A 144,179-nucleotide genomic window follows, 5' to 3' on the forward strand; every position below is an offset into this window, starting at 1 on the left:
AGATACATCTGACCACAGACACGTGGTCTAGCAAACACGGGCAGGGAAGGTATATCAGTTTTACTGCCCACTGGGTGAACCTTCTGACGGCCGTCAAGCATGTAACCCGTGGCACCCGTGTAGATTTGGTTTTACCGCCACGGATTGCATGCAGGCCTGACTCTTCTTCTCCTCCTCCTACTCCATCCTCCTCCCTCTCCTCCTCAGCTGCCTCCTCCTTTTCCGCTGCTAGCGTCTCTTCCACTGCACCGCCCAAGCTCCCCAGAACCTATTCCACATGCCAGGTGAGACGTTGCCATGCCGTGCTGCGTCTGTTGTGCCTGGAAGCAAAGAGCCACACTGGCCCGGCACTCCTTTCAGCTTTGCGTTCACAGGCAGATGAGTGGCTAACACCGCTCAATTTGACAGTTGGTAAAGTGGTGTGTGACAACGGTGCCAATCTGCTTAGCGCATTGAAACAGGGCAAAATCACGCACGTGCCGTGCATGGCACACGTCTTAAACTTGGTCGTGCAGCGATTCCTTGTCAAATACCCTGGGGTCCAGGACATCTTGCGGCAGGCAAGGAAAATCTCGGCCCATTTCAGAAGATCTTACACGGCCATGGCTCGCCTTGCTGACATTCAGCGGCGACACCATCTGCCGGTCAGACGTCTTATTTGCGATTGCCCGACGCGATGGAACTCAACCTTCTATATGCTTGATAGGCTGCTCCAGCAGAAACGTGCAGTTAACGTCTACCTGTATGAACTCTGCGAAAGAAACGGTTCTGGGGAGCTGGGTTTTTTTTCACCGCGCCAGTGGCTGCTCATGCGCGACACATGCAGACTTCTGCGGCCATTTGAGGAGATCACCAAACTGGTCAGTCGCAGCCATGGCGCCATCAGTGACATGGTACCTTATGCCTTCTTTCTGGAGCGTGCATTGCGTCGTGTCATTGATCAGGCTGTGGAGGAGCAGGAGCGGGAAGATGAGGAAGTCGCAATGCTGGATGAATTCCCAGGGGGGGCTACTCTATCTGAGACAAGTCAACAACAGGAGTCTGATGAGGAGTCAGAGGAGGATGGTGCCGGGGCGGATGAGCAGGAGCAAGAAGAGCATGCTTTAAACCTTTCTGGGATCCCTGTTGTGCGAGGATGGGGAGAGGAGAATGAAGAGGACGACATTATCCTGGATGATGAGCAGGAGCCAGGCCACCACACCGCTTCCACTTTAGTGCAAATGGGGGCCTTCATGCTCCAGTGTTTTAATAGGGACCCCCGTATAAAAAGCATGAGGGTCAAGGACCAGTACTGGGTGGCAACGTACTTAGACCCCCGGTACAAACACAAAATGGCGGAAATGTTACCGCCGTCGCAGAGGGCTGTCAGAATGCAGCACTTCCAGGCCTTGCTTCGAGAAATGCTGCATTCTGCTTTTGCGTGCGCTGGCAGAGGAGCAATTCCCACTCCCAGAGAAGGATTTGCGGGTACCAATCCAACAGCGCCTGCAAGAAGAGGCCGGTTTGAAGATGTGTTGGTGACTTCGGATATGAGGTCATTCTTTCAGCCGACCCATCGACAGGTGTCATCCGGATCCAGCATCAGGGAACGCCTAGACCGTCAGGTGTCCGACTACATTGGGTTAACGGCCGATGTGGACGCTCTGAGGAGTGATGAACCCCTAGACTACTGGGTGGGCAGGCTTGACCTCTGGCCAGAGCTTGCCCAATTTGCAATCGAACTGTTGGCTTGCCCCTCATCCAGTGTCCTGTCCGAAAGGACGTTCAGCGCAGCAGGGGGGATTGTGACCGATGAGCGTACTCGCCTAGCTCACCACAGTGTTAACTACCTCACATTTCTAAAAATGAATGAGGCATGGATCTCGGAGGAATTCAACACATGTGACCAGTAGACCATGTATATGTCTATAAACTATTTTTTTAATCAAGCACACAGACCTTCTTAATTCATTTGGCTCACTTCCTTGACCCAAAAAAGCACACCGTACTATATGCCCCTACCCTCCTCTTTGAAGAGGTTGAGCGGTGTCATATTTCTACTGGGGCTGCTTATGATATCCCTGTGCTGTGCTGACTTCCTCCTGGGGGTTCTTATTATGAAGGGATCACACTATCCCTGTGCTGTGCTGACTTCCTCCTGGGGGTTCTTATTATGAGGGGATCACACCATCCCTGTGCTGTGCTGACTTCCTCCTGGGGCTGCTTACGGTGCTGCTGTCAGTGCTGTATGTCACGGTGCTGCTGTCAGCGCTGTATGTCACGGTGCTGCTGTCAGCGCTGTATGTCACGGTGCTGCTGTCAGCGCTGTATGTCACGGTGCTGCTGTCAGCGCTGTATGTCACGGTGCTGCTGTCAGCGCTGTATGTCACGGTGCTGCTGTCAGCGCTGTATGTCACGGTGCTGCTGTCAGCGCTGTATGTCACGGTGCTGCTGTCAGCGCTGTATGTCACGGTGCTGCTGTCAGCGCTGTATGTCACGGTGCTGCTGTCAGCGCTGTATGTCACGGTGCTGCTGTCAGCGCTGTATGTCACGGTGCTGCTGTCAGTGCTCTGTATTACGGTGCTGCTGTCAGATGCCTCTATCACGGTGCATGTGTCATTCCGGTATGTCACGCTGCTGGTGATCATCTCCTGCACCCTCTTCTTTGCCTACCCTGGTCCCTGACCTTCCCTCTCCTCCATTGCCTTCATTAACTCCATAGTCCTGAATTGTTAGAACAATTTCCCAAATAAAATAAAAATGCTTGTAGTTATCGATCCCAAATTCACCTCATACATGTATTATGTCATTGTCCAGATGGTGGGACTACGTTTTACCCCCTAATAATTACCACGTGGCCGCAAATTCGACATGAAGGTTTGCAAAGTTCGCCTCCCATTGAAGTCAATGGGGCCCGCGGCGAACGGTCGGTTTCGCGAACGTTTGGGTCCGTTCGCATTTCGCGTTCGCGAAACGTCCCGTCGGAAGTTCGTCCATCACTACCAATGAGCCCAAGGTAACATTGGAAAGGCAAGCCGCCATGGTCCCGATTAAACTCAAGCAATTCGAGGCTGACAGGTGGGAGAGAGATCTGACGTGGACCATCTTCTGAACAATCGCCTTCACCTTCTGGGGAGGGAGGCGCACTGTACCAGCCTTGGTATTGAATAGAGCACCCAGGTAAATCATCACCTGAGTTGGGGTTAGGAGGCTCTTCTCTGTATTTACTAACCATCCAAACTCTCTCAGAGTCCTCAGAAGAATCTCCTTGTAGTCCCGTAGCTGGGCTTGATCAGACGCTAGCAGTAGAATGTCATCCAAAAAGTGAAAGACTCGAAGGTGCCAGGGCTGAAATTAGAACTTTTGAGAATATCCTTGGTGATGTGCATAGGCCAAAAGGCAGGCATTGAAACTGGAGATGTGTTGAGCCTATTGCCACTCTCAAAAATCTTTGGAACGCTGGTAACACGGGAACATGGAAATAAGCATCTTGCAAGTCTACCGATAGCAAGCAGTCTCCTGGTTGGACCATCTGGATGATCGTCTGCAAGGATTCCATCTTGAACGAGTCGAGCTGTATGAAACGATTTAACCTCTTCAGATCCACCACTGGTCTCCACTCTCCACTCTTCTTGGGGATGAGGAAGAGAGGAGAATAGAATCCCATGAATCTCTCGGAGGGAGGGACCGGTAAAACTGCCTGTTGTACTACAAGAAGGTGAAGATATTTCTGCAGAGATTCCGCTTTCTGCTGTGAAGTTGGACTTTTTGTTAGAACTAACGAGTCTTGTGGGGGCACATCTTGGAAGGTCCAAAAATGGGTAAAACGGACTGTAGAGACCACCCACGGATCTTCGCAACGACTGCCCGATACCTCCGCAAACCTCTTCAACCTGGCTGCAGTGGCCTTTTGTCAAAAGGATTTTGTCCCCTCCTGAGTATTGGAGAGGCTTCTCTATTTGCCTTTAAAAACGTGGCCTGAGTACTCCTCCAATTCTTTTTGGGGTCTCTGCCTTGTCTAAAGTTGGAGAAATTCCTATTCCTGGAAGCTTGGAATTTTGTTGATACCACGTGTGAATGCCTCACCCTTCTATCCTGGGGAAGTAGCCCCAACTTCCCTCCTGTCACTCTCGATTGCCTTTTCCAGTCTTTCTCCAAAGAGTGCCTTCCCATCAAAAGGGATTTTGCACCAGTTTTGTTTTGATGCTGCGTCGGCTGCCCATGGCTTTTATAATGTTGTCCTTTGGTACATCTTCTCGGATAACTACTTCAATGTTTTCTGTCCAAACTTTAATGGCATTAGACACCAAGGCTAAAGCCACAGCCAGTCTACATGCTCCTCCAGCCAACTGATAGGCTTTTTTCAAATCCATCTATACGCCTGTCCAGAGGATCTTTAAAAGGAGGCCGAATCCTCCATAGGTAGGGTGATGTTCTTGGTTAAACGCACCACTGCTGCATCAACTACTGGAGGTGTATCCAGGAAGGCTGTATCTGACTTGGCCAGCGGGTACAACTTCTGGAGTCTATTTAGGGAGAAGCGTTTATCCGTCCTCTTCCATTCCCCTTCTATTAAATCCTTTAATTCTTCTAGAAAGGGAAAAAAATTAATTTCATTTTCAGAAATGGAAAAAAGGTTTTTGTCTTTTTAGGAGGCTCTTCCACCTCTTCCCAGCAGATAGCTGGTTTAACCGCCAAGACAAAAGGTTGTACTAATGAAAAATTAAACCCCGAGGGTTCTGATTCATCTGAGGAATCCTCCGACTCGGCACTGTTCCCAGCAGATAAGGGAGGCGGGGTTGAAGAAGTGCCTGCTGGGTCCGCGGATGATTGACCCTGGTTAGTCATTTCTGACGTTTGACCCCTAAGCGTGTCTTGCAGGGAGGGAGGTGTATGAATTAGCTCTGCTAATGAGTCTTTAACCACTTAACAACCAGCCCATAACCGAATGACGGCTACAGGGCGGTTGATTAACTCTGGGAGGCCGTCATATGACGTCCTCCCAGAATTCCGCTCTGGGGCGCGCACTCGAGAGCATCCTTGACTGCCGGGTCCACGTGATCGCTCCATCAAATGACGGAGTGATCACTTGTAAACAAACCGATCGGTACAGCGGAGGGGGAAGAGATCGGTGTCAGCAGCGCTGTGGGCTGCATCTGCAGTGCCCACATCGCTGCTCATCGAAAATTAACCCCATCATACCCTGCCATTACTCTGCAATACTCTGCTTCAATACTCTACAATACTCTGCTGCAATACTCTGCAATACCCTGCAACAACACTCTGCAATGCTCTGCGACACCCGCCAATACCCTGCAACACCCGCCAATACCCTGCAACACCCTGCAATGCTCTGCAACACCCTGCAATGATCTGCAATGCTCTGCAACACCCGCCAATACTCTGCAACACTCTGCAATGCTCTGCAACACCCGCCAATACCCTGCAACACTCTGCAACACCCTGCAATACCCTGCAACACCCTGCAACAACACTCTGCAATACCCTGCAACAACACTCTGCAATGCTCTGCAACACCGGCCAATACCCTGCAACACCCGCCAATATCCTGCAACACTCTGCAATACCCTGCAACACCCGCCAATACCCTGCAACACTCTGCAATGCTCTGCAACACTCTGCAATGCTCTGCAACACCCGCCAATACCCTGCAACACCCGCCAATACCCTGCAACACCCGCCAATACCCTGCAACACTCTGCAATACCCTGCAACACTCTGCAATACCCTGCAACACTCTGCAATGTTCTGCAACACCCGCCAATACCCTGCAACACTCTGCAATGTTCTGCAACACCCGCCAATACCCTGCAACACTCTGCAATACTCTGCAACACCCGCCAATACCCTACAACACTCTGCAATGTTCTGCAACACCCGCCAATACCCTGCAACACTCGGCAATACTCTGCAACACCCGCCAATACCCTACAACATTCTGCAATGCTCTGCAACACCCACCAATACCCTGCAATGCTCTGCAATGCAATACTCTGCAACGCCATACTCTGAGATATCCAGTCATACTCTGAGATATCCAGTCATACTCTGAGATACCCAGCCATACTCAGAGATACCCAGCCATACTCAGAGATACCCAGCCATACTCAGAGATACCCAGCCATACTCAGAGATACCCAGCCATAGTCGGTGATACCCATAGACACCCCCCCTCCCGCCGCCCTCTGGTGCTTCTACCGACTCGCCAATACGATCAAAGCCAGAATCTTTTTTTTTTTTCAGGCTTCCCAGCCTAGAGGTGAGATGCGGGGTCTTATTGACCCCATATCTCACTGTAAAGAGGACCTGTCATGCCATATTCCTATTACAAGGGATGTTTACATTCCTTGTAATAGGAATAAAAGTGATCAAAAAATTTTTTTTTGGGGAAAAAAAGTCAAACTAAAATAAATAAAGTAAAATGAACAATAACATTTTTTTTTTTTTTAAAGCGCCCCTGTCCCCATGTGCTCGCATGCAGAAGCGAACGCATACATAAGTCCCGCCCACATATGAAAACGGTGTTCAAACCACACATGTGAGGTATCGCTGCGAACGTTAGAGCGAGAGCAATAATTCTAGCCCTAGACCTCCTCTGTAACTCAAAACATATAACCAGTAAAAAAAAATTAAATCATCGTCTAAAGTAAGTGAAGGGTACACATTTTTTCTTAATTTTATACATTTATTTTTCTTTAACCACTTGCTTACTGGGCACTTAAACCCCCCTCAGTCCCAGACCAATTTTCAGCTTTCAGCGCTGATGCACTTTGAATGACAATTGCGCAGGCATACAACACTGTACCCAAATGAAATTTTTATCATTTTTTTCCCACAAATAGAGCTTTCTTTTGGTGGTATTTAGTTACAGCTCGGAGTTTTACTTTTTGCTAAACAAACAAAAAAAGATGCAAAAAAAAAATAAAAAAATCATGTTTTAATAGTTTGTTATAAAATTTTGCAAACGGGTAATTTTTCTCCTTCATTGAAGTGCGCTGATTAGGCGGCACTGATGGCTGCATTGGTGGGCACTGATGGGCTGCATTGGTGGGCACTGATGGGCTGCATTGGTGGGCATTGATAGGATGCATTGGTGGGCACTGATAGGATGCATTGGTGGGCACTGATAGGCTGCACTGGTGGGCACTGATAGGCATAGTTAAGGCGGCACTAATAGGCACAGATAAGGCGGCACCGATGGGCACAGATAAGGCGGCACTGATGGGCAAAGATGGGCACAGATAAGATGGCATGGATGGGTGGCACGGATAAGTGGCACGGATGGGTGGCACGGATGGGCACTGATAGGTACCACTGATAGATGGGACTGATGGGCACTGATAGGTGGCACTGATAGGTGGCTCTGATAGGTGGCACTGATGGGCGGCACTGGGGTGCAGCACCTTTGAGGCACATTGTGGGCACATTGTGGGCACTGTGGGTGGCACTGTTGGTGGCACTGCTGGATGGCACTGCGGGTGGCACTGTGGGCACTATGGGTACTGCTGGGTGGCACTGCTGGGGGGCACTTTTATTCAGGATGGCACTGCGGTGGGCAGGTGGGCACTGGCAGGGGGCAGGTGGTCAGCTGTATTGCTGGCCGTGATCGGGACTAATGTCCCGATCATGGCCGCCGGTGATCGGCTTTTTTTTTCTCTCCTCGCGCTGTCAGCGCGAGGAGGAATAATAGCCGATTACCGGCTCCGTTCTATCACATGATCAGCTGTCATTGGCTGACAGCTGATCACGTGATAAGGGGTCGGGATCGACCCCTTACACGGATCGGTGATCAGGCGAGTCTCACGGAGCCGAGAGCCGCTCGTACCCGGGACGACGTCAATAGACGTAGTCCCGGAAAAGTAGATCCGCGCTAATGCCGTCATTTGGCAATAGCGCGGATCCCAAGTGGTTAAAGATGCATTTAGCTTTTAACTCCAGGGCACGTTAATCCCATTGGTGGTCAATGGGCAGCATGTCTCCCCTGGGTGGTCAATGATGGGCAGCATGTCTCCCCTTGGTGGTCAATGATGGGCAGCATGTCTCCCTTTGGTCAATGATGGGCAGCACGTCTCCCCTTGGTGGTCAATGATGGGCAGCACATCTCCCCTTGGTGGTCAATGATGGGCAGCACGTCTCCCCTTGGTGCTCAATGATGGGCAGCACGTCTCCCCTTGGTGGTCAATGAGGATTCACTATTGAGTTGGCCCACCCTTTTGCAGCTACAACAGCTTCAATTCTTCTGGGCAGGCTGACCACAAGGTTTAGGTGTGTGTCTTTGGGAATGTTTGAGCATTCTTCCAGGAAGAGCATTTGTGAAGTCAGGCACTGATGTGGACGAGTAGGCTTGGCTCAGGATTCTCTGCTCTAATTCATCCCAAAGGTGTTCTATTGGGTTGAGGTCAAGAATCTGTCCAGCCCAGTAAAGCTCCTCCACCCCAAACTCGCTCATCCATGTCTTTTATGGATTATGCTTTGTACACTGGTGCACAGTCATGTTGGAACAGAAAGGGGCCTTCCTCAAACTTCCCACAAAGTTGAGAGCATGAAATTGTCCAACATTTCTTGGTATGCTGACACCTTAAGTGTTGCCTTCACTGGAATTTAGGGGCCAAGCCCAACCCCTGAAAAACAACACCACACCATAATCCCCCTCCACCAAGTGATTTGGACCAGTGCACAAAGCAAGATCCATAAAGACATGGATGAGCGTGTTTGGGGTGGAGGAACGTGACTGGAATGCAGAGTCCTGACCTCAACCCAATAGAACACCTTTGGGGTGAAATAGAGTGAAGGCTGCGAGATGGGCCTTTCTCGTCCAACATCAGTGCCTGACCTCACAAATGTACTATTGGAAGAATGGTCAAATATTCCCATAGACACACTCCTAAACCTTGTAGACAGCCTTCCCAGAATAGTTGAAGCTGTTATAACTGCAAAGAGTGTGGCAACTAAATATTGAACCCTATGGACGAAGACTGATATTCCATTAAAGTTCGTGTGTAAAGGCAGGTGTCCCAATACTTTTGACAATATTGTGTATGCGGAAGGGGGCACTCTGCCACACTCTGATGCAAGGGGGAGATACTCTGCTATAAAGTGGGACTCTGATGTAAGGTGTTGTGGGTGATGCAATGGGCTTTGGGGCAATTCGATGTTCTGGGGAGATGCGATTGGGCGATGGGATTCGATGTGTTGGGGGCGAAGCGATTCGATGTGCTGGGGGCGATGTGATGTGCTGAGGGCGATTTGATGTTCTGGGGATATGTGATGCGATTGGGCGATGGGATTCTAGGTGTTGGGGTGAAGCGATTCGATGTGCTGATGCAATTCGATGTGTTGGGGGTAATGCAATGTGCTTTGGGCGATGCAATGTGCTGGGGGTGATTCAATGTGCTGGGGAGATGCGATTCGATGTGCTGGGGGAGATGCAATTCGATGTGCTGGGGGTGATGCGATTCGATGTGCTGGTGGAGATGCGATTCTGTGTGCTGGGAGCAATGTGATGCGATGTGCTGGGGGCGATGCGATGTGCTGGGGCGATGCGATTCGATGTGATGTGCTGGGGGTGATGCGATTTGATGTGTTGCGGGTGATGCAATGTACTTTGGGAGATGCGATGCGCTGGGGGTGATTCAATGTGCTGGGGAGATGTGATTCGATGTGCTGGGGAGATGTGATTCGATGTGCTGGGGGAGATGCAATTCGATGTGATGCCATGTGCTGGGGGGCGATGCGATGTGCTGGGGTGATGCGATTCTATGTGATGTGCTGGGGGCGATTCGATGTTCTGGGGAGATGTGATGCGATTGGGCGATGGGATTCGAGGTGTTGGGATGAAGCGATTCAATGTGCTGATGCGATTAGATGTGTTGGGGGTGATGCAATGTGCTTTGGGCGATGCAATGTGCTTTGGGGGATGCGTTGTGCTGGGGGTGATTCAATGTGCTGGGGGAGTTGCGATTCGATGTGCTGGGGGAGATGCGATTCTATGTGCTGGGGGAGATGCGATTCTATGTGCTGGGGGCAATGCGATGTGCTGGGGCGATGTGATGTGCTGTGGGCGATGCGATTTGATGTGTTGCGGGTGATGCAATGTGCTTTGGGGAGAGTCGATGTTCTGGGGAGATGCGATTGGGCGATGGGATTCGATGTGTTTTGGAGCGAAGCGATTCGATGTGCTGATGCGATTCGATGTTTTGGGGGTGATGCAATGTGCTTTGGGCGATGCGATGTGCTGGGGAGATGCGATTCGATGTGCTGGGGCCAATGTGATGTGCTGGGGCCAATGTGATGTGCTGGGGGCGATTCGATGTGCAGGGGTGATGCAATGTGCTGGGGGTTATGCAATTCGATGTTCTAGGGAGATGCGATTCGATGTGCTGGGGCGATGCGATGTGCTTGGGTAATGCGTTTCGATGCAATGTGGTGGGGCAAAGCGATTTGATGTGCTGATGTGATTCGATGTGTTGGGGGTGATGCAATGTGCTTTGGGCGATTTGATGCGCTGGGGCGATTTGATGTGCTGGGGGGGATGCAATGCGCGGGGGAGATGCGATTCGATTTGCTGGGGAGATGTGATGTGCTGGGGGCGATGAGATGTGCTGGGGCTATGCGATTCGATGTGCTGATGCAATTTGAAGTGCTGGGGGTGATGCAATGTGCTGGGGTGATGCGATTTGATTTTCTGGGGGAGATCCGATTTGATGTGCTGGGAGCGATTCAATGCGATGTGCTTGGGTGATGCGATTCGATGCGATGTGCTGGGGCGATGCGATGTGCTGGGGCGATGCGATGTGCTGGGGCGATGCGATGTGCTTGGGCAATTCGTTTTGATGCTATGTGGTGGGGCAAAGCGATTTGATGTGCTGATGTGATTCGATGTTTTGGGGGTGATGCAATGTGCTTTGGGCGATTTGATGTGCTGGGGCGATTAGATGTGCTGGGAGATGCAATGTGCTGGGGGAGATGCGATTCGATTTGCTGGGGCGATGCGATTCGATGTGATGATGCAATTCGAAGTGTTGGGGGTGATGCAATGTGCTGGGGTGATGTGATTCGATGTTCTGGGGGAGATGCGGATCGATGTGCTGGGGCGATTCAATGCGATGTGCTTGGGTGATGTGATTCGATGTTCTGATGCGATTTGATGTGTTGGGGTGATGCAATGTGCTTTGGGCGATGCGATGTGCATTCTAAGGAAAGAGCAAGATCCAAAAGGCATCGGTCAGCTAGCCCTCCCAGGCAGGTAAAGATGGTAAAGAGGGAATGTAGGGAGTGATGAACAGATAAACTGACAGCAACTGATGACAGCATCAGAAACCTGTTTCGCTAAACCTTTAAATTCTAATGTACTTTCATCAGCTAAAACATCTACAAATTCCATATTACTTTTCTACTCACCAAATATAAAACTCGTCAGTTTTCCCGCTGTCCACCGTCTTTCAACTTCTGTATATCTGAAATTCTCCGGTCTTTCACAATCAATCGATCGAATTTTCTTCTAGGTTCAATATCACCCTGAATGCGCACGATCTCGTCTGATCTCGGATGCTAAGCAGGGTCGGGCCTGCTTAGTGCTTGGATGGGAGACCTCCTGGGAATACCAGGTGCCGTAGGCTTTTTTTAAATATGTTGTTAGTGTAGACGACCTGTTTTATTTTTCTGCTTGTTTGCCAAGGTTGATCATCTTGACGTTTGTCAAGAGGGTTGAGAGTGGCCAGCAAGATCGCCTATGGCTACATCACCCTGAATGCTCCCGATCTTATCTTATCTCGTCTGATCTCGAATGCTAAGCAGTGTCGGGCCTGGTTAGTACCTGGATGGAAGACCGCTTGGGAATACCAGGTGCCGTAGGCTTTTTTTTTAATATGTTGTTGGTGTCGACAACCTGTTATATTTTTCTACTGATTTGCAGAAATGACCATCTTGGCGTTTGTCAAGAGGGTTGAGAGTGGCCAGCAAGGTCGCCTGCAGCCACATCACCCTGAATGCTCTTGATCTTGTCTGATCTCGGATGCAAAGCAGGGTCGGGCTTGGTTAGTACCTGGATGGGAGACCGCCTGGGAATAACAGGTGCCATAGGCTTTTTTGTAATATGTTGTTTGTGTAGACGACCAGATTTAATTTTTCTGCTTGTTTGCTGAGGTGATCATCTTGACGTTTGTCAAGAGGGTTGAGAGTGGACAAAAGTGATCAGATTTTTTTTTTTTAAAGGGACAATGCAAAAAAAGAAAAAAAAAGATTTTTTTTTAAAGCACCCCCCTCCCATCTTCGCATGCTTGCGCAGCAAAGAAAACGCTTACGTAAGTCACACCTCATATATAAATGGTGTTCAAATCACACATAAGGTATTGCCACAAACTAGATCTCCTCTGTAACTTTAACCTGGTAACCGTTACATTATTTTTAAAAGCGCTGTCTATGGAGATTTATTAAGTTCCTTAGTTTGTCGTCATTCCAGTAATGTTCACAAGCATGACATTGACATTAACTATCTATTTACTTGGCATAACATCATCTTTTACATTATAGAAAAAAATTTGGCTAACTTTATGGGGTTTTTTTTTCATAAAAGTGTATTTTTCCCCCCAAAAATGTGTTTGAAAGAGCACTGCGCAAATATCATGAGACAAAAAAAATGATTTCAACGATCACCAATTTATTCGCTAGGGTCTATGCTAAAAAAAAAAAAAATATATATATATATATATATATATATATATATATATATATATATATATATATATATATATATATATATATATATATATATATATATATATATATATATATATAGTAGGTGCCGCCATTTTCCTATAGGAGCGAGAGAGCGGCGATAATGTCTCGGGGGCATACCAGGCCCTTAGGTCCGGTAGGAATTTTAAGGGGAATCCCCTACGCCAAAAAAAGGCATGGGGTCCCCCTCAAAATCCATACCAGACCCCTATCCGAGCACGCAGCCCGGCCGGTCAGGAAAGGGGGTGGGGACGAACGAGCGCCCCCCCCCCCCCCTCCTGAACCATACCAGGCTCAACATGGGGGGTGCCTTGGGGAAGGGGGGGCGGCACGGCGCGGCCCCCGCACCCCAAAGCACCTTGTACCCATGTTGATGAGGACAAGGGCCTCTTCCCGACAACCCTGGCCGTTGGTTGTCGGGGTCTGCGGGCGGGGGGCTTATCGGAATCTGGGAGCCCCCTTTAATAAGGGGGCCCCCGGATAGCGTCCCCCCACCCTATGTGAATGAGTATGGGGTGCAATGTACTTTTAAGATCAGCCTAACTTCCTTATCCTTTGGATTACAAATTATAAAGGACCATCATAGCTAGCAGAAGAAAAGAAGATTAAAGAATGTTTACTATTAACAAGATCTTGCAACTAGCTATTAAAGTAGGGGGAGCTCCCTTGTGGTTTCACCTTGTAAAATTGTTGTTTTGCATTCATTGTTCTGTCATTTTACGTTAGGATGACAGTACAATTATTCTAACCACCTGTTTATCATAATTACAGTAAAGTATATTTATGGTTAAGTACTTCAATTGTGTGGAGTATTGTTTTCTCTCAGCAGGTGGAGCCATCGGGTGTCCTGGTAATAATACAGGTATATTATATTGTATTGTGGCGTTACCTCTCACCATTTCATTACACATTCATATTGCACCACAGCTGTGTCAAGGGGACTGAGTCAAGTCAAGGGGGGTTCATTAGCAAAGTGCAGGTGCAAATAAAACCAGCAGCTCCTTCAGGGGTTAGTGCTACATGGTAATGGGGGGAAAAAAAATCAAGCCATTTTTGTTCAACCCACTGGTTGAGCACAAAGAAACATTCTGATGTATGGACTGAGCTTACATGAAAGAAGAACTTAATTAAAACCAGCAACAGTTTAGACAATAAACACCTTGGTCAGGTCTATGTACAGTATATCTATGCATATTGTATAGAGTACAGGGATTAAGAGCAAGCAATAAACAAAACAGAGTACAGCAGTAAGGATAACTGCCACATTCACAACAGGGTTCTCCTTTACATCCATGTCTCTAAAGTCCCACCCAGTAGTGCACCTCAACCCTATATATTGTGGACCTATACCAGTCCTTAAGGATTAGCAGACTGTACCTCACTCAACCCTATATATTGTAGTACGCTATACCTTACCAGTCCTTAGAAGGACCTTTGTGGAACTAGTAGGTTGTGATTAGCAGACTGTACTTCAGTCCCTATACTCATATAAAGGACTGCTGCAGAATAGGGCAGCAGTCAGCAGTAGTGCACCTCAACCCTATATATTGTGGACCTATACCAGTCCTTAAGGATTAGCAGACTGTACCTCACTCAACCCTATATACTGTAGTACGCTATACCTTACCAGTCCTTAGAAGGACCTTTGTGCAGTGAATCTGGGATCGATAACTACAAGCATTCTTTTTTTATATGTGAAAATCTGACAATTCAGGACTCTTGAGACAATGGAGGCGAGGGAAGGTCAGGGTAGGCAAAGAAGAGGGTGCAGGAGATGATCACCAGCACCGTGATATAGAGCACTGACACCTGCACCGTGATAGAGCGATATGACACCAGCACCGTGACATAAAAAAAGAATGCTTGTAGTTGTCGATCCCAGATTCACCTCATACATGTGTTATGTCACGGTGCTGGTGTCATATCGCTCTATCACGGTGCAGGTGTCAGTGCTCTATATCACGGTGCTGGTGATCATCTCCTGCACCCTCTTCTTTGCCTACCCTGACCTTCCCTCGCCTCCATTGTCTCAAGAGTCCTGAATTGTCAGAATTTCACATATAAAAAAAGAATGCTTGTAGTTGTCGATCCCAGATTCACCTCATACATGTGTTATATGTGAAATTCTGACAATTCAGGACTCTTGAGACAATGGAGGCGAGGGAAGGTCAGGGTAGGCAAAGAAGAGGTGCAGGAGATGATCACCAGCACCGTGATATAGAGCACTGACACCAGCACCGAGATAGAGAGCACTAACAGCAGCACTGATACCAGCAACTTGCTGCTGGGCCCCAAAAATAGGACACCGCTCAACCTCTTCAAACAGGAGGGTACGGGCATATAGTACGGTGTGCTTTTTAGGTTGTGATTAGCAGACTGTACCTTACTGAACCCTATATACTGTAGTACACTATACCATACCAGTCCTTATAAGGACCTTTGTGGAACTAGTAGGTTGTGATTAGTAGACTGTACCTCAGTCCCTATACTCATAAAGGACTGCTGAAGAATAGGGCAGCAGTCAGCAGTAGTGCACCTCAACCCTATATATTGTGGACCTATACCAGTCCTTAAGGATTAGCAGACTGTACCTCACTCAACCTTATATACTGTATTACGCTATACCTTACCAGTCCTTAGAAGGACCTTTGTGCAAATAGTAGGTTGTGATTAGCAGACTGTACCTCAGTCCCTATACTCATAAAGGACTACTGCAGCAGAAGGGCAGCAGTCAAGTATAATATTCTTTCTATATTTGGAAGAAAAAATATTATACGTGTATAAGCCTATTACCATACCAGTCCTGAAAAGATCCTTTGTGGACCTAATAGTAACAGCTACTGATTAAACTGACTGTTCCTCACTGCCACACACAGCTTCCTGCCTGTCCCTATTTAAACTGACAAAACACAGGCTCCTGCAACAATAACTTGAATAGCACTCAAAACTATATCCTTTACTACTTTACCATACCAGTCCTGAAAAGGACTTTTGTGGACCTAATAGTAACAGCTAATGATTAAACTGACTGTCCCTGCTGCACACAGCGTCCTGTCCCTCTCTCAGCCCTGACAAAAGACAATCTGCAGCAACAATGACTTGAATAGCAGTGCCTCAAACCTATATCCGTGCCACCCATCCGTGCCATCTTATCTGTGCCCATCTTTGCCCATCAGTGCCTCCTTATCTGTGCCCATCAGTACTGCCTTATCTGTGCCTATCGGTGCCACTTTATCTGTGCCTATTAGTGCCGCCTTAACTATGCATATCAGTGCCCACCAGTGCAGCCTATCAGTGCCCACCAGTGCTGCCTCATCAGTGCACTTCAATGAAGGAGAAAAATTACCTGTTTGCAAAATTTTATAACAAACTATTAAACATGATTTTTATTTTTTTTTGCATCTTTTTTTGTTTGTTTAGCAAAAAATAAAACTCCCAGCTGTAATTAAATACCACCAAGAGAAAGCTCTTTTTGTGGGAAAAAAATGATAAAAATTTCATTTGGGTACGGTGTTGTATGACCGCACAATTGTCATTCAAAGTGCATCAGCGCTGAAAGCTGAAAATTGGTCTGGGCAGGAGGGGGGTTTAAGTGCCCAGTAAGCAAGTGGTTAAAGTGGTGCTCAGGCCAAAATTACACTTTTTAAATAAAAATACCCCTATAATACACAAGCTTAATGTATTCAGTAAAGTTTAATGGTTAATACAGCATTTTGAAAGTTTATAAACTAGCAGCAGACTGTGGCCATCTTAAGTGTGGGCATCTGAAGCCAGACCGTATTTCTTCCTGGATTTCAGCCTTGCAGATCTCGCACATGCTCAATGCTGCACAAGCAGTGTAATAAGTTTCAGGTCAGGTTTCCATGGCAACGGCAGTGTTAGAGGAAGTTGCCACCCATATCTATGCAAACCCCTCCTCCCTCCAGGAACCAGTAAATATACTGCATGTACAAGGAATATTATTCAGGAAACACACAATATATATACATCGTGTTCTGTACATATATACACACACATATCTACACTCAGTTGATACTTTTTTCTGTACTGCTTTTCATTTAAAAAGAAAAAAAAATAATTAAAAAAATAATAATCTCAGCAACACAATTCATTTATGCATCTAGACGTATTGAAGACGACTTTATGAAGTTCAAACTGTGCATATTAATTTTGAAAAATGGTGCTTGTGTTTTGGTGTTAGGCCCCTTTCACACGGGATGGATCAGTAATGATCCACCCCGTGATGATCCGCTTGCTCTGCGGGGATCGCTCTGTTGTCCCCGCTGAGCCGGAGGATAACAGGGCGGTCCCAGCACACTGTGCAGGGACCGCCCTGTCAGCTCTCCGCTCTCCTCTACGGGGGATCGGATGAGCACGGACCGTCTGTCCGTGTTCATCCGATCCGCTCTGCAGACGGATAGAAAAATAGGATTTTCCTCCGTCTGCAGAATCGGACAATTGCGGAGGCGAAAGATATCGGGTGTTTGCGGATGTTCATCCGCCGACACCCGCTATCCCATAGGAATGCATGTATGTCCGTACTTCATCCGCAAACGGATGGATGAAATACGCACATAATGTCCGCATGTGTGAATGGGGCCTTAGATGGGATGGTGGGAGTATTTAAAAAAACTGCTTATTTACAACTATTTGCACAAACAACTTTCTCTATGTTACATAGATAATCGGGTTAAAAATAAGAAAATATTCCCCCAGCACATCGCATCGCCCCCCTCCCAGTAAAATCGCATCGCCCCAGCACATTGCATCACAACGCCCCCAGCACATCAAATCGCATCTCCCCCAACACTTCTCATCGCATCGCCCAAAGCACATTGCATCACCCCCGACACATCAAATCACATCAGAACATCGAATCGCCTGAGATCACCTGGTAGTGCAAGGGAAATGGGACGTCCCTGTGGCGGGAGTAGTCTCCAATGTCTTAGAGCTGCGAGCAGTGTACTTAGCTCTGCTGAGTCTAAAATAACATCTATGGCAGAAACAAGTGCTATTGCGGCTAGACAACAGAGCAGCAGTTTCATATATATAACGGCAGGGGTGAACGCACAGCATCACATTATTAAAGGAAGTAGAGCCCATTATGTTATGGGCGGAAAGAAATTTGTTGGATTTAAAGGCAGTTTACCTTCCGGGCCGTTTGAACCAGCAGGCGGATCGCCTATCACGTTGTTTTCCAGACAGCAACGAGTGGGCAGTGCACCCATCAGAGTTTAGTTGGATCATGAGTCTGCAGAAGCCACTAGAAATAGATCTCTTTGCTTCTCCAATGAATGTGAAGCTGCCGAGATTTCCATCCCGTCTGCCTCATCCCCGTGCAGAAGCAGTAGATGCCCTCTCGAGTCCGTGGCGATGCGAGACCGCATATGCGTTTCCCCCCAGACCCTTGATCGCAAAGTTTTTAATCAGATTATCGATGGAGCCAGTCAGAGTGATAGCTATTCTGCCGTACTGGCCGAAGAGGCCGTGGTTCCCTTGGGCAGTGAACCTCAGCGTAGTCCCCGCCGGTCAAGATCCCAGTGTTCCCGCAGCTTCTCTCACAGGGGAAATTGGTGCACCCAGCTCCTCACCAACTGAATCTACATCTTTGGATCTTGAGCGGCAGAATTTCATTAGGATTCTCAGTGGTGGTGATTTCTACTCTCCTAAAGGCTAGGAAACCTTCCACGAACTTTATCTATTCTAAAATATGGAATACATTTAAAACATTTGCAGAAAGTAAGCAGTGTGACCCCACCACTCCGTCCACCTCAGTAGTTTTGGAGTTTCTGCACAATGGTTTAGATCTGCGGCTCAGTTTAACCAGTAGAGACCCGCGCTATAGCCAAATGACGGCAACAGCGCGGACCTCCTTTGCCAGGACGATGTCTATTGACGTCGTCCCATGCACGAGCGGCCTGCGCGCCCCCTGAGGGGCACGCGTGGCGCGCTCTGTGATCGGCGAGTCTACGAGACTCGTCTGATCACGGATCCGAGCAAGGGGTCGATCCCGACCTCTTACCACGTGATCAGCTGTCAGCCAATGACAGCTGATCATGTGATACAACGAAGCCGGTAATCGGCTATCTTTCCTCCTCGCGCTGACAGCGCGAGGAGAAAAAAAAGAGCCGATCACCGGCGGCCGCGATCGGGACATCAGTCCCGATCACGGCCAGCTTACCAGTACCCACCTGCCCCCTGCCAGTGCCACCTCTGTAATAAAAAAGTGCCCCCCATCAGTGCCCATAGTGCCACCCAGCAGTGCCCATAGTGCCACCCAGTAGTGCCCACAGTGCCACACATCAGTGCCCACAGTGCCACCCATCAGTGCCCACAATCTGCCTCAACAACGGTGCTGCACTTCAGTGCCACATATCCGTGCCCATCAGTGTCACCCATCAGTGCCACCTATCAGTGCCACTTATCAGTGCCCATCAGTCCCATATATCAGTGGTACCTATTAGTGCCACAGATCTGTGCCCATCTTTGCCCATCAGTGCCGCCTTATCTGTGCCCATCAGTACTGCCTTATCTGTGCCTATCGGTGCCACTTTATCTGTGCCTATTAGTGCCGCCTTAACTATGCCTATCAGTGCCCACCAGTGCAGCCTATCAGTGCCCACCAGTGCCGCCTCATCAGTGCACTTCAATGAAGGAGAAAAATGACCTGTTTGCAAAATTTTATAACAAACTATTAAACATGATTATTTTTTTTTGCATCTTTTTTTGGTTTGTTTAGTAAAAAATAAAACTCCCAGCTGTAATTAAATACCACCAAAAGAAAGCTCTATTTGTGGGAAAAAAATGATAAAAATTTCATTTGGGTATGGTGTTGTATGACCGCGCAATTGTCATTCAAAGTGCATCAGCGCTGAAAGCTGAAAATTGGTCTGGGCAGGAGGGGGGTTTAAGTGCCCAGTAAGCAAGTGGTTAAAGTGGTGCTCAGGCCAAAATTACACTTTTTAAATAAAAATACCCCTATAATACACAAGCTTAATGTATTCAGTAAAGTTGGTCTGTAAACTAAGGTCTGTTTTGTTAGGTTATTACAGCATTTTGAAAGTTTATAAACTAGCAGCAGACTGTGACCATCTGAAGTGTGGGCATCTGAAGCCAGACTGTATTTCTTCCTGGATTTCAGCCTTGCAGATCTCGCACATGCTCAATGCTGCACAAGCAGTGTAATAAGTTTCAGGTCAGGTTTCCATGGCAACGGCAGTGTTAGAGGAAGTTGCCACACATATCTATGCAAACCCCTCCTCCCTCCAGGAACCAGTAAATATACTGCATGTACAAGGAATATTATTCAAGAAACACACACACACACACTATATATATATCATGTTCTGTACATATATACACACACATATCTACACTCAGCTGATACTTTTTTCTGTACAGCTTTTCATTTAAAAAGAAAAAAAAAATAATTAAAAAAATAATAATCTCAGCAACACAATTCATTTATGCATCTAGACGTATTGAAGACGACTTTATGAAGTTCAAACTGTGCATATTAATTTTGAAAAATTGTGCTTGTGTTTTGGTGTTAGGCCACTTTCACACGGGATGGATCAGTAATGATCCGCCCCGTGATGATCCGCTTACTCAGCGGGGATCGCTCTGTTGTCCCTGCTGAGCCGGAGGATAACAGGGCGGTCCCAGCACACTGTGCATGGACCGCCCTGTCAGCTCTCCGCTCTCCTCTATGGGGGATCGTCTGTCCGTGTTCATCCAAACCGCTCTGCAGACAAATAGAAAAATAGGATTTTCCTCCGTCTGCAGAATCGGACAATTGCGGAGGCGGACGATATCGGGTGTTTGCGGATGTTTATCTGCCGACACCCGCTATCCTATAGGAATGCATGTATGTCCGTACTTCATCCGCAAACGGATGGATGAAATACGCACATAATGTCCGCATGTGTGAATGGGGCCTTAGATGGGATGGTGGGAGTATTTAAAAAAACTGCTTATTTACAACTATTTGCACAAACAACTTTCTCTATGTTACATAGATAATCGGGTTAAAAATAAGAAAATATTCCCCCAGCACATCGCATCGCCCCCCTCCCGGTAAAATCGCATCCCCCCAGCACATTGCATCACAACGCCCCCAGCACATCGAATCGCATCTCCCCCAACACTTCTCATCGCATCGCCCAAAGCACATTGCATCACCCCCGACACATCAAATCACATCAGAACATCGAATCGCCTGAGATCACCTGGCAGTGCAAGGGAAATGGGACGTCCCTGTGGCGGGGGTAGTCTCCAACGTCTTAGAGCTGCGAGCAGTGTACTTGGCTCTGCTGAGTCTAAAAGAACATCTACGGCAGAAACAAGTGCTATTGCGGCTAGACAACAGAGCAGCAGTTTCATATATATAACGGCAGGGGTGAACGCACAGCATCACATTATTAAAGGAAGTAGAGCCCATTATGTTATGGGCAGAAAGAAATTTGTTGGATTTAAAGGCAGTTTACCTTCCGGGCCGTTTGAATCAGCAGGCGGATCGCCTATCAAGTTGTTTTCCAGACAGCAACGAGTGGGCAGTGCACCCATCAGAGTTCAGTTGGATCATGAGTCTGCAGAAGCCACCAGAAATAGATCTCTTTGCTTCTCCAATGAATGCGAAGCTGCCGAGATTTCCATCCCGTCTGCCTCATCCCCGTGCAGAAGCAGTAGATGCCCTCTCGAGTCCGTGGCGATGCGAGACCGCGTATGCGTTTCCCCCCAGACCCTTGATCGCAAAGTTTTTAATCAGATTATCGATGGAGCCAGTCAGAGTGATCGCTATTCTGCCGTACTGGCCGAAGAGGCCGTGTTTCCCTTGGGCAGTGAACCTCAGCGTGTTGTATGACCGCGCAATTGTCATTCAACGTGCATCAGCGCTGAAAGCTTGAAAATTGGTCTGGGCAGGAGGGGGGTTTAAGTGCCTAGTAAGCAAGTGGTTAAAGTGGTGCTCCGGCCAAAATTACACTTTTTAAATAAAAATAACCCTATAATACACAAGCTTAATAATGTATTCAGTAAAGTTGGTCTGTAAACTAAGGTCCGTTTTGTTAGGTTAATACAGCATTTTGAAAGTTTATAAACTAGCAGCAGACTGTGGCCATCTTTAGTGTGGGCATCTGAAGCCAGACTGTATTTCTTCTTGGATTTCAGCCTTGCAGATCTCGCACATGCTCAATGCTGCACAAGCGGTGTAATAAGTTTCAGGTCAGGTTTCCATGGCAACGGCAGTGTTAGAGGAAGTTGCCACCCATATCTATGCAAACCCCTCCTCCCTCCAGGAACCAGTAAATATACTGCATGTACAAGGAATATTATTCAAGAAACACACACTATATATACATCGTGTTCTGTACATATATACACACACATATCTACACTCAGTTGATACATTTTTCTGTACAGCTTTTCATTTAAAAAGAAAAAAAAATAATTAAAAAAATAATAATCTCAGAAACACAATTCATTTATGCATCTAGACGTATTGAAGACGACTTTATGAAGTTCAAACTGTGCATATTAATTTTGAAAAATGGTGCTTGTGTTTTGGTGTTAGGCCCCTTTCACACGGGATGGATCAGTAATGATCCGCCCCGTGATGATCCGCTTGCTCTGCGGGGATCGCTCTGTTGTCCCCGCTGAGCCGGAGGATAACAGGGCGGTCCCAGCACACTGTGCAGGGACCGCCCTGTCAGCTCTCCGCTCTCCTCTACGGGGGATCGGATGAGAACGGACCGTCTGTCCGTGTTCATCCGATCCGCTCTGCAGACGGATAGAAAAATAGGATTTTCCTCCGTCTGCAGAATCGGACAATTGCGGAGGCGGACGATATCGGGTGTTTGCGGATGTTCATCCGCCGACACCCGCTATCCCATAGGAATGCATGTATGTCCGTACTTCATCCGTAAACGGATGGATGAAATACGCACATAATGTCCGCATGTGTGAATGGGGCCTTAGATGGGATGGTGGGAGTATTTAAAAAAAAAAAACTGCTTATTTACAACTATTTGCACAAACAACTTTCTCTATGTTACATAGATAATCGGGTTAAAAATAAGAAAATATTCCCCCAGCACATCGATCCCCCTCCCCGTAAAATCGCATCGCCCCAGCACATTGCATCACAACGCCCCCAGCACATCGAATCGCATCTCCCCCAACACTTCTCATCGCGTCGCCCAAAGCACATTGCATCACCCCCGACACATCAAATCGGATCAGAACATCGAAACGCGTCGCCCCCAACAGATCGCATCCAATCGCATCACCCAAGCACATCGCATTGAATCGCCCCAGCACATTGAATCGCATCTCCCCCAGAACATCGAATCGCATCACCCCCAGCACATTGCATCACCCCCAACACTTCGAATTGCATCAGCACATCGAATCGCATCGCCCCAGCACATCTCATCACCCCAGCAAATCGAATCGCATCACCCCCATCACATTGCATCTCCCCCAGCACATTGCATCACCCCCAGCGCATCGAAATGCCCAAAGCACATTGCATCACCTACAACACATCGAATCGCATCAGCACATCGAATCGCTTCGCCCCACCATATCGCATAGAAATGCATAGCCCAAGCACATCGCATCGCCTCAGCACATCGCATCGCCTCAGCACATCGAATCGCATCTCCCCAGAACATCGAATCGCATCTCCCCCAGCACATCGAATCGCCCCCAGCACATTGCATCACCCCAACACATCAAATCGCATCAGAACATCGAATCGCGCCGCCCCCAACACATCGTATCAAATCACATCACCCAAGCACATCGCATTGAATCGCCCCAGCACATCAAATTGCATCTCCCCAGAACATCGAATCACATCACCCCAGCACATTGTATCACCCCCAACACTTCGAATTGCATCATCACATCGAATTGCATTGCCCCAGCAAATCGAAACGCATCTCCCCCAGCACATTGCATCTCCCAGCACATCGAATCGCCCCAGCACATTCGAATCGCCCAAAGCACATTGCATTACCCCCAAAACATCGAATCACATCAGCACATCAAATCGGTTGGCCCCACCACATAGCATCAAAACGCATTGCCCAAGCACATCGCATCGCCCCAGCACATCAAATCGCATCACCCATCGCATCGAATCGCATCACCCAAGCACATCGCATTGAATCGCCCCAGCACATCGAATCGCATCTCCCCCAAAACATCGAATCGCATCACCCCAGCACATTGCATCACCCCCAACACTTCGAATTGCATCAGCACATCGAATCGCATAGCCCCAGCACATCTCATCGCCCCCAGCACATCACATCTCCCCAGCAAATCGAATCGCATCTCCCCCAGCACATTGCATCTTTCCCAGCACATCGAATCGCCCCAGCACATCAATTCGCCCTAAGCACATTGCATCACCCCCAACACATCGAATCACATCAGCACATCGAATTGCCTTGCCACACCACATCGCATTGAAACGCATCACCCCAGCACATCGCATCGCCCCAGCACATCGAATCGCATCTCCCCAGAACTTCGAAACGCATAACCCCCAGCACATCGCATCTCCCCAAAACACATTGCATCACCCGCAACACATCAAATCGCATCGCCCCCACAGCACATCACATTGAATCACATCGCCCCAGCACATCGCATCGCCCCCAGCATATCACATCACATTGCCCCCAGCACATAGAATTGCATCTCCCCAGCACATAGAATCACATCTCCCCCAGCAAATCGAATCGCAACTCCCCCAGCACATTGAATCACCCCCAGCACAACGCATCGCCCAAAGCACATTGCATCGCCCAAAGCACATTGCATCACCCCCAACACATCGAATCGCATCAGCACATCGAATCGCTTCACCCCAACACCTCGAATCCCATCGCCCAAACGCAGAACATCGAATCGCCCCCAGCACATCACATCGAATCGCATCACCCCAGCACATCGCATCGCCCCCAGCACATGTCATCACATCGAATTGCATCTCCCCCCAGCACATCGAATCGCATCTCCCCAGCACATCGAATCACCCCCAGCGCATCGCATCTCCCAAAGTACATTGCATCACCCGCAACACATCGAATCGCATCGCCCCCAGCACATCAAATCGAATCGCATCGCCCCAGCACATCACATTGCTCCCAGCACATAGAATCGCATCTCCCCCAGCACATCGAATCGCTTCACCCCCAGCACATCGAATTGCATCTCCCCCAGCACATCGAATCACATCTCCCCAGCACATCGAATCACCCCCAGCACATCGCAACGCCCATAGCACATTGCATCACCCCCAACACATCGAATTGCATCAGCACATCGAATCGCTTCACCCCAACACCTAGAATCCCATCGCCCAATCGCATCACATATCCCCAGAACATCGAATCGCCCCCAGCACATCACATCGCATCGCCCCCAGCACATCGCAGCACATCGCATCACATCGAATCGCATCAGCACATCGAATCGCTTCGCCCCAACACATTGAATCCCATCGCCCAATCACATCTCCCCAGAACATCGAATCGCCCCAAAGCCCATTGCATCACCCACAACACCTTACATCAGAGTCCCACTTTATAGCAGAGTATCGCCCCCTTGCATCAGAGTGTGGCAGAGTGCCCCCTTCCACATACACTATATTGTCAAAAGTATTGGGACACCTGCCTTTACACACGAACACACATAAACTTTAATGGAATATCAGTCTTCATCCATAGGGTTCAATATTTAGTTGCCACACTCTTTGCAGTTATAACAGCTTCAACTATTCTGGGAAGGCTGTCTACAAGGTTTAGGAGTGTGTCTATGGGAATATTTGACCATTCTTCCAATAGTACATTTGTGAGGTCAGGCACTGATGTTGGACGAGAAAGGCCCATCTCGCAGCCTTCACTCTATTTCACCCCAAAGGTGTTCTATTGGGTTGAGGTCAGGACTCTGCATTCCAGTCACGTTCCTCCACGCAACGCATCGAAACGCATCACCCAAGCACATCGCATCGCCCCAGCACATCGAATCGCATCTCCCCAGAACATCGAATCGCATAACCCCCAGCACATTGCATCACCCCAGCACATTGCATCACCCCAGCACATCGAATCGCCCCAGCACATCACATTGGCCCCAGCACATCGAATCGCATCTCCCCAGCACATCGCATCGCCCAAAGAACATTGCATCACCCCCAAAACATCGAATCGCATCAGCACATCGAATCCCATCGCCCAATCGCATCGCATCTCCCCAGAACATCAACTCTCCCCAAAGCACATCGCATCGCCCACAGCACATCACATTGAATCACATCGTCCCAGCACATCGCAGGGCCCCCAGCATATCACATCACATTGCCCCCAGCACATAGAATCGCATCTCCCCCAGCACATAGAATCGCATCTCCCCCGGCACATCGAATCGCAACTCCCCCAGCACATTAAATCACCCCCAGCACAACGCATTGCCCAAAGCACATTGCATCGCCCAAAGCACATTGCATCACCCCCAACACATCGAATCGTATCAGCACATCGAATCGCTTCACCCCAACACCTCGAATCCCTTCGCCCAATCGCATCACATCTCCCCAGAACATAGAATCGCCCCCAGCACATCACATCGAATCGCATCACCCCAGCACATCGCATCGCCCCCCAGCACATGGCATCACATCGAATTGCATCTCCCCCAGCATATCGAATCGCATCTCCCCCAGCACATCGAATCACATCTCCCCAGCACATCGAATCACCCCCAGCGCATCGCATCTCCCAAAGTACATTGCATCACCCGCAACACATCGAATCACATCGCCCCAGCACATTGCATCACTTTGCTCCCAGGACATAGAATCGCATCTCCCCATCGCAACTCCCAAAGCACATCGCATCTCCCAAAGCACATTGCATCACCCCAGCATATCGAATCGCATCAGCACATTGAATGGCATCGGCACATCGAATCGCTTCCGGGAGGCGATGATGTATTACCAGTCCCCATGATGTGACAGTCCAGTCACGTCCAATACGAACGCAACTACCTATCATCCGATAGTAAGGTAAAATGTTGAACATAATCTCTTTTAACACTTACGGCTTAAATCACCCTGTGGAAAGAACTGCTCTATGGAAGGAAGCTCTGAAACTGCAGGCTGATATTTTATGCATCCAGGAGTCCCATCTGCTACCATCTGATCAGTTTCGATTAAAACATCCCAGATATCCCCAAATCTTTTTTGCTTCTGCTGCACAAAAAACCAGAGGAGTTGCCATCGCCATTAGAGATACTGTTTCTTTTAAAGAACTGGAGACAATCCCGGATAAGGAAGGGAGGTAGGGAGGTATTTGGTAGGAAGGGAGGTATTTGATCTTAATAGGAGATATAAATAACAAAACCTACACGATCGTTTGTCTCTATGCTCCAAACTCCCACCAGATGTGTTTCCTAAAATGGCTATTAAAGAGCATATCCACTGTTAAGAAAGGGCCCTTGGTGGTTTTTGGAGATTTCAATCTTACCGCAGACTATGCAATCGACACTACCACTAAGTCCAGACGCCCTTTGTCTTCCCTACAAACGCTCTTTCATTCGGAAGAGCTCTACGACGCCTGGAGGTGTCAGCACCCAGGAGAAAGGGACTTTTCATTCCACATAATGCCAGACATAATTCCTACTCTCGTATTGACATGATTTTAGTAGATAGAGTTTTATTGCAACAGCTGTCCTCCTCCACCATCCACGACATCTCATGGTCTGACCATGCTACAGTGTCAGTCGCGGTGGCGGAGGGGGAACGCTTATTTGGGAGATTTTGTGTGGAGGGCCAATTCTAATCTGCTCAGTGTACCCGAACATGCGACCTTCATATCAAACAAATTAAAGGAATATTTTGAAATTAATTCATCCTCAGTCTCTGACCCGTCAGTTCTGTGGTGTGCCCATAAGGCATACATAAGGGGCATAATGATACAACTAAATTCGAGAATTAATAAACAAAAAAATAAACAACTAGATCTCCTATTACAAGAGATTAAATCACTTGAAATCCAGAATAAGGTCGCACCCATGGTTTCTCTGGCAGATAAATTGACCAAACTTCGTTGTGATCTTAGATGTATGCTTTTAGAACGCTATGATAAATATATCGCAGCTATTAAGGTTTAATCATTATGCTCTGGGCAATAGAGCAAGTAAATTACTGGCCTATATTTTAAAAGAACACAGAGCCCGTACCAGAATCCCTTATATTAAATGCTCTGTGGGCAACGGCAGGATCATTGATCCTAAGGGTATTGCTGATGCCTTCGCTAATTATTATTCTACCCTGTACAACCTCCAGCAGGATGGAAACACCTATCAACCCTCAGAATCAGACATATAAGGTTTTTTGGAGGAGATAGCTCTCCCGGCCCTTTCCCGGGAACAACTACAATCTTTAAATGCACCAATCTCACCACTAGAAATACAGAAAGCAATCCACTCTCAACCGATTGGCAAATCCCCAGGCCCAGATGGGCTACCCAATGATTATTACAAAACATTTGCCTCCACTCTAGTGTCTCCTCTAAAAGATACATTTACTCATGCAATACAGACATTTTCGTTCCCCCCCTGAAATGCTTAAAGCATACATTGTCACTATACCCAAACCGGGGAAAAGCCCTGATGAACCCACCAATTTCCGTCCGATTTCTCTTTTAAATACAGATGTTAAATTATACGCTAAAATAATTGCCCAGAGACTAGCCCAGCTTATTCCTCTTTTAAAATTTAATCCTGACCAATCGGGTTTCACACCTGGTAGGCAGCCATCGGACGCAACTCGCAGGGTGGTGGATATCCTCCACTGTAAAAATTCCTGTCGGACGCCTTCTCTGCTCCTATCTTTGGATGTGGAGAAGGCGTTTGACAGGATACACTGGGAATACATGGTCCATACCCTTAAAAAGTTTGGCCTTGGGGGACCTATATTGTCAGCCATATTAGCCTTATACTCCTCACCTTCCGCACAAGTATACACATCCAATACACTATCGCGATCCTTTACAATCTCCAACGGGACTAGACAGGGGTGCCCCCTCTCCCCTTTTATTTCCAACCTTCTTATGGAGCCCCTAGCGGAAAAAATTAGATCCCACCCAAATATCACAGGTTTCTCTTTCCCCAATCATACTCATAAAATAAACGTATTTGCCGACGATGTTATTTTATTCCTAACCTCCCCGTCACATTCCTTAATCAATGCCCACATAGTCCTTAACGAATTTCGTAAAATCTCCTATTATAAAGTTAATTTCACCAAATCACTAACTCTCCCTATACATGTCCCACCTGCTCTTCAAAATCGACTACAACTCCAATTCCCCTACTCATGGACTGCAGAACAAATAACTTATCTTGGCCTCCAAATTACCAAAGACCCCTCTAAATTAGCAGATACTAACTATCATGCCCTTATAAAGAAATTAACCTTACAAACCGCTCGACTTGCCAAATCCGAATTAACATGGTCTGGACGCCTAGCGTCTTTTAAGATGTTACTTCTTCCCCAAATCTTATACATCTTCCGCACCCTCCCAATACCCCTCAAGACCACCCATTTAAAAGCACTAGATTCCATACTGACAAAATATATCTAACTAAAAAAAAAACTGAGATGTACCACAGTCATATTAGCTAAACAAAGAGGGGCAGGGGGTATGGGGTTCCCAGTCCTGCTGGACTACTACCGTGCATCTCTGCTCACTCAACTTAGAACATGGTTCCTATGTGGAGCGGACATTCCGTGGTGCAAACTAGAACAGACCCTAAGCCCCACCAGAGATCTTTCTCACCTTCTTTTACTTGATAGTTGGAGCCATGTTCCTTTACAAAACTTACCCATGACCCTCCGGGCCTCATGAAAAGCTTGGAGGGATCTATGTGGTGCCTTAACCCCGTCGGATAAACAAATAGAAATACCAATACCCCTGGTTACAATTGAAGGTGCTATTCCAAACAGACTTATTAATTGGACGTCCAGGGGGATTACCCAGTTAAGTGATATGTTCCATAACGACTTCCTAAAAACATTCCCACAGCGGCAAGAACAATACGGTCTTCCAAGTAATGAAACGTTACACATATGATCAGATCTCCCATCTCTTAAAACCGTTAGGGGTTCATCATTTATATATTCAAGAAGCTGCTTGGAAATTTTTCACAGTCTCTGCTGCTACCCCAAAAGGGATCTCCATTTTTTTACACGCTTTTTCAACGCAAAACCACCTTTATTAAATCAGTACCATTTCAGAAATGGGAGACAGAAATGCAGACCACATTCACATCTCAACAATGGCAAAAAGCCCTAAACACTGTGTATAAATCATCAAAGTGTGTGAATCACTGGGAATTGACTCACAAAATCACATTGAGATGGTACTTGACTCCATACCGTCTTCATACGTTTTTTCCAGGTCATTCCTCTTTATGCTGGAGGGGATGTGGAGAGGTGAGTAACGTTATGCACATCATGTGGACCTGTAAACATATAACTAGTTTTTGGAATGCTGTGTTTCGATTAATTTCCTCTATTACCGGGTTGATTACATATCCAAAGAACAGCTTGGCTCTATTTAATCTGGGAATTGAGGTATTTCCGCCAGATTTTCGCACGGTGGTTACACATATACTGATTGCGGCTAGATTACTTATTACTAGGAAGTGGAAAAGTGATGTTCCCAAAAACATTTCGGACATATATCCTATCATACAAACACACTACAAATGGGGAAGCCTTATGGGCTGTAAAATCAGGTTCCAAGAGACAGATTGATGGTAGGTGGAAATGCTGGCTGGAAAAATTTCCACAGTAGTCGTGAGATTATACTAGTAAATACTGAAGTTTGCCCAAAAGGGTGAGTCCATTACTTTCAAGAGATAAGGCAGGAAGTTATTTATGCTGTACCATAGCGGATATATACCTATAGGTCCATACTGGAGGTCCAAATTGGTAATATAATACTCTTCAGATTATATTTTGTTAGAGGATTTATTGCCAGACCACTTAAATCCCGGTCTTGGTTTTTCTCAGTTCTCTTTTTCTTTTTCTATGGTCTTCTTTTTCTTTCACCTTTTCTATATATCTGCTTTCCTAACTTAGAGGCGTATATATCCTTTTACGTGTAAAGGAAAGTCTGCAACTGTTAAGTACTACATTAATCACCTGTAAAAAATTTTAATCAATGCTGTTGACTATTGATCCAAATGTTCCATGTGTGATATATGTATACTGGCTCAAGATTTACTGCTGATTATTGATACTATCATGACATTATGGAATTTTATACACCTATAACGACCTCTTGTAACAAATATGTATGGAAATTTATACTTCTGTTATGTTCTGAAAATATTTCTAATAAAAACTAAACTGAAAAAAAAAAAAGAGGGTTGAAGGTGCCCAAAGAGATTGCCTATGGCCACATCACCCTGAAAGCGCACCATGTCATCTGATCTCGGAGACTAAGCAGTGGCGGTCCTGGTTAGTACTTGGATGGGAGACCACCTGGGAATACCAGGTGCTCTAGGAATTTTTTTTTTTTTTTTGCCGTTGACTTGTTTTTACTTTGTTTTCCATGGTGGCAGTCTTGGCGTTTGTCAAGAGGGTTGAGGGTGCCCAAAGAGATTGTCTATGGACTCATCACCCTGAAAGCGTCTGATCTCAGAGGCTAAGCAGATTCAGGACTTGTTAGTACCTGGATGGCAGACCGCCTGGGAATACCAGGTGCCATATGCTTCTTTTTTTTTTTGGCATTAGTTTGTTTTTTTCCCTTGTTTACCAAGGTGACCATCTTGACGTTTTTCAAGAGAGTTCAGGGTGCCCAAAGCTATTGCCTAAGGCCACATCTCCCTTAAAGCAACCGATCTTGTCTGATCTCGGAGGCTTAGCAGGGTCAGGCCTGGTTAGAACCTGGGTGGGAGACCCCCAGGAATACCATGTGCAGTAGGTTTCTTTTTTTTTTTGGCGTTGACTTGTTTTTTTCCTTTGTTTCCCAAGGTGACCATCTTGGCGTTTGTCAAGAGGGTTGAGGGTGCAGAAAGAGATTTCTTACAGCCACATCACCCTGAAAGTGCTCGATCTTGTCTGATCTCGGAGGCTGAGCAGCGTCTGAAATGGTTAGTAACAAACGGGAGACCTCCTGGGAATACCCAGTGCCACGGGCTTCTTTTTGTTTTTTGTTTTTTTTTTGGCGTTGACTTGGCGTTGAGGTGACCATCTTGGCGCTTGTCAAGAGGGTTGAGGGTGCCCAAAGAGATTGCCTATGGCCACGACACCCTGAAATCAACCGATCTTGTTTGATCTCAGAGGCTAAGCAGGGTCGGGCCTGGTTAGATCTGGATAGGAGACCCCCAGGAATACCATGTGCCGTAGGTTTGGCATCAACTTGTTTTTTTCCCTGGTTTCCCAAGGTGACCACTGTAGCGTTTGTCAAGAGGGCTGAGGCTGTCCAAAAAGATTGCCTATGGGCACATGACCCTGAAAGAACCTGATCTCAAAGGCTAAGCAGGGTTGGGCCTGGTTAGTAGCTGGATGGGAGACTGCCTGGGAATACCCATTGCCACATGCTTCTTTTTTTTTTTCTTTTTTTTGGCGTTGACTTGTTATTTCCCTTGTTTCCCAAGGTGACCATCTTGGCATTTTGTCAAGAGGGTTGAGCATGCGCAAAGTGGTTGCCTAAGACCACATCACCCTGAAAGCGACAAATCTCGTCTTATCTCAGAGGCTAAGCAGCATCGGGCCTGATTTATACCTAGTTGGGAGACCGCCTGGGAATACCAGGTGCCGTAAATATTATTATTATTTTTTTTTGGTGTTGACTTGTTTTTTTCTCTCGTTTCCCAAGGTGACAATGTTGGTGTTTGTCAAGAGGGTTGAGGGTGCCCAAAGCAATTGCCTATGGGCACATCACCCTGAAAACACCCCATCTCATCCGATCTCGGAGGTTATGCAGGGTCGAGCCTGGTTAGTACCTGGATGGGAGACCGCCTGGGAATACCAGGTGCCGTAGGTTTATTTTTTTGGTGTTGACTTGTTTTTTTCCCTTGTTTCCCAAGGTGACAATCTTGGCATTTGTCAAGAGGGTTGAGGGTGCCCAAAGAGATTGTCTACGGGCACATCACCCTAAAAGCGCCCCATCTCACCGCATATCTGAGGAGAAGTAGGGGCGGGCCGGGTTAGTACGCAGATGGGAGAGCGCCTGGGAATACTAGGTGATGTAGGTTTCTTTTCTTTTTTTCTCTTTTTACCCATGGATACCATCTTGGCATTTGTCAAGAGGGTTGAAGTTGCACAAAGATTGCCTACGGCCACATCACCCTGAAAGCGCACCATCTCATCTGATCTCGGAGACTAAGCAGTGGTGGGCCTGGTTAGTACTTGGATGGGAGACCGCCTGGGAATATCAGGTGCTATAGGCTTCTTTTTTTTTTCTTTTTGGCATTGACTTGTTTTTTTCCCTTGTTTCTCAAGGTGACCAGCTTGGCGTTTGTCAAAAAGGGTTGAGGATACCCAAAGAGATTGCATACAGCCATATCACTGTGAAAGCGCCCAATCTCATCTGATCTCGGAGGCTAAGCATGGTCGAGCCTAGTGATCATCTTTGCGTTTGTCAAGAGGGATGAGGTTGCCTATAGAGATTGCCCATGGGTAGGGTCGGGCCTGGTAAGTACCTGGATGGGAGATCACCTAGGAATACAAGGTGCTGTAGGCTTCCTTTTTTTTTCATTTGGGCGTTGACTTGTTTTTTCCCTTGTTTCCCCAAAGTGCATTTTGGCATTTGTCAAGGGGGTTGACGGTGCCCAAAAAGATTGGCTACGGCCACATCACCTTGAAAGCGCCCCATCTTGTCTCACCTCAGAGGCTAAGCAGGGGCTGAGCCTGGTTAATACCTGGATGGCAGACCGCCTGGGAATACCAGGTGCCGTAGGCTTATTTTTTTTTGCGTTTACTTGTTTTTTTCCCTTGTTTCCCAAGGTGACTATATTGGCGTTTGTCAAGATGGTTGAGGGTGTCTGAAGAAATTGACTATGGCCACATCACCCTCAAAGTGACTAATCTCGGAGGCTAAGCATGGTCAGGCCTGGTTAGTACCCGGATGAGAGACTGCCTGGGAATACCAGGTGCCATAGGCTTCTCTTTTTTTTCTTTTTTTGGCTTTTTTTTTCAAGAGGGTTCAGGGTGCCCAAAGCGATTGCCCATGGCCACATCTCCCTGAAAGCAACTAATCTCATCTGATCTCGGATGCTTAGCAGGGTTGGGCCTGGTTAGAACCTGGATGGGAGACCCCCTAGGAATACCAAGTGCTGTAGGTTTCTTTTTTTTTGTTGTTGACTTGTTTTTTTCCCTTGTTTCCTAAGGTGACCATCTTGGCGTTTGTCAAGAGGGTTGAGGGTGCCGAAAGACATTGCCTATGGGAACATGACCCTGAAAGCGCCTGATCTCGGAGGCTTAGCAGGGTCGGGCTTGGCTAGAACCTGGATGGGGAGACCCCCTGGGATTATCAAGTGCCGTAGGTTTCTTTTTTTTTTTTTCTTTGGCGACGATTAGTTTTTTTCACTTGTTTCCCAAGGTGACCATCTTGGAGTTTCTCAAGAGGGTTGAGGGTGCCGAAAGAGATTTAATACGGCCACATCACCCTGAAAGTGCCTGATCTTGTCTGATCTCGGAGGCTGAGCAGCGTCTGCCCTGGTTAGTAGACATGGACGCCGTCGATAAATTCATTTCGTTCTGTTCCATTTTGATTCGTAATAAAATTAATTCGTACTTCGTATTTCGTGCCCGAAATTCCGTTCTGTTTCGTACGAAATACGAATTGTCGTTAACGTGTACGAACGTTCTTTACGATAAATTTAAAGGCAAAAACATTGCTCATTATGCTTATTATGACTTGCAGAAGACTTCTGTGATAGAAGTCAATGTAAGTTGCCTGAAGACATCAGTGAAGGACGTTCATCCTCTCTGGGCAGGCTGCCAAGAAAAGAACAAAATGATACAATGTTTCTTCTTCAATGGGCTGAACTCCATGTGTAGAAGTTCTCAGTTTAACCATTTAAAGACTAAATCTTTTCTGACACTTGTTGCTTACAAGTAAAAATCCAGTAGGTCTTTCAAACGCAAGTTAGCCCTTTTTTTTTTTCAGTCGACCTCTAGGGAGCAGTGACATTAGTAGCGTGACATACAGCAATGACACCTGCACCGTGATAGAGTGATCTGACAACAGCACCGTGATAGAGAGCACTGACATCAGCAGCGTGACATACAGCAATGACACCTGCACCGTGATAGAGAGCACTGACAGCAGTGTGACATACAGCAATGACACCTGCACCATGATAAAGGGCTAATTTGCATTTGAAAGACCTCTGCACAAATACCACGTCACAAAATATTGCAACAACCGCTATTTTATTACCTAGGGTCTCTGCTAAAAAAAAAATATATAATTTTTGGGGCTTCTGAGTGATTTTCTAGCAGAAAATACTGGATTTTTACTTGTAAGCAACAAGTGTCAGAAAAGATTTAGTCTTTAAATGGTTAAACTGAAAACTTCTACACACGGAGTTCAGCCCATTGAAGAAGAAACATTGTATCATTTTGTTCTTTTCTTGGCAGCCTGCCCAGAGAGGTTGAAAGTCCTTCACTGATGTCTTCAGGCAATTTACATTGACTTCTATCACAGAAGTCTTCTGCAAGTCATGATAAGCATAATGATTGAGATCCGGAATTCGTAAACAAAAGTTCGTATTCCGTACAGAATTCGGACGCACGGCAATTTGTATTTCGGATCCTCCCGAACGTACAAATTTTGAGAAATTCGTACGAATTTGCGATTCGTACGAAACGAAGCGCACATGTCTACTAGTTAGTAACAAATGTGAGACATCCTGGCAATAACCAGTCCCATTTGCTTCTTTTTTTTTTTGGGCGTTGACTTGTTTTTTCCCCTACTTTCCCTAGGTGACCATCTTGGTGCTTGTCAAGAGGGTTGAGAGTGCCCAAAGGTATTGCTTATGGCCACGACACCCTGAAAGCAACCAATCTCGTTTAATCTCAGAGGCTAAGCAGGGTCGGGCCTGGTTAGTACCTGGATGGGAGACCGTCTGGGAATACAAGGTGCTGTAGGCTTTTTTTTTTTTTTTAGAGTTGACCTGTTTTTTATTTCTGGTTTCCCAAGATGACCTTCTTGGCATTTCTCAAGAGGGTTTTGGGTGCCAGAAGAGATTGCCTCTGGCCATTCCACTCTGAAAGCACCCAAGCTCACCTGGCCTTGAAGGCTAAGCAGAGATGGGCCTGTTTAGTACCTAGATGGGAGACCGCCTTTTTTTGTGGTTCCCCAAGGTGACCATCTTGGCATTTCTCAAGAGGGTATTCCCAGGCGGTCTCCCATCTAGGTACTAATCAGGCCCGTCCCTGCTTAGTATCAGATGCTTTCAGGGTGATGTTGCCATAGGCACTCACTTTTGGCACCCTCAACCCTCTTAACACCAAGATGGTCACCTTGGGAAACAAGGGAAAAAAAGAAGTCAACTATGCCATATTAGCACCTAAAGAAATGAGATAGGCAGTCATAAACTAAAAGATGCGTAAATTCCAGAAAATGTACCATCGTTTTCAGATGCTATAACATTTGCGCAAACCAATAAATATACGCTTATTAACATTACCAAAGACATGTGGCTGAATAAATTTTGACCTTAAAGTATGAATAAAATTGAGTTTATTGGATTTTTCTTTTAACAAAAAGCAGAAAATATAAATTTCTTTCAATATTTTAGATTTTTCCGTTTATATCGCAAAAAAAATAAAAAATTGCAGAGGCAATCAAATACCTTCAAAATAAAGCTCTATTTGTGGGAAAAAAGGATGACCTACGTGACCCACACTGACCTACCCGACACACGCTGACCTACCTGACATACATACACTGACCTACCTGACATACATACACTGACCTACGTGACCCACACTGACCTACCCGACATACATACACTGACCTACCTGACCCACACGACACACTCTGACCTACCTGACATACATATACTGACCTACACGACACACACTGACATACACTGACCTACCTGACACACACTGACCTGGTACCTGACATACAAACTTGATTGACCTACCTGACCAGGAGGAGATAGACTTCATTTGTTCAGGTACTACAGCAGCAGCTCATCCGTGGTGCTGGTGTGCAAGGCAGCCAGAGGAGAGCCGCCCACCCAAGTGGGTATTGATGTGGTGCGGCCGCCGCATTGTCATTTCTGCTGCCTTCTTCCTGCTCCAGGACAGCGAGCTGGGAGAGGACTAAGATTGGAGGAGTGTAGGCTAAGGGAGCCGCTGCGAATGCTGCTCAGGGTGGCGACGTCATCCCTTTCTCTCCCTCCTGGGCTCTACACTCCACGCTACCATAACAGCTGCGGGACAATCCAGACCAGAAGTCGTAGGCCAGGCCCCATGAGCACTAGCGCGGAGGAGGAGGAAGTGCAATCCTCCTCTGCTTTGAATGTTGGGCAGTGTGGGCACAGTGGGCAGTGATGTTAATGGTTGCTAGCCGCCAGGCGGCTATAGCAATCAGTGACCAAGAGTAAAGTCGGGTGGAAGCGGGGCAGAGCTAAAGCTGGAGCCAACCATGGCTCAGTCTGCCCCTGTTCCCTGCATTCTGGACCGAGACTCAAGACTCTGGGCTATTGGTCCCAGACTATGGCCACCCCCTAAAGACGCCTCTGTTTGTCCCCAAAGTAGGGACGTACATCAGAATGCAATGGTCGGCAAGTGGTTAAAGCGAAGCAGTGCCGAATTGCAAAAAGTGCTCTGGTCTTTGGCCAGCCAAATGGTCCGGCGCTGAAGTGATTAAATGCCCAAAATGGTCCTTGGTGACTAAAAAAGGCACACTCCGAGGACCTTTTTGGCATTCAAAGGTCAGGTGACCAGGGGCGGACTGACAACTAATGGGGCCCCCAGGCAATAGAAGCTCATGGGGCCCCCTTGGGCGCCACACCTGCACAGGCAGACACGGGGGGAGCACACAGGGGGGAAACTGGAGGAAGAATGCACACGCTCACACAGGGACACACACACACACAGGGGGAACCACTTACACACACACGGGGACACACACAGGGGAAGACACACACACACAGGGGGAGACACTCGCACACAGGGGGAGAGACACAGGGCAAGAAACACACACACACACACACACACACACACACACACAGGGGGACACACACAGGGACACACACACACCACACACTCACACGGGGGGCACGCACACTCACACGGGGGGGACACACAATCACATGGTGGGACACACAATCACTCACACAGACACACACATTTATACAGGGGGAAACACACACACAGGGGGGAAGACTCTCTCACACACACACACACAGGGGGAGACACACAAGGGGAGGCACACACACACACACAGGGGGACACATTCTCTCAAACAGGGGGACACACACACGGGGACACACACACACACCACACACAGGGACACACACACACACACACAGAGGGGGGATACACTCACACACACACAGGGGGACACGCACACTCACACAGGGGGAGACACACACAGGTGGACAGGGACACACACACACGGGGACACAAACACAGGGGGACACACACACACGGGGGACACTGTGGGTTGGGGGGGATCCGGGGCCCCATGCATTCTGTACCGCCGCCTCCCATCACTTGTGGCAGGCCCAGGCTTCACTTACCGAATGCCGATAATAACGGCGCAGCTCCCCGCCGGCCCCTCCACTCTTCTGCTGTGCCCGTATCACATGCCGCGATCATGCCAATTACAATACTGCTAACGGCGCACTGCTCCCCGCTGGCCCCTCCTCCCCTCCCGTCCGTCCCAGGTGCTTGTACGGTATGCGTTGTGACATCACCTGGGACGGACGGGAGGGAAGGAGGGGGGCGGCGGGGAGCAGCGCACCGTTAGAAGTACCGTTAGCAGTACTGTAATCGGCATGATCACGGCATGTGATACGGCACAGCCACTTCAAGTGGCCTCTCATGTGGCCGAGACCGGGCCGGGCCCCTAATGACCTCGGGCGGCACCCGAGTGACCGACTGGTCCGTCCGCCCCTGTCGGTGACCAAAAACAGCTGGGTGTGCTGTTTTTTTTCACTGGGGCCCATTTTTGGCCTCCAAGGATAATATTTAGCCTAGAAGGGCCAGGCTTTTTTTGATCACTGAGGACCATTTTTGGTATTCAATGTTTGGTTGTTTGTATTGCACAGTGACCTTTCTGTAACCTCTAGCCTCCCTCTGCTGTGATTTATTACAATGCACAGTAGGTAAAAGTACCTTTGCCGGGTTAGCCCCCCCCATATCAATATTTAAAAAAAATCGTATTCAGTTTGTTAGATCTTTTTTAGATCAGGTTAGATCAACTGTTTGCGTTAGTTCTCACACAGAAGAAGCAATATTAACAGTTATTTGCAGGGGGGCTAACCCGTCATCAGCCCGCCTTATCAAATTTTCTGGCCAAAAATCATTCAGGCTGATAAATATATTTGTTAGATCCGCTAAGATCAAGTGGTTTTAATGTTAGATCTCACATAATTAGAGACTTATTAAGAGATTAATGAGAGGGGCTGCCCCCTCCCCTTATCTCCTTTCCCATCAAAATAGAGATATTATGGACGGATTAGCCCCCCACATGCAATTTTGGCCAGAAAAAAAATATTTGTTAGATCCGGTAAGATCAAGTGGTTTTGACGTTGGATCTCACATAATTAGAAACTTATTAAGTGAATAATGAGGGGGTTGCCCCCCTCATTTAATTTTCTGGCCAAAAACCATTCTGGCTAATATTATTTGAAGAAAAGGGGAAATTGAAAAAAAGGGGGACTGGAGGGTAACCAACCCCCGGGACTTTTACAACGGCACCAAATATATTCAATCCATAAATAAAATCATTGAAGTTTTTATTTTAGTGTACAAAAAGCATTTATCAAACAATTACATCCATTTCCATATAAAATAAAAGATGCGGGTATACAAAAGTTGGTATATAAGCCTACAAGGCTCCATAAGTTACCACATTTATATACGATTTAAACTGCATTGTCTCTTTCCTACATGTTTCGCTCTTCTGAGCTTCCTCAGGACAATTGCAGAATACGGCAATCAGTAGAAAACTGAAATTATACAAACAGATCATTTGTTTAGAGATACAAATACATAGATAGTTCTGTACACACACAACCCCGAGGGGTACAAGAGGTGTTTTGCCCACATAGGCTGACACATCTACATTGAGTAGATCTGGTGGTAGGATTCATTCATGTCCAGCATATTGGTTGGAGAGGAATGAAGCCCCCACCCTTAGAGTATTAAAACACAGAGCATAGTTTGCATATCAATATTCAGTAACCTATTAGTTCTCCAAAAGGGAACAACCAGACCATACCATATGGATGGTGTCCCAAGATTGAATACATAAGGTATAAAATATAGTTCTCCTCTATGGAGATTGCAGATAGGGTCAAAATAAAGATAAGAATGAAAATAAAATAAAATGTGTGAAGAATACAAATACAATGAAAAAGGTGAAAAATAAAAGTAAAAAATATTGTAATGAAAATAAAAAAATATATAACAAATGAGAACAAGAAAAGCATCTTACCCAATATGTCTGGTAAATTAATACAAATTGTCTATCGTAGTTTTCAAATGTTCTATGCATCTATTAGTACTTAAGTGAGGACAAACTTTTTTGTCATCAAGCATGCGGACCGTGGCGAGGGCACCCACCGAGGACCCCCCAATTGCTCCCCCCCAGGGATCTGCAGAAGCACGAGAAACATATATATAATATAATATATGTAGACCACTTCAATGAAGTGTCAAAAATGGCACAATAAACACTATAGAACATACCTGGTGGAGCCAAGGAAATGGCTGAACTAGAACCAGTTAGGCATACCCAGTACCTACGAACCCTATGTGTTGTCAGATAGAGATTAAACAAGGTATAAATTCTGAACACAAGAGATCTCTCTGTGCTGTTTTCTGAAAGAAAAGAAGAAAAGCCATGTCCCCATCAGTGTTGTATAAACATCTCAAGAATATAGAATGCGTGACTCTAGACTTGGACTTCCGGATCATCCGTCTAGTCCCATCAGAGCCATTCCATTCCTACCTGTTGAATATAGTGGTATGATACAGTCAAAAAGGTTTAAGTGCTTTTTCATACGTGCAGCAGCTCCACATGTCGGCTTCCATCGCTTGCTTGGATGACACTGACCGGGACCCGCATTATAACTCGTGCTTCCAGCCCGGCGGCATCTGACATCACCGCCGGGCTGCGGGCACACCTACTGGGAGGATCTCCTCCGTGCGTGTCTAGATGGCGAGTGCGCATGCGCAAAGGACGTAATTTACGTCCATATAGCGCGTCGGCCATGTTGGATTCTGGCTAAAAGTCAGGAGATTTACAAGCGATCTCCTTCGTGCGCGTCTAGATGGCAGATGCGCATGCGCGAAGGACGTGATTTACGTCCGTATAGCGCGTCGGCCATGTTGGATTCTGGCCAGAGTCAGGAAATTTGCCAGTGATGATCCATCTGTGCCAGTACTCTGATAGAGACCTGACATTCGGTCAGAGACAGGCAGCCATGATGGCTAAGGGCAATATGCCCTGATCTTACTCTCGGATAAATCAAAGTGCAAATACACAGAGATGAAAATGGGCCGACATAAATGTCAATCACCATACATCCCTGATTTCAAAGATGGAAAAAAGAATTGTTTGCAACAGACAAGCAAAAAAAGAGAGAAGGGGACCTCACATTTAGAAACGGGGCGGGCCGATCGAACCCCCAACTGGTTGGAAAAGGTTGTAGGTCAGACCCGCCCCGGGGTGCCCGTACAGACCCAGGAAGGGCAAGGAGCACTCGGAGGGTCCCCCTCAGGTATGGAGCCCCCTCCCAATCCGCGAGCCATCAGACATCCACGCCAATATATTGCCTATTTGACAAAATACAATCATTTATTATTACAATATACCAGGGGGTAAAAAAAAAAAAAAAAAAAAAAAAAAGTTATTTAAAGAAAAGGTTCGAAACTGATTGCATCATTAAGTCCCGGGGATCGGGTAGCCTCCAAATTAAATATCCATCGAGTCTCTCGTTGTAAAAGAGTATGATTATAATCCCCCCCTCTATCTCCCGGGGGAACATATTCCAAAGGAAAGAAGTGCATGAGACCATCGTTGAACTGATGATATAAACCAAAATGTCGGCTGATTGGAGTTTCCATCTTCTTCCCCCGCACCAGGGACACATGGTCCCTGATGCGGTGGAAGAAGGGACGCTTTGTCTTCCCAACATAGAAAGCATTGCATTGACAAACCATAATGTACACCACCCCCACTGATTGACAGGTCACAGCAAATTTGGGTTCAAATAAACGACCATTTGGCAGACATATGGATCTCGATGCATGTAAATATCTGCAAAAACCACATTTGTGGCACGGGGTACATCCTGTTTGTTTAGGACCCACCTTTACGGGGAGGGGAGAAATGACTTTGTACTAGAGAATCCTTCAAAGATCGTGATCTCCTATACGTGATACCCGGATATTCCGGGAGATGTTTTGCTAAGAGGAGATCCCCCTTCAAGAGATACCAGTATCTCTGAAGGATTCCTTTAATTTGCAAATGTTGTTCTTTGAATGTGGTGATGAATCTAACCTCTTCATTCCTCCCCCCTTTACTATAGAAGTATGGGGAATAATAATGGATGCTGCCCTCCGAGTTGCAGAGGGTCTCATTATTCTTGCTGGGGATATGAATGTGGTGCTCTCACCTGATGCTGACAGATTTGGAATGGCGCCTAAGCATGGCTCCCCGCTGGCTCAGTGTATTGGGTCATATAACCTGGTGGAGGCCTGGAGGTGGAAAAACCCACATGTTAGAGCTTACTCCTGTCACTCCACCATGTTTAATACTCTTTCTAGGATTGATTTATGTTTTGTGTCCAATGAATTATTGCCGAGAGTGCTGGAGGCCCAATATCTGCCTCGTGCTGTCTCGGATCACTCCCCACTTCTGGTCACCTTTGACATGGAGAGACCGAGAGGGTACGTGGTGTGGAGGTTGAGCCCATTGTGGCTCAAGGAGGAAAGTTTTGAGAGGTCTACGCAGTCGTCTATTGGTGACTTCTGGGTGGACAACCGGGCAGGGGCCCCTGTCGGAGTCACCTGGGATGCGTTTAAGGCCACACTTAGGGGCTCAGTAGCCCGTTGTTATTAAACAACTTAGATCGGATAGGCAGTAGAAACTCCTGGAGGCAGAAAGGAAAGTGACAGATGCAGAGGTGGAATACATAGCAAACCCCAATTCAGATACATATAGAGGTTGGAGGGAAGGGGTGCGCCACTTAGATCTTGTATTAGTAGAAAAGACCCGGAAACATTTTTTTATACCAGGCGCAGCGCATATTTGAATTTGGTAATAAGAATAGTAGGCTGTTGGCATACCTGGCCCACTCACAGCAAACCCCAGCTTTCCGTGGCAGGCAATCTCATTGGAGAAAACAGCTTTGCCGATGCGACCCAGATTTGGGAAAAAACACAACGATGTTTACTCCAATGGTTGCACCCTTTAAAACAGAGCATGTGTTCTGCTATGCGATTCTTTAAAGCAACGTACCAACGCTATTTAAAAAAATCTGACCTTTGAATGAACATCTACATTTACAAGGAATTCTAAATACATAAATAAAACAGGGCATACCCTGTATGAGGTGGCTGTGCAGTGCAAGGGTGCTTTCCGTGGCAGGCCATCTCATTGGAGAAAACAGTTTTGCCATTGCGACCCAGATTTGGGAGATACCGCAACGATGTTTACGCCAATGGTCACACCCTTTAAAACAGAGCACATATTCTGCTATGCAATTGTTTGAAGCAATGTATCGACGCTTTTTCAAAAATCAGGCCTTTGAAGTCACATCTACATATATTTACAAGTACTTGCAAATAAATAAACCATAACTGTGCAGTGCAAGGGTGATGGCCATGTCCGGCAATCTCATTGGCGAAAATGGTTTTGCCATCATGACCCTGATTTTGTAAATGATGTAAACGTTTACTCCAAGGAATGCACCTTTAAAACAGAGCAAGTATTCTGCTATGTCACCATTTGAAGGAACACATTGATGCTATTTAACCACTTGCTTACTGGGCACTTAAAGAGGAAGTAAACCCTGATGAGTTTACTTCCACTTTCATTCCCTGTAAAGGCAAAGCATAATGGACTACTATGCATCACATAGTAGTCCATTATGTGTCACTTACCTGACACAGGAGCCAGCAAAGTCACCGCTGTCCCCTGTAGTTCCAAGCGTCCATCTTCTTGGTGGGTCTCGCTGCTCCGGCACTGTGATTCGCTGGAGCAGCGATGTCGTCACTGCTGCACATGTGCACGGGAGCTGAGACTCTCGGCATTGCCATCATCGACGATACCCCGCTCAGTGCACCGCTGTCTACGGCGCATGCGCCGTAGATAGCGGTGCCCGTCTTCGGGCAAATATCTCCTAAACCGTATAGGTTTGGGAGATATTTCTTGGACCTACAGGTAAGCCTTAATCTAGGCTTACCTGTAGGTCAAAGTAGTTTGTAAGGGTTTACAACCACTTTAAAAACACTTCCTGCCCAGACCAATTTTCAGCTTTCGGTGCTCTCACACTTTGAATGACAATTACTCAGTCATGCAACACTGTACCCAAATTAATTTTTTGTCCTTTTTTTTTCCCACGAATAGAGCTTTCTTTTGGTGGTATTTGATCACCTCTGGGGTTTTTATTTTTTGCGCTATAAATGAAAAAAGACCGAAAATTTTGAAAAAAACGCATATTTCTTTGTTTCTGTGACAGAATTATACAAATTATTAATTTTTCTTCATAAATTTTGGCCACAATTTATACTGCTATATATCTTTGGTAAAAATAACCCAAATTAGTGGATATTATTTGGTCTTTGTGAAAGTTAGAGAGTCTACAAGCTGTGGTGCGAATCACACAAAATTGATCACATCTGATGTACTGGTGGCCTATCTCGCTTCTTGTGACCCGAACAGGTCAGGAAAGTACAAATACCCCCCAAATGACCCCTTTTTGGAAAGTAGACATTCCAAGGTATTTAGTAAGAGGCATGGTGAGCTTTTTGATGTCATTTTTTTCCCACTATTCTTTGCAAAATTACTCCACAAAATTGTCATTGTAATAGGTTATTTCTCCAACATGGCATGTGTATACTACAAATGACACACCCAAAAAAATTCTGCTACTCCTGAGTATTACATTACCACATGTGTGGGACTTTTTCACAGATAGAGAGGCCCAACATGCAGGGAGCGCCATCACGTGTTCTAGGAGCATAAATTACACATCTAACTTGTTGACTACTTATTACACTTTTGAATGCCCTGGAGCACCAGGACAATGACACGTGGCACTGATGACAGATGGCACTAATATGTGCCACCGATGACAGATGGCACAAATGTGGCACCGATGACAGATGGCACTAATATGTGGCACCGATGACAGATGGCACAAATGTGGCACCGATGACAGATGGCACAAATGTGGCACCGATGACAGATGGCACAAATGTGGCACCGATGACAGATGGCACAAATGTGGCACCGATGACAGATGGCACAAATGTGGCACCGATGACAGATGGCACAAATGTGGCACAGATGACGCATGGCACTGATAAGTGGCGTTGATGACACGTGACACTGACAGGTGGCACTGACAGATGGCATTAATACGTGGCACTGATGAGATTGCACTGATGACAGATGGAACTGGGGACAAATGGCACTGACAACATGTGGCACTGGGGACAGATAGCACTAACAGGTGGCACTGGGGCAGGATGGCACTTTAAATTTTATTTTTATTTTTTTAACAATGACGGCCGCTGCAACCATTCATCTCTCCCTTCTCACACTCTGTCTGTGTGAGGAGGGAGAGCGGCGCTGAGAGATCTCATATGTTTACATATGAGATCATCTCCAATTGGACACGCCGATCGCGATGTAAACGGCCGCTGTGATTGGCAGTTTACAGCGATCTGTGTTTGCCTGTCCCCGGGTGACACGGCAAACACAGAACTTCCAATGCGCGCCCGCGGCGGCGCGCATTGCCGAAGTAAACAGGACGTCCAGGGATGGCCATCCGGAATGAAAGCGCCTGCTCTACGGCCGTCATTCGGCTATAGGGCGGGCGCGAAGAGGTTAAAAAAATCTGGGATGCGATGCACATATATATTTTTACAAGTACTTATAAATAAAAATAAAACATGGGATCCCATGGATGAGGTTGCGGCTTTAAACGTCAGGCAATCTCATTAAAAAAAAAAAAAGTTAATTTTTCTTCAAATACCGCAACAATGTTTACTCCAATGGTCACTACATTTAAAACAGAGCACGTGTTCGCTATGCGATCGTTTGAAGGAACGCATCAACGCTATTGCAAAAAAAAAACATGGGTTGTGCTCAACCTCTATCTATAGCTAGAGATACGAGTAATTAGAAAAAAATAAATCATGGGATCACGTGTATGAGCTAGCTTTACAATGCAAGTGTGCTTTACAGGTCAGGCAATCTCATTGGAGAAACCGGTTCATGCCAAGATACACATTGATGGAGGATCAAAGATGTGTGATTTGATGGAAAATAAATGTCATACACATACAGTAGGATGAGTGTTTGTTGGGTGAAGGGGGCCAGAGCATAAAGAGGCTGTGAGGAAAAGGAGGGCCAGGAGTGTTGGGGCTATGATGTGAAGGAAGGTTCAAGGACAGCGATGTTGCAGGGGAAAGTGTGAAATTAAGGGGGGATCGTGACATCCAGGGTCTGGTACTTACCTGCGATCCCATACCTCAGTTGTGGCACAGAGAGTGTTCTGCGTGTCCAGCATGGCAATTACCAAAGAGCTTTAGGAACTTATGAGTAAACCGTATATTGGAAATACAATTCAATACAGGAGACATGAGGGTAGCCTGCTCATTAGAGCTTACAATCTCTAAAACAGATAAAATAAAAACAATTGATTTTTTTTATAACTTAATTAAGATTTATTTATTTTTGTTGTTTTTCAGATCAGTGCTTAAGGAAGCTCACCACATGAATTTTAGAATCAAAATTACACAGAGGGAAGTAAATATTACAAGTAACACTACAAGCTCAGAATACATCAAGATGGAAGAAACGTCATGTTATAGATGGTGCAAAAAGTAATCTTTCTCCCCCTGCCCACCATGTCTCTCCTCTCCCTCCCCACATAACTAGAGTATGTAAATACAATTAAACTCTGTATTAACAGGTGTGCTCTCTTCTTGCCTTTCAGTGTCCTTTATTTAAAAAAAAAAAAAAAAATGCAGGTTTATTTCCTTTTTAGTTTTTTTTTTTTGGATGGAGGCATGGGTCCCGTGACATTCAGCTTGGTATTCTTCAACCACGCTCATAGGATGCTCTTGCGGTTTGTTCTATTTCTCATTTTCTCACATGCAGATCCCTCTGTTGTTTGTGTAATTACATCCCATCAAGTTGATTCCTTACAAAAGAAATAGAGAGTAAACAGGTGAATGCAAGTTCAAAGATGCCTTACCGATTTGTGAACATTAATTATTGGGAGTAACATCCCCTAGAGCAGGCATGGCTAAATGATGGACCCAGTCACTGTCCTATTTGCATACTCACAGGGTGATCGTGCGGATGGGAATATGGTTGAAACAGCACCACATCACAAAATGAATTACAACATTGATTTGCTTTTTTGGAACCCTATGGACTTTATAGGCACGAAAATACAGTGATATATCTTTAAGAAAAGATATGATTTTTATACTTACCATAAAATCCTTTTCTCTGCAGTTCACCACCTGACACAGCTGCTCTTAGACCACTGGGACATCCCCAAGCAGTGCCAAAATGAGGGGTGGCAAAACAGCATAAAAACTACACCCACTAGTATAAAACTTTAACCACAAAAAACGACATTGTGAGTGTGACCAAAACTTTTTTTACCCACCAAAAAGGCAGGATGCTCCTCAACTAAGGCACTACCACCAAACTGCACCAGAACTGCGGTAACAAATGCAACAGTGCATTACTTAAAAAGGTACTGCGTTTTTACCAAAAAACAAGGAAAAAAAAACGTAAGTGCAATTGTACAGCCGCCTGCAAAACTTTGCGGCCAAAATGGGCATCGGCCCCATGCACCGACGTCGACCTTGTAGAATTTTGAAACTGTCGCTCAGGGGGTGACTTGGTCGCCTGTTCACAGACGCTTGATGTCGGAAGGCCAAAGTCGTTCCGATTGCCTTGTGGAGTGAGCCGTGACCAGAAAGGGGGGCACCTGCCTCTTCAAAGCATAGGCCTGTACTACAATCTGTCTGATCCCCCCCTGGAAATGGTGGCCGACGAGACCGCCGTGCTTTTTTTTTTTTTCAAACAGCCACCGAAAAACAAACAAGGAGTCTGACTTCTGAAAGGGAGGTGTAGCAGACAAATACACCCTCAGAGCCTTAACCACGTCCAGGGCATGAAGAGCCACCTCCTTAGAATGTGTCGACTTAGCACACAGAGATGGTAAGACAATGTCTTCGTTGATGCTTTTCTGCCAAAACCACCTTCGGCAGAAAAGACTGTTGGACACAACATCACCTTATCCTTGTGGATCACCAGATAGGGCGACTTGCAAGACCAGGCCGCCGGGTACAAAACCCTCCTGGCCGAAAGTAATGGCCGCTAGAAAGACCACTTTCTGGGAAAGAGTCAACAGAGGGATCTCTGATATTTTCAAATGGCGGTTTTTTCAAGCACCGATAACGCCAGGTTCAGATCCCACGGGGGTAACGGCCCACGCACGGAGGAACTACATTTTGGACAGCTTGAACAAAAAGTGCTCGCTGGAAAAAAAAAAAAAAAAAAAAAAGACAGCCAACGCTGATATTTGTCCTTTAACCACTTGCCGACCGCCGCACGACGATATACGTCGGCAGAATGGCACGGGCAGGCATATGGGCGTATATATAAGTCCCTGCCTGCCCGCGGGTGGGGGGCCCGATCGGGCCCCCCCCCGGTGCCTGCGGCGGTCGGCATTTCTTCGAGAGCGATCCGGGATGAGGGGGCGGCCATTCATTCATGGCCACCCCCTCGCGATCGCTCTCGACGAATGGAAATCCCCCGTGACATCACTTCCTCTCCTGTAATGTAAACACAGGAGAGGAAGTGATGTATTCTCTCCTCCGTGTCGGTATTTTCCGTTCCGACACGGAGGAGAGCGGATCGGTGAGTTGCACCAACACTCTACACACACAGTAGAACATGCCAGGCACACTCACACCCCCCCTTTACCCCCCGATCACCCCCCCAATTACCCCTGCCCCCCAGTCACAGTGACACCAATGTCATTTTTTTTTTTTTTTTGCATTGGTGTCATTTGTGACTGTAATAACTGTTAGGGCAGTTAGAGTTAGCCCCCTTTAGTTCTAATGTACCCCCCTAACCCCCCCAATAAAGGTTTAACCCCGTGATCACCCCCCGTCGCCAGTGTCACTAAGGCTGGGTTCACATTGCAGCGGTTTATGAGAACGAATGTGATTCGCACCGCACTGCAGTGCAAATCACATCCGATCTCTGTGCGATTCGAGTTCAGCCATTCGCCGCACCCGCCACACCCGCCGCAAATTCGCACGGGACCCTTTTTTTGGCCCGCAGCAGAATCGGATCGCATGGGTGTTCACACCATGCGATCCGAGTTTGCAGATCGCACTGCGATATGCGAACTGATCTGGGGGTGTCAGTAACATTTCACTGACACTCCCAGCAGTTCGCATAGGGCAGTGTGAACTGCCGCCGGGAGGCATGCGATGCGGGAACCCGCCGCGGATTCGCCGCGTTTCCGCATCGCTCCAGTGTGAACCCAGCCTAATAAGCGATCATTTTTCTGATCGCCGTATTAGTGTCACAGGTGACGCTAGTTAGGCAGGTAGGTATTTAGGTTCGCCGCAGCTTTTTATAGCGCCAGGGACCCCCATATACTACCGCATAAAGCCCCCTGATTGCCCCCTAGTTAACCCTTTCACCAGTGATCACCATATAACTGTTACAGGTGACGCTGGTTGGTTAGTTATTTTTTTATAGTTTCAGGGCACCCGCCATTTATTACCTAATAAAGGTTTAACCCCCTGATCACCCGGCGGGTGTCATTTGTGACTAATAACTGTTAGGGCAGTTAGGGTTAGCCCCCTTTAGTTCTAAGGTACCCCCCTAACCCCCCCAATAAAGGTTTAACCCCGTGATCACCCCCCGTCGCCAGTGTCACTAAGGCTGGGTTCAGATTGCAGCGGTTTGAGAACGGATGTGATTCGCACCGCACTGCAGTGCAAATCACATCCGATCTCTGTGCGATTCGAGTTCAGCCATTCGCCGCACCCGCCGCACCCGCCACACCCGCCGCACCCGCCGCAAATTCGCACGGGACCCTTTTTTTGGCCCGCAGCAGAATCGGATCGCATGGGTGTTCACACCATGCGATCCGAGTTTGCAGATCGCACTGCGATATGCGAACTGATCTGGGGGTGTCAGTAACATTTCACTGACACTCCCAGCAGTTCGCATAGGGCAGTGTGAACTGCCGCCGGGAGGCATGCGATGCGGGAACCCGCCGCGCATTCGTGGCGTTCCCGCATCGCTCCAGTGTGAACCCAGCCTAATAAGCGATCGTTTTTCTGATCGCTGTATTAGTGTCACAGGTGACGCTAGTTAGGCAGGTAGGTATTTAGGTTCGCCGCAGCTTTTTATAGCGCCAGGGACCCCCATATACTACCGCATAAAGCCCCCTGATTGCCCCCTAGTTAACCCTTTCACCAGTGATCACCATATAACTGTTACAGGTGACGCTGGTTGGTTAGTTATTTTTTTATAGTTTCAGGGCACCCGCCATTTATTACCTAGTCTCACTAGTGTACCCCTAAATTTAGGGGTGTCTACTTTCCAAAATGGGGTCATTTGGGGGGGGTTTGTGCCATCTTGGCATTTTATGGCCTTCAAAACTGTAACGCCCTTAGAAAGCCTGAAGGCGGTGCTTGGTTTTCGGGGCCCCGTACGCGGCTAGGCTCCCAAAAAGTCCCACATATGTGGTATCCCCGTACTCAGGAGAAGCAGCAGAATTTATTTTGGGGTGTCATTTCACATATGCCCATGGCATGCGTGAGCAATATATCATTTAGTGACAACTTTGTGAAAAAAAAAAAAAAAAAAAGAAGTTTGTAATTTTCCCGCAACTTGTGGCAAAATATAAAATATTCCATGGACTCAACATGCCTCTCAGCAAATAGCTTGGGGTGTCTACTTTCTAAAATGGGGTCATTTGTGGGGGTTTTGTGCCATCTTGGCATTTTATGGCCTTCAAAACTGTAATAGGTAGTGAGGAGTGAAGTCAAATATTTACGCCCTTAGAAAGCCTGAAGGCGGTGCTTGGTTTTCGGGGCCCCGTACGCGGCTAGGCTCCCAAAAAGTCCCACATATGTGGTATCCCCGTACTCAGGAGAAGCAGCAGAATTTATTTTGGGGTGTCATTTCACATATGCCCATGGCATGTGTGAGCAATATATCATTTAGTGACAACTTTGTGAAAAAAAAAAAAAAAAAAAAAAGTTTGTAATTTTCCCGCAACTTGTGGCAAAATATAAAATATTCCATGAACTCAACATGCCTCTCAGCAAATAGCTTGGGGTGTCTACTTTCTAAAATGGGGTCATTTGTGGGGGTTTTGTGCCATCTTGGCATTTTATGGCCTTCAAAACTGTAATAGGTAGTGAGAAGTGAACTCAAAAATTTACGCCCTTAGAAAGCCTGAAGGCGGTGCTTGGTTTTCGGGGCCCCGTACGCGGCTAGGCTCCCAAAAAGTCCCACATATGTGGTATCCCCGTACTCAGGAGAAGCAGCAGAATTTATTTTGGGGTGTCATTTCACATACGCCCATAGCATGTGTGAGCAATATATCATTTAGTGACAACTTTGTGTAAAAAAAAAAAAAAAATTTTTTTTTTGTCATTATTCAATCGCTTGAGGCAAAAAAATAAAATATTCAATGGGCTCAACATGCCTCTTATCAATTTCCTTAGGGGGTCTACTTTCCAAAATGGGGTCATTTGGGGGGGTTTTGTACTGCCCTGCCATTTTAACACCTCAAGAAATGAGATAGGCAGTCGTAAACTAAAAGCTGCGTAAATTCCAGAAAACGTACCTTAGTTTGTAGATGTGACAACTTTTGCGCAAACCAATAAATATACAATTATTGACTTTTTTTTTACCAAAGACATGTGGCTGAATACATTTTGGCCTAAATGTATGACTAAAATTGAGTTTATTGGATTTTTCTAATAACAAAAAGTAGAAAATATCATTTTTTTTCAAAATTTGCGGTCTTTTTACGTTTATATCGCAAAAAATAAAAATCGCAGAGGCAATCAAATACCATCAAAAGAAAGCTCTATTTGTGGGAAGAAAAGGACGCAAATTTTGTTTGGGTACAACATTGCATGACCGCGCAATTACCAGTTAAAGCAGCGCAGTGCCAAAGTGTAAAAAGACCTCTGGTCATTTACCAGCAAAATGGTCCGGTCTGAAAGTGGTTAAATATGGTGCTTAAAGCCAATTTCTGAACTACTCATTGCTGTAGAAACAGGATCAATCCTGGATATGGGGGAAAAAAAAAAAAAAAAGGGAGCGTGGACGCCATCCCTTCTCACACATGGAGATGTAGGCCTTCCAGGTACGATGACCTACCGAGAAGAAGCTTTCCGTGCTCTCGGCATAGTTGGAATCGCCGAGTCCCAAAGACCCCGGTTCCTCGACACCCAACTCTCAATAGCCATGCCGTTAAAACCAGCGATGGTAAAGCAGAACGGAGAATCGGAAATCGAGACAGAAGGTCCTCTCGTAACGGCAGTCGACACGGGGCGTCCGCCACCAGGTCTGAGTACCAGGGTCGCTGGGACCGATCTGGGGCAATCGGTATTACTGGGATCCCCTCTGTTACCACGTCTGCTCCGCTGAGTGGAGGCCGTTTCAACGGAGGAAAGGCATAGATCAGCTGGTGCATAGATCAGCTGGTGCATAGATCAGCTGGTGCATAGATCAGCTGGTACTGATCCCCCATGGCACCACCAGCGTGTCTGCCCAAGGATCTGTTGCCCTGGACACGAACCTCGGCACCTTCCCGTTGAGACGGGCGGCCAGAAGAGCCGCGTCTGGTGTGCCCCATCGCGGGCACAGTAGCCAGAACGCCTCCGGATGCAATGGCAATGCCCATTCTCCTGGGTCCAGCATCTGGCGACTTAGGTAGTCTGCCTGCCAGTTCTCCGCTCCCGGGATGTAAACGGCCGACGGGGGCAGGTACATGTCGCTCTGCCCACTGAAGGATGTGAGTGCAAGCGTCCTCCCGTGCAGCGGCCAAGCTTCTTGTTCCTCCTTGGCGACAGAATGTCACGGCAGTGGCAGGCATACGTCAGAGTGGAACCTGATCAAACGCCCCTCAAAGTCTTATCGACCACGTGGAGAGGCATAGCCTGATCGCTCTCGGCTCAAGCAGATTGATCGGCAACTTGGATCGCACCACCCACCGACCAGAGGCCCTGAGTCGACTGAACTCCCATTACCCTACCCCAGCCGGTTGGGCTGGGGGCCGTGGTGATCACTGTCCATTTCAGAGGTAGGAACGACTTCACGGACCAAAGTGCCGGGGACCTCAGCAGGGAATCCCTGACCAGCTGGCTCACCTGAATCTGCCCATCCAGGGATAAAGGAGATTTGTCCCATTTTGTTAAAATCTCCTTCAGCAGGACTCTGGTGTGAAACTGGGCATAGGGTAATGCCTCAAGGAGGCCACCATGAGTCCCAGAACTCGCATGCAAAGCGTAGCGACGACCCCCTGTGCGGTTCCTCAACAGTTTTACCGCAGCTCTGAGAGTCTGCAGCAGCTTGTCTGAAGGGAGAAACGCTCTTGCTTCCATGGAGTCCAGCAGTAAGCCTAGCTACTCCAAACGCTGAGTCGGTACAATCACCAACTTCTTTAGGTTCAACAGCCAACAAAAAATTGCTGCAGGGTCTGCATGGTGATCGCCACATCCTCCTCCTAACTCTGAAGCAGAAGATGCTCTCGGAAGGAGATCGCCTAGGTATCCCCCGATCGCGATCCCACAGCGTTGCAAAACAAGAGACAATACCTTGGGGGAGGGCAGAGGCAAAACCAAAAAGGCAGAGCCACAAACTGGTAGTGGGCTTCCTAGACTGCAAATCGCAGAAATCTCTGATGCCGAAGGCATATGGGTATGTGCAGGTACGCATTCTGGATGTTCAAGGCCACCAGGGAGTACCCTTGATGGAGTGCAGCGATTTCTCAGCGATTCCGTTCTGAACCTCTGTACTTTTGCAAAGTAATTGAGGGCTTTCAGGTCCAAAATTGGACGTTCCCCTTCCATTTTGCAGGTTCGAGTAGAACCCTTGGAAACATGCCAATTCCTGGAACGGGTAATATCACCCCACGACTAAGCAGGTCCCTTACCGCCCCCTTCAGGGCCTCCTGGCGAGCTGGGAGTACGGGTATGCTTCAGGGGAAGAATCTCTTTTGCGGCCAAGAGAGGAACTCTATCTTGTAGCCTGAGGAAATCAGATCGCAGACCCATTGGTCGGACAGCCGAGAGGCCAACCGGGCTGCAAACTCCCGAAGGCACCCCCCCCCCCCGTCTTGCGGACGGGAGAAAACCTTCATGAGGTAGCACTTTTGCTCGCAGGCTCGTGGTTCCACACACGCTTTGGTCCTTTAAAGGTCGTCCTGTCGGGGGACGCTTGGTCAAAGCCCTGGGTGGACGAAAAAGCCGTTTGTGAGTGGAGAATGAGGGCCCTTGCCAACGGCGTGGCTCCTTAGCCTTCCTAGCCTTCCTGGCCTGTGGGACTAGTGTACTCTTACCACCTCTGGCATTTTTAATAATGTCATGCAATGAGGCTTCAAAGAGACGGTTGCCAAGGAAGGGAAGATCCGTCAGGGCTTTTTTGGATGCCTGGTGAGCAGGCCAGCATTTTAGGCAAATCGGGCGCCTCAGCACCACTGCTGATACTGAAGGCCTGGATAACAGAGGAAGGGTATCCAGGGCTGCATCACAAAATTGTACTTCGGGCCTCGCACTAGTTGGTCTGCTAGTTAGACAGGAGAAGCCTGTTGCTCTCCCAATTCGCGGCGCAAAAGTTTTGCCCACTCGGTTAGTGTCTGAGACACGAGTGTGGATGCCAGTACCGGTCGCCTAGTTGACCCCACATCCGTAAACAAGGAACGAGCCTCTGCCTCGGCCTTCCTGCCCATGGGGTCCTTAAAGGCAGGAGTCCCCTCTACTGGGATGGTGGTTACTTTGTACCGGGGGGGGGTCCACGACCAGAGGAGCCGACAGCTTTTTGAGAAAGGGGATAACGCACCACCATGTATTTGGGGTCCGAAAAGCTCAAATTGCGGTCGACACCGTTCCTTGTAAATGAACTTAAGTCACATACGGGAACAGCTTAAGTCAACGGGCTGGCTTACGGGACCCAAAAGGCAAAAGGGACCCCGCTACATCAGCAAAGGGATCTTCTGGCTCCCTCCCGATTCTTCACGCACAGCTGTGATAAGTGCTCGAAACAAGCGATTCTCGCGCACGGACCCAGACGGGGACTCATCTTCGCTGTCAGTTCGGTCCTGGTCAGCGTCATCTGAAATGACAGAGCAGGGGGGGGGGGGTCACCGGCCTCAGCAGGGCCCGAGTCTGCATCAGAGCTCCCCTCCAGAGGACGGGGGCCGGTTTTTACAACCTTTACGCCCACGCACCGCCTCCATCTTGGCAACAAATAGAGGACCGCCGACAAAGCATCCAGAGGCACTGCCTGCAGGTGAACCGGTTGCAATTGCCTGGATTTCGGGGGAAGAAACACCAGTTTCTGAAGCCATGCTGACCCAACCCCAGCGATGGCAAAACTTGGCACCCCAGATGTTTTGGAAATACATTTCCCACCATGCTCAGGCACTCTGCAGTGTAGGGGTGCATCATGGGAAATGTAGTTCCAAAACATCTGGGGTGCCAAGGTTCGCCATCACTGCCCTACCCTGTCTGCCACCTGTTGGGGACTTAGGAAAGCGATGGTCCCACCCTCCTAACTGCTGCTGGCTGATGGGCTCTTCCGCACAGAACTCCCCACCCTGACTGGTTCTGCGCTGGCTGTCCAGCTAGTAGAGCCTGTGTCCTGTGCCAACTCCCAGATGCATAGGAGACCGCACAGCGCTGTGCAGAGCCGTTTTGAATGGCGCTGAAACTGACCAAAATCAAATGGCCGCCGAGCGTCCAGTATAAAAAGGACATAATCACAGGGAAAACGGCCGCCAAAACACATGAAAATGGTCAGAGAGCCTGCTGCTCCTTGCCTCACCAAAGATGGCCGCCGAGCACTGTATACCACGAGGGACAGCGAACTAAACAGGCAGATAAATGGTGGTGAAACAGCACTACAGCGATCAGACACAGCCTCCAGACACCTCAAGGAGAGATCCACACACAGCCAGGGCACAGCCAGCAAGCGCAATCCCTCCCCCAGGTGAGAGCCCCCCAGAGAGCCCCTGTATATGGCGCGCGCACACACACACAGAGATCCACCTCCCAGGGATTGCCCAACTGCTCAGCCCCACTGAGGCAGGGAGAGCTGTACTTACCCGGTTCTGAAGAGCTGGGAGTCATTCCATCACAGACCCGCTCTCCAATCAGTGTGGGATGGCTGCTGGCCCGTCCCACTGAGGCGCAGAAAGGAGTAGCCTGGTCACGTGTGTGCCCCGGAGCATTTGCGCTCACCAGCCACCTCTGGAGCTGAGGCATGTCGTGGCTCTGGTCTGCACACGCTCGCTGGCCAGGCTGGAGAGACAAGGATAAGAGTATCCAGCCTGTCACCCAGCCGATAGCAGATCACAGGATCTTTAATGTTAAGCAAAAAGCAAAGCTTCTGCAAAGAAAAAATCCATGGGCCCATGGCCCCGGCGGGGTTACTAGGTCCTTCTCCTTCACTAGGCAGAAAAACCCCCCAAAAAACTGAAGCTGCAAGGCAGGCTGTGGGGTCGTCCCCCTTGGGCAGAACTAGAAAGTTGTTGTTTTTATATGACATGTTATGCCTAGTCCTCTCCTGAAGGTGGCATAACGAGCTGTGTCAGACAGTGAACGTAAGAGAAATACAGTCTATATTTTAGTACTAATTAAGTAAAACATAATAGTGCTACTTAAAAGTCTCCGGATAGCCTAATGACCAAACTAAAGCATAAAGATCACCAAAACCACACACGGACAGCCATCGTAAAACATAATTGACGTGCCAGTGAATTGCTAAAGGGCCTACCCGCATCCTAGCAAAAAAAAATAAAATGAAAGATTTATTTTTTTTTAAAAGCGGTTGCGACGCTTAACCGGCAAGGGAACGCCTTGGCCCGTGCCGGGTCAAAAAGAAGACGCCGTCAATTCAGATAACTGGTTGAGGTCAGAGCGGAGCACTTGAGGTCAAACTCCCTTGCTAAAGCCATGAAAAAAACACATGGCGATTGCCACATTGTCCGGGTGTGCAGAATAAGACTATGCTTACAGGAAGAAGTTGGCCAGATAGCCTATCGCAGAAATCCCCTGCCATCTCAGCCATGCCAAGATCAGAGCCGGCTACTTGGTGAGCAAACGGTGAGAGCGCAAGCCAAGTCAAAACGGGAGCACGACTAGGTAAAGATGCACGCTTCCAAATGCAAGAGCAACGATATGAATAGGTGAGTGAGCTCAGGTCAAAAGGCCAGATTCACAGATCAGAGTAGAAATGGGTGCGAGACCACCTTGTCCTGGGGGGGGGGGGGGGGGTTGGGCTTTCACAAACCATCAAAGTGTGCCAGGCCTGACACCAGCTTAAAACAAACGGAATGAGCAGCCTCAATCACCTAGGACAGTGATGAAGGACCTTGGCACCCCAAATGTTTTGGAAATATATTTCCAATGGGGCTCACGCACTCTTCTGTGTATCATCAATGAAAATGTAGTTCCAAAACATCTAGGGTGCCAAGTTTCAACATCGCTGACCTAAGATCTCCAAAAGGTAGCAACCTGGATCATTGACTGAGGTAAACAGAGGGGCTGCAACTACAGACCTACAGAGGCAGGTTGCTCTCCCACCCAAAGACCTGTTGGGGAAAAAACTGGGGCAGAGGTTCCCCTTCCAGGACAATGACCCTAAACATACAGTCAGAGCTACAATTGAATGTTTTAGATCAAAGCATATTTATATGATATAATGTCCCAGTCAAAGTCCTAGACCTAAATCCAATTGCAAATCTGTGGCAAGACTAATAACTGCTGTTCAGATGCTCTCCATCGAATGTGACAGAGATTGGACTATTTTGCAGTTAAGAAATGGGCAAAAATTTCACTCTAGTTGTGCAAAGCTGGTAGAGACATACCCAAAAAAGACTTTCAGCTGTAATTGCAGTGAAAAGGCAGTTCTACAAAGTATTCTCAGGGAGGCCTAATACAAATGCACACCACATTTTTTCACATTTGCCAAGGTCAATAATTGACTTACTCATTATATGAAAATATGTAAATCCAACAGCATATGTCAAACTAGAGGACATGTTACGATTTTCTGCTGTAGATCTGAAATTATTTTGTATACAATAGGGTTTTTTTCCCTCAATTTTAATGTGTTTGTACCAATAAAATTCTTCGGTACATTTACTATAATTCAAAGTGTTTTGTCTACAAGTACCAAGTCATGTTTTGCTTTGGGATCAAATACTTATTTTACGCACTGAACTGCAGCTTAATTTATAGCATTTGTTTTATGAGTTTTCTGGATTTTTGGTTGATATTCTGTCTCTAACACTTAAAATACACCCATGATAAAAATTATAGACCATTAATTTCTAAGTTGGCAAACTTACAAAATCTGCAGGGGATCCAATTGTTCTCTTTTCCCACTGCACATACACACTCACCGGCCACTATTAGGTACACCTTGCTAGTACCGGGTTGGACCCCCTTTTGCCTTCAGAACTGCCTTAATTCTTCATGGCATAAATTCAAGGTGTTGGAAACATTCCTCAGAGAATGTGGTCCATATTGACATATCATGCAGTTGCTGCAGACTTGTCAGCTGCAGATCCATGATGCGAATCCTCCATGCCACCACATCCCAAAGGTGCACTTTTGGATTGAGATCTGGTGACTGGAGGCCATTGGAATACAGTAAACTCAATGTCATGTTCAAGAAACCAGTTTGAGAGGATTTGAGCTGTGACATGGTGCATTATACTGCTGGAAGTAGCCGTCAGAAGATGGGTACACTGTAGTCGAAGGGGTGGACATGGTCCGCAACAATACTCAGGTAGGCCGTGGCATTTGACTGCTTGTCGACCAGCGCACGATCCAAGTCGGCACAATGGCACGGCTGGTCAAATGGGCGTACCTGTACGTCCCTTTTAAGACATGGCTTAGTGGGCGCCGGGTACTCTGAGGGTTCCCTGCATACTCTGTCCTCCGGTGGCCTGCAATCGTGACAGAGCGGCAGAACTGGGAGATGCCTAATGTAAACAAGACAAGACATTACCCTGTTCTGCCCAGCAATATGACAGGGAGCTACTGCTCCATCATGTTTAGTGAGCCCACCCCCCACAGTTAGAATCACTCCCTAGGACACACTTAACCCCTTGATCACCCCCTAGTGTTCAACCCCTTCCCTGCCAGTGTAATTTACACAGTAATCAGTGCATTTTTATATCACGGATGCTGTATAAATTTCACTGGTCCCAAAATAGTGTCAAAAGTGTCTGATGCGTCCGCCACAATGTCGCAGTCGCAATTAAAAAAAAAAAAAAAAAGAAAAAAAGTCATAAATCTATTTTGTAAAAAACGCTATAACTTGAGCAAACCAATCAATATACGCTTATTGCAATATTTTTTACCAAAAATATGTACAATACATATCTGCCTAAACTGAGAAAGAAATTTGTTTTTATATTTTTTGGGGACATTATAGCAAAATAAAAAATATTTGCTTAGCTTTATTTTTCCTTTAAAACAGTCGCTTTTTTGTTTATAGCGTAAAAAAAAAAAAAAAAAAAATTGCAGAGGTGATCAAATACCAAAAGAAAGCGATTTGTGAGGAAAACATTGTTTGGGTGCAACGTCGCACAACCACGCAATTCGCAATTAAAGCGACGTAGTGCCGTATCGCAAAAAGTTCTCTGGTCAGGAAGGGGATAAATTCTTCAGAGGCTGAAGTGGTTAAACAATGCTCAATTGATACCAAGTGTACAAAGAAAATACCCCCCACACCATTACACTACCAGCCTGAACCACTGATACAAGGCTTGCATTGTATGTAAAGAGGTAAATGGCACAGCCAGAACAGCTAACAGTAAAAAGGACTGTGCACGGTCAGATCATAAACCCGATGAAGTGCTAAAGTGCATAATCCTTCATAAATGTGCAAACTGACAAAGTGGTGCAGGTGCTAATATATAACGTAAAACCCATATTAACTTGATGTAGAGCAATATCCGAATATTGCCATTAGAATTTGTTGAAACTGATAAGTGCAAAATGCTAACCGAAAGTCCAGATATACACCACAATAATTAGATGTTGCACTAATTAAAAATGTGAAGTATGGCAGGATAAAAAATATCAAAAATCAAATATATTGCCCTTTGGCATTCCAATGTAACTGGTGCAAATGTCCATAAATGATTTTCCAATGTGACTTGTGGATAGAATAGAATAGATCACATCTTATATCAAAAATAGTGAACACTCATGCTCCCCTTTTGGTTCCACACTCAAATAGCTACACCCCTGCAGGGGAAAAAGCGCATGTATTTAGATCTGTCTTTGATCCTGATGTCCAATGGAATAGCCTCCTTCACGACGTATTAAATAGTGGGAGATCCACATATGAACGAATAGGAAAAGCAAACACTCAGTGTAAATCCAAAAAGGGAATTTTTTGTAATCAAATCTAAAATTGGGCACTTAGGACCTGCCAGGAGCAAATCAAAACAAAGTAGTCCATAGGTCTGGGACAGCGTGCGTTCCACAGACCGGGTATAAATAAACCGGAAGTGACATGATTGCGCATCAATCTCCACCTTGCTTGTTTCATCAGACGTCGTTTTATATGATTATGCCAAATCTTGACCCTACTATCTGAATGTCGCAGCTGAAATAAAGACTCAGACCAGGCAACATTTTTCCAATCTATTGTGCAACTTTTGTGAGGCTGTGTGAATTGTAGCCTATATTTCCTGCTCTTAGCTGACAGGAGTGGCACTCTGTGTGGTCTACTGCTGCTGTAGCACATCTGCTTCAAGGTTTAATGTGGTAAGTGGAGATGGCATTCTGCATACCTTGGTTGTAAAGAATGTTAATTTGCGTTACTGTTGCCTTTATCATCTCAAACCTGCCCATTCTTCTGACAAAACTACTTTCCATCCACACAACTGCCGCTCACTGGATATTCTCTTTCTGACCATTCCCTAACCAATAGCGATCCGCGCTATAGCCGAATGACGGCTACAGCGCGGACCTGCTTTGCCGGGACGATGTCTATTGACGTCGTCCCGTGCACGAGCAGCCTGCACGCCCCCTGAGGGGCGCACGCGGCGCGCTCTGATCAGCGAGTCAATAAGACTCGCCTGATCACGGATCGGAGCAAGGGGTCGATCCCGACCCCTTACCACGTGATCAGCTGTCAGCCAATGACAGCTGATCATGTGACACAAAGCCGGTAAATCGGCTATTTTTAGTCCTCACGCTGACAGCACGAGGAAAAAAAAAAAAGCCGATCACCGGCGGCCGTGAGAGGGACTTCAGTCACGGCCAGCTCATCAGTGCCCACCTGCCCCCTGCCTATGCCACCCATCAGTGCCCACAGTGCCACCCATCAGTGCCCACAATCTGCCTCAACAGTGCTGCACCTCAGTGCCACATATCCGTGCCACCCATCCGTGCCATCTTATCTGTGCCCACCACTGCCGCCTCATCAGGGCATTTCAATGAAGGAGAAAAATGGCCTGTTTGCAAAATTTTATAACTATTAAACAGGATTTTTTTTTTGCATCTTTTTTTGTTTGTTTAGCAAAAAATAAACTCCCAGCTGTAATTAAATACCACCAAAAGAAAGCTCTATTTGTGGGGAAAAAAAATGATAAAAATTTCATTTGGGTACAGTGTTATATGGCCGCGCAATTGTCATTCAAAGTGCATCAGCGCTGAAAACTGAAAATTGGTCTGGAGGGGGGTTTAAGTGCCCAGTAAGCAAGTGGTTAAAGATGGTTGTGCTTGAAGATCCCAGTTTTTGAAATACTCAGACCAGCTCATCTGGCACCAACAACCATGCCATGTTCAAAGTCACTTTCTTCCCCATTCCGCTGCTCTGTTTGAGCTTCAGAAAGTAATTTTCCCTACATCTAGATGCTTAAATGAAGTTGCTGCCATGTGATTGGCCGATTAGCAATTTGTGTTGCTAAGCAATTGAACAGGTGTACTTAATAAAGTGGCCAGTGAGTATGTAATTTTTTATATTACTTTCAGTGTTCCAAAGTATACATTAACCCCTTATAGTAGCGATTATCAGCTGTTTTTGTATTATAAAAAGGCTATTCTTTTAAATCTCTAACTGCTTGCTACCCAACCACTGTCAAATGACAGCGGTGCAGCTCTTGTTCTATACAGCATCATAGGACGGCGGCCCAGAACAGCCACTCTCGCACAGCCACGTTATGTTGCTAGGTCACGGCGCAACTCCGATCTGTGTAAAGAGCTGTGGCTCTTTAACCATGTGATTGGCTGCGTCCAATCACAGCCTTAATCTAAGCCATGTAAACACGAACACAGAGTAAAAAAACCTTTCCAACATTTTTGGGGTTTTTATTGTACATAATAAACCCGGTTGTGAAGACCACCAAAAGAAAGTTCTATTTGTGTGAAGAAAAGTTTGTTTGGGTACAGTGTAGCATGGCCGCGCAATTGTCAAAGTGCGACAGCACTGAAAGCTGAAAAAAAAAATTGGCTTTCTGTACTCACAGTAAAATGCTTTTCTCTGAAGTTCATTGACAACTTTAATTCTTGACCTTTGGGTTATCAAACCACTTCAGGAGAGGACTTAGAACATGTAACATGTGTAAAAACAGCAAGACTGCTCAGCACCGCCCAGGGGGCGGTCCCTGTGGCTACAACTGCCTCACCCCGCTTCCTGCGGCTCAGTACGTCAAAAAGCAGTACAAATAGGAGGGGTCGGTGCTGTGTCTGTCTGAACTTCAGAGAAAAAGGTTTTTACGGTGAGTACAAAAATCCCATTTTCTCTTTCGTTGATTGACGGACACAGCCCCTTTAATTCTTGACCTTAGGGACGTCCCCAAGCAAAAAACAAGGGGTGGAAACAGCAAAACATAACTTCACCCACAACAAAGGGAACACCTCAACAGAGGAGTCACCATCTTAAACAGCTACCATCAAAACCAGTAGCAAACTTATGCATCAAAAGATGCATAACAAACTAGTAACTTAAAGTGTAATTGCAACCTTACACAGCCGCCTGCAAAACCTTGGACAAAGCAAGCTTTTGAGATCCACTTACGTCTACTTTGTAGAATTTAGTGAAAGTGTGAACGGACGCCTTACACACCTGGGAGACAGACGCTTGATGATGTCAGAAAGCCCAGGAGGTCCCAATTGCTCTGGTGGAATGAGCCGTGACAGGAAAAGGGGGACCTGCCCCTTTAAGGCATAGGCATGAACCCCAATCCGTTTGATCCACCGAGAAATGGTTGACGAGACCGCCAGAGCTTTTGTTTGGACCAGCCCCTGAGACAACCAGTCTGACTTCTGGAAGGGAGCTAAAGCAGACAGATACGCTCGTAGAGCCCAGACCACATCCAGGGAATGTAAGGCAACCTGTTTTGGGTGTGTCAGCTTAGGACTTAAGGAAGGCAACGCAAGGACCTCATTTAGATGGAATGCCGAAACCACCTTTGGAAGGAAAGAGGGCTGCGGACGACCAGGTAGGGAGACTTGCATGACAATGCCACCAATTCAGAAACCCTCCTGGCAGAGCTAATAGCTACTAGAAAAACTTCTGAGTGTTAACAAGGGAATCTCCCCAATGTTCTCAAATGCCGGTTTCTGATAGCACCAGATTCAGATCCCACGGAGGTAGCAGTGGTCAAACCGCAGGGACTATGTGTTGAACCCCTTGCACAAAGATACTCACCAATGAGTGAGTCACCAAGGGATGTTGGAAAAGGGCAGCCAAGGCAGATATCTGTCCCTCGATGTTGCTTAAGGCAAGTTTCTGATCCACTCCTTGCTGCAAGGATACTGGAAACTGAATAAGTGCGGACGTCACACCATCTCTTCACACGTGGAACCTTCCATGTACGATGGTAAATCTTCAGGGAAGACGACTTCTGTGGAAATGACTGAGTCTGACAGACCTCGGTCCTTTAGCACCTGGCTTTCAACAGCCATGCCGTTAAAACCAGCGATGGTAAAGCAGGATGAAGCATCGGACCTTGCGCTAGAAGGTCCTCTCACAGCGGTAGCCACCAAGGAACATACGCCACCAGTTGTACTAGGTCGGCGTACCAAGGACGCAGAGGCCAATCTGGGACAATCAGAATTGCTGGAATCCCCTCGGCCTCCACTCTGCGCAGCAGACGTGGAAGAAGCTTGAGTGCTTGACGCGTCCACCCAGGGGTCTCTTGTGCTGGACACAAACCTCTGCACCTTCTGATTGAGCCGAGAAGTCCACATCTGGTGTCCCCCCCCCCCCCTTAGGCAATGGAGCCTGAATACCTCCAAATGCAACGACCATTCACCTGGGTCCAGCATCTGATGACTTAGGTAGTCCGCCTGCCAGTTTTCTACACCTGGGATATATATGGCCGGCACATGTCACTCTGCCCACTGGAGGATGTGAGAAACCTCACATGCTGCAGCTGAGCTCCTTGTTCCTCCTTGGTTGACGTACGCCACTGCGTGCATTGTTTGACTGGATCCTGCCCTTGTAGCCTCATTGACCATATGGAGAGGCAAAGTCTGATGATCCTGCCCTTGTAGCCTCATTGACCATATGGAGAGGCAAAGTCTGATTGCCCGAAGCTCTAGCACATTGATTGGCAGATGGAATTCTTCCCGCGACCAAAGGACCTGGGCCGACTGTACACCCAGCACTCCCCCCCCCCCCCCAACCGGTCAGGCTGGCATCCGTTGTGATCACTGTCCAATTGAGAGGAAGGAACAATCTGGCCAGAGATCTCAGCCACCAGAGAAGGGAATCCCTGACTAACTGGTTCACCCCAATTTGACAATCCAGGGATCATTTGTTCCATTTTGACAAAATCTCCTTCTGCAAGACTCGTGTGAAATTGAGCATACGGTCCCACCTCGAATGTGGCTACCTTGAGGTCCAGAAAGCGCATGCAGAAGCGCAGCAACGACCATATGCAGTTTATCAACTTCACTGCAGTTTGAACAGTCTGCAGCTTGTCTGAAGGGATAAAAACCGCTTGCTTCTGGAGGACTCCAACAGCAAGCCCAGGCACTCCAGGTGTTGAGTCAGCACCAACGCCAACATCTTTAGGTTCAGCACCCAACTAAACTCCCGGAGAGTCTGCATGGTGATCACTACACCCTCCCTCAAGTCTGAGGCGGAAGCTGCTCTCAGGAGGTTGTCTAGGTAACCCACGATTGTGACTCCACGTTGCCTTAACAGCAGCAGAATTGGGCCTAACACTTTGAAAGAACTTTGGGTGCTGACGCAAGGCCAAAAAAGGAGAGCCACAAACTGATAGTGCTCTTCCAAATGCAAATCGCAGAAATCTGATGCCTGAAGCATATGAGTACAGGTAAGCACGTATCCTGGATATCCAGGGATGCCAGGAAGTCCCCCTGATGGAGTGCTTATACCATCCTGAACCTTTGCAATTTCACAAAGCTGTTGAGGGCCTTGAGGTCCAGGATTGGACATACCCCTTTCTTTTTGAGGACTACAAACAGATTTGAGTAGAATTCCTGAAACCTTTCCAGAGTCGGTACAGGTACTATCACACCGCGCAGTAGCAGGTCCTGTACGGCCCCCGAACAGGGCTTCCGGTGAGCTGGAAGTAGAGGTACATTGGAGGGCAAAAATCTGTTTGGTGGACAAGAAAGAAACGCCATCTTGTATCCCGATGAAACCAGCTCACAAACCCACTGGTCGGACAGTAGAGAGGTCCATTGGGCTGCAAATTCCTGAAGGCGATTCCCCACCCGAGAGTTGGGCAGGAGCAAACCTTCATGCGGTAACATGTTTGTTCACAGACTTGTTTGGCTTGCAAAACCAGGAATACTTTGTCATTCAGCAGGCCCCTTGTCTGAGTGGGAGCACTTACCTGCCGACCTAGGCGGGCGAAAAAGCAGTTCGAGCGGAAAGAGAGGGCCCTTGCCTATGGCATGGCTCCTTATCCTTCCTGGACTGTGGGAGCAACGTGCTCTTCCCACCGGTAACATTTTTAATAGGTCATCCAGCGAAGCTCCAAAAAGCCTCTCACCTTGGAAGGGCAAATCCGCCAGAGCTTTTTTAGATGCCTGGTCCACAGACCAGCATTTCAGCTAAAACAGGCGCCATAGCACCACTGTCGATACCGATTCTCTAGAGAGCAGGGGGACCGTATCCAGGGCCACATCACAGGCATACTTAAAGCGGGGTTACACCCTACAGTGGAACTTCTGCTCATTGGAACCCCCTGGACAAAGGTACTCATTAAGGAGTGCTATGACAGGGGTTGTTGGGGAAAAAAAAAAAAAAGACAGCCAATGCTGAAATTTGTCCTTTGATGGTGCTTAATGCCAATCTCTGGTCAACTCCTTGCTGGAGAAATACAGTGCCTTGCGAAAGTATTCGGTCCCCTTGAACTTTTCAACCTTTTGGCACATTTCAGGCTTCAAACATAAAGATATAACATTTAAATTTTTTGCGAAGAATCACCAACAAGTGGGACACAATTGTGAAGTGGAACGAAATCTATTGGATATTTTAAACTTTAACTAATAAAAAACTGAAAAGTGGGGCGTGCAAAATTATTCGGCCCCCTTGCGTTAACACTTTGTAGAGCCACCTTTTGCTGCGATTACAGCTGCAAGTCGCTTGGGGTATGTCTATCAGTTTTGCACATCGAGAGACTGAAATTCTTGCCCATTCTTCCTTGCAAAACAGCTCAAGTTCAGTGAGGTTGGATGGAGAGCGTTTGTGAACAGCAGTTTTCAGCTCTTTCCACAGATTCTCGATTGGATTCAGGTCTGGACTTTGACTTGGCCATTCTAACACCTGGATACATTTGTGAACCATTCCTTTGTAGATTTTGCTGTATGTTTGGGATCATTGTCTTGTTGAAAGATAAATCTCCGTCCCAGTTTCAGGTCTTTTGCACACTCCAACAGGTTTTCATCCAGAATGGGTGTGGACCACCGCAGGCACAGTAGCGTGAACACCTACGGATGCCACGCCCATTCTCCTGGGTCCAGCATCTGGCGACTTAGTCCACCTGCCAGTTCCACTCCCGGGATGTAAATGGCCGATAAATGTCGCTCTGCCCACCGAAGTATGGGAGCGACCTTCCGTGCAGCGGCCGAGCTTCTTGTTCCTCCTGGGTGATTGACGTGTGCCACAGCCGTGGTGTTGTCTAACTGGATCCTGATCAGACGCCCTTGCAGTCTTATCGACCATGTGGAGAGGTATAGCTTGATCGCTCTCCGTTCGAGCAGATTGCCCAGCAACTTGGATTCCTCCACCAACCAGAGACAATGGGTCAACTGAACTCCCATTACTCCACCCCAGCCTGATAGGCTGGCGTCCGTTGTGATCAGTGTCCATTTCAGAGGTAGGAGCAACTTCGATGGAAGTGCCAGGGACCTCAGCCACCAGAGCAGGGAATCCTTGACTAATTGGCTCAACTGAATCTGCCGATCCAGGGACAACGGAAATATGTCCCATTTTGACAAAATCTCCTTCTGCAGGACTCTGGTGTGAAACTGGGCATACGGTACTGCCTCAAAAAGGAGGCCACCATGAGCCCCAGGACTTGCATGCAGAAACATAGCGACGACTACCTGCGGTTCATTAGCAGTTTTACTAACATGAGTCTGCAGCTTGTCTGAAGGGAGAAACACTCGCTTCCGTGGAGTCCAGCAGTAAACATAGGTACTCCAAACGCTGAGTTGGTACAATCACAGACGTTTTTTTACTTTCAACAGCCACCAAAATTCCTGCAGGGTCTGCATGGTGATCGCCACATCCTAACTCTGAAGCGGAAGATGCTCTCAGGAGGAGATCGTCTAGGTATCCCACGATCGCGATCCCACGGCAACACCAAAACAGGAGACAATTCCTTGGCAAAGACTCGGGGGCTGATGCCAAACCAAAGGGGAGCACCACAAACTGGTAGTGGGCTTCCTTGACTGCAAGTCGCAGAAACTTCTGATGCCGGAGGCATATGGGTATGTGCAGGTACTTCCTTCTTGGGGACTTCAAACAGGTTTGAGTAGAACCCCTGGAAACATTCCAATTACGGAACAGGTACTATCACCCCACGACTCAGCAGGTCCCTTGCGGCCAAGAGAGGAACTATCTTGTAGCAGGAGGAAATCAGATCGAAGACCCATTGGTCAGACAGCCAAGAGGTCCACCGGGCTGCAAACTCCCAAAGGCGAACCCCCACCGTGTCACGGGTGGTGGCAAACCTTCATGCGGTAGCACTTTTGCTCACAGGCTTTCGGTTTCAGGGACTCTTGGGTCCTTCAGAAGTCGTCCTGTCGTGCTGGGGACACTTGGACGAAGCCCCAGGCAGACGAAAAAGCAGTGGGGGGTCCACGACCGGAGGTAACGCACTGCAATGTATTTGGGGACCGAAAAGGTCTGTTGTGGTCGACCCCATTCCTTGTAAATGAACTTGTCAAAATAAGTCAGATACGGGAACACCTTAGGTTAACAGGCTGGCTTACGGGACCCAAAAGGGACCGCTACATCAGCAGAGGGATCTGCTGGCTCCTGAATCTTCAGGGTATCACGCACAGCTGTGATAAGTGCTACAACAAGCTCTTTGTCGCGCATGGACCGGACTCAGTGTCATCTGAAAACGACAGAACAGGGGTCACCAGCCTCAGCAGGGCCCGAGTCTTTGTCAGAGCTCTCCCCGGAGGAAGGTGGGGGGCAGGAAACCGACAAAGCATCCATCTGCAGGCGAACCGGTTGCAATTGCCTGGATTTTGGGGGAAGAAACACCAGTTTCTGAAGCAATGCTGACCCTACCCCTGTCTGCCACCCAATGGGGACTTAGGACAGTGATGGTCCCACCCTCCTAACTGCTGCTGGCTGAGAGGCTCTTTCCCGCAGGACTCACCACCCTGACTGGCTCTGCGCTGTCCAGCTAGTAGTGCCCGTGTCCCTTGTCAGCCCCCAGGTGCATAGGAGATCACACTGCGCTGTCTAGAGTTGCTGCCTATGGCGCTGAACTGATCCACAACGTGTTCTGGCGCCAAGAAAAATGGCCACCGAGCATACAAAGTATAAACCACACAAAACAGGGAAAATGGCCGCCAAGCTCCAGGAAAGCATGCTGCTCCTTGCCCTCACCCAAGATAGCCGAACACTGTATACAGTGGACAGTGGAAGAGAAATGGTGGCGAACAGCACTGCAGCGATCGACAGGCACAGCCACCAGACACCCCCCCCAGGGAGAGAATCACATCAGGGCACAGCCAGCACAGACCCCCCCCCCCCCAGAAAGCCTCTGCATCTGACACACGGCTCAGCAGACTCACGTAGCATCCCCACGGGGAGGGGGGGGGGAGATGAGGACAGGGAGAGAAGAGGTGGTGAGGGACCCCCAAATAGACCTCCCAGGGAATTCCCAGCTGCTGAGCCCCACCGAGGCAGGTAGAGCTGTACTTACCAGTCCTGCAGAGCTGGGAGACATTCCATCACAAACCCACTCGCCGATCAGTACAGGGTGGCTGTTGGCCCGGCCCACTGACGCAGATATCAGTACCCCGGTCATGTGTGTGCTCCAGAGCATTAACCACCTGGAGCTGAGGTACGTCGTGGCTGGCCCAGTGCGTAGCTCTGGTCTGCACGCGCTTGCTGACCAGGCTGGACTACAAGGATAAGGGTATCCAGCCTGTCACCCAGCCGGCTGTTGATAGCAGATGCTGTGATCTGCTGTCTTGCGCAAAAAGCAAAGCTTCTGCAGAAAAATAAAAAATGGACCGATGGGCCTGCAGGGTTCCTAGGTCCTTCTCCACTAGGCAAAATAAAACTGAAGCTGCATGGCAGGCTGAGGGGTTGTTACCTAAGGGACCGCCCCTTGGGTGGAACTAGAAGTTCTGAGTTCTCATTACATGTTATGCCTAGTCCTCTCCTAAAGGTGTCCTAACAACCCAATGGCTAAAGAGAGGAGCTGTGTCAGAAGGTGAATAAAATATAAGGCCTACCTTCCAAATAAGCCCTACCCTGAAAATAAGACCTACAATGAATTTAACTAGGGCTTATTTGGGGGGTAGGGCTTATATTGCAGCCATCACAGACAATCACACTAGGTTTTATTTTCAGGGAAACAGGGCAATATAGAAATACACACACAAAAGTGAGTACACCCCTCATTTTTTTTAAATCCAAGTGAAAATGTTCAAATTGGACCAATTGTTTCCATCACTGTCTTAACCCTCTTGGGCATGGAGTTCACCAGAGCTTCACAGGTTGCCACTTAAGTCCTCTTTCCTCAGCTTTTTTAGTAAGGCAGTGGTCATCTTGGAGGTGCGTTTGGGGTTGTTATGTTAGAATTCTGCCCTGCAGCCCAGTCTTCAAAAGGAGCGGATCATACTCTGCTTCGGTATGCCACAGTACATGTTGGCATTCATGGTTCCCTCAATGAACTGCAGCGCCCCCGTGCCGGCAGCACTCATGCAGCCACAGACCACGACACTCCCACCACCATGCTTGACTGTAGGCAAGACACTGGTCTGTACTCATCACCTGGTTGCTGCCACACGCTTGACAGCATCTGAACCAAATAAGTTTATATTTGTCTAAGACCACAGGACATGGTCAGACCATGTCCTTATTCCGCTTGTCTACAAACTGTTTGCGGGCTTTGCGCTTCTTTTAAATGGGCTTCCTTCTGGGATGACAGCCATGCAGACCAATTTGAGGTGTGGCTTATGGTGTGAGCACTGAATGGCTGACCCCCACCCATTCAACAAAGCTGGCAGCACTCATACATTTCCCATAGACAACCTCTGGATATGGCGCTGAGCACACTCAACTTGTTTGGTCGACCATGGTGAGGCCCATTTTGAGCGGAACCTGTCTTGTTAAAATGCAGTTAGTCTTGGCCACCATGCTGCAGCTCAGTTTCAGGGTCTCTGCATTCTATCCTAGGCTATCCTTATGTAGAGCAACAATTCTTTTTTTCAGGTCCTCAGTTCTTTGCCATGAGGTGCCTTGCTGAATTTCCAGTGACTAGTATGAAAGTGAGCGATAACCCCAAATTTAACACAACTGCTTCTCATTCACACCTGAGACCTTGCAGCACTAATGAGTCACATGACAGCAGAGGGGGAAAGTGACTAATTGGGCCCAAATCGGACACAGTTTCACTTAGGGGTTTTACTCACTTTTGTTGTCAATTTCAACATGAATGGCTGTTGCGTTATTTTGAGGGGGACAGCGAATTTGCACTGTTATACACTCACTACTATACATTGTAGCAAAGTGTAATTTCTTCAGTGTTGTCACATAAAAGCTAACAAAACATTTAAAAAACTGAGGGGTATACTCACTTTTGTGAGATCCATCTCAGGGATGTTGGCACACTAGCCGCTACTTTATTTCTAAGTGCCATCATTTAAAATTCTTCCGATTAACCCCAATAAAGTTCAGTTCTATAAAGTCTTTCCTGACATTTTCTTAGTCGCATACTTCAGCAAAAGCATGATCCACAGAGAGTTTCCAAAGCATCAGAGGGATCCCATTGTTAAAGAGGTATCCGTCAGAAGGGTACAAAAGAATTTAAGGCATTAGATATACCATTGAACACAGTGAATAGAGTCATCAAGTGGAGAAAATATGGCACCACAGTGACATTACCAATAACTGGATGTCCCTCCAATAATTTATGAAAAGACGAAAAGACTGGAGAGACTGCCAAGAAGCCTACAGCAACATTAAAAAGGTAGAAATATCTGGAATGTACTGGCTGTGTGGTACATGTGACAACATTCTCCCGTATTCTTCATTTGTCTGGGCTATGGGGTAGAGTGGCAAGACGGAAGCTTTTTTTTTTTTTTTGAGAAAAACATCCAAGCCTGGCTAAATTTTCCAAAAACAGGCTTGGCACAAAAACACCACATCATCAAAAGAACACCATATCCACAGTGAAGCATGGTGGTGGCAGCATCATGCTTTGGGGCAGTTTTCCTTCAGATGTAACAGGTTTGTTATTCACCTGTAAATGCATACATTTACTACTTTAACTACTAGTGGAAATTGGCGCTGTACATCTCATACCACTATATGTACCAACCCCCTTTTTTCTTTTGCCCCCTCCCCACCTTTTTTTCCCCCCTTTAGGAATCCTCTAATTGGCAGTTGAAAGAATGGACTTTGTAGGAGTGTTAAATGCTTCTATCCAATTTAAGATCGCATTGTGACTCGACACGTACGAGTCCAAATCCTAATGCATCTACAACTTCACGCACTAATACACATCTAGGATTTGGAGCGGCACAAGCACTAAACCTACTACAGAACCCATCTGGGTCAGGTTCCACTTCCTTTTCTTCTGCCAGTCACAACAGATTTAGCTTTCACATGTTCTTTAGCTAGCACCACACTTGATGCCCAATGCTCCTACACCTTCCCTGACTTCTACGTCATAAAGTACACTTGATCCACATTTGACAGTATTAAGGACACAACCCTAACATTTTCTCCTGCCCTTCACATAGGACTTGATGTCGTCAACTTTACCCCCTTATGTTAAACCTAAGTAGGCATTTGGATTTATGCCACAGATTTGACTAGGGCTGCAACCAACAATTTTCATAATCGATTAGTTGGCCGATTATTGTTTAGATTAATCGGTTAATAGCCTTTTAAACAAAAAAAAAAGTGGGTCAAATTGATGGTCATTTTCAATCACAGTGACGGGAAAATTTGGAAATTGAAAATTCCTTTGACTAAGAAGTTTTCTGACAGTATGTAGTTTTCATTCAGAAATAGTTCATTTTAAAAACAGAATGTTAAAAACAAGTGAAAATTTCAAACAAAATTCTTTCAGCGAATGTACAAAGATTTTTCGTCTGAATATTCTCATCTGAAAATTGATCCGTGTGGCCAGCATAAGGCTCGGTACACCTATACAGTTTGCTTTTGATCTGCTTCTGCAGTGCGTTTTGATTTTTGCGCACGTGAATTTACTGCAATATGCATTTTTTTGGCCAAATTAAAAAACACAAATTGCTGAAAAAATGCATTACATGCTTTTCTGCAGCTTCTCTATTGAAGTGTAGTGAACAAATAAAGCACCATTTTGCGTTTAAAAGTCCCTGACCCTTTCAGATGTGAACGTGTCCTATAGGAAACCATGTAAATGAACTGTAGTGCATTTCTGCAAAAAGCACCATAAAACGCATAGATATGAACCAGGTCTAAGACATTTAGTAACATAATGGGGTTAACAAAATTAAAATGAGCCCTTTATAGTAGAAAAAAAAAAGCAGATAATCACTACTGTAAGGGGTTCATTTTTTTACTGTAGAACTGTGAAAGTAATATTTACAGTAGCTCTGTACGATAAAGGGCTCATTCTAGGTTTTTTTAACCCCATTATGTTACTGGCCGATCAATTATGAAAATAGTAATCGATTTCATAATCGATTAGTTGACGATTAAGCGATTAGTTGTTTCAGCCCTAGATTTGACACTACGGGGGTCTCGTTCATTGTCCTGGCAGTTATCTCACAGGATCGGGGTGGGGGGACTGGAGGATACTTTAGCATGAGACTAAATGGATTGAACGCCTGAGTTTGTATAAGATTTATTACTGTTGTCTTGATTTTATTTTGGTCTAGTTTAATGTTCCTAGATTTTCCTTCTTAAGTGTACTACCTCATGGGCAACTATATAAAAAAATGTGTGTCCATCCTGATTCTTGAATGTACATCTCTTGCTGTTGCTATGCCTCCTGTCACTCTCTCCCACCCCCCTTTTTTTAACCCTGTCCCCCCCTCCTTTTTCTCTCTTCCTTTTGTTATAGGTGTACCCCACCTTTGATTATACAAATTTTTGGTGATATAAGCGTCATCCAATCCCTTACCGCGGTCATATGTGCCTGGTTTAGATTTATATTGAGTTTGTTACTGTACCCTGCAATTTGATTGCAGTTTGTAATTTACTTGCTGGTTTATTATAGGGCTGAAACGCTTAATCGATATTATCGATAATCAATAATGAAAATCGTTGTCAACGATTTTCATTATCGATTAGTTGGTCCGCACCATGCGATCCGCTGGAGCTGGCGGCCATCTTGGTACACCCGGCAGCGGTGAGCTGCGCGCTGACGTCACCCCAGCACGGCGTTCAGCCTGTGTCAGCCCAAGTGAAGGAATTCTGGAGGAGTCACGCTGGATGCCTTGCCTGCCCTCATTCAAAACTTTTTATGCAGGTACCACTACATTACCTAATCTAACCTAATTACTATCTATTAGATAGCAGTTAATTATCTAATCCTATTTATGCCTTTCCACTTGCTTGGCACAGCCACATTGTTGATTTAAATAAAAAAGGTACAACACTATCTCCCCCCCACCCCCCCCCCCCCCAATAAAACGCAGCTTATGACAAGCATAAAAACAGTCAGCATATCACTGACGATTTGCGCCAATAGGCATCCCGGGACTCATCACTGCGGTCTGTTTGGAGGAACTTTGATCAGTGGTGAGCTTGGCGCAAATCAGTGATATGCTGACTGTTTATGCTTGTAAAAAGCTGCATTTTATTGGGGGGGGGGGGGGAGATAGTGTTATACCTTTTATTTAAACAATGTGGCTGTGGGGGGCGGGGATAGTGTTATTTTTTTTAATGATCCGAAAATTGATCCGATCCGTGACTCTGATGCGAGGAACAATCCGATCGTGAGTTTTTGATCCGTTGCACCCCTAGTCTGCACCTTCCCCCCCCTGCCGGTCCATTAGAATCATGTGCATCTTCCCGTGTCCTACGCATGCACCACGTCCATGACTACGCAGCAACGCCTGCTTGCATTCTCCACCCAGCTGACGTCCCGCCAGCAACGCGCCTGCGCTGCTTTCGGGTCCCCCTCTCCCCTCTACCCAGCAGCCTTCCAGCACTGCCATGATTGGAGGTTGTGCTCTGCACATGCGTGCATCCATCTCCCAGCTTCGGGGTGCCCTTCGCTCTATTTGGAGGAGTTGGCCGAGTCACGTGTGGCGGCTCCGGACTGAGACTCCGCCCCACACCACCCCGGCACACCGAGGAGGAGCCGCTGTCACAATGAAGGGGTGAGAAAACCCGAGACACCAGGGGGGGGGACACGTACGTGTGTGTGTATACACATATATATATACACATATACATACACTTTCAGTTTTTTTATCTGATTAATCGAATAATCGGACGATTAATCTATTATGAAAATAATCGTTAGTTGCAGCTCTAGTTTATTATACATTATATTATATATTTTGGAGATTACAGGCACAGCTTTTTCATCGGAGATACAAGATGGCACCCCAATGTGAATTGGACCCTGCTGACCCGGGAGACGCACGTTACAGCCACTGATATTGGGAGTCTGAAATCCGGAGACAGTGCGGCGATTTACGTGAATCTACCACCGACATACAACACCTGAGATAACGAGCGCAGTTGACCCACTGTCAAACGACAGATGTGTCGATTTTCTCTGGTAAGAGTATTTCTCTCTGAAATCACTCCAGATAAGTCGCTGTTCCCAGTCCAACTGAATTGTGTGGCTGTCTGATCTTTTTACTGGGAATACCAACACTGACACTTTTCCATTATCCATGTGGACTGTTTTGTTGGGACTTATATTACAGCCACTGATATCCACCAAGATTTGTGTGTGTATATGTATGTGTGTGTGTATATATATATATATATATATATATATATATATATATATATATATATATATATATATATATATATATATATATATATATATATATATATATATATATATATATATATATAGCAAGAGATGTACATTCAAGAATCAGGATGGACACACATTTTTTATATAGTTGCCCATGAGGTAGTACACTTAAGAAGGAAAATCTAGGAACATTAAACTAGACCAAAATAAAATCAAGACAACAGTAATAAATCTTATACAAACTCAGGCGTTCAATCCATTTAGTCTCATGCTAAAGTATCCTCCAGTCCCCCCACCCCGATCCTGTGAGATAACTGCCAGGACAATGAACGAGACCCCCGTAGTGTCAAATCTAGGGCTGAAACAACTAATCGCTTAATCGTCAACTAATCGATTATGAAATCGATTACTATTTTCATAATTGATCGGCCAGTAACATAATGGGGTTAAAAAAAACTAAAATGAGGAGCCCTTTATCGTACAGAGCTACTGTAAATATTACTTTCACAGTTCTACAGTAAAAACATGAACCCCTTACAGTAGTGATTATATATATATATATACATACATATATACACACACATATACATACATATATACACACACACACACACACATATACACACACACGCATACATATACACACGCATACATATACACACACGCATACATATACACACACGCATACATATACACACACACGCATACACATACACACACGCATACACATATTAGCGAATATTTGCATTGTGTTTTTACGCATTTTTGCACATTTTGTCACATGCATGTGTTATAGTATTAGTTTTATTATCATCACTTCTCAACATACAATTTTTGGAGTTATTTTTCAATTCACTCACTAGCGCTACACCACCTTTCCCCCATTTTCACTGAACTTTGTTTGTTTGGGTGTTAGCTGTTGATCCCCACTTTGGCTACAGCGCAGTATCTTCCCCTAATTTCTAGTTTATTATACGTTTTATACATTAGAATATACTACATCTAACTTATTTTATGTCTTTTTGTTCCAGAAGCCTGGCAGTGGATTTCCTCTTGGTATTGTGCTTCGGATCCCTGTGACATACTGGTATGATGGTTGTGTGTGCGGCCAGAAAGCCGCAATACAGTATTTATATAATCTGATTGTGGGGTGCATTGTGGTCGGAGCCTTTGTGGTTCCCTTCTTTCCTCCCCCTAATTGTTCTAGTCATCTTACAGGCCAACCATCCTCTGCCCCACTATCTCCCCTTTTACCATCCCCGTGTTTGATGGGTCACATCTGCTCTAAGTGGCATTTTTCCATCAGTGGTAGTTATGGCTGTTGGCCACTAGGGGGTGTGGGTGTGCACCTTGGTGATGGCCAAGTCAGCCACACACCTGTCTGGGGTGTGTATATAGAGCAGCCCTGTCTAGCTCTACAAGAGGGAATCCTTCACAGGCAGTCAGTTGTCTTGGTGCTCTCTGTTGCTTTCAGCTGCTTACAAATTTTCTGCAGATCAAGGTGTGTATTCCCTTCATCTACTATGAGGACTATCTTAGCTACTTTGTTGCTTCTTGGACTTGTTCTTACCAATTCCTAGATTGCTACAATATCAGTTTACCTTTCAGATCCAGTCATTGGATACATGTTTTAGGCCCCTTTCACACATGCGGACAGTATGTCCATATTTCATCCATCCGTTTGCGGATAAAATACGGACATACATGCATTCCTATGGGATAGCGGGTGTCTGTAGTTGAACATCCGCAGACACCCGATATCGTCCGCCTCAGCCATTGTCCGATTCTGCAGACGGAAGAAAATACTATTTTTCTATCCGTCTGCAGAGCGGATCGGATGAACATGGACAGATGGTCCGTGTTCATCCGATCCCCCATAGAGAAGAACTGTGAGCCGACAGGGCGGTACCTGCACAGTGTGCGAGGAGCGCCCTGTTATCTGCCGGCTCAGCGGGGACAAACGGAGCAATCCCCGCTGAGCAAGCCGATCATCAAGCGGTGGATCATTACTGATCTGTCCCATGTGAAAGGGGCCTTATTGTTTTTAGATAGAAAACTGTTAGGGCCAACTACCAGGAGCCCAGCACACAGTCTGTCTCCTTGCTTTAACTAAGATACCAGATGGCTTTGATTTGTTCACCTTAGTTTATTTAACAGGTGAGAGTAGCTAAGTGTCAAACGCCTCAATGTTCTTTGTATTATGAATACTAGGTACTATATATAGATATTAAACCCTTGTTATCATATGTTTGTGTTTGAGGTCACTGTGGTCTGTTTATGTTGGTTACTATTACATTAATACCATCTACTATCTGGCTACCTAATGAGATCGCTCCTGTATGGTCTATGTGCAGAGGTAGGGCTTTTGGCCAATACTATTTGCCATCTTCCCTCGTCTGCTTTTATGCAGGAATTGGGTTTTTTCAAATCTGCTATCTTTTCTCAAATAATGGACACTTTGATGATATGGGGATATTCACCCTTGCTTTTTTTTTTTTTTACAAATATTACTTTTTCCTGTTTAACGGGCACACCCCCACATTGAACCTTAAATCGCCAGTTGCATGTCACTTATGGGTATCTGCTGCATATTTACCCTTTGGGATGAATTCTGCTAAAAAATGTGGAACACTACCAATGTACTTTGTTAGATTACGCATATGCTTATATGTCACTCCCATCTTTTGTAGAACAGCTATTAAGCTCCCGATGAAGCATTCATATGCAAAAGATGTAGAGCAAGCGTGTTACTACATACCATACACTGTTGCAGGACTATGATGTTTGGCATTTTTTTTGCTGTTTTAGAGAGTAAAAGCAACAGTTTTGCATGTATTGACTCTGCAAAATAAAGTTTTAATGAAAATTCCCTTTTGTATCTTGTGTTTAATAAACTGTTATTTTTATAATCGGTGCCTATAAAGTCCATTTTTTTCTCCTTGTGCTTTTTGATCTAAAAATGTTATTCAACTGAGTTGTACAATTTACAGGTCACAAAGAAATTAAAAAAAAAAAAAAAAAGCTAAGAACAACTAATAGCGCAACACCATGACAGGCACAAATTTGGATAATTTTCTCAGGTTCCAGATGACTGAAAACATTTCTCCCATAAACACCTAGTTCAGATGTAGAAAACAGGAGCTTTGCCCCCGATCCCCTGCTCAGACACACAACACCCCGCTACCCCACCACCACATGTAGCCCTATACTCCCTATATACTTCATTCTTTACTCATCCAACATGCCCTTACATCTTTCCCCTTCTCCCAATTCATGTGCTAGGACCAGCGGCGGACTGACAACTCATGGGGCCCCCAGGCAATCAAATTATGGGGCCACACAGTATACACAAACACACCCACACACAGTATACACAGACATGTTTCTATTGGCTGAGAAGGTAGTGGAGAGGTGGGGCAGCCCTGATGGGGCACCCTGGTGGCATGGGGCCCTCGGGCAGTGCCCGAGTGGCCCAATGGTCAGTCCGCCCCTGGCCCCTGTCTAATAGTTTTAGACCCAAAAAAGGAGATATACTCCTGTGCTTCCTCAGATCTACTCCAATACCACAGTGATCAGAAACCTCTAAGAATGTACACATTACTGTAACTTCACTTTTTATTTAATGGAGACTCACCAATACACAATATTTTAGAACATATCTATATAACAACAAAAAAAAAAACCACATACCTGCAGCAAGTGGTAAGGCAAGGTTACTTCAAGCTCAGCCAATCTGTGTGCAGGGTCCTCTTCATCTTCTGGTATATCCAAATCCTCTTCAGGAATGGTGTCCCATTTACCTTGATGAGCTACCAGCTGATGAACTAGTTCATATTGCTCAGGCAGTGCCAAACTTACCAAAGTCTGTTTGCCATGTCTAAAACTAATGCGCCTTCGCTTACAGGTGTCTGGGTCACAACATGTTCCAACTGGCAGAAGAGGATCACCCAAAAGAGCATTAACCACCTTGCCTCGGGCACTGCAGTTATGTCCCAGAACAAAGATACAGGGCCTGCAGCGTACAGTCAGTTTCAAGTAATCTTCCTCTTGTCTCTGAAAAGTGATGCTATGCAGCTGGCCTGAAAAGAAAAAAAAAAACAGCAAGGATGTAATACACAAGTCCAACCAAGTAGTACTAAACATTTTTTAAGTGTTGCTGAAGTAGCTTTAGGAAAAGGCATTCTCCTAAAACCCAATAAGATCAAAAAATGGTACTAAAATGAAAAGAAATTGGACATTTATAGAAATGAAGCTTTTTTAAATCAGGAGTAATTTAGATCAAGGTGGTAAACTGGTGTAACTTTAGCCATACACAAAATATATATACGGTAAACATGTTAAAGAGACTTATTCTTTAAAGAATTAAAAGGGGTTGTAAAGCTTTGTTTATTTTCTAAATAGGTTCCTTTAACCACTTCAGCCTCGGACCAATAGTCAGCCTAAACACCAGAGGTCTTTTTAAAATTTCGCACTGCACTGCTTTAACTGGTAATTACGCGTCATGCAATGTTGTACCCAAACTAAATTTGCGTCCCTTTCTTCCCACAAATAGAGCTTTCTTTTGATGGCATTTGATTGTCTCTGCGATTTTTATTTTTTGCGATATAAATGGAAAAAGACCGAAAATTGAGAAAAAAAAATATATTTTCTACTTTTTGTTATAAGAAAAATCGAACTAAATGTTAGTCATACATTTAGGGCAAAATTTATTCAGCCACATGTCTTTAGTAAAAAAAAAAATGTCAATAAGCGTAGATTTATTGGTTTGCACAAAAGTTATAGCGTCTACAAACTAAAGTACATTTTCTGGAATTTACACAACTTTTAATTTACGACTGCCCATCTCACTTCTTGAGGTGCATAAATGGCAGTACAACCCCCCCCCCCCCCCACTCCTCACTACCTATCACAGTTTCGAAGGCCATAAAATGCCAATAGCACAAACCCCCCCCAAATGACCCCATTTTGGAAAGTAGATACCCCAAGCTATTTACTGAGAGGCATGCTGAGTCCATGAAATATTTTATATTTTGCCACAAGTTGCAGGAATATTAAAAAAAACTTTTTTTTTTTTTTTTGCACAAAGTTGTCACTAAATGATATATTGTTCACACATGCTATGGGCATAAGTGAAATGACACAAAATTAATTCTGATGCTTCTCCCGAGTACGGAGATACCACATGTGGGGGACTTTTTGGGAGCCTAGCCACGTACGGGACCCCGAAAACCAAGCACTGCCTTCCGGATTTAAATGTAAAACGCTATCAAAAAAACTGTTAGCGATCGCAGGGATCAGGCCTGACTCTGCAATCGCTGCAGTTATGTGTTTAGTGTTTTGTAAGTGACAGTGATCGACCGATACTGCACTTGGGTGGGCTGGGCGGAGGGGCAAAACGCAGGTGCTAGCAGGTATCTGGGCTGATCCTGCTAATGCGTTTTTTTGGAATCCTAAACTGCTGGGGACGCCAATATAGATCTGATTAGATCAGATATTGATCTGTTCAGATTCTATACCACTACGGGAGGTGTATGCTTTGCACGTGGGTGTTAGCGGTACTGTCACTAACCTAGCGCTGCCTGGGGCGACGCAGACCCTGACCCTAAAACCTAATTGATATCACCCGCCGGGTGATCAGGGGGTTAAACCTTTATTGGGTAATAAATGGTGGGTGCCCTGATGCTATAAAAAGCAAACTAACCAGAGTCACCCGTAACACTTACACGGTGATCACTGGTGAAAGGGTTAACTAGGGGCAATCAGGGGGTTCAAATTTTTATTAGGTAGTATATGGGGGTCCCTGGCGCTATATAAAAACCTGACGGGGAACCTAAATAACTGGCTAACTAGCATCACCAGTGACACTTATACGGTGATTGCTGGTGAAAGGGTTAACTAGGGGCAATCAGGGGGTTAAAACCATTATTGGGTAGTATATCTGGGTACCTAGCGCTATAAAAACCTGGCGGTGAACCTAAAAAAATAACTAGTGAATTAGCGACACCAGTGCCACTAATGCAGCGATCAGAAAAATGATCGCTTAGTGACACTGGCAAAAGGGGGTGAAAGGGTTAACTCTAGGGGCAATCGGGGGGTTAAACCTTTATTGGGGGGGGTAGGGGGCTACTCTGGACCTAACACTAACTGCCCTGACACTTTTTACTGTCACAACTGACACTGAATGCAGTGATCAGTAAATAAATGATCACTGCAATCAGCGACACCGACTGGGAGGGGGGGCGGATTTTTGTGCCTATATATGTTAGTGTAGTGTTTGGTGCATTTACTTTCAGTGTTCTCCTCGTAGTCGGTTGAAAAAGACCGCCCCAAGGAGAATGACATCACTTCCTCCCTGCCTGTGTTTACTATACACAGCGGGAGGAAGCTTCTCATTCAGCGAAACGGACCGCCGCATCCAGCGGGAGGGGGTCCAATCGGACCCCCCACCCGCTGGAAGGCAAGCACGTACATGTACGTGCTTGTGCCTGTACATGCCATTCTGATGACGTACATTCCCATGCGGCGGTCCTTAGGTGGTTAAGCTAGTGCATTGTTGGTTCATTTACCTTTTCCTTAGATTTCCCTTTTAAATGTTTCTTTGTCTGAATTTCTCACTTCGTTTCTCCTCAGTAAACTTCACACCATCATCCAAGTGGCGTTTAGTCAGCCAGAACAGCTTACTGAGGAGGAATAGGAAGTGAGAAATTCAAAGAAAAAACCATTTAGAAGGGAAATCGAAGGAAAAAAAAAAAAAAAAAAAAAGTCTAAGTGAACCAACAATGCACTAGCTTAAAGGAACCTACTTAGGAAAAAAAAAAAAAGAAAAAAAAAAACCTTTACAACCTCTTTAAATACCTTTACAACATGTCAAAATGGCCTTGCTCCTTGCAATGTTTTGCAAAGAGCAGCCCTTAACCTCCTCCGAGGTCTCCTACCAGCATTCCTTGCTCTTGCCTTGATAGCAAGATATATTTTTGCTATAGGGGCACTTCTGCAGGCTTGATCCTGAGGAGAAAGGATCCTTTCTCCTCAGTGTCCCATGAGACATCAATCTGCTGTCGACTGTGTCCCATGAGGAAAAAGAAAACCTGAGGCACATTGATAAACTTGCCTGTGGGGGACAGCACACCACCACAACATTCACTGGCAGGATCAAAAACATAAAATAATAAAGAGAAGGACATGACTGATTGTAAATAGCTCTCTACAGTGATTTGATCTAGTACATGAGCAATTTTGCCTGTACAGTACTTGCACACTTTCAAAGTAGTATTGCCATAGTTTTCCAATTCTAGAATCCCACAGAGGACCAACTGCATAGAGTACCTTAGCCCAGGGGTTGACAAATTTGCTTGGAATCTAGGAGCCAGCTAAAAAAGTTAGGAGCCAGGTCCGTGACGGCGATCTGGACCTGTCCCTGGCCTGACATGGAGACGAGTGAGGGGAAGATAGCGCCCCCAGCCCCCCACCTGTCTCCAAGTCATTGCCCATAGCTCTTAGAGGGACATTTTTAAATTGCATTTTAGTGTAAATATGAGATGTGAGGTCTCTCTGACCCCAGATCTCATATATAAAAGAGGACCTGTCATGCTTTTTTCTATTACAAGGGATTTTTACATTCCTTGTAATAGGAATAAAAGTGACACACATTTTTTTTTTTTTTTTTAAAAGAACAGTGAAAAAAATAAAAATAAAAGTTAAAATAAGAAAAAAAAATTGGTTTTAAATGCGCCCCGTCTTGCCAAGCTTGCGTGCAGAAGCGAACGCATATATGAAAGCGGTGTTCAAACCACACATGTGAGGTATCGCTGCGATCGGTAGAGTAAGAGCAATAATTCTAGCCCCAGACCTCCTCTGTAACTCAAAACGTGCAACCTGAAGAATTTTTTAAACGTCGCCTATGGAGATTTTAAAGGGTAAAAGCTTGTCGCCATTCCATGAGCGGCCGCAATTTTGAAGCGTGACATGTTGGGTATCGATTTACTCGGCGTAACATTATCTTTCACAATATATAAAAAAAAAAAATTGGGCTAACTTTACTGTTGTCTTTTTTTTTTTTATTAAATAAATTTTTTTTCCCCAAAAAAAGTGCGCTTGTAAGTCCGCTGTACAAATATGGTGTGACAGACAGTATTGCAACGACCACCATTTTACTCTCTAGGGTGTTAGAATAAATTAAAAAAAAAAAAAAATTTATATATATATATATATATATATATATATATATATATATTTTTTTTGTTTTGTTTAGGGGTTCTAAGTAAAGGGATGGAGAAAGACTGGCCCATTAACATTGTTGGTTGTAATTCCAACGGCCACCACAAGAGGGCGCCAGATTCCAGAAGGAGCCATAGGATCACAGAAGGCCTCAAAGCCGGGGGCTCAATTACCGGCCGCCTGCGGCGCGGCCCGACGCGATCGCGCGGGGGGGGGGGGTCCACGGAGACGGGATACCCCCAGCTATGCTGCCCCAGGCGCAAGGTCGCTGATTCTAGTCGCCAATGCGACCTGGCGACCGGGTTTTGTCGAGCACTGCCTTAGCCACTTCAATACCAGGCACTTAAACACCTTCCTGCCCAGACCAATTTTGAGCTTTCAGCGCTGTCGCACTTTGAATGACAATTGCGCGGTCATGCTACACTGTACCCAAATTAAATTTTTATCATTTTTTTCCCACAAATAGAGCTTTCTTTTGGTGGTATTTGATCACCTCTGCGGTTTTTATTTTTGCTAAACAAATAAAATACCGAAAATTTAAAAAAAAAAATTTTTTGTTTGTTTCAAAACTTTGCAAATAAGTAAGTTTTCTCCTTCACTGATAGGGTTGCAATGATAAGGCGGCACTGATGGGCACCGATATGTGGCACTGATGAGGTGGCATTGATGGACACCGATATGTGGCACTGATAAGGTGGTACTAATGGGCGACATGGATGGGCACTGATAGGTGGCACAAATTGGCATGGGTAGGCGGCACGGGTGGGCATGGGTAGGCGGCACAGGTGGGCATGGATGGGCACTGATAGGCGGCACAGACGCGAGTGACGAAAAGCCGATCACTGGCTTTTCCCATTTACACTGTGATCAGCCGTGATTGGACACGGCTGATCACATGGTAAAGAGTCTCCGTCGGAGACTCTTTACCGAGAACGTAGTTGCCGGGTGTCAGACTGACACCCCGCAACAACGATCGCCGCGATGCGCGCCCCTGGGGGCGCGCAGCGGCTCATAATCCTGATCACATCATATGACGTCCAGTCAGGATTATGCAACCACTTTGCCACCGTCTATTTGTTATAGGGCGGGCGGCAAGTGGTTAATCCGATTCATGCTATGGTTGCCCAGTAATGTGGTGGTAAACACCTGCCCTCCACTCTGGCAAGGCTGATGAGGGTCCTACAACAGTAGATTAAGGCTGAACTTTCAGACACACAGCTTCAGGCTGGACCTATTTAGACTTTGCTCTCATTTACGGTGGAAGCTGCATGATGTCTGGACACCAGGTAGGTATAAAGCTAAATTTCTTCTTTAGGTCTCGGTGCAGATGCAGTGGCCACATCCATGGCTTGTCTTCACTCAATGCCATCAATGATGGTGGCGGCCCTTTTCCATGCAGAGAACTAGCTGGTTGTTTGCTGGCATAATTGCATTTAGGGCTGCAACTAATGGCCATTTTCATAATTCATTAGTTAGCCGATTGTTTTGATTAAATCAGATCAAATAAAAATTAAAAATATAAAAAATAAAAACACGACGACCTGCAATACTATTCTGCAGATTTTCAGACAGGACTACTAATATAATGCATGACAGAGTCCCTTGTCATATACAGGTATCCTGCCGTGTCTATTTCACCTGGGGCCACCAATGACGGGGCACACTATCCCCCCCCCCCCCCAAACACCAATGGAGCACTATTTGCCCCCCCCCACTCCCCAGAACACCAATGATGGGGCATTCCACCGTGCAGTTCATTTTGCACAGGGTGGTCCTGGTCCTCCAATTCTGGGGACCCTCAGGGGCGCTGGTGGCTCATCCCCACATAAAGAATCAACGTTGGATAAGTGCTCTTGATGGACACCCATGTGGGCACACTCCTGATTCCCGCATCTGTGCCCATTCACACAGAATGTAGGACTTAAGCCCGTCGCTGGATTTTATTGACGGGGGGGGGGGGGGGGCATGTGAACTGCAGCACCACAGAATATGAAAATACTTTGTTTACCTCTTGCCAAAACAAGCGAGACAAGCCATTTCAAAAACCCCATGTGATCAACACTCATTGCCTTCTAGGCAAGAACATCTTTACACTATTACAAAAAAGCAACAGAGGCCAGCCAAAAGTTGAATAAAAAGCTTTCAGAGAGGAAGAGAAGAAAAAAAAAAAAAGGTTAGAGTATTTAACATATCAAGCAGGCTTTAGCTTACAAGAAGACACTAATATATATATATATATATATATATATACACACACACACACATATATACATACATATATACACACACACACATACATATATACACACACACATAACCTTGCAAAAGTATTCGGCCCCCTTGAACTTTTCAACCTTTTGCCACATTTCAGGCTTCAAACAGATATAAAATTTAAATTTTTGTGAAAAAATCACCAACAAGTGGGACACAAATTGTGAAGTGGAACGAAATCTATTGGATAATTTAAACTTTTTTTTTAGCAAATAAAAAAACTGAAAAGCGGTGCGTGCAAAATTATTCGGCCCCTTTACTTTCAGTGCAGCAAACTCACTCCAGAAGTTCAGCGAGGATCTCTGAATGATCCAATGTTGTCCTAAATTACTGATGGTGATAAATAGAACCCACCTGTGTGTAATCAAGTCTCTGTATAAATGCACCTGCTCTGTGATAGTCTCAGGGTTCTGTTGAAAGCGCAGAGAGCATCATGAAGACCAAGGAACACGCCAGGCAGGTCCGTAATACTGGTGGAGAAATTTAAAGTGGTTGTAAACCCTTACAAACCACTTTGACCTACAGGCAAGCTAGATTAAGGCTTACCTGTAGGTCCAAGCAATATCTCCGAAAACGGGCACCGCTGTCTACGGCGCATGCGCCATAGACAGCGGTGCGCAGGTGCACTGAGCGCGGCATTTCCAAGAATGGAGCTGCCGCGCGCGTCGACTCCCGTGCGCATGCGCGGGAGTGACCTCGCCGAATGACAGCGGCGGAGCTGCGAGACGCCACCAGCAAAATGGATGCGACGGACTACAGGGGACAGCGGCGACTTCGCTGGCTCCTGTGTCAGGTAAGTGACACATAATGGGCTACTATGCGATGCATAGTAGTCCATTATGCTTTGCCTTTGCAGGGAATGAAAGAGGAAGTAAACCCATCAGGGTTTACTTCCTCTTTAAAGCCGTATTTGGATACAAAAAGATTTCCCAAGCTTTAAACATCCCAAGGAGCACTGTGCAAGCGATCATTTTAAAATGGGAGTATCAGACCACTGCAAATCTACCAAGACCTGGCTGTCCCTCTAAACTTTCAGCTCAGACGAGGAGAAGACTGATTAGAGATGCAGCCAAGAGGCCCATGATCACTCTGGATGAACTGCAGAGAACTACAGCTGAGGTGGGAGAGTCTGTCCATAGGACAACAATCAGTCGTACACTGCACAAATCTGGCCTTTATGGAAGAGTGGCAAGAAGAAAGCCATTTCTCAAAGATATCCATAAAAACTCTAGTCTAAAGTTTGCCACAAGGCACCTGGGAGACACACCAAACATGTGGAAGAAGGTGCTCTGGTCAGATGAAACCAAAATCGAACTTTTTGCCCACAATGCAAAACTATATGTTTGGCGTAAAAGCAACACAGCTCATCACCCTCAACACACCATCCCCACTGTCAAACATGGTGGTGGCAGCACCATGGTTTGGGCCTGCTTTTCTTCAGCAGGGACAGGGAAGATGGTTAAAATTGAGGGGAAGATGGATGCAGCCAAATACAGGACCATTCTGGATGAAAACCTGTTGGAATCTGCAAAAGACCTGAAACTGGGACGGAGATTTATCTTCCAACAAGACAATGATCCCAAACATACAGCAAAATCTACAAAGGAATGGTTCACAAATAAACGTATCCAGGTGTTAGAATGGCCAAGTCAAAGTCCAGACCTGAAACCAATCGAGAATCTGTGGAAAGAGCTGAAAACTGCTGTTCACAAACGCTCTCCATCCAACCTCACTGAGCTCGAGCTGTTTTGCAAGTTAGAATGGGCAAGAATTTCAGTCTCTCGATGTGCAAAACTGATAGAGACATACCCCAAGCGACTTGCAGCTAATCGCTGCAAAAGGTGGCTCTACAAAGTATTAACGCAAGGGGGCCGAATAATTTTGCACGCCCCACTTTTCATTTTTTTATTGGTTGAAAAAGTTTCAAAAATTCAATATAGATTTCGTTCCACTTCACAATTGTGTCCCACATATTGGTGATTCTTCACAAAAAATAAAAATTTTATATCTTTATGTTTGGAGCCTGAAATGTGGCAAAAGGTTGAAAAGTTCAAGGGGACCGAAAACTTTCGCAAAGCACTGTACATACACACACACCCCTTTTAGAAAAGGAAGTTCAAACTCCAAAACTACTTGCACATGGGCATCTCGAGTCAGCCGCATAGCATCCCACCCCTTTCAGGCACCTCCAGCCCTGGTGCTAGCCAACTGAAATCTATGACCGGCTGAACTACAGAGCAGCTGGATACTGTACGAAGGGGTACTTGCACTTAGTGCACCACGGGTTCAGGACAAATTCCCCAAAATAATTCCTGACTAAAATTTGTAGATATCAGTACACATAAGCCAATATACACAAGTGAGAGTGCATACACGAGTAAAGCCACCTACACCCCATTCAAACTGAAAATTTTCACTTGAAACTGCTGTTACTAGGCAGTCTTTCTAATCTGCCTCTTCATATTCCGCAGTGCTTCGTCCTCTTCGGTGAGTGGCCTCGTTGCCTTCTGGGACATGCGTCACAGAAAACGGGGCCATTCCCAAAGCGCCGCGCGACTCGCGCATGCGCAGTAGGAAACTGGCAGTGAAGCTGCAAGAATCCACTGCCTGTTTCCCTTTAAGATGGAGGAGCCGGCAGCTAATCCAATGGACAGATCGGCCTCGGGGTGGCCGACATCGCGGGATCGCTGGACAGGCAACTGTCCTTAATAAAAGTCAGCAGCTACAGTGTCTGTAGCTGATGACTTTTTTTTTAAATATTGGCCGGAACACCCCTTTAACTTCCTATCCTAAGGGTCCTTTCACACAGGGCGGATCAGTTCTGATCCGCCCCGTGGATATCCGTTTGCTCAGCGGGGATCACTCAGTCGATCCCCGCTGAGCAGGGAGATGACAGGTCCGTCTCTGCACACTGCGCAGGGACAGACCTGTCACAGCGCCGCTCTCCCCTATGGGAGATCGGATGACGAAGGGCCGCAGTGCCCGTCGTCACCCGATCCGATGGCGGATGGAAAAATAGCTTTTTCCTCTGTTACACTTTCGGATCGGAGCGGGTCGGATGTCAGCGGACGTGTCACCGCTGACATCAGACGTTCTATGGAAAAACTGACAGGCGGGCCTGAACGGGACGTCAGTGTGAAAGGGGCCTTAAGGTGACAACACTGACCAAGTGCATTTCTGCATAAGCAGCTTTGTCATCCTAGTGAAATGCAGAGACTGTTGCCAAATACATTATACCAAACAAGATTCAGCTTACAAGCAAACAACCTTGTGAAACAGACACTGACCAATTTATACAAAAAAAAAAAAAAAAAAAAAAACACATCAAGCCCTTTAAGAAAAGGACTTTAAAAATCCAAAGCTACATATGGACTTATCAGATTGATTTAACAGCAGAGCAAACCAGATAGTATGACTATAGACCAGTGATGGCGAACCTTGGCACCCCAGATGTTTTGGAACTACATTTCCCATGATGCTCAGCTACACTGCAGAGTGCATGAGCATCATGGGAAATTTCATTCCAAAACATCTGGGGTGCCAAGGTTTGCCATCACTGCTATAGACCGATCAAAAATTCAGGTAACTGCAGGAACCTTCTGAATTACAATTTATGGTCGTTCACTTACAGCCAACCTAGGGATCGACTTTAGCTGAACAGGATTATTGAAAACACTACTCAATCAGCGGGCTGCAGTGCTGACTAGTGTATTTTGATAGTGCAGTCCTCCTACTGGCAGAATACAATAGCCCAGAAGGGAGGATTCCTCTATACACACCACTTGTGTGGATAAAAAAATCCATTACTTCATAAAAACAACCGATCTATGCCCAGCCTAAGTCAGTTTGAGAAAATAAATGCCAAGGCTTATATCCATGCATTATACTGTGTGAACAATAAAGCAACTTCAATTAGTATGAATAATTTACCATAATAAAAGTGACTGCACATGTATACAAGACCAAAACAAGAGCACTCAAAAGACCATGCAAATTTAGAAAAAGGCTCAGATAGTGCAATGCATTATATAAGGGCTTGAATATAAAAACAGAACAAAAAACAAGACCACTCAAAAGGCAAGCCAAATATACCTACATGTACACCACTGTTCCCCAGGAGACAGCAGCGCGCATCTGACATCTGTATACTCCACCCCACTCTACGCATTTCATCCCATCATCACACAAATGCTTGCTGCTGTGTCCTGGTGAGCAGTGGCAGGCATGCAAGTATTTGGCTGGCCTTTTGGTTCTGCTTTTATAATCAAGTCCCTATATATTGCACCAAGTCATCTTCTCAATTTGTATGGTATTTGAGAGACTGGTTGGCTGTTTGGAGTGGCAGTGGTCCATCCAGTAGTGGAGCAGCGTTTCTCCTGGAAGTTCATGTGGTTAACAGGCAAAAGGGTAAATGGACAGATGTGACCTGAGCAGCAGCCTCTCTGCAGAATAGATTCCTATGAGCAAGTTATACCCCTGTGAGATTCTGTGTGTGGTAAGTGCGCTACTTACCTTAACCACTTTCAGACCGGACCATTTTGCTGGTAAATGACCAGAGGTCTTTTTACACTTTGGCACTGCGCTGCTTTAACTGGTAATTGCGCGGTCATGCAATGTTGTACCCAAACAAAATTTTCGTCCTTTTCTTCCCACAAATAGAGCTTTCTTTTGATGGTATTTGATTGCCTCTGCGATTTTTATTTTTTGCGATATAAACGTAAAAAGACCGCAAATTTTGAAAAAAAATGATATTTTCTACTTTTTGTTATTAGAAAAATCCAATAAACTCAATTTTAGTCATACATTTAGGCCAAAATGTATTCAGCCACATGTCTTTGGTAAAAAAAAAAAAGTCAATAATTGTATATTTATTGGTTTGCGCAAAAGTTGTCACATCTACAAACTAAGGTACGTTTTCTGGAATTTACGCAGCTTTTAGTTTACGACTGCCTATCTCATTTCTTGAGGTGCTAAAATGGCAGGGCAGTACAAAACCCCCCCAAATGACCCCATTTTGGAAAGTAGACCCCCTAAGGAAATTGATAAGAGGCATGTTGAGCCCATTGAATATTTTATTTTTTTGCCTCAAGCGATTGAATAATGACACAAAGTTGTCACTAAATGATATATTGCTCACACATGCTATGGGCGTATGTGAAATGACACCCCAAAATAAATTCTGCTGCTTCTCCTGAGTACGGGGATATCACATATGTGGGACTTTTTGGGAGCCTAGCCGCGTACGGGGCCCCGAAAACCAAGCACCGCCTTCAGGCTTTCTAAGGGCGTTACAGTTTTGAAGGCCATAAAATGCCAAGATGGCACAAACCCCCCCCAAATGACCCCATTTTGGAAAGTAGACAGCCCTAAATTTAGGGGTACACTAGTGAGACTAGGTAATAAATGGCGGGTGCCCTGAAACTATAAAAAAATAACTAACCAACCAGCGTCACCTGTAACAGTTATATGGTGATCACTGGTGAAAGGGTTAACTAGGGGGCAATCAGGGGGCTTTATGCGGTAGTATATGGGGGTCCCTGGCGCTATAAAAAGCTGCGGCGAACCTAAATACCTACCTGCCTAACTAGCGTCACCTGTGACACTAATACAGCGATCAGAAAAACGATCGCTTATTAGGCTGGGTTCACACTGGAGCGATGCGGGAACGCCACGAATGCGCGGCGGGTTCCCGCATCGCATGCCTCCCGGCGGCAGTTCACACTGCCCTATGCGAACTGCTGGGAGTGTCAGTGAAATGTTACTGACACCCCCAGATCAGTTCGCATATCGCAGTGCGATCTGCAAACTCGGATCGCATGGTGTGAACACCCATGCGATCCGATTCTGCTGCGGGCCAAAAAAAGGGTCCCGTGCGAATTTGCGGCGGGTGTGGCGAATGGCTGAACTCGAATCGCACAGAGATCGGATGTGATTTGCACTGCAGTGCGAATCACATCCATTCTCATAAACCGCTGCAATGTGAACCCAGCCTTAGTGACACTGGCGACGGGGGGTGATCACGGGGTTAAACCTTTATTGGGGGGGTTAGGGGGGTACCTTAGAACTAAAGGGGGCTAACCCTAACTGCCCTAACAGTTATTAGTCACAAATGACACCCGCCGGGTGATCAGGGGGTTAAACCTTTATTAGGTAATAAATGACGGGTGCCCTGAAACTATAAAAAAATAACTAACCAACCAGCGTCACCTGTAACAGTTATATGGTGATCACTGGTGAAAGGGTTAACTAGGGGGCAATCAGGGGGCTTTATGCGGTAGTATATGGGGGTCCCTGGCGCTATAAAAAGCTGCGGCGAACCTAAATACCTACCCGCCTAACTAGCGTCACCTGTGACACTAATACGGCGATCAGAAAAATGATCGCTTATTAGGCTGGGTTCACACTGGAGCGATGCGGAAACGCCGCGAATCCGCGGCGGGTTCCCGCATGCCTCCCGGCGGCAGTTCACACTGCCCTATGCGAACTGCTGGGAGTGTCAGTGAAATGTTACTGACACCCCCAGATCAGTTCGCATATCGCAGTGCGATCTGCAAACTCGGATCGCATGGTGTGAACACCCATGCGATCCGATTCTGCTGCGGGCCAAAAAAAGGGTCCCGTGCGAATTTGCGGCGGGTGCGGCGGGTGCGGCGAATGGCTGAACTCGAATCGCACAGAGATCGGATGTGATTTGCACTGCAGTGCGGTGCGAATCACATTCGTTCTCATAAACCGCTGCAATGTGAACCCAGCCTTAGTGACACTGGCGACGGGGGGTGATCACGGGGTTAAACCTTTATTGGGGGGGTTAGGGGGGTACATTAGAACTAAAGGGGGCTAACTCTAACTGCCCTAACAGTTATTACAGTCACAAATGACACCAATGCAAAAAAAAAAAAAAAAAAAAAAAAAAAAAAAATGACATTGGTGTCACTGTGACTGGGGGGCAGGGGTAATTGGGGGGGTGATCGGGGGGTAAAGGGGGGGTGTGAGTGTGCCTGGCATGTTCTACTGTGTGTGTGTAGAGTGTTGGTGCAACTCACCGATCCGCTCTCCTCCGTGTCGGAACGAAAAATACCGACACGGAGGAGAGAATACATCACTTCCTCTCCCGTGTTTACATTACAGGAGAGGAAGTGATGTCACGGGGTATTTCTATTCGTCGGGAGCGATCGCGAGGGGGTGGCCATAAATGAATGGCCGCCCCCTCGTCCCGGATCGCTCCCGGACGAAAATCGACCGCCGCAGGCACCGGGCGGGGGCCCGATCGGGCCCCCGACCCGCGGGAGGCAAGGGACGTACATGTAAGCCCTTATGCCTGCCCGTGCCATTCTGCCGACGTACATCGGCGTGCGGCGGTCGGCAACTGGTTAAAGTGATGGGAACAGAATAGACAAAGTGCATTAACATTCACATTTAGGTTTCATTACTCAGGCACAGGATAGTCCAGTTAGACCAATCTCCGTCACAGCTTCCAGCAGAGGGGGTGATGTCCTGTGAATCCTTCTCATAGCCGGCATCCTGACCAGCAGGAATCTTCCAGCATGTGTGCAGAGTCCAAAGAGAGGCTTGGAGAGCAGCTGGTTGATTACAGGGAAGTGCAAAGCTTGAGAAAGGAGCATGCACTACAGACACCCCCCTAGTGCACATGCTCAGGAACACGTCGCCATTTTAGTAATGAAACCTCAATGAGTGTTTTTAACGCATTTTGTCTATTAAAACTACACAGTCTTAACGAAGAGGTGCCTGTTTGATTTCTCTACATGTTTGGAGTTTGCTTCGGCTTCCCCTGCAAGGCTGCCCTGTCTGTATAGACTGTTTCCTCACACAGAGCTTAACAGCTCAAAGGACATTTGTATGGACTCTAATCTCGCACTATATACTATAACCCATACCACCATCCATTGTATATATACATTGTTTCCTCAACCAGAGTTTGGCTTTATGCTGCAGTTCTTAAAAATCAGCTCTAGGCTCCTGCTGCTGTCAGTCAAATCCTGTGAAAAGGGAGCGGGAGGTGTGGCCAAGCCCCAATGTGCGAGACTAGGGATGCACAAAGCCTAGACTGAGGGCACACCCACACAGATGCCCTTTCAGCACATGGCTTTTTGAGGAAAGGAGGAGTGGACAGCACCAGCAAGGATCTCCAGGTAAGGGGCCCCCTCTGTGCAATATCATTGAACAGAGCAGGCAAACATATCCTCTTATTTTAAATTTAAAAGAAATGCCTTTACAATCATTGACCTACAATCTACTTTTCAATAATTACATGTCCTACTGCGTTTCAATTTGACAGTATCTAATCTGCTAGTACAGGGTTCGACAAATCTCAGGCACCAAGTCGACTAGAAGTTGTGCCCTGTCTCGTGGGCTTTTGCACGGTTGGATGGATTCCATTGACAACCCAGAACATGGCCCACTGCGTGCCCCCAGGAATGCAGCAGACAATTGGTAATCCTTTGGAAACTGCTGATCACAGAACAATGTAAGGAGCCAACCACAGAGCAGGAAAGTATAAGACGTTTAGCACCTCTCCATTTTAAATAGAAGGACTTTAGTATCGCAAAAGTGGCTATGCATGAACGTAAAAACTGTGTGCAGCAGCCCCCATTAATTCTTACCCGAGCACCCTTGCAATACAGTGATGTCCATGAGATCCTTGATTCTCTGGGGACTCCTCACTCCCGACTGGTTTTTGCCAGCAGTGGGAGCCACTGGCCCCCACTGCTGTCAATCACAGCCAGCGAGCCAAGCCTCCATGTGTGAATAGACACAGCAACAAAAACGGAGCGCCTGTTTGGGAGCCCCACAAAGCAAGCTGCTTGCTGTGAGGGGACCCAGCAGGAGGGAGGGGCCTAGGAGCACCAGCATTGGGCACAAGAGGAAGATTAGGGCTGCTCTGTGTAATGGTTTTGCAGAGCAGGGGAAGACCACAAGGCTTTACTATTACTTTAACCACTTCCCGACCAATGCACGCCGATATAAGTCAGCAGAATGGCACAGATAGACAAATAGAAGTGCAGGTACATCCCTTTAAATTTGCCACCATGCCACCTTGTCGGGATAGAAAACTGGCTAAAAGACAGAATTCAGAGAGTAGTGGTTAATGATTCTTACTCTGAATGGTCTAAGGTTATGAGTGGTGTACCCCAAGGTTCAGTGCTGGGACCCTTACTTTTTAATATCTTTATAAATGATATTGGGTCTGGGATCAAGAGTAACATTTCCGTCTTTGCAGATGACACCAAGCTATGCGGTGCAATAATGTCCTTACAGGATGTCGCCAATTTACAAGCAGACCTCAATGCTCTGTCTAATTGGGCGACTATGTGGCAGATGAGGTTTAATGTTGAGAAATGTAAGGTTATGCACTTGGGGGCTAAGAATATGCATGCATCATACACGCTAGGGGGAGTACAACTGGGGGAATCCATAGTGGAGAAGGATCTGGGGGTTTTGGTAGATCATAAGCTCAATAATAGCATGCAATGCAAAGCTGCGGTTTCCAAAGCGAGCAAAGTCCTTTCCTGTATTAAGAGAGGTATGTACTCCAGAGAGAGAGAGATCATTTTGCCCCTGTTCAAATCATTAGTAAGACCTCATCTGGAATATGCCGTTCAGTTTTGGGCACCAGTTCTCAAAAAGGATATCAGGGAACTGGAGAAAGTGCAGAGAAGGGCAACCAAACTGATAAGAGGCATGGAGCAACTCAGCTATGAGGCAAGATTAGAGGAACTGAATTTATTCACTCTTGATAAGAGGAGATTAAGGGGGGGGGGATTTGATCAACATGTACAAATATATAAGGGGTCCATATAGGGAACTTGGTGTCGAGTTATTCACTTTAAAGTCAACAAAGAGGACAAGGGGGCACTCTTTACGTCTAGAGGAGAAGAGATTTCATCTCCAAATACGGAAAGGTTTCTTCACGGTAAGAGCTGTAAAAATGTGGAATAGACTCCCTGCAGAGGTGGTTATGGCCAGCTCAGTGGATTGCTTTAAGAAAGGCCTGGATTATTTCCTAAGTGTAGGTAATATAAATTTATAGGTAAAGTTGATCCGGGGAAAATCCGATTGCCTCTCGGGGGATCAGGAAGGAATTTTTTCCCCTGCTTTAGCAAATTGGATCATGCTCTGCTGGGTTTTTTTTGCCTTCCTCTGGATCAACTGTGGGTATAGAATTGGGTATATGGGCTGGTATATGTATATATGTATGTATGTATGTATGTGTATATATATATATATTTTTTTTTTGGTTGAACTGGATGGACTTGTGTCTTTTTTCAACCTAACTATGTAACTATGTAACCTCGAGTCCAATCGCGGGTTCCGCAGATTCGATCACTGCAGGGATAACCACGATCGTCTCACAGGAGATGCTAAAGTAAACAAGCATCTCCTTTTTCTGCCTAGCAACAGTGACACTGATCTCTGCTCCCTGTGATTGGAGCAGAGATCAGTTATGCGTAAAACACAGCCACGCCACCCACAGATAGCAACACACCCCTGGGACACACTTAACACCTACACTGCCAGTGTAATTTACACAGGAATCAGTGCATTTTTATAGCAATGATTGCTGTATAAATGACAATGGTCCCAAATCTGTCAAAAATGTAAAATGGGTCCGCCATAATGTCGCAGTCACAATAAAAATCGCTGATCCATTACTAGTAAAAAAAAAAAAAAAAAGCCAGAAAGAGGCACTTTATGCGATTCTGTCAGTTTTAACAAATCGCATTAGGGATCACTAGTTCTAAGTATTGTGATTCTTTCCTTTTTTTATGCTAATTTATTACATTTGTCTCTTACTCTGAACATCATTATGCTATAGTGGTGAGAGTCTTCAACCACCCCCTCATAAAATACGCACAACTTTTTATATACCTTCTCTTACTTTATACGGGAATATATATATCACTCACAATCTTAGTGCCTATAGAATTTTAGCCTCCTAGGCCAATTTCCTGTCATAGTACCGCGCATCACTCCTTTATCTTTTTAAAAAAAGCCAGAAAGCTATCCTTTTTGTAAACACAAATTTTTGCACAAACCAATCGCTTACTGCGAATTTTACCAAAATTATGTAGAACACTACGCATCGGCCTAAACTGGAGGGAAAAAAAAATGTTTACACATTTTTGGGGGATATAGCAAAAAGTAGAAAATGCGTTTTCAAAATTGTCGCTCTTTTTTGTTTATAGTGCAAAAAATAAAAACCGCAGGACTGAACACCACGAAAAGAAAGTTCTATTTGTGGGGAGAAAAAAGAAAAATTGTCAAAAAAAAGTCAATTTGGGAGCCAAGTCGCACAAATGTGCAATTGCAAGTTAATGCGACGCAGTACCCAATTGCAAAAAGTGGTCTTTGGCCAGCAAAATGGTCTGTGGCTTATGTAGAACATCTTTTCCTCCCACAAAACAGAAGCATTGTGCATAAAAATGAGTCAAAACCTCAGTCAATTTATCTGCATCTTACCTCCTTTAGCTGTAACAGGTTTCTGTGCCTGATGTCCCTCCTGCTCCTGGCTGAATTTCCAGGTTCTGACTTCCTATTTCCTTCCTTTACCAGTCCTGATACTACATGTCCCATTCATGCTTTGAGCCTCTGTAGTTTCAGGGCAGGCTTAGGGAGTAGCTTAGCAGTTCTGAGAGTTGATGTGGGTGGGTCCTAAAGTTATGGTGGGTGTTTCAAGGAGTGTATTGGAATTCTGCAGTGAACAAAGTGCTGTACAACAGGAAGTGTAACCTTACAAACTATCTCTTGAACAAGAAATTTGCCATTCTGGCTATAAAGGGCACACAAATGTAAGACTGGTCACTTTTTTCTGCTCCAATCTTATTCTTTTTAACAAAAAAACACCAAGTTGTCTTTATTGAAGGCATGATGCGCAACGTGTTAATCATACTCAGTCTCTGCTGCGTCTACCTTGTCCCTTAGTTGATCAACCATTACACAGTGCGCATTCTCAGCATGCCCAGCTTACTTAAAATTACTATGTCTTTCCAAACACCCCCATTTTATGCAGTTCAACAGCTTTTATTGAATTATGAATAGTTTGCTTGTTCCAAATTCATCCAAATATATTACCTTCAATAAAAGATTCGTCCATTGTGTATGCTTTATGAACTGTATGTAGCCCAACTATATTATGAACATAAAAAGTAGTGCAAAACAAAATTGACATACTGCAACAATCAGCTCAAAACCTCATGATCTCACTGTACTTAACCACTTTCAGACCGGACCATTTTGCTGGTAAATGACCAGAGGTCTTTTTACACTTTGGCACTGCGCTGCTTTAACTGGTAATTGCGCGGTCATGCAATGTTGTACCCAAACAAAATTTGCGTCCTTTTCTTCCCACAAATAGAGCTTTCTTTTGATGGTATTTGATTGCCTCTGCGATTTTTATTTTTTGCGATATAAACGTAAAAAGACCGCAAATTTTGAAAAAAAATGATATTTTCTACTTTTTGTTATTAGAAAAATCCAATAAACTCAATTTTAGTCATACATTTAGGCCAAAATGTATTCAGCCACATGTCTTTGGTAAAAAAAAAGTCAATAATTGTATATTTATTGGTTTGCGCAAAAGTTGTCACATCTACAAACTAAGGTACGTTTTCTGGAATTTACGCAGCTTTTAGTTTACGACTGCCTATCTCATTTCTTGAGGTGCTAAAATGGCAGGGCAGTACAAAACCCCCCCAAATGACCCCATTTTGGAAAGTAGACCCCCTAAGGAAATTGATAAGAGGCATGTTGAGCCCATTGAATATTTTATTTTTTTGCCTCAAGCGATTGAATAATGACAAAAAAAAAATTTTTTTTTTTTTTTTTACACAAAGTTATCACTAAATGATATATTGCTCACACATGCTATGGGCGTATGTGAAATGACACCCCAAAATAAATTCTGCTGCTTCTCCTGAGTATGGGGATACCACATATGTGGGACTTTTTGGGAGCCTAGCCGCGTACGGGGCACCGAAAACCAAGCACCGCCTTCAGGCTTTCTAAGGGCGTAAATTTTTGAGTTCACTTCTCACTACCTATTACAGTTTTGAAGGCCATAAAATGCCAAGATGGCACAAAACCCCCACAAATGACCCCATTTTAGAAAGTAGACACCCCAAGCTATTTGCTGAGAGGCATGTTGAGTTCATGGAATATTTTATATTTTGCCACAAGTTGCGGGAAAATTACAAACTTTTTTTTTTTTTTTTTAACAAAGTTGTCACTAAATGATATATTGCTCATGCATGCCATGGGCATATGTGAAATGACACCCCAAAATAAATTCTGCTGCTTCTCCTGAGTACGGGGATACCACATATGTGGGACTTTTTGGGAGCCTAGCCGCGTACGGGGCCCCGAAAACCAAGCACCGCCTTCAGGCTTTCTAAGGGCGTAAATTTTTGAGTTCACTTCTCACTACCTATTACAGTTTTGAAGGCCATAAAATGCCAAGATGGCACAAAACCCCCACAAATGACCCCATTTTAGAAAGTAGACACCCCAAGCTATTTGCTGAGAGGCATGTTGAGTCCATGAAATATTTTATATTTTGCCACAAGTTGCGGGAAAATTACAAACTTTTTTTTTTTTTTTTTTTCACAAAGTTGTCACTAAATGATATATTGCTCACGCATGCCATGGGCATATGTGAAATGACACCCCAAAATAAATTCTGCTGCTTCTCCTGAGTACGGGGATACCACATATGTGGGACTTTTTGGGAGCCTAGCCGCGTACGGGGCCCCGAAAACCAAGCACCGCCTTCAGGCTTTCTAAGGGCGTTACAGTTTTGAAGGCCATAAAATGCCAAGATGGCACAAACCCCCCCCAAATGACCCCATTTTGGAAAGTAGACACCCCTAAATTTAGGGGTACACTAGTGAGACTAGGTAATAAATGGCGGGTGCCCTGAAACTATAAAAAAATAACTAACCAACCAGCGTCACCTGTAACAGTTATATGGTGATCACTGGTGAAAGGGTTAACTAGGGGGCAATTAGGGGGCTTTATGCGGTAGTATATGGGGGTCCCTGGCGCTATAAAAAGCTGCAGCGAACCTAAATACCTACCTGCCTAACTAGCGTCACCTGTGACACTAATACAGCGATCAGAAAAACGATCGCTTATTAGGCTGGGTTCACACTGGAGCGATGCGGGAACGCCACGAATGCGCGGCGGGTTCCCGCATCGCATGCCTCCCGGCGGCAGTTCACACTGCCCTATGCGAACTGCTGGGAGTGTCAGTGAAATGTTACTGACACCCCCAGATCAGTTCGCATATCGCAGTGCGATCTGCAAACTCGGATCGCATGGTGTGAACACCCATGCGATCCGATTCTGCTGCGGGCCAAAAAAAGGGTCCCGTGCGAATTTGCGGCGGGTGCGGCAGGTGCGGCGGGTGCGGCGAATGGCTGAACTCGAATCGCACAGAGATCGGATGTGATTTGCACTGCAGTGCGGTGCGAATCACATTCGTTCTCATAAACCGCTGCAATGTGAACCCAGCCTTAGTGACACTGGCGACGGGGGGTGATCACGGGGTTAAACCTTTATTGGGGGGGTTAGGGGGGTACATTAGAACTAAAGGGGGCTAACTCTAACTGCCCTAACAGTTATTACAGTCACAAATGACACCAATGCAAAAAAAAAAAAAAAAATGACATTGGTGTCACTGTGACTGGGGGGCAGGGGTAATTGGGGGGGTGATCGGGGGGTAAAGGGGGGGTGTGAGTGTGCCTGGCATGTTCTACTGTGTGTGTAGAGTGTTGGTGCAACTCACCGATCCGCTCTCCTCCGTGTCGGAACGAAAAATACCGACACGGAGGAGAGAATACATCACTTCCTCTCCTGTGTTTACATTACAGGAGAGGAAGTGATGTCACCGGGGATTTCTATTCGTCGGGAGCGATCGCGAGGGGGTGGCCATGAATGAATGGCCGCCCCCTCGTCCCGGATCGCTCCCGGACGAAAACCGACCGCCGCAGGCACCGGGCGGGGGCCCGATCGGGCCCCCGACCCACGGGAGGCAAGGGACGTACATGTATGTCCTTATGCCTGCCCGTGCCATTCTACCGACGTACATCGGCGTGCGGCGTGCGGCGGTCGGCAACTGGTTAAACAGTGTAAATACCTTTAATGAATAAAGAACAAAATGTGAAAAATAGTCTTAACTTTTAAAGCATAATATAGTTAAGCACGATTCTGGATAAAATTAAATTTAAATAGTTTGCTTCGAATAAAGATCACGATACTCGGCGCAACATTTTACTTTGTACAAAAAAAAAAAGTGCCAACTTTAGTTTATTTTTTTAATTAGTTGAAGTAATTTTTGGGAACATTTGAAAGACTGCTGCCCAAAGACAGCGTGACAAAATATTGCAACGATTGGGATTAGTAAACCACAGACTACAATCTTGCTGGTATTGGAAGAATTTGACATTGCTATTCATTTTAGGGGCCCAGAAATCGGAGTGGTTCGGGGTAGCACTCTATTTCTCTATTACAGTATGCTTTTCTGGATGGTCTTTTATGGCTGTATGAAAAAAATTAAATAAAAAAACATGAATTGATCACAAAATAATGCAACAACTGCCATTTTATTCTTTAGGATATCTGATTTATATAGATATATCCACACACACTTTTGTAAATATTTCATTTTGGGATGCACCGAAACATAGGCCGGAGGCGGCGGCTGCTGGGACCCGAGAGGAGCGGAGGCGGCGGCTGCTGGGACCCGAGAGGAGCGGAGGCGGCGGCTGCTGGGACCCGAGAGGAGCGGAGGCGGCGGCTGCTGGGACCCGAGAGGAGCGGAGGCGGCGGCTGCTGGGACCCGAGAGGAGCGGAGGCGGCGGCTGCTGGGACCCGAGAGGAGCGGAGGCGGCTGCTGCTGGGACCCGAGAGGAGCGGAGGCGGCTGCTGGGACCCGAGAGGAGCGGAGGCGGCTGCTGGCACCGAGAGGAGCGGAGGCGGCTGCTGGCACCGAGAGGAGCGGAGGCGGCTGCTGGCACCGAGAGGAGCGGAGGCGGCTGCTGGCACCGAGAGGAGCGGAGGCGGCTGCTGGCACCGAGAGGAGCGAAGGCGGCTGCTGGCACCGAGAGGAGCGAAGGCAGCTGCTGGCACCGAGAGGAGCGAAGGCAGCTGCTGGGACCAGTGAGGCGCGAGGCGGATGCTGGGACCAGTGAGGCGCGAGGCGGATGCTGGGACCAGTGAGGCGCGAGGCGGCTGCTGGGACCAGTGAGGCGCGAGGCGGCTGCTGGGACCAGTGAGGTGCGAGGCGGCTGCTGGGACAAGTGAGACGCGAGGCGGCTGCTGGGACCAGTGAGGCGCGAGGTTGCTGCTGGGACCAGTGAGGCGCGAGGCGGCTGCTGGGAGCCTGAGGCGCGAAGCGGCTACTGGGACCCGTGAGGCGCGAGGCGGCTACTGGGACCCGTGAGGCAGCTACTGGAGATCCGTGAGGCGCGAGGCGGCTGCTGGGACCCGTGAGGCGCGAGGCGGCTACTGGGACCCGTGAGGCGCAAGGCGGCTACTGGGACCAGTGATGCGGCTACTGGAGACCCGTTAGGGGCGAGGCGGCTACTGAGATCCGTGAGTCGCGAGGCAGATACTGAAATCCGTGAGTCGCGAGGCGGATACTGAGACCCGGGAGTCGCGAGGCGGATACTGAGACCCGGGAGTCGCAAAGGCAGCTACTGGGACCATGAGGAGCGAAGGCAGCTACTGGGACCATGAGGAGCGAAGGCAGCTACTGGGACCATGAGGAGCGAAGGCAGCTACTGGGACCATGAGGAGCGAAGGCAGCTACTGGGACCATGAGGAGCGAAGGCAGCTACTGGGACCATGAGGAGCGAAGGCAGCTACTGGGACCATGAGGAGCGAAGGCAGCTACTGGGACCATGAGGAGCGAAGGCAGCTACTGGGACCATTGAGGAGCAAAGGCAGCTACTGGGACCATTGAGGAGCGAAGGCAGCTACTGGGACCATTGAGGAGCGAAGGCAGCTACTGGGACCATTGAGGAGCGAAGGCAGCTACTGGGACCATTGAGGAGCGAAGGCAGCTACTGGGACCATTGAGGAGCGAAGGCAGCTACTGGGACCATGAGGAAAAAAGGCAGCTACTGGGACCATGAGGAAAAAAGGCAGCTACTGGGACCATGAGGAAAAAAGGCAGCTACTGGGACCATGAGGAAAAAAGGCAGCTACTGGGACCATGAGAAAAAAAGGCAGCTACTGGCACCATGAGGAAAAAAGGCAGCTACTGGGACCATGAGGAAAAAAGGCAGCTACTGGGACCATGAGGAAAAAAGGCAGCTACTGGGACCATGAGGAAAAAAGGCAGCTACTGGGACCATGAGGAAAAAAGGCAGCTACTGGGACCATGAGGAAAAAAGGCAGCTACTGGGACCATGAGGAAAAAAGGCAGCTACTGGGACCATGAGGAAAAAAGGCAGCTACTGGGACCATGAGGAAAAAAGGCAGCTACTGGGACCATGAGGAAAAAAGGCAGCTACTGGGACCATGAGGAAAAAAGGCAGCTACTGGGACCATGAGGAAAAAAAGGCAGCTACTGGGACCATGAGGAAAAAAGGCAGCTACTGGGACCATTGAGGAGCGAAGGCAGCTACTGGGACCATTGAGGAGCGAAGGCAGCTACTGGGACCATTGAGGAGCGAAGGCAGCTACTGGGACCATTGAGGAGCGAAGGCAGCTACTGGGACCAATGAGGAGCGAAGGCAGCTACTGGGACCATTGAGGAGCGAAGGCAGCTACTGGGACCATTGAGGAGCGAAGGCAGCTACTGGGACCATTGAGGAGCGAAGGCAGCTACTGGGACCATTGAGGAGCGAAGGCAGCTACTGGGACCATTGAGGAGCGAAGGCAGCTACTGGGACCATTGAGGAGCGAAGGCAGCTACTGGGACCATTGAGGAGCGAAGGCAGCTACTGGGACCATTGAGGAGCGAAGGCAGCTACTGGGACCATTGAGGAGCGAAGGCAGCTACTGGGACCATTGAGGAGCGAAGGCAGCTACTGGGACCATTGAGGAGCGAAGGCAGCTACTGGGACCATTGAGGAGCGAAGGCAGCTACTGGGACCATTGAGGAGCAAAGGCAGCTACTGGGACCATTGAGGAGCGAAGGCAGCTACTGGGACCATTGAGGAGCGAAGGCAGCTACTGGGACCATGAGGAGCGAAGGCAGCTACTGGGACCATGAGGAGCGAAGGCAGCTACTGGGACCATGAGGAGCGAAGGCAGCTACTGCGACCATGAGGAGCGAAGGCAGCTACTGGGACCATGAGGAGCGAAGGCAGCTACTGGGACCCTTGAGGCGACGACTGGGACCATGAGGAGCGAAGACAGCTGCTGGGACCCTTGAGGCAGCTACTGGGACCATGAGGAGCGAAGGCGACTACTGGGATCATGAGGAGCGAAGGCAGCTACTGGGACCATGAGGAGCGAAGGCAGCTACTGGGACCATGAGGAGCGAAGGCGACTACTGGGACCATGAGGAGCGAAGGCAGCTACTGGGACCATGAGGAGCGAAGGCGGCTACTGGGACCATGAGGAGCGAAGGCAGCTACTGGGACCATGAGGAGCGAAGGCGACTACTGGGACCATGAGGAGCGAAGGCAGCTGCTGGGACCCTTGAGGCAGCTGCTGGGACCCTTGAGGCAGCTGCTGGGACCATGAGGAGCGAAGGCGGCTACTGGGACCATGAGGAGCGAAGGCGACTACTGGGACCATGAGGAGCGAAGGCGACTACTGGGACCATGAGGAGCGAAGGCTACTACTGGGACCATGAGGAGCGAAGGCGACTACTGGGACCATGAGGAGCGAAGGCGACTACTGGGACCATGAGGAGCGAAGGCAGCTACTGGGACCATTGAGGAGCGAAGGCAGCTACTGGGACCATTGAGGAGCGAAGGCAGCTACTGGGACCATTGAGGAGCGAAGGCAGCTACTGGGACCATTGAGGAGCGAAGGCAGCTACTGGGACCAATGAGGAGCGAAGGCAGCTACTGGGACCATTGAGGAGCGAAGGCAGCTACTGGGACCATTGAGGAGCGAAGGCAGCTACTGGGACCATTGAGGAGCGAAGGCAGCTACTGGGACCATTGAGGAGCGAAGGCAGCTACTGGGACCATTGAGGAGCGAAGGCAGCTACTGGGACCATTGAGGAGCGAAGGCAGCTACTGGGACCATTGAGGAGCTAAGGCAGCTACTGGGACCATTGAGGAGCGAAGGCAGCTACTGGGACCATTGAGGAGCGAAGGCAGCTACTGGGACCATTGAGGAGCGAAGGCAGCTACTGGGACCATTGAGGAGCGAAGGCAGCTACTGGGACCATTGAGGAGCGAAGGCAGCTACTGGGACCATTGAGGAGCGAAGGCAGCTACAGGGACCATTGAGGAGCGAAGGCAGCTACTGGGACCATTGAGGAGCGAAGGCAGCTACTGGGACCATTGAGGAGCGAAGGCAGCTACTGGGACCATTGAGGAGCGAAGGCAGCTACTGGGACCATGAGGAGCGAAGGCAGCTACTGGGACCATGAGGAACGAAGGCAGCTACTGGGACCATGAGGAGCGAAGGCAGCTGCTGGGACCCTTGAGGCAGCTGCTGGGACCATGAGGAGCGAAGGCGACTACTGGGACCATGAGGAGCGAAGGCAGCTACTGGGACCATGAGGAGCGAAGGCAGCTACTGGGACCCTTGAGGCGACGACTGGGACCATGAGGAGCGAAGACAGCTGCTGGGTCCCTTGAGGCAGCTACTGGGACCATGAGGAGCGAAGGCGACTACTGGGATCATGAGGAGCGAAGGCAGCTACTGGGACCATGAGGAGCGAAGGCGACTACTGGGACCATGAGGAGCGAAGGCAGCTACTGGGACCATGAGGAGCGAAGGCAGCTACTGGGACCATGAGGAGCGAAGGCAGCTGCTGGGACCCTTGAGGCAGCTGCTGGGACCCTTGAGGCAGCTGCTGGGACCATGAGGAGCGAAGGCGGCTACTGGGACCATGAGGAGCGAAGGCGACTACTGGGACCATGAGGAGCGAAGGCGACTACTGGGACCATGAGGAGCGAAGGCTACTACTGGGACCATGAGGAGCGAAGGCGACTACTGGGACCATGAGGAGCGAAGGCAGCTACTGGGACCATGAGGAGCGAAGGCAGCTACTGGGACCCTTGAGGCGACGACTGGGACCATGAGGAGCGAAGGCAGCTGCTGGGACCATGAGGAGCGAAGGCAGCTGCTGGGACCATGAGGAGCGAAGGCAGCTGCTGGGACCATGAGGAGCGAAGGCAGCTGCTGGGACCATGAGGAGCGAAGGCAGCTGCTGGAACCATGAGGAGCGAAGGCAGCTGCTGGGACCATGAGGAGCGAAGGCAGCTGCTGGGACCATGAGGAGCGAAGGCAGCTGCTGGGACCATGAGGAGCGAAGGCAGCTGCTGGGACCATGAGGAGCGAAGGCAGCTGCTGGGACCATGAGGAGCGAAAGCAGCTGCTGGGACCATGAGGAGCGAAGGCAGCTGCTGGGACCATGAGGAGCGAAGGCAGCTACTGGGACCATGAGGAGCGAAGGCAGCTACTGGGACCATGAGGAGCGAAGGCAGCTACTGGGACCATGAGGAGCGAAGGCAGCTACTGGGACCATGAGGAGCGAAGGCAGCTACTGGGACCATGAGGAGCGAAGGCAGCTACTGGGACCATGAGGAGCGAAGGCAGCTACTGGGACCATGAGGAGCGAAGGCAGCTACTGGGACCATGAGGAGCGAAGGCAGCTACTGGGACCATGAGGAGCGAAGGCGGCTACTGGGACCATGAGGAGCGAAGGCGGCTACTGGGACCATGAGGAGCGAAGGCGGCTACTGGGACCATGAGGAGCGAAGGCGGCTACTGGGACCATGAGGAGCGAAGGCGACTACTGGGACCATGAGGAGCGAAGGCGACTACTGGGACCATGAGGAGCGAAGGCGACTACTGGGACCATGAGGAGCGAAGGCGACAACTGGGACCATGAGGAGCGAAGGCGACTACTGGGACCATGAGGAGCGAAGGCGACTACTGGGACCATGAGGAGCGAAGGCGACTACTGGGACCATGAGGAGCGAAGGCGACTACTGGGACCATGAGGAGCGAAGGCGACTACTGGGACCATGAGGAGTGAAGGCGACTACTGGGACCATGAGGAGCGAAGGCAGCTGCTGGGACCCTTGAGGCAGCTGCTGGGACCATGAGGAGCGAAGGCGGCTACTGGGACCATGAGGAGCGAAGGCGACTACTGGGACCATGAGGAGCGAAGGCGACTACTGGGACCATGAGGAGCGAAGGCGACTACTGGGACCATGAGGAGCGAAGGCGACTACTGGGACCATGAGGAGCGAAGGCAGCTACTGGGACCATGAGGAGCGAAGGCAGCTACTGGGACCATGAGGAGCGAAGGCGGCTACTGGGACCATGAGGAGCGAAGGCGACTACTGGGACCATGAGGAGCTTAGGCAGCTACTGGGACCATTGAGGAGCGAAGGCGACTACTGGGACCATGAGGAGCGAAGGCGACTACTGGGACCATGAGGAGCGAAGGCAGCTACTGGGACCATGAGGAGCGAAGGCAGCTACTGGGACCATGAGGAGCGAAGGCAGCTACTGGGACCATGAGGAGCGAAGGCAGCTACTGGGACCATGAGGAGCGAAGGCAGCTACTGGGACCATGAGGAGCGAAGGCGGCTACTGGGACCATGAGGAGCGAAGGCGACTACTGGGACCATGAGGAGCGAAGGCGACTACTGGGACCATGAGGAGCGAAGGCAGCTGCTGGGACCCTTGAGGCAGCTGCTGGGACCATGAGGAGCGAAGGCGACTACTGGGACCATGAGGAGCGAAGGCGACTACTGGGACCATGAGGAGCGAAGGCGACTACTGGGACCATGAGGAGCGAAGGCGACTACTGGGACCATGAGGAGCGAAGGCAGCTGCTGGGACCCTTGAGGCAGCTGCTGGGACCATGAGGAGCGAAGGCGGCTACTGGGACCATGAGGAGCGAAGGCAGCTGCTGGGACCCTTGAGGCAGCTGCTGGGACCATGAGGAGCGAAGGCGACTACTGGGACCATGAGGAGCGAAGGCGTCTACTGGGATCATGAGGAGCGAAGGCGACAACTGGGACCATGAGGAGCGAAGGCGGCTGCTGGGACCATGAGGAGCGAAGGCGGCTGCTGGGACCATGAGGAGCGAAGGCGGCTGCTGGGACCATGAGGAGCGAAGGCGGCTGCTGGGACCATGAGGAGCGAAGGCGGCTGCTGGGACCATGAGGAGCGAAGGCGGCTGCTGGGACCATGAGGAGCGAAGGCGGCTGCTGGGACCATGAGGAGCGAAGGCGGCTGCTGGGACCATGAGGAGCGAAGGCGGCTGCTGGGACCATGAGGAGCGAAGGCGGCTGCTGGGACCATGAGGAGCGAAGGCGGCTGCTGGGACCATGAGGAGCGAAGGCGGCTGCTGGGACCATGAGGAGCGAAGGCGGCTGCTGGGACCATGAGGAGCGAAGGCGGCTGCTGGGACCATGAGGAGCGAAGGCGGCTGCTGGGACCATGAGGAGCGAAGGCGGCTGCTGGGACCATGAGGAGCGAAGGCGGCTGCTGGGACCATGAGGAGCGAAGGCGGCTGCTGGGACCATGAAGAGCGAAGGCGGCTGCTGGGACCATGAGGAGCGAAGGCGGCTGCTGGGACCATGAGGAGCGAAGGCGGCTGCTGGGACCATGAGGAGCGAAGGCGGCTGCTGGGACCATGAGGAGCGAAGGCGGCTGCTGGGACCATGAGGAGCGAAGGCGGCTGCTGGGACCATGAGGAGCGAAGGCGGCTGCTGGGACCATGAGGAGCGAAGGCGGCTGCTGGGACCATGAGGAGCGAAGGCGGCTGCTGGGACCATGAGGAGCGAAGGCGGCTGCTGGGACCATGAGGAGCGAAGGCGGCTGCTGGGACCATGAGGAGCGAAGGCGGCTGCTGGGACCATGAGGAGCGAAGGCGGCTGCTGGGACCATGAGGAGCGAAGGCGGCTGCTGGGACCATGAGGAGCGAAGGCGGCTGCTGGGACCATGAGGAGCGAAGGCGGCTGCTGGGACCATGAGGAGCGAAGGCGGCTGCTGGGACCATGAGGAGCGAAGGCGGCTGCTGGGACCATGAGGAGCGAAGGCGACTACTGGGACCATGAGGAGCGAAGGCAGCTACTGGGACCATGAGGAGCGAAGGCAGCTACTGGGACCATGAGGAGCGAAGGCAGCTACTGGGACCATGAGGAGCGAAGGCAGCTACTGGGACCACGAGGAGCGAAGGCAGCTACTGGGACCACGAGGAGCGAAGGCAGCTACTGGGACCACGAGGAGCGAAGGCAGCTACTGGGACCACGAGGAGCGAAGGCAGCTACTGGGACCATGAGGAGCGAAGGCGACTATTGGGACCATGAGGAGCGAAGGCGACTACTGGGACCATGAGGAGCGAAGGCGACTACTGGGACCATGAGGAGCGAAGGCAGCTGCTGGGACCCTTGAGGCAGCTGCTGGGACCATGAGGAGCGAAGGCGACTACTGGGACCATGAGGAGCGAAGGCGACTACTGGGACCATGAGGAGCGAAGGCGACTACTGGGACCATGAGGAGCGAAGGCGACTACTGGGACCATTGAGGAGCGAAGGCGGCTACTGGGACCATTGAGGAGCGAAGGCGGCTACTGGGACCATTGAGGAGCGAAGGCGGCTACTGGGACCATTGAGGAGCGAAGGCGGCTACTGGGACCATTGAGGAGCGAAGGCGGCTACTGGGACCATTGAGGAGCGAAGGCAGCTACTGGGACCATTGAGGAGCGAAGGCGACTACTGGGACCATTGAGGAGCGAAGGCGACTACTGGGACCATTGAGGAGCGAAGGCGACTACTGGGACCATGAGGAGCGAAGGCGACTACTGGGACCATGAGGAGCGAAGGCGACTACTGGGACCATGAGGAGCGAAGGCGACTACTGGGACCATGAGGAGCGAAGGCGACTACTGGGACCATGAGGAGCGAAGGCGACTACTGGGACCATTGAGGAGCGAAGGCGGCTACTGGGACCATTGAGGAGCGAAGGCGGCTACTGGGACCATTGAGGAGCGAAGGCGGCTACTGGGACCATTGAGGAGCGAAGGCGGCTACTGGGACCATTGAGGAGCGAAGGCAGCTACTGGGACCATTGAGGAGCGAAGGCGGCTGCTGGGACCATGAGGAGCGAAGGCGGCTGCTGGGACCATGAGGAGCGAAGGCGACTACTGGGACCATGAGGAGCGAAGGCAGCTACTGGGACCATGAGGAGCGAAGGCAGCTACTGGGACCATGAGGAGCGAAGGCAGCTACTGGGACCATGAGGAGCGAAGGCAGCTACTGGGACCACGAGGAGCGAAGGCGACTACTGGGACCATTGAGGAGCGAAGGCGACTACTGGGACCATTGAGGAGCGAAGGCGACTACTGGGACCATGAGGAGCGAAGGCGACTACTGGGACCATGAGGAGCGAAGGCGACTACTGGGACCATTGAGGAGCGAAGGCGGCTACTGGGACCATTGAGGAGCGAAGGCGGCTACTGGGACCATTGAGGAGCGAAGGCGGCTACTGGGACCATTGAGGAGCGAAGGCGGCTACTGGACCATTGAGGAGCGAAGGCGGCTACTGGGACCATTGAGGAGCGAAGGCAGCCTACTGGGACCATTGAGGAGCGAAGGCGGCTACTGGGACCATTGAGGAGCGAAGGCGACTACTGGGACCATTGAGGAGCGAAGGCGACTACTGGGACCATGAGGGAGCGAAGGCGACTACTGGGACCATGAGGAGCGAAGGCGACTACTGGGACCATGAGGAGCGAAGGCGACTACTGGGACCATGAGGAGCGAAGGCGACTACTGGGACCATGAGGAGCGAAGGCGACTACTGGGACCATTGAGGAGCGAAGGCGGCTACTTGGACCATTGAGGAGCGAAGGCGGCTACTGGGACCATTGAGGAGCGAAGGCGGCTACTGGGACCATTGAGGAGCGAAGGCGGCTACTGGGACCATTGAGGAGCGAAGGCAGCTACTGGGACCATTGAGGAGCGAAGGCGGCTGCTGGGACCATGAGGAGCGAAGGCGGCTGCTGGGACCATGAGGAGCGAAGGCGACTACTGGGACCATGAGGAGCGAAGGCAGCTACTGGGACCATGAGGAGCGAAGGCAGCTACTGGGACCATGAGGAGCGAAGGCAGCTACTGGGACCATGAGGAGCGAAGGCAGTAACTGGGACCAGGGGAGCGAAGGCAGCTACTGGGACCACGAGGAGCGAAGGCAGCTACTGGGACCACGAGGAGCGAAGGCAACTACTGGGACCACGAGGAGCGAAGGCAGCTACTGGGACCATGAGGAGCGAAGGCGACTATTGGGACCATGAGGAGCGAAGGCGACTACTGGGACCATGAGGAGCGAAGGCGACTACTGGGACCATGAGGAGCGAAGGCAGCTGCTGGGACCCTTGAGGCAGCTGCTGGGACCATGAGGAGCGAAGGCGACTACTGGGACCATGAGGAGCGAAGGCGACTACTGGGACCATGAGGAGCGAAGGCGACTACTGGGACCATGAGGAGCGAAGGCGACTACTGGGACCATTGAGGAGCGAAGGCGGCTACTGGGACCATTGAGGAGCGAAGGCGGCTACTGGGACCATTGAGGAGCGAAGGCGGCTACTGGGACCATTGAGGAGCGAAGGCGGCTACTGGGACCATTGAGGAGCGAAGGCGGCTACTGGGACCATTGAGGGAGCGAAGGCAGCTACTGGGACCATTGAGGAGCGAAGGCGACTACTGGGACCATTGAGGAGCGAAGGCGACTACTGGGACCATTGAGGAGCGAAGGCGACTACTGGGACCATGAGGAGCGAAGGCGACTACTGGGACCATGAGGAGCGAAGGCGACTACTGGGACCATGAGGAGCGAAGGCGACTACTGGGACCATGAGGAGCGAAGGCGACTACTGGGACCATGAGGAGCGAAGGCGACTACTGGGACCATTGAGGAGCGAAGGCGGCTACTGGGACCATTGAGGAGCGAAGGCGGCTACTGGGACCATTGAGGAGCGAAGGCGGCTACTGGGACCATTGAGGAGCGAAGGCGGCTACTGGGACCATTGAGGAGCGAAGGCAGCTACTGGGACCATTGAGGAGCGAAGGCAGCTACTGGGACCATTGAGGAGCGAAGGCAGCTACTGGGACCATTGAGGAGCGAGGCAGCTACTGGGACCATTGAGGAGCGAAGGCAGCTGCTGGGACCCTTGAGGCAGCTACTGGGACCATGAGGAGCGAAGGCGACTACTGGGACCATGAGGAGCGAAGGCAGCTGCTGGGACCCTTGAGGCAGCTGCTGGGACCTTTGAGGCAGCTGCTGGGACCATGAGGAGCGAAGGCGGCTACTGGGACCATGAGGAGCGAAGGCAGCTACTGGGACCATGAGGAGCGAAGGCGGCTACTGGGACCATGAGGAGCGAAGGCGACTACTGGGACCATGAGGAGCGAAGGCGACTGCTGGGACCATGAGGAGCGAAGGCGACTACTGGGACCATGAGGAGCGAAGGCGACTACTGGGACCATGAGGAGCGAAGGCGACTACTGGGACCATGAGGAGCGAAGGCGACTACTGGGACCATGAGGAGCGAAGGCGACTACTGGGACCATGAGGAGCGAAGGCGACTACTGGGACCATTGAGGAGCGAAGGCAGCTGCTGGGACCCTTGAGGCAGCTGCTGGGACCTTTGAGGCAGCTGCTGGGACCATGAGGAGCGAAGGCGGCTACTGGGACCATGAGGAGCGAAGGCAGCTACTGGGACCATGAGGAGCGAAGGCGGCTACTGGGACCATGAGGAGCGAAGGCGACTACTGGGACCATGAGGAGCGAAGGCGACTGCTGGGACCATGAGGAGCGAAGGCGACTACTGGGACCATGAGGAGCGAAGGCGACTACTGGGACCATGAGGAGCGAAGGCGACTACTGGGACCATTGAGGAGCGAAGGCGACTACTGGGACCATTGAGGAGCGAAGGCGACTACTGGGACCATTGAGGAGCGAAGGCGACTACTGGGACCATTGAGGAGCGAAGGCGACTACTGGGACCATTGAGGAGCGAAGGCAGCTACTGGGACCATGAGGAGCGAAGGCAGCTACTGGGACCATGAGGAGCGAAGGCAGCTACTGGGACCATGAGGAGCGAAGGCAGCTACTGGGACCACGAGGAGCGAAGGCAGCTACTGGGACCACGAGGAGCGAAGGCAGCTACTGGGACCACGAGGAGCGAAGGCAGCTACTGGGACCACGAGGAGCGAAGGCAGCTACTGGGACCACGAGGAGCGAAGGCAGCTACTGGGACCACGAGGAGCGAAGGCAGCTACTGGGACCATGAGGAGCGAAGGCGACTATTGGGACCATGAGGAGCGAAGGCGACTACTGGGACCATGAGGAGCGAAGGCGACTACTGGGACCATGAGGAGCGAAGGCAGCTGCTGGGACCCTTGAGGCAGCTGCTGGGACCATGAGGAGCGAAGGCGACTACTGGGACCATGAGGAGCGAAGGCGACTACTGGGACCATGAGGAGCGAAGGCGACTACTGGGACCATGAGGAGCGAAGGCGACTACTGGGACCATGAGGAGCGAAGGCGACAACTGGGACCATGAGGAGCGAAGGCGACTACTGGGACCATGAGGAGCGAAGGCGGACTACTGGGACCATGAGGAGCGAAGGCGACTACTGGGACCATGAGGAGCGAAGGCGACTACTGGGACCATGAGGAGCGAAGGCGACTACTGGGACCATGAGGAGTGAAGGCGACTACTGGGACCATGAGGAGCGAAGGCAGCTGCTGGGACCCTTGAGGCAGCTGCTGGGACCATGAGGAGCGAAGGCGGCTACTGGGACCATGAGGAGCGAAGGCGACTACTGGGACCATGAGGAGCGAAGGCGACTACTGGGACCATGAGGAGCGAAGGCGACTACTGGGACCATGAGGAGCGAAGGCAGCTACTGGGACCATGAGGAGCGAAGGCAGCTACTGGGACCATGAGGAGCGAAGGCGGCTACTGGGACCATGAGGAGCGAAGGCGACTACTGGGACCATGAGGAGCTTAGGCAGCTACTGGGACCATGAGGAGCGAAGGCAGCTACTGGGACCATGAGGAGCGAAGGCAGCTACTGGGACATGAGGAGCGAAGGCAGCTACTGGGACCATGAGGAGCGAAGGCAGCTACTGGGACCATGAGGAGCGAAGGCAGCTACTGGGACCATGAGGAGCGAAGGCAGCTACTGGGACCATGAGGAGCGAAGGCAGCTACTGGGACCATGAGGAGCGAAGGCGGCTACTGGGACCATGAGGAGCGAAGGCGACTACTGGGACCATGAGGAGCGAAGGCGACTACTGGGACCATGAGGAGCGAAGGCAGCTGCTGGGACCCTTGAGGCAGCTGCTGGGACCATGAGGAGCGAAGGCGACTACTGGGACCATGAGGAGCGAAGGCGCCTACTGGGACCATGAGGAGCGAAGGCGACTACTGGGACCATGAGGAGCGAAGGCGACTACTGGGACCATGAGGAGCGAAGGCGACTACTGGGACCATGAGGAGCGAAGGCAGCTGCTGGGACCCTTGAGGCAGCTGCTGGACCATGAGGGAGCGAAGGCGGCTACTGGGACCATGAGGAGCGAAGGCAGCTGCTGGGACCCTTGAGGCAGCTGCTGGGACCATGAGGAGCGAAGGCGACTACTGGGACCATGAGGAGCGAAGGCGTCTACTGGGATCATGAGGAGCGAAGGCGACAACTGGGAACATGAGGAGCGAAGGCGGCTGCTGGGACCATGAGGCAGAGCGGCTGCTGGGACCATGAGGAGCGAAGGCGGCTGCTGGGACCATGAGGAGCGAAGGCGGCTGCTGGGACCATGAGGAGCGAAGGCGCTGCTGGGACCATGAGGAGCGAAGGCGGCTGCTGGGACCATGAGGAGCGAAGGCGGCTGCTGGGACCATGAGGAGCGAAGGCGGCTGCTGGGACCATGAGGAGCGAAGGCGGCTGCTGGGACCATGAGGAGCGAAGGCGGCTGCTGGGACCATGAGGAGCGAAGGCGGCTGCTGGGACCATGAGGAGCGAAGGCGGCTGCTGGGACCATGAGGAGCGAAGGCGGCTGCTGGGACCATGAGGAGCGAAGGCGGCTGCTGGGACCATGAGGAGCGAAGGCGGCTGCTGGGACCATGAGGAGCGAAGGCGGCTGCTGGGACCATGAGGAGCGAAGGCGGCTGCTGGGACCATGAGGAGCGAAGGCGGCTGCTGGGACCATGAGGAGCGAAGGCGGCTGCTGGGACCATGAGGAGCGAAGGCGGCTGCTGGGACCATGAGGAGCGAAGGCGGCTGCTGGGACCATGAGGAGCGAAGGCGGCTGCTGGGACCATGAGGAGCGAAGGCGGCTGCTGGGACCATGAGGAGCGAAGGCGGCTGCTGGGACCATGAGGAGCGAAGGCGGCTGCTGGGACCATGAGGAGCGAAGGCGGCTGCTGGGACCATGAGGAGCGAAGGCGGCTGCTGGGACCATGAGGAGCGAAGGCGGCTGCTGGGACCATGAGGGAGCGAAGGCGGCTGCTGGGACCATGAGGAGCGAAGGCGGCTGCTGGGACCATGAGGAGCGAAGGCGGCTGCTGGGACCATGAGGAGCGAAGGCGACTACTGGGACCATGAGGAGCGAAGGCGACTACTGGGACCATGAGGAGCGAAGGCGACTACTGGGACCATGAGGAGCGAAGGCGACTACTGGGACCATGAGGAGCGAAGGCGACAACTGGGACCATGAGGGCGAGGCGACAACTGGGACCATGAGGAGCGAAGGCGACTACTGGGACCATGAGGAGCGAAGCGACTACTGGGACCATGAGGAGCGAAGGCGACTACTGGGACCATGAGGAGTGAAGGCGACTACTGGGACCATGAGGAGCGAAGGCAGCTGCTGGGACCCTTGAGGCAGCTGCTGGGACCATGAGGAGCGAAGGCGGCTACTGGGACCATGAGGAGCGAAGGCGACTACTGGGACCATGAGGAGCGAAGGCGACTACTGGGACCATGAGGAGCGAAGGCGACTACTGGGACCATGAGGAGCGAAGGCAGCTACTGGGACCATGAGGAGCGAAGGCAGCTACTGGGACCATGAGGAGCGAAGGCGGCTACTGGGACCATGAGGAGCGAAGGCGACTACTGGGACCATGAGAGCGAAGGGCAGCTACTGGGACCATGAGGAGCGAAGGCAGCTACTGGGACCATGAGGAGCGAAGGCAGCTACTGGGACCATGAGGAGCGAAGGCGGCTACTGGGACCATGAGGAGCGAAGGCGGCTACTGGGACCATGAGGAGCGAAGGCGGCTACTGGGACCATGAGGAGCGAAGGCGGCTACTGGGACCATGAGGAGCGAAGGCGACTACTGGGACCATGAGGAGCGAAGGCGACTACTGGGACCATGAGGAGCGAAGGCGGCTACTGGGACCATGAGGAGCGAAGGCGACTACTGGGACCATGAGGAGCGAAGGCGACTACTGGGACCATGAGGAGCGAAGGCGACTACTGGGACCATGAGGAGCGAAGGCGACTACTGGGACCATGAGGAGCGAAGGCGACTACTGGGACCATGAGGAGCGAAGGCGACTACTGGTACCATGAGGAGCGAAGGCGACTACTGGGACCATGAGGAGCGAAGGCGACTACTGGGACCATGAGGAGCGAAGGCGACTACTGGGACCATGGGGAGCGAAGGCGACTACTGGGACCATGAGGAGCGAAGGCGACTACTGGGACCATGAGGAGCGAAGGCGACTACTGGGACCATGAGGAGCGAAGGCGACTACTGGGACCATGAGGAGCGAAGGCGACTACTGGGACCATGAGGAGCGAAGGCGACTACTGGGACCATGAGGAGCAAAGGCGACTACTGGGACCATGAGGAGCGAAGGCAGCTACTGGGACCATGAGGAGCGAAGGCAGCTACTGGGACCATGAGGAGCGAAGGCGGCTACTGGGACCATGAGGAGCGAAGGCGACTACTGGGACCATGAGGAGCGAAGGCAGCTACTGGGGACCATGAGGAGCGAAGGCAGCTACTGGGACCATGAGGAGCGAAGGCAGCTACTGGGACCATGAGGAGCGAAGGCGGCTACTGGGACCATGAGGAGCGAAGGCGGCTACTGGGACCATGAGGAGCGAAGGCGGCTACTGGGACCATGAGGAGCGAAGGCGGCTACTGGGACCATGAGGAGCGAAGGCGACTACTGGGACCATGAGGAGCGAAGGCAACTACTGGGACCATGAGGAGCGAAGGCGGCTACTGGGACCATGAGGAGCGAAGGCGACTACTGGGACCATGAGGAGCGAAGGCGACTACTGGGACCATGAGGAGCGAAGGCGACTACTGGGACCATGAGGAGCGAAGGCGACTACTGGACCATGAGGAGCGAAGGCGACTACTGGGACCATGAGGAGCGAAGGCGACTACTGGTACCATGAGGAGCGAAGGCGACTACTGGGACCATGAGGAGCGAAGGCGACTACTGGGACCATGAGGAGCGAAGGCGACTACTGGGACCATGGGGAGCGAAGGCGACTACTGGGACCATGAGGAGCGAAGGCGACTACTGGGACCATGAGGAGCGAAGGCGACTACTGGGACCATGAGGAGCGAAGGCGACTACTGGGACCATGAGGAGCGAGGCGACTACTGGGACCATGAGGAGCGAAGGCGACTACTGGGACCATTGAGGAGCGAAGGCGACTACTGGGACCATTGAGGAGCGAAGGCGACTACTGGGACCATTGAGGAGCGAAGGCGACTACTGGGACCATTGAGGAGCGAAGGCGACTACTGGGACCATGAGGAGCGAAGGCGACTACTGGGACCATGAGGAGCGAAGGCGACTACTGGGACCATGAGGAGCGAAGGCGACTACTGGGACCATGAGGAGCGAAGGCAGCTGCTGGGACCCTTGAGGCAGCTGCTGGGACCATGAGGAGCGAAGGCGACTACTGGGACCATGAGGAGCGAAGGCGACTACTGGGACCATGAGGAGCGAAGGCGACTACTGGGACCATGAGGAGCGAAGGCGACTACTGGGACCATTGAGGAGCGAAGGCGGCTACTGGGACCATTGAGGAGCGAAGGCGGCTACTGGGACCATTGAGGAGCGAAGGCGGCTACTGGGACCATTGAGGAGCGAAGGCGGCTACTGGGACCATTGAGGAGCGAAGGCGGCTACTGGGACCTTGAGGAGCGAAGGCAGCTACTGGGACCATTGAGGAGCGAAGGCGACTACTGGGACCATTGAGGAGCGAAGGCGACTACTGGGACCATTGAGGAGCGAAGGCGACTACTGGGACCATGAGGAGCGAAGGCGACTACTGGGACCATGAGGAGCGAAGGCGACTACTGGGACCATGAGGAGCGAAGGCGACTACTGGGACCATGAGGAGCGAAGGCGACTACTGGGACCATGAGGAGCGAAGGCGACTACTGGGACCATTGAGGAGCGAAGGCGGCTACTGGGACCATTGAGGAGCGAAGGCGGCTACTGGGACCATTGAGGAGCGAAGGCGGCTACTGGGACCATTGAGGAGCGAAGGCGGCTACTGGGACCATTGAGGAGCGAAGGCAGCTACTGGGACCATTGAGGAGCGAAGGCGGCTGCTGGGACCATGAGGAGCGAAGGCGGCTGCTGGGACCATGAGGAGCGAAGGCGACTACTGGGACCATGAGGAGCGAAGGCAGCTACTGGGACCATGAGGAGCGAAGGCAGCTACTGGGACCATGAGGAGCGAAGGCAGCTACTGGGACCATGAGGAGCGAAGGCAGCTACTGGGACCACGAGGAGCGAAGGCAGCTACTGGGACCACGAGGAGCGAAGGCAGCTACTGGGACCACGAGGAGCGAAGGCAGCTACTGGGACCACGAGGAGCGAAGGCAGCTACTGGGACCATGAGGAGCGAAGGCGACTATTGGGACCATGAGGAGCGAAGGCGACTACTGGGACCATGAGGAGCGAAGGCGACTACTGGGACCATGAGGAGCGAAGGCAGCTGCTGGGACCCTTGAGGCAGCTGCTGGGACCATGAGGAGCGAAGGCGACTACTGGGACCATGAGGAGCGAAGGCGACTACTGGGACCATGAGGAGCGAAGGCGACTACTGGGACCATGAGGAGCGAAGGCGACTACTGGGACCATTGAGGAGCGAAGGCGGCTACTGGGACCATTGAGGAGCGAAGGCGGCTACTGGGACCATTGAGGAGCGAAGGCGGCTACTGGGACCATTGAGGAGCGAAGGCGGCTACTGGGACCATTGAGGAGCGAAGGCGGCTACTGGGACCATTGAGGAGCGAAGGCAGCTACTGGGACCATTGAGGAGCGAAGGCGACTACTGGGACCATTGAGGAGCGAAGGCGACTACTGGGACCATTGAGGAGCGAAGGCGACTACTGGGACCATGAGGAGCGAAGGCGACTACTGGGACCATGAGGAGCGAAGGCGACTACTGGGACCATGAGGAGCGAAGGCGACTACTGGGACCATGAGGAGCGAAGGCGACTACTGGGACCATGAGGAGCGAAGGCGACTACTGGGACCATTGAGGAGCGAAGGCGGCTACTGGGACCATTGAGGAGCGAAGGCGGCTACTGGGACCATTGAGGAGCGAAGGCGGCTACTGGGACCATTGAGGAGCGAAGGCGGCTACTGGGACCATTGAGGAGCGAAGGCAGCTACTGGGACCATTGAGGAGCGAAGGCAGCTACTGGACCATTGAGGAGCGAAGGCAGCTACTGGGACCATTGAGGAGCGAAGGCAGCTACTGGGACCATTGAGGAGCGAAGGCAGCTGCTGGGACCCTTGAGGCAGCTACTGGGACCATGAGGAGCGAAGGCGACTACTGGGACCATGAGGAGCGAAGGCAGCTGCTGGGACCCTTGAGGCAGCTGCTGGGACCTTTGAGGCAGCTGCTGGGACCATGAGGAGCGAAGGCGGCTACTGGGACCATGAGGAGCGAAGGCAGCTACTGGGACCATGAGGAGCGAAGGCGGCTACTGGGACCATGAGGAGCGAAGGCGACTACTGGGACCATGAGGAGCGAAGGCGACTGCTGGGACCATGAGGAGCGAAGGCGACTACTGGGACCATGAGGAGCGAAGGCGACTACTGGGACCATGAGGAGCGAAGGCGACTACTGGGACCATGAGGAGCGAAGGCGACTACTGGGACCATGAGGAGCGAAGGCGACTACTGGGACCATGAGGGAGCGAAGGCGACTACTGGGACCATTGAGGAGCGAAGGCGACTACTGGGACCATTGAGGAGCGAAGGCGACTACTGGGACCATTGAGGAGCGAAGGCGACTACTGGGACCATTGAGGAGCGAAGGCGACTACTGGGACCATTGAGGAGCGAAGGCAGCTACTGGGGACCATGAGGAGCGAAGGCAGCTACTGGGACCATGAGGAGCGAAGGCAGCTACTGGGACCATGAGGAGCGAAGGCAGCTACTGGGAACCACGAGGAGCGAAGGCAGCTACTGGACCACGAGGAGCGAAGGCAGCTACTGGGACCACGAGGAGCGAAGGCAGCTACTGGGACCACGAGGAGCGAAGGCAGCTACTGGGACCACGAGGAGCGAAGGCAGCTACTGGGACCACGAGGAGCGAAGGCAGCTACTGGGACCATGAGGAGCGAAGGCGACTATTGGGACCATGAGGAGCGAAGGCGACTACTGGGACCATGAGGAGCGAAGGCGACTACTGGGACCATGAGGAGCGAAGGCAGCTGCTGGGACCCTTGAGGCAGCTGCTGGGACCATGAGGAGCGAAGGCGACTACTGGGACCATGAGGAGCGAAGGCGACTACTGGGACCATGAGGAGCGAAGGCGACTACTGGGACCATGAGGAGCGAAGGCGACTACTGGGACCATGAGGAGCGAAGGCGACAACTGGGACCATGAGGAGCGAAGGCGACTACTGGGACCATGAGGAGCGAAGGCGACTACTGGGACCATGAGGAGCGAAGGCGACTACTGGGACCATGAGGAGCGAAGGCGACTACTGGGACCATGAGGAGCGAAGGCGACTACTGGGACCATGAGGAGTGAAGGCGACTACTGGGACCATGAGGAGCGAAGGCAGCTGCTGGGACCCTTGAGGCAGCTGCTGGGACCATGAGGAGCGAAGGCGGCTACTGGGACCATGAGGAGCGAAGGCGACTACTGGGACCATGAGGAGCGAAGGCGACTACTGGGACCATGAGGAGCGAAGGCGACTACTGGGACCATGAGGAGCGAAGGCAGCTACTGGGACCATGAGGAGCGAAGGCAGCTACTGGGACCATGAGGAGCGAAGGCGGCTACTGGGACCATGAGGAGCGAAGGCGACTACTGGACCATGAGGAGCTTAGGCAGCTACTGGGACCATGAGGAGCGAAGGCAGCTACTGGGACCATGAGGGAGCGAAGGCAGCTACTGGGACCATGAGGAGCGAGGCAGCTACTGGGACCATGAGGAGCGAAGGCAGCTACTGGGACCATGAGGAGCGAAGGCAGCTACTGGGACCATGAGGAGCGAAGGCAGCTACTGGGACCATGAGGAGCGAAGGCAGCTACTGGGACCATGAGGAGCGAAGGCGGCTACTGGGACCATGAGGAGCGAAGGCGACTACTGGGACCATGAGGAGCGAAGGCGACTACTGGGACCATGAGGAGCGAAGGCAGCTGCTGGGACCCTTGAGGCAGCTGCTGGGACCATGAGGAGCGAAGGCGACTACTGGGACCATGAGGAGCGAAGGCGACTACTGGGACCATGAGGAGCGAAGGCGACTACTGGGACCATGAGGAGCGAAGGCGACTACTGGGACCATGAGGAGCGAAGGCGACTACTGGGACCATGAGGAGCGAAGGCAGCTGCTGGGACCCTTGAGGCAGCTGCTGGGACCATGAGGAGCGAAGGCGGCTACTGGGACCATGAGGAGCGAAGGCAGCTGCTGGGACCCTTGAGGCAGCTGCTGGGACCATGAGGAGCGAAGGCGACTACTGGGACCATGAGGAGCGAAGGCGTCTACTGGGATCATGAGGAGCGAAGGCGACAACTGGGACCATGAGGAGCGAAGGCGGCTGCTGGCTGCTGGGACCATGGAGCGAAGGCGGCTGCTGGGACCATGAGGAGCGAAGGCGGCTGCTGGGACCATGAGGAGCGAAGGCGGCTGCTGGGACCATGAGGAGCGAAGGCGGCTGCTGGGACCATGAGGAGCGAAGGCGGCTGCTGGGACCATGAGGAGCGAAGGCGGCTGCTGGGACCATGAGGAGCGAAGGCGGCTGCTGGGACCATGAGGAGCGAAGGCGGCTGCTGGGACCATGAGGAGCGAAGGCGGCTGCTGGGACCATGAGGAGCGAAGGCGGCTGCTGGGACCATGAGGAGCGAAGGCGGCTGCTGGGACCATGAGGAGCGAAGGCGGCTGCTGGGACCATGAGGAGCGAAGGCGGCTGCTGGGACCATGAGGAGCGAAGGCGGCTGCTGGGACCATGAGGAGCGAAGGCGGCTGCTGGGACCATGAGGAGCGAAGGCGGCTGCTGGGACCATGAGGAGCGAAGGCGGCTGCTGGGACCATGAGGAGCGAAGGCGGCTGCTGGGACCATGAGGAGCGAAGGCGGCTGCTGGGACCATGAGGAGCGAAGGCGGCTGCTGGGACCATGAGGAGCGGAAGGCGGCTGCTGGGACCATGAGGAGCGAAGGCGGCTGCTGGGACCATGAGGAGCGAAGGCGGCTGCTGGGACCCATGAGGAGCGAAGGCGGCTGCTGGACCATGAGGAGCGAAGGCGGCTGCTGGGACCATGAGGAGCGAAGGCGGCTGCTGGGACCATGAGGAGCGAAGGCGGCTGCTGGGACCATGAGGAGCGCAGGCGGCTGCTGGGACCAGAGGAGCGAAGTGCTGGGACCAGGAGGAGCGAAGGCGACTACTGGGACCACGAGGAGCGAAGGCAGCTACTGGGACCACGAGGAGCGAAGGCAGCTACTGGGACCATGAGGAGCGAAGGCAGCTACTGGGACCATGAGGAGCGAAGGCGACTATTGGGACCATGAGGAGCGAAGGCGACTACTGGGACCATGAGGAGCGAAGGCGACTACTGGGACCATGAGGAGCGAAGGCGACTACTGGGACCATGAGGAGCGAAGGCAGCTGCTGGGACCCTTGAGGCAGCTGCTGGGACCATGAGGAGCGAAGGCGACTACTGGGACCATGAGGAGCGAAGGCGACTACTGGGACCATGAGGAGCGAAGGCGACTACTGGGACCATGAGGAGCGAAGGCGACTACTGGGACCATGAGGAGCGAAGGCGACTACTGGGACCATGAGGAGCGAAGGCGACAACTGGGACCATGAGGAGCGAAGGCGACTACTGGGACCATGAGGAGCGAAGGCGACTACTGGGACCATGAGGAGCGAAGGCGACTACTGGGACCATGAGGAGTGAAGGCGACTACTGGGACCATGAGGAGCGAAGGCAGCTGCTGGGACCCTTGAGGCAGCTGCTGGGACCATGAGGAGCGAAGGCGGCTACTGGGACCATGAGGAGCGAAGGCGACTACTGGGACCATGAGGAGCGAAGGCGACTACTGGGACCATGAGGAGCGAAGGCGACTACTGGGACCATGAGGAGCGAAGGCAGCTACTGGGACCATGAGGAGCGAAGGCAGCTACTGGGACCATGAGGAGCGAAGGCGGCTACTGGGACCATGAGGAGCGAAGGCGACTACTGGGACCATGAGGAGCGAAGGCAGCTACTGGGACCATGAGGAGCGAAGGCAGCTACTGGGACCATGAGGAGCGAAGGCAGCTACTGGGACCATGAGGAGCGAAGGCGGCTACTGGGACCATGAGGAGCGAAGGCGGCTACTGGGACCATGAGGAGCGAAGGCGGCTACTGGGACCATGAGGAGCGAAGGCGGCTACTGGGACCATGAGGAGCGAAGGCGACTACTGGGACCATGAGGAGCGAAGGCGACTACTGGGACCATGAGGAGCGAAGGCGGCTACTGGGACCATGAGGAGCGAAGGCGACTACTGGGACCATGAGGAGCGAAGGCGACTACTGGGACCATGAGGAGCGAAGGCGACTACTGGGACCATGAGGAGCGAAGGCGACTACTGGGACCATGAGGAGCGAAGGCGACTACTGGGACCATGAGGAGCGAAGGCGACTACTGGTACCATGAGGAGCGAAGGCGACTACTGGGACCATGAGGAGCGAAGGCGACTACTGGGACCATGGGGAGCGAAGGCGACTACTGGGACCATGAGGAGCGAAGGCGACTACTGGGACCATGAGGAGCGAAGGCGACTACTGGGACCATGAGGAGCGAAGGCGACTACTGGGACCATGAGGAGCGAAGGCGACTACTGGGACCATGAGGAGCGAAGGCGACTACTGGGACCATGAGGAGCGAAGGCGACTACTGGGACCATTGAGGAGCGAAGGCGACTACTGGGACCATTGAGGAGCGAAGGCGACTACTGGGACCATTGAGGAGCGAAGGCGACTACTGGGACCATTGAGGAGCGAAGGCGGCTACTGGGACCATGAGGAGCGAAGGCGACTACTGGGACCATGAGGAGCGAAGGCGACTACTGGGACCATGAGGAGCGAAGGCGACTACTGGGACCATGAGGAGCGAAGGCGACTACTGGGACCATGAGGAGCGAAGGCGACTACTGGGACCATGAGGAGCGAAGGCGACTACTGGTACCATGAGGAGCGAAGGCGACTACTGGGACCATGAGGAGCGAAGGCGACTACTGGGACCATGAGGAGCGAAGGCGACTACTGGGACCATGGGGAGCGAAGGCGACTACTGGGACCATGAGGAGCGAAGGCGACTACTGGGACCATGAGGAGCGAAGGCGACTACTGGGACCATGAGGAGCGAAGGCGACTACTGGGACCATGAGGAGCGAAGGCGACTACTGGGACCATGAGGAGCGAAGGCGACTACTGGGACCATTGAGGAGCGAAGGCGACTACTGGGACCATTGAGGAGCGAAGGCGACTACTGGGACCATTGAGGAGCGAAGGCGACTACTGGGACCATTGAGGAGCGAAGGCGACTACTGGGACCATGAGGAGCGAAGGCGACTACTGGGACCATGAGGAGCGAAGGCGACTACTGGGACCATGAGGAGCGAAGGCGACTACTGGGACCATGAGGAGCGAAGGCGACTACTGGGACCATGAGGAGCGAAGGCGACTACTGGGACCATTGAGGAGCGAAGGCGGCTACTGGGACCATTGAGGAGCGAAGGCGGCTACTGGGACCATTGAGGAGCGAAGGCGGCTACTGGGACCATTGAGGAGCGAAGGCGGCTACTGGGACCATTGAGGAGCGAAGGCAGCTACTGGGACCATTGAGGAGCGAAGGCAGCTACTGGGACCATTGAGGAGCGAAGGCGACTACTGGGACCATTGAGGAGCGAAGGCGACTACTGGGACCATTGAGGAGCGAAGGCGACTACTGGGACCATGAGGAGCGAAGGCGACTACTGGGACCATGAGGAGCGAAGGCGACTACTGGGACCATGAGGAGCGAAGGCGACTACTGGGACCATGAGGAGCGAAGGCGACTACTGGGACCATGAGGAGCGAAGGCGACTACTGGGACCATTGAGGAGCGAAGGCGGCTACTGGGACCATTGAGGAGCGAAGGCGGCTACTGGGACCATTGAGGAGCGAAGGCGGCTACTGGGACCATTGAGGAGCGAAGGCGGCTACTGGGACCATTGAGGAGCGAAGGCAGCTACTGGGACCATTGAGGAGCGAAGGCAGCTACTGGGACCATTGAGGAGCGAAGGCAGCTACTGGGACCATTGAGGAGCGAAGGCAGCTACTGGGACCATTGAGGAGCGAAGGCAGCTGCTGGGACCCTTGAGGCAGCTACTGGGACCATGAGGAGCGAAGGCGACTACTGGGACCATGAGGAGCGAAGGCAGCTGCTGGGACCCTTGAGGCAGCTGCTGGGACCTTTGAGGCAGCTGCTGGGACCATGAGGAGCGAAGGCGGCTACTGGGACCATGAGGAGCGAAGGCAGCTACTGGGACCATGAGGAGCGAAGGCGGCTACTGGGACCATGAGGAGCGAAGGCGGCTACTGGGACCATGAGGAGCGAAGGCGGCTACTGGGACCATGAGGAGCGAAGGCGACTACTGGGACCATGAGGAGCGAAGGCGACTACTGGGACCATGAGGAGCGAAGGCGACTACTGGGACCATGAGGAGCGAAGGCGACTACTGGGACCATGAGGAGCGAAGGCGACTACTGGGACCATGAGGAGCGAAGGCGACTACTGGGACCATGAGGAGCGAAGGCGACTACTGGGACCATGAGGAGCGAAGGCGACTACTGGGACCATTGAGGAGCGAAGGCGACTACTGGGACCATTGAGGAGCGAAGGCGACTACTGGGACCATTGAGGAGCGAAGGCGACTACTGGGACCATTGAGGAGCGAAGGCGACTACTGGGACCATTGAGGAGCGAAGGCAGCTACTGGGACCATGAGGAGCGAAGGCAGCTACTGGGACCATGAGGAGCGAAGGCAGCTACTGGGACCATGAGGAGCGAAGGCAGCTACTGGGACCACGAGGAGCGAAGGCAGCTACTGGGACCACGAGGAGCGAAGGCAGCTACTGGGACCACGAGGAGCGAAGGCAGCTACTGGGACCACGAGGAGCGAAGGCAGCTACTGGGACCACGAGGAGCGAAGGCAGCTACTGGGACCATGAGGAGCGAAGGCAGCTACTGGGACCATGAGGAGCGAAGGCGACTATTGGGACCATGAGGAGCGAAGGCGACTACTGGGACCATGAGGAGCGAAGGCGACTACTGGGACCATGAGGAGCGAAGGCAGCTGCTGGGACCCTTGAGGCAGCTGCTGGGACCATGAGGAGCGAAGGCGACTACTGGGACCATGAGGAGCGAAGGCGACTACTGGGACCATGAGGAGCGAAGGCGACTACTGGGACCATGAGGAGCGAAGGCGACAACTGGGACCATGAGGAGCGAAGGCGACTACTGGGACCATGAGGAGCGAAGGCGACTACTGGGACCATGAGGAGCGAAGGCGACTACTGGGACCATGAGGAGCGAAGGCGACTACTGGGACCATGAGGAGTGAAGGCGACTACTGGGACCATGAGGAGTGAAGGCGACTACTGGGACCATGAGGAGCGAAGGCAGCTGCTGGGACCCTTGAGGCAGCTGCTGGGACCATGAGGAGCGAAGGCGGCTACTGGGACCATGAGGAGCGAAGGCGACTACTGGGACCATGAGGAGCGAAGGCGACTACTGGGACCATGAGGAGCGAAGGCGACTACTGGGACCATGAGGAGCGAAGGCAGCTACTGGGACCATGAGGAGCGAAGGCAGCTACTGGGACCATGAGGAGCGAAGGCGGCTACTGGGACCATGAGGAGCGAAGGCGACTACTGGGACCATGAGGAGCTTAGGCAGCTACTGGGACCATGAGGAGCGAAGGCAGCTACTGGGACCATGAGGAGCGAAGGCAGCTACTGGGACCATGAGGAGCGAAGGCAGCTACTGGGACCATGAGGAGCGAAGGCAGCTACTGGGACCATGAGGAGCGAAGGCAGCTACTGGGACCATGAGGAGCGAAGGCAGCTACTGGGACCATGAGGAGCGAAGGCAGCTACTGGGACCATGAGGAGCGAAGGCGGCTACTGGGACCATGAGGAGCGAAGGCGACTACTGGGACCATGAGGAGCGAAGGCGACTACTGGGACCATGAGGAGCGAAGGCAGCTGCTGGGACCCTTGAGGCAGCTGCTGGGACCATGAGGAGCGAAGGCGACTACTGGGACCATGAGGAGCGAAGGCGACTACTGGGACCATGAGGAGCGAAGGCGACTACTGGGACCATGAGGAGCGAAGGCGACTACTGGGACCATGAGGAGCGAAGGCGACTACTGGGACCATGAGGAGCGAAGGCGACTACTGGGACCATGAGGAGCGAAGGCAGCTGCTGGGACCCTTGAGGCAGCTGCTGGGACCATGAGGAGCGAAGGCGGCTACTGGGACCATGAGGAGCGAAGGCAGCTGCTGGGACCCTTGAGGCAGCTGCTGGGACCATGAGGAGCGAAGGCGACTACTGGGACCATGAGGAGCGAAGGCGTCTACTGGGATCATGAGGAGCGAAGGCGACAACTGGGACCATGAGGAGCGAAGGCGGCTGCTGGGACCATGAGGAGCGAAGGCGGCTGCTGGGACCATGAGGAGCGAAGGCGGCTGCTGGGACCATGAGGAGCGAAGGCGGCTGCTGGGACCATGAGGAGCGAAGGCGGCTGCTGGGACCATGAGGAGCGAAGGCGGCTGCTGGGACCATGAGGAGCGAAGGCGGCTGCTGGGACCATGAGGAGCGAAGGCGGCTGCTGGGACCATGAGGAGCGAAGGCGGCTGCTGGGACCATGAGGAGCGAAGGCGGCTGCTGGGACCATGAGGAGCGAAGGCGGCTGCTGGGACCATGAGGAGCGAAGGCGGCTGCTGGGACCATGAGGAGCGAAGGCGGCTGCTGGGACCATGAGGAGCGAAGGCGGCTGCTGGGACCATGAGGAGCGAAGGCGGCTGCTGGGACCATGAGGAGCGAAGGCGGCTGCTGGGACCATGAGGAGCGAAGGCGGCTGCTGGGACCATGAGGAGCGAAGGCGGCTGCTGGGACCATGAGGAGCGAAGGCGGCTGCTGGGACCATGAGGAGCGAAGGCGGCTGCTGGGACCATGAGGAGCGAAGGCGGCTGCTGGGACCATGAGGAGCGAAGGCGGCTGCTGGGACCATGAGGAGCGAAGGCGGCTGCTGGGACCATGAGGAGCGAAGGCGGCTGCTGGGACCATGAGGAGCGAAGGCGGCTGCTGGGACCATGAGGAGCGAAGGCGGCTGCTGGGACCATGAGGAGCGAAGGCGGCTGCTGGGACCATGAGGAGCGAAGGCGACTACTGGGACCATGAGGAGCGAAGGCGACTACTGGGACCATGAGGAGCGAAGGCGACTACTGGGACCATGAGGAGCGAAGGCGACTACTGGGACCATGAGGAGCGAAGGCGACTACTGGGACCATGAGGAGCGAAGGCGACTACTGGGACCATGAGGAGCGAAGGCGACTACTGGGACCATGAGGAGCGAAGGCGACTACTGGGACCATGAGGAGCGAAGGCGACTACTGGGACCATGAGGAGCGAAGGCGACTACTGGGACCATGAGGAGCGAAGGCGACTACTGGGACCATGAGGAGCGAAGGCGACTACTGGGACCATTGAGGAGCGAAGGCGACTACTGGGACCATTGAGGAGCGAAGGCGACTACTGGGACCATTGAGGAGCGAAGGCGACTACTGGGACCATTGAGGAGCGAAGGCGACTACTGGGACCCATGAGGAGCGAAGGCGACTACTGGGACCATGAGGAGCGAAGGCGACTACTGGGACCATGAGGAGCGAAGGCGACTACTGGGACCATGAGGAGCGAAGGCGACTACTGGGGACCATGAGGAGCGAAGGCGACTACTGGGACCATTGAGGAGCGAAGGCGGCTACTGGGACCATTGAGGAGCGAAGGCGGCTACTGGGACCATTGAGGAGCGAAGGCGGCTACTGGGACCATTGAGGAGCGAAGGCGGCTACTGGGACCATTGAGGAGCGAAGGCAGCTACTGGGACCATTGAGGAGCGAAGGCAGCTACTGGGACCATTGAGGAGCGAAGGCGACTACTGGGACCATTGAGGAGCGAAGGCGACTACTGGGACCATTGAGGAGCGAAGGCGACTACTGGGACCATGAGGAGCGAAGGCGACTACTGGGACCATGAGGAGCGAAGGCGACTACTGGGACCATGAGGAGCGAAGGCGACTACTGGGACCATGAGGAGCGAAGGCGACTACTGGGACCATGAGGAGCGAAGGCGACTACTGGGACCATTGAGGAGCGAAGGCGGCTACTGGGACCATTGAGGAGCGAAGGCGGCTACTGGGACCATTGAGGAGCGAAGGCGGCTACTGGGACCATTGAGGAGCGAAGGCGGCTACTGGGACCATTGAGGAGCGAAGGCAGCTACTGGGACCATTGAGGAGCGAAGGCAGCTACTGGGACCATTGAGGAGCGAAGGCAGCTACTGGGACCATTGAGGAGCGAAGGCAGCTACTGGGACCATTGAGGAGCGAAGGCAGCTGCTGGGACCCTTGAGGCAGCTACTGGGACCATGAGGAGCGAAGGCGACTACTGGGACCATGAGGAGCGAAGGCAGCTGCTGGGACCCTTGAGGCAGCTGCTGGGACCTTTGAGGCAGCTGCTGGGACCATGAGGAGCGAAGGCGGCTACTGGGACCATGAGGAGCGAAGGCAGCTACTGGGACCATGAGGAGCGAAGGCGGCTACTGGGACCATGAGGAGCGAAGGCGGCTACTGGGACCATGAGGAGCGAAGGCGGCTACTGGGACCATGAGGAGCGAAGGCGACTACTGGGACCATGAGGAGCGAAGGCGACTACTGGGACCATGAGGAGCGAAGGCGACTACTGGGACCATGAGGAGCGAAGGCGACTACTGGGACCATGAGGAGCGAAGGCGACTACTGGGACCATGAGGAGCGAAGGCGACTACTGGGACCATGAGGAGCGAAGGCGACTACTGGGACCATGAGGAGCGAAGGCGACTACTGGGACCATTGAGGAGCGAAGGCGACTACTGGGACCATTGAGGAGCGAAGGCGACTACTGGGACCATTGAGGAGCGAAGGCGACTACTGGGACCATTGAGGAGCGAAGGCGACTACTGGGACCATTGAGGAGCGAAGGCAGCTACTGGGACCATGAGGAGCGAAGGCAGCTACTGGGACCATGAGGAGCGAAGGCAGCTACTGGGACCATGAGGAGCGAAGGCAGCTACTGGGACCACGAGGAGCGAAGGCAGCTACTGGGACCACGAGGAGCGAAGGCAGCTACTGGGACCACGAGGAGCGAAGGCAGCTACTGGGACCACGAGGAGCGAAGGCAGCTACTGGGACCACGAGGAGCGAAGGCAGCTACTGGGACCATGAGGAGCGAAGGCAGCTACTGGGACCATGAGGAGCGAAGGCGACTATTGGGACCATGAGGAGCGAAGGCGACTACTGGGACCATGAGGAGCGAAGGCGACTACTGGGACCATGAGGAGCGAAGGCAGCTGCTGGGACCCTTGAGGCAGCTGCTGGGACCATGAGGAGCGAAGGCGACTACTGGGACCATGAGGAGCGAAGGCGACTACTGGGACCATGAGGAGCGAAGGCGACTACTGGGACCATGAGGAGCGAAGGCGACAACTGGGACCATGAGGAGCGAAGGCGACTACTGGGACCATGAGGAGCGAAGGCGACTACTGGGACCATGAGGAGCGAAGGCGACTACTGGGACCATGAGGAGCGAAGGCGACTACTGGGACCATGAGGAGTGAAGGCGACTACTGGGACCATGAGGAGTGAAGGCGACTACTGGGACCATGAGGAGCGAAGGCAGCTGCTGGGACCCTTGAGGCAGCTGCTGGGACCATGAGGAGCGAAGGCGGCTACTGGGACCATGAGGAGCGAAGGCGACTACTGGGACCATGAGGAGCGAAGGCGACTACTGGGACCATGAGGAGCGAAGGCGACTACTGGGACCATGAGGAGCGAAGGCAGCTACTGGGACCATGAGGAGCGAAGGCAGCTACTGGGACCATGAGGAGCGAAGGCGGCTACTGGGACCATGAGGAGCGAAGGCGACTACTGGGACCATGAGGAGCTTAGGCAGCTACTGGGACCATGAGGAGCGAAGGCAGCTACTGGGACCATGAGGAGCGAAGGCAGCTACTGGGACCATGAGGAGCGAAGGCAGCTACTGGGACCATGAGGAGCGAAGGCAGCTACTGGGACCATGAGGAGCGAAGGCAGCTACTGGGACCATGAGGAGCGAAGGCAGCTACTGGGACCATGAGGAGCGAAGGCAGCTACTGGGACCATGAGGAGCGAAGGCGGCTACTGGGACCATGAGGAGCGAAGGCGACTACTGGGACCATGAGGAGCGAAGGCGACTACTGGGACCATGAGGAGCGAAGGCAGCTGCTGGGACCCTTGAGGCAGCTGCTGGGACCATGAGGAGCGAAGGCGACTACTGGGACCATGAGGAGCGAAGGCGACTACTGGGACCATGAGGAGCGAAGGCGACTACTGGGACCATGAGGAGCGAAGGCGACTACTGGGACCATGAGGAGCGAAGGCGACTACTGGGACCATGAGGAGCGAAGGCGACTACTGGGACCATGAGGAGCGAAGGCAGCTGCTGGGACCCTTGAGGCAGCTGCTGGGACCATGAGGAGCGAAGGCGGCTACTGGGACCATGAGGAGCGAAGGCAGCTGCTGGGACCCTTGAGGCAGCTGCTGGGACCATGAGGAGCGAAGGCGACTACTGGGACCATGAGGAGCGAAGGCGTCTACTGGGATCATGAGGAGCGAAGGCGACAACTGGGACCATGAGGAGCGAAGGCGGCTGCTGGGACCATGAGGAGCGAAGGCGGCTGCTGGGACCATGAGGAGCGAAGGCGGCTGCTGGGACCATGAGGAGCGAAGGCGGCTGCTGGGACCATGAGGAGCGAAGGCGGCTGCTGGGACCATGAGGAGCGAAGGCGGCTGCTGGGACCATGAGGAGCGAAGGCGGCTGCTGGGACCATGAGGAGCGAAGGCGGCTGCTGGGACCATGAGGAGCGAAGGCGGCTGCTGGGACCATGAGGAGCGAAGGCGGCTGCTGGGACCATGAGGAGCGAAGGCGGCTGCTGGGACCATGAGGAGCGAAGGCGGCTGCTGGGACCATGAGGAGCGAAGGCGGATGCTGGGACCATGAGGAGCGAAGGCGGCTGCTGGGACCATGAGGAGCGAAGGCGGCTGCTGGGACCATGAGGAGCGAAGGCGGCTGCTGGGACCATGAGGAGCGAAGGCGGCTGCTGGGACCATGAGGAGCGAAGGCGGCTGCTGGGACCATGAAGAGCGAAGGCGGCTGCTGGGACCATGAGGAGCGAAGGCGGCTGCTGGGACCATGAGGAGCGAAGGCGGCTGCTGGGACCATGAGGAGCGAAGGCGGCTGCTGGGACCATGAGGAGCGAAGGCGGCTGCTGGGACCATGAGGAGCGAAGGCGGCTGCTGGGACCATGAGGAGCGAAGGCGGCTGCTGGGACCATGAGGAGCGAAGGCGGCTGCTGGGACCATGAGGAGCGAAGGCGGCTGCTGGGACCATGAGGAGCGAAGGCGGCTGCTGGGACCATGAGGAGCGAAGGCGGCTGCTGGGACCATGAGGAGCGAAGGCGGCTGCTGGGACCATGAGGAGCGAAGGCGGCTGCTGGGACCATGAGGAGCGAAGGCGGCTGCTGGGACCATGAGGAGCGAAGGCGGCTGCTGGGACCATGAGGAGCGAAGGCGACTACTGGGACCATGAGGAGCGAAGGCAGCTACTGGGACCATGAGGAGCGAAGGCAGCTACTGGGACCATGAGGAGCGAAGGCAGCTACTGGGACCATGAGGAGCGAAGGCAGCTACTGGGACCACGAGGAGCGAAGGCAGCTACTGGGACCACGAGGAGCGAAGGCAGCTACTGGGACCACGAGGAGCGAAGGCAGCTACTGGGACCATGAGGAGCGAAGGCAGCTACTGGGACCATGAGGAGCGAAGGCGACTATTGGGACCATGAGGAGCGAAGGCGACTACTGGGACCATGAGGAGCGAAGGCGACTACTGGGACCATGAGGAGCGAAGGCAGCTGCTGGGACCCTTGAGGCAGCTGCTGGGACCATGAGGAGCGAAGGCGACTACTGGGACCATGAGGAGCGAAGGCGACTACTGGGACCATGAGGAGCGAAGGCGACTACTGGGACCATGAGGAGCGAAGGCGACTACTGGGACCATTGAGGAGCGAAGGCGGCTACTGGGACCATTGAGGAGCGAAGGCGGCTACTGGGACCATTGAGGAGCGAAGGCGGCTACTGGGACCATTGAGGAGCGAAGGCGGCTACTGGGACCATTGAGGAGCGAAGGCAGCTACTGGGACCATTGAGGAGCGAAGGCAGCTACTGGGACCATTGAGGAGCGAAGGCGACTACTGGGACCATTGAGGAGCGAAGGCGACTACTGGGACCATTGAGGAGCGAAGGCGACTACTGGGACCATGAGGAGCGAAGGCGACTACTGGGACCATGAGGAGCGAAGGCGACTACTGGGACCATGAGGAGCGAAGGCGACTACTGGGACCATGAGGAGCGAAGGCGACTACTGGGACCATGAGGAGCGAAGGCGACTACTGGGACCATTGAGGAGCGAAGGCGGCTACTGGGACCATTGAGGAGCGAAGGCGGCTACTGGGACCATTGAGGAGCGAAGGCGGCTACTGGGACCATTGAGGAGCGAAGGCGGCTACTGGGACCATTGAGGAGCGAAGGCAGCTACTGGGACCATTGAGGAGCGAAGGCAGCTACTGGGACCATTGAGGAGCGAAGGCAGCTACTGGGACCATTGAGGAGCGAAGGCAGCTACTGGGACCATTGAGGAGCGAAGGCAGCTGCTGGGACCCTTGAGGCAGCTACTGGGACCATGAGGAGCGAAGGCGACTACTGGGACCATGAGGAGCGAAGGCAGCTGCTGGGACCCTTGAGGCAGCTGCTGGGACCTTTGAGGCAGCTGCTGGGACCATGAGGAGCGAAGGCGGCTACTGGGACCATGAGGAGCGAAGGCAGCTACTGGGACCATGAGGAGCGAAGGCGGCTACTGGGACCATGAGGAGCGAAGGCGGCTACTGGGACCATGAGGAGCGAAGGCGGCTACTGGGACCATGAGGAGCGAAGGCGACTACTGGGACCATGAGGAGCGAAGGCGACTACTGGGACCATGAGGAGCGAAGGCGACTACTGGGACCATGAGGAGCGAAGGCGACTACTGGGACCATGAGGAGCGAAGGCGACTACTGGGACCATGAGGAGCGAAGGCGACTACTGGGACCATGAGGAGCGAAGGCGACTACTGGGACCATGAGGAGCGAAGGCGACTACTGGGACCATTGAGGAGCGAAGGCGACTACTGGGACCATTGAGGAGCGAAGGCGACTACTGGGACCATTGAGGAGCGAAGGCGACTACTGGGACCATTGAGGAGCGAAGGCGACTACTGGGACCATTGAGGAGCGAAGGCAGCTACTGGGACCATGAGGAGCGAAGGCAGCTACTGGGACCATGAGGAGCGAAGGCAGCTACTGGGACCATGAGGAGCGAAGGCAGCTACTGGGACCACGAGGAGCGAAGGCAGCTACTGGGACCACGAGGAGCGAAGGCAGCTACTGGGACCACGAGGAGCGAAGGCAGCTACTGGGACCACGAGGAGCGAAGGCAGCTACTGGGACCACGAGGAGCGAAGGCAGCTACTGGGACCATGAGGAGCGAAGGCGACTATTGGGACCATGAGGAGCGAAGGCGACTACTGGGACCATGAGGAGCGAAGGCGACTACTGGGACCATGAGGAGCGAAGGCAGCTGCTGGGACCCTTGAGGCAGCTGCTGGGACCATGAGGAGCGAAGGCGACTACTGGGACCATGAGGAGCGAAGGCGACTACTGGGACCATGAGGAGCGAAGGCGACTACTGGGACCATGAGGAGCGAAGGCGACTACTGGGACCATGAGGAGCGAAGGCGACAACTGGGACCATGAGGAGCGAAGGCGACTACTGGGACCATGAGGAGCGAAGGCGACTACTGGGACCATGAGGAGCGAAGGCGACTACTGGGACCATGAGGAGCGAAGGCGACTACTGGGACCATGAGGAGCGAAGGCGACTACTGGGACCATGAGGAGCGAAGGCGACTACTGGGACCATGAGGAGCGAAGGCGACTACTGGGACCATGAGGAGTGAAGGCGACTACTGGGACCATGAGGAGCGAAGGCAGCTGCTGGGACCCTTGAGGCAGCTGCTGGGACCATGAGGAGCGAAGGCGGCTACTGGGACCATGAGGAGCGAAGGCGACTACTGGGACCATGAGGAGCGAAGGCGACTACTGGGACCATGAGGAGCGAAGGCGACTACTGGGACCATGAGGAGCGAAGGCAGCTACTGGGACCATGAGGAGCGAAGGCAGCTACTGGGACCATGAGGAGCGAAGGCGGCTACTGGGACCATGAGGAGCGAAGGCGACTACTGGGACCATGAGGAGCTTAGGCAGCTACTGGGACCATGAGGAGCGAAGGCAGCTACTGGGACCATGAGGAGCGAAGGCAGCTACTGGGACCGAGGAGCGAAGGCAGCTACTGGGACCATGAGGAGCGAAGGCAGCTACTGGGACCATGAGGAGCGAAGGCAGCTACTGGGACCATGAGGAGCGAAGGCAGCTACTGGGACCATGAGGAGCGAAGGCAGCTACTGGGACCATGAGGAGCGAAGGCAGCTACTGGGACCATGAGGAGCGAAGGCGGCTACTGGGACCATGAGGAGCGAAGGCGACTACTGGGACCATGAGGAGCGAAGGCGACTACTGGGACCATGAGGAGCGAAGGCAGCTGCTGGGACCCTTGAGGCAGCTGCTGGGACCATGAGGAGCGAAGGCGACTACTGGGACCATGAGGAGCGAAGGCGACTACTGGGACCATGAGGAGCGAAGGCGACTACTGGGACCATGAGGAGCGAAGGCGACTACTGGGACCATGAGGAGCGAAGGCGACTACTGGGACCATGAGGAGCGAAGGCGACTACTGGGACCATGAGGAGCGAAGGCGGCTACTGGGACCATGAGGAGCGAAGGCAGCTGCTGGGACCCTTGAGGCAGCTGCTGGGACCATGAGGAGCGAAGGCGACTACTGGGACCATGAGGAGCGAAGGCGTCTACTGGGATCATGAGGAGCGAAGGCGACAACTGGGACCATGAGGAGCGAAGGCGGCTGCTGGGACCATGAGGAGCGAAGGCGGCTGCTGGGACCATGAGGAGCGAAGGCGGCTGCTGGGACCATGAGGAGCGAAGGCGGCTGCTGGGACCATGAGGAGCGAAGGCGGCTGCTGGGACCATGAGGAGCGAAGGCGGCTGCTGGGACCATGAGGAGCGAAGGCGGCTGCTGGGACCATGAGGAGCGAAGGCGGCTGCTGGGACCATGAGGAGCGAAGGCGGCTGCTGGGACCATGAGGAGCGAAGGCGGCTGCTGGGACCATGAGGAGCGAAGGCGGCTGCTGGGACCATGAGGAGCGAAGGCGGCTGCTGGGACCATGAGGAGCGAAGGCGGCTGCTGGGACCATGAGGAGCGAAGGCGGCTGCTGGGACCATGAGGAGCGAAGGCGGCTGCTGGGACCATGAGGAGCGAAGGCGGCTGCTGGGACCATGAGGAGCGAAGGCGGCTGCTGGGACCATGAGGAGCGAAGGCGGCTGCTGGGACCATGAGGAGCGAAGGCGGCTGCTGGGACCATGAGGAGCGAAGGCGGCTGCTGGGACCATGAGGAGCGAAGGCGGCTGCTGGGACCATGAAGAGCGAAGGCGGCTGCTGGGACCATGAGGAGCGAAGGCGGCTGCTGGGACCATGAGGAGCGAAGGCGGCTGCTGGGACCATGAGGAGCGAAGGCGGCTGCTGGGACCATGAGGAGCGAAGGCGGCTGCTGGGACCATGAGGAGCGAAGGCGGCTGCTGGGACCATGAGGAGCGAAGGCGGCTGCTGGGACCATGAGGAGCGAAGGCGGCTGCTGGGACCATGAGGAGCGAAGGCGGCTGCTGGGACCATGAGGAGCGAAGGCGGCTGCTGGGACCATGAGGAGCGAAGGCGGCTGCTGGGACCATGAGGAGCGAAGGCGGCTGCTGGGACCATGAGGAGCGAAGGCGGCTGCTGGGACCATGAGGAGCGAAGGCGGCTGCTGGGACCATGAGGAGCGAAGGCGGCTGCTGGGACCATGAGGAGCGAAGGCGGCTGCTGGGACCATGAGGAGCGAAGGCGACTACTGGGACCATGAGGAGCGAAGGCAGCTACTGGGACCATGAGGAGCGAAGGCAGCTACTGGGACCATGAGGAGCGAAGGCAGCTACTGGGACCATGAGGAGCGAAGGCAGCTACTGGGACCACGAGGAGCGAAGGCAGCTACTGGGACCACGAGGAGCGAAGGCAGCTACTGGGACCACGAGGAGCGAAGGCAGCTACTGGGACCATGAGGAGCGAAGGCAGCTACTGGGACCATGAGGAGCGAAGGCGACTATTGGGACCATGAGGAGCGAAGGCGACTACTGGGACCATGAGGAGCGAAGGCGACTACTGGGACCATGAGGAGCGAAGGCAGCTGCTGGGACCCTTGAGGCAGCTGCTGGGACCATGAGGAGCGAAGGCGACTACTGGGACCATGAGGAGCGAAGGCGACTACTGGGACCATGAGGAGCGAAGGCGACTACTGGGACCATGAGGAGCGAAGGCGACTACTGGGACCATGAGGAGCGAAGGCGACTACTGGGACCATGAGGAGCGAAGGCGACAACTGGGACCATGAGGAGCGAAGGCGACTACTGGGACCATGAGGAGCGAAGGCGACTACTGGGACCATGAGGAGCGAAGGCGACTACTGGGACCATGAGGAGTGAAGGCGACTACTGGGACCATGAGGAGCGAAGGCAGCTGCTGGGACCCTTGAGGCAGCTGCTGGGACCATGAGGAGCGAAGGCGGCTACTGGGACCATGAGGAGCGAAGGCGACTACTGGGACCATAAGGAGCAAAGGCGACTACTGGGACCATGAGGAGCGAAGGCGACTACTGGGACCATGAGGAGCGAAGGCGACTACTGGGACCATGAGGAGCGAAGGCAGCTACTGGGACCATGAGGAGCGAAGGCAGCTACTGGGACCATGAGGAGCGAAGGCGGCTACTGGGACCATGAGGAGCGAAGGCGACTACTGGGACCATGAGGAGCTTAGGCAGCTACTGGGACCATGAGGAGCGAAGGCAGCTACTGGGACCATGAGGAGCGAAGGCAGCTACTGGGACCATGAGGAGCGAAGGCAGCTACTGGGACCATGAGGTGCGAAGGCAGCTACTGGGACCATGAGGAGCGAAGGCAGCTACTGGGACCATGAGGAGCGAAGGCAGCTACTGGGACCATGAGGAGCGAAGGCAGCTACTGGGACCATGAGGAGCGAAGGCGGCTACTGGGACCATGAGGAGCGAAGGCGACTACTGGGACCATGAGGAGCGAAGGCGACTACTGGGACCATGAGGAGCGAAGGCAGCTGCTGGGACCCTTGAGGCAGCTGCTGGGACCATGAGGAGCGAAGGCGACTACTGGGACCATGAGGAGCGAAGGCGACTACTGGGACCATGAGGAGCGAAGGCGACTACTGGGACCATGAGGAGCGAAGGCGACTACTGGGACCATGAGGAGCGAAGGCGACTACTGGGACCATGAGGAGCGAAGGCAGCTGCTGGGACCCTTGAGGCAGCTGCTGGGACCATGAGGAGCGAAGGCGGCTACTGGGACCATGAGGAGCGAAGGCAGCTGCTGGGACCCTTGAGGCAGCTGCTGGGACCATGAGGAGCGAAGGCGACTACTGGGACCATGAGGAGCGAAGGCGACTACTGGGATCATGAGGAGCGAAGGCGACAACTGGGACCATGAGGAGCGAAGGCGACTACTGGGACCATGAGGAGCGAAGGCGACTACTGGGACCATGAGGAGCGAAGGCAGCTGCTGGGACCCTTGAGGCAGCTGCTGGGACCATGAGGAGCGAAGGCGGCTACTGGGACCATGAGGAGCGAAGGCGGCTACTGGGACCATGAGGAGCGAAGGCGGCTGCTGGGACCATGAGGAGCGAAGGCGGCTGCTGGGACCATGAGGAGCGAAGGCGGCTGCTGGGACCATGAGGAGCGAAGGCGGCTGCTGGGACCATGAGGAGCGAAGGCGGCTCCTGGGACCATGAGGAGCAAAGGCGACTACTGGGACCATGAGGAGCTTAGGCAGCTACTGGGACCATGAGGAGCGAAGGCAGCTACTGGGACCATGAGGAGCGAAGGCAGCTACTGGGACCATGAGGAGCGAAGGCAGCTACTGGGACCATGAGGAGCGAAGGCAGCTACTGGGACCATGAGGAGCGAAGGCAGCTACTGGGACCATGAGGAGCGAAGGCAGCTACTGGGACCATGAGGAGCGAAGGCAGCTACTGGGACCATGAGGAGCGAAGGCGGCTACTGGGACCATGAGGAGCGAAGGCGACTACTGGGACCATGAGGAGCGAAGGCGACTACTGGGACCATGAGGAGCGAAGGCAGCTGCTGGGACCCTTGAGGCAGCTGCTGGGACCATGAGGAGCGAAGGCGACTACTGGGACCATGAGGAGCGAAGGCGACTACTGGGACCATGAGGAGCGAAGGCGACTACTGGGACCATGAGGAGCGAAGGCGACTACTGGGACCATGAGGAGCGAAGGCGACTACTGGGACCATGAGGAGCGAAGGCAGCTGCTGGGACCCTTGAGGCAGCTGCTGGGACCATGAGGAGCGAAGGCGGCTACTGGGACCATGAGGAGCGAAGGCAGCTGCTGGGACCCTTGAGGCAGCTGCTGGGACCATGAGGAGCGAAGGCGACTACTGGGACCATGAGGAGCGAAGGCGACTACTGGGATCATGAGGAGCGAAGGCGACAACTGGGACCATGAGGAGCGAAGGCGACTACTGGGACCATGAGGAGCGAAGGCGACTACTGGGACCATGAGGAGCGAAGGCAGCTGCTGGGACCCTTGAGGCAGCTGCTGGGACCATGAGGAGCGAAGGCGGCTAGTGGGACCATGAGGAGCGAAGGCGACTACTGGGACCATGAGGAGCGAAGGCGACTACTGGGACCATGAGGAGCGAAGGCAGCTACTGGGACCATGAGGAGCGAAGGCGGCTACTGGGACCATGAGGAGCGAAGGCGACTACTGGGACCATGAGGAGCTTAGGCAGCTACTGGGACCATGAGGAGCTTAGGCAGCTACTGGGACCATGAGGAGCGAAGGCAGCTACTGGGACCATGAGGAGCGAAGGCAGCTACTGGGACCATGAGGAGCGAAGGCAGCTACTGGGACCATGAGGAGCGAAGGCAGCTACTGGGACCATGAGCAGCGAAGGCAGCTACTGGGACCATGAGGAGCGAAGGCAGCTACTGGGACCATGAGGAGCGAAGGCAGCTACTGGGACCATGAGGAGCGAAGGCGGCTACTGGGACCATGAGGAGCGAAGGCGACTACTGGGACCATGAGGAGCGAAGGCGACTACTGGGACCATGAGGAGCGAAGGCAGCTGCTGGGACCCTTGAGGCAGCTGCTGGGACCATGAGGAGCGAAGGCGACTACTGGGACCATGAGGAGCGAAGGCGACTACTGGGACCATGAGGAGCGAAGGCGACTACTGGGACCATGAGGAGCGAAGGCGACTACTGGGACCATGAGGAGCGAAGGCGACTACTGGGACCATGAGGAGCGAAGGCAGCTGCTGGGACCCTTGAGGCAGCTGCTGGGACCCTTGAGGCAGCTGCTGGGACCATGAGGAGCGAAGGCGGCTACTGGGACCATGAGGAGCGAAGGCAGCTGCTGGGACCCTTGAGGCAGCTGCTGGGACCATGAGGAGCGAAGGCGACTACTGGGACCATGAGGAGCGAAGGCGACTACTGGGATCATGAGGAGCGAAGGCGACAACTGGGACCATGAGGAGCGAAGGCGACTACTGGGACCATGAGGAGCGAAGGCGACTACTGGGACCATGAGGAGCGAAGGCAGCTGCTGGGACCCTTGAGGCAGCTGCTGGGACCATGAGGAGCGAAGGCGGCTACTGGGACCATGAGGAGCGAAGGCGGCTACTGGGACCATGAGGAGCGAAGGCGGCTGCTGGGACCATGAGGAGCGAAGGCGGCTGCTGGGACCATGAGGAGCGAAGGCGGCTGCTGGGACCATGAGGAGCGAAGGCGGCTCCTGGGACCATGAGGAGCAAAGGCGACTACTGGGACCATGAGGAGCGAAGGCAGCTACTGGGACCATGAGGAGCGAAGGCAGCTACTGGGACCATGAGGAGCGAAGGCAGCTACTGGGACCATGAGGAGCGAAGGCAGCTACTGGGACCACGAGGAGCGAAGGCAGCTACTGGGACCATGAGGAGCGAAGGCAGCTACTGGGACCATGAGGAGCGAAGGCAGCTACTGGGACCATGAGGAGCGAAGGCGACTATTGGGACCATGAGGAGCGAAGGCGACTACTGGGACCATGAGGAGCGAAGGCGACTACTGGGACCATGAGGAGCGAAGGCAGCTGCTGGGACCCTTGAGGCAGCTGCTGGGACCATGAGGAGCGAAGGCGACTACTGGGACCATGAGGAGCGAAGGCGACTACTGGGACCATGAGGAGCGAAGGCGACTACTGGGACCATGAGGAGCGAAGGCGACTACTGGGACCATGAGGAGCGAAGGCGACAACTGGGACCATGAGGAGCGAAGGCGACTACTGGGACCATGAGGAGCGAAGGCGACTACTGGGACCATGAGGAGCGAAGGCGACTACTGGGACCATGAGGAGCGAAGGCGACTACTGGGACCATGAGGAGTGAAGGCGACTACTGGGACCATGAGGAGCGAAGGCAGCTGCTGGGACCCTTGAGGCAGCTGCTGGGACCATGAGGAGCGAAGGCGGCTACTGGGACCATGAGGAGCGAAGGCGACTACTGGGACCATGAGGAGCGAAGGCGACTACTGGGACCATGAGGAGCGAAGGCGACTACTGGGTCCATGAGGAGCGAAGGCCTGCTACTGGGACCATGAGGAGCGAAGGCAGCTACTGGGACCATGAGGAGCGAAGGCGGCTACTGGGACCATGAGGAGCGAAGGCGACTACTGGGACCATGAGGAGCTTAGGCAGCTACTGGGACCATGAGGAGCGAAGGCAGCTACTGGGACCATGAGGAGCGAAGGCAGCTACTGGGACCATGAGGAGCGAAGGCAGCTACTGGGACCATGAGGAGCGAAGGCAGCTACTGGGACCATGAGGAGCGAAGGCAGCTACTGGGACCATGAGGAGCGAAGGCAGCTACTGGGACCATGAGGAGCGAAGGCAGCTACTGGGACCATGAGGAGCGAAGGCGGCTACTGGGACCATGAGGAGCGAAGGCGACTACTGGGACCATGAGGAGCGAAGGCGACTACTGGGACCATGAGGAGCGAAGGCAGCTGCTGGGACCCTTGAGGCAGCTGCTGGGACCATGAGGAGCGAAGGCGACTACTGGGACCATGAGGAGCGAAGGCGACTACTGGGACTATGAGGAGCGAAGGCGACTACTGGGACCATGAGGAGCGAAGGCGACTACTGGGACCATGAGGAGCGAAGGCGACTACTGGGACCATGAGGAGCGAAGGCGACTACTGGGACCATGAGGAGCGAAGGCAGCTGCTGGGACCCTTGAGGCA

The 144,179-nt window shown here is 50.9% G+C and overlaps 1 long non-coding RNA gene and 7 pseudogenes across 1 annotated transcript; 7 read left to right on the forward strand and 1 right to left on the reverse strand.

Annotated features, from left to right (window-relative positions):
* Positions 1 to 11,498: 11,498 nt before the first annotated feature.
* LOC143958991 (5S ribosomal RNA) lies at positions 11,499 to 11,618 on the forward strand (annotated as a pseudogene).
* Positions 11,619 to 11,727: 109 nt separating this feature from the next.
* On the forward strand, positions 11,728 to 11,856 carry LOC143958969 (5S ribosomal RNA; annotated as a pseudogene).
* A 109-nt stretch (positions 11,857 to 11,965) lies between these two features.
* Positions 11,966 to 12,084, forward strand: LOC143958980 (5S ribosomal RNA; annotated as a pseudogene).
* A 20,604-nt stretch (positions 12,085 to 32,688) lies between these two features.
* LOC143959025 (5S ribosomal RNA) lies at positions 32,689 to 32,807 on the forward strand (annotated as a pseudogene).
* Positions 32,808 to 33,094: 287 nt separating this feature from the next.
* LOC143958961 (5S ribosomal RNA) lies at positions 33,095 to 33,213 on the forward strand (annotated as a pseudogene).
* Positions 33,214 to 33,988: 775 nt separating this feature from the next.
* LOC143959060 (5S ribosomal RNA) lies at positions 33,989 to 34,107 on the forward strand (annotated as a pseudogene).
* A 1,694-nt stretch (positions 34,108 to 35,801) lies between these two features.
* LOC143959041 (5S ribosomal RNA) lies at positions 35,802 to 35,920 on the forward strand (annotated as a pseudogene).
* A 10,984-nt stretch (positions 35,921 to 46,904) lies between these two features.
* On the reverse strand, positions 46,905 to 98,195 carry LOC143958951 (uncharacterized). The gene is made up of 3 exons (XR_013270161.1): positions 98,086 to 98,195; positions 79,810 to 80,198; positions 46,905 to 47,394 (listed from the first exon to the last, which is right to left on the reverse strand). It is a non-coding gene; the product is annotated as an uncharacterized LOC143958951 (long non-coding RNA).
* Positions 98,196 to 144,179: the final 45,984 nt, after the last annotated feature.

Source organism: Lithobates pipiens, unplaced genomic scaffold (assembly GCF_037356315.1).
Source record: "Lithobates pipiens isolate NorthernLeopardFrog02 unplaced genomic scaffold, aLitPip1_a1.2 Scaffold_66, whole genome shotgun sequence".
Classification (NCBI taxonomy): Eukaryota; Metazoa; Chordata; class Amphibia; order Anura; family Ranidae; genus Lithobates; species Lithobates pipiens.